This window comes from Balaenoptera borealis (genome assembly GCF_965194805.1).
Source record: "Balaenoptera borealis genome assembly, chromosome: 10".
NCBI lineage: Eukaryota > Metazoa > Chordata > Mammalia > Artiodactyla > Balaenopteridae > Balaenoptera > Balaenoptera borealis.
The window spans coordinates 109,945,900-110,090,078 of NC_138874.1; the positions used below are offsets into that span (position 1 = coordinate 109,945,900).

Sequence of the window (144,179 nt, forward strand, 5' to 3'; positions counted from 1 at the left end):
ATGTTCCACAGTTTGAGAAGACTTTATATCTATTGTGAATGAAAAATGTTGCCTGCCATATCAGTAAACAAGGGCTGTTGCAGCCATCAAGCCACTGCCGCCGCCCCCAACGGTGAGCCCTCAGGGGACTCAGGACGGGAAAGAACAGAATACCGGCCCTAGACAGCTAAGGTGCATACCAAGGAAATGATTTCAATGAGTCCAGACTCTTGCATCTTCCCATACACAGAGAAGTGTTAAATGCATTAACTTGAGATATCTGGTTTTCTTTTAATTAACAATAATCTTTGGATGTTTCGCCTACCCAGTATTTGTTGCAAAATCCCCTATATATCCTGGCTCTTCCCTTACCTCTTCGGAGCAGTCCCTCTGAGCGATGTAAGAGGCTGCATCCTGGGCTTAAGTCCTCAGTTTGGGCTGCCAAATAAAACATAGTTCTCAACTTTTAGGTTGTGCTTTTTTTTTTCAGTCGACACTATCCATCCATCTCTCACAGATTACATAACATGTACTCTTCTAAGCATTTCTCAAATGTTAACTGATTTAGTCCCATTTTACAGATGAGAAAATCAAGGTGTGGGAAGCTGAGGTCCCTTTGCTACTGGTGGAGCCAGGAGTTGAGCCCAGGCAGGTCTAGAATGAAGGCTCTGCCCTCTGTGCCAGGCTGTCTAGGCAGCTGGGGGCTGGAGCCGAGGTGGGCAGCAGAGCTGGCTCAGGGCTGCCGCGTGGGCTCAGCACCTGGAGCTGGCTAAGAGACACAGACACAGTGGCGACCAAGTGATTTGGCCTGAAAGGACAGCAGGAGGGAGGGAAGGAGGGAGCCAGCACTCTCACAAGACTCCAGCCCAGTACCCCAGGCCCCAAAAGCCAGGCCAGCCAGGACCAGTTGGTAGTATTGGACAAGCACTGTAGGAAGGGAGGGGGACCTGGCTGAGAAATGCCAGAGAAGATTTTCTCTTTGCCGGGGAGCAAGCCTTTGGAGAGAGATTCCAGCATCTTTGGACTCTGCCTGGGAAGCAGCTGCCTCTCATTCCCAGCAGCTCCAGCACATTCCCAGGTTCAGCCTGCCCTCTGCTGGGCCTGTCGGGGGACCAGAAAACAGAGCATCCTCGGGTGGCTTCTCAGAGGCCCCTTTTAGGCCCATGCTCGTAAACTGAGTGATAATTCACAGAATTGCGGTACAGTACTGCTTACACGTTTATCATCATTCTAACCACTTATTTGGGCTGAGAACTTTTAGTTTATTCCGCTTGTCAATGAAACCATTGCTTGAATTGTATAAAATGTGTGAGTGGCACATTTCTGTCACAGCTGGGGTCAGGGAGGGGAGTGTTGAGGGGCAGGGGTTAGAGAACTGGGCTCCAGGTCACCTCCCCACCCCCAGCATGTCGGGGCCATTCAAATTTACATGGAAACAAGAGTATTGCTCTGCTTTCAAAGTTAGAGCCACTTGACCCCCTGCTGGCAGGTCCGTAATAAGGGACCTTGTGATGGAAGACGTGGTCCAGGCTCCAGGGCCATTGACACCCAAGACCTAAGAGCCCAAAACACTTGACTTGGGGCTTAGCTGAACCCTGGGGAGTTAGGAACAAGGGTGACAGTCTGTTAAGGAAACAGCATGTTGCTAGTTGAGAGATATTTTCCCCTCTGGTCATGTCATTGTTTAAGTCTGGCTCGATCTTTTCCAAGCTCTATAAACCCACTCTGATCCCACAGGGTAGTTACAGAGGATCAGAAGTCCAGTTGACTTGCCTCTTTTCATGACCCAAACTTAATCACCAATGAAATCTCAGCTTCCAGACAGACTGGCTTCCAATCAGCTGCTATTATTTGAGTATCTGTGGAAGAAAGTCTAACTTGGCATTCCCTCGGCCAGGACCCTGGGTATTCGTTTTCTAAACCTGGACTTAATTTGACAGTCAAGTCCCTATTTACCTGAAAAGAGCGAACAGAATCCCATCACCTCGGGTTCATGTCAGGAAGGACCCTGTGTCTCAGCTCTAGAGATGCTTTCTCTTTCCATGGTCCCTGTCTCCTCCTGGCTCACGTCACACCTTTGCTTAAACTCACCCATCATCTATTCCAGTGACCAGAAAAAAAATTCCAGTTCCGCTTGTGACCAACCAGGCCTCACGTTCATCCAACGTTCAGCAATATCTTCTGAGCTCCAGCCATGCGCCGGGTGCTGACCTGGGAGCTTGCAATAGGAAATGTCAGGGAGCGACAGTCCAAACTCCCCACTCCATGGAGCTATTTAGTGGGAAATGGGAAAACAGTAAGCCAACTTCATGAGCAAATGATGAGCATACAAAGGATGAAAAGTGCTGGGGCATAAAGAAGCAGAGGGATGCAGCACTATTTACGATAGTCAGGACATGGAAGCAACATAAATGCCCATCAACAGGTGAATGGTTAAAGAAGATGTGGTACTATATATAATGGAATACTACTCAGCCATAAAAAGGAACAAAATTGTGCCATTTACAGAGAAGTGGATGGACCCAGAGACTGTCATACATAGTAAAGTAAGTCAGAAAGAGAAAAACAAATATTGTATAACATCGCTCATGTGTGGAATCTAGAAAAATGGTACAGGTGAACTTATTTGCAAAGCAGAAATAGAGACACAGATGTAGAGAACAAACTTATGGATACCAAGGGGGGAAGGGGGGGTGGGATGAATTGGGAGATTGGGATTGACATATATACGCTACTATATATAAAATAGATAACTAATGAGAACCTACTGTGTAGTACAGGGAACTCTACTCAGTGCTCTGTGGTGACCTAAATGGGAAGGAAATCCAAAAAAGAGGGGATATATGTATACGTATAGCTGATTCACTTTGCTGTACAGCAGAAACCAACACAATATTCTAAAGCAACTATACTCCAATAAAAAGTATAAAAAATTAAAAATTAAAAAAAATTTTTAAATAATACAATTAAAAAAAAAAAAAGAAGCAGAGGGAGAGGGACCCGGAATGCCAGGGGACGGCCATCAGGTGGCCTTGTTGCCAGGTGACGGGGGGCATTAGCAGTGTAGAGACCCCGAGGTGTGGGCAGCCCTGGGGATTGAGGACCAGCCAGAGGGCCTGTGGGCCTGGCTGAGGGAGTGAGGGGAGATGGCAGGAGCCAAGGTCGCAGAGGATGACAGCAGGCCGTGCAGGTCCCCAGGAACCACGGGAAGGACTCAGCAATCATCCAGGCGAGGGGGAGTCTCGGCAGGGTTCCAGCAAAGTGACAGCCCCCAGCTCACCTCTGCCAGTCTCCCTCTGGCTGCTGATTGTAAAGAGACAGGGGTGGGTGCTGAGGGCAGGGAGACCACTGCCCAGCTACTGGGGAGCAGCGTGGACGTGATGAGAAGGGGTCAGAGTCTGGGCTTAGTTGAGGGGTGTGCCCGCGGGATCCCCGGCCAGAGGGGTGTGGGGTGGGAGAGAGCTGAGGACGGTTCCCGGCTGGGGGCCTGGGCCATGGGAAGGACAGAGGGGCTGGCCCCTGAGGCAGGGAAGGTGGTAGGCTGGCAGGTTCTCGGAGTGGGTGATGGGGAAGGTCAGGAGGCTGAGGTGCCCACGGGACCCCTGCGGAGGAGGCAGCCGGCTCTGGAGAGAAGTCTGCACCCCACCCGGCACGTGACCTGAAGGTTAAGAGTCAGCCCAGATGGCGTCCGCTCCTCTGCCTCCCCTCACCCTGAGCCTGGCCACCCACACGTCCTTTATCACTGCAAACGTCCAAGTTCACTGCCTGCCCTGGTCTCCCATCCAGGCAGCCCCCCATCCACCCGTGCTCTCCCGGGGCACCCTGTCTCCCAGCTTCCGTAGCACCCAGTAGCCCTTGACATGACCTTGAGCGCTTACACGGTGGTGTAAGCCCCCGGGACAGCATCGGCTCCCAGAAGACAGACACTGGCCTCGCTACGTTCCCGCCCCCGGTGGACACTCAGGGGCCGAACACGGCCAACCGGCCCTCCCGCAGGCCTCTCTTCGCCCTCTTCCCCTACAGCCGCCCACTGCTCCTCTGCCAGAGCACCCAGAGGTGACCTGAGGTCCCACGGTGAGGCCCAGGGACCCAGGCGGTCACTGCTGCTTTGGGGGATCCTAATGAAAAGGAGCCTCTTTCCCGCACGCTGCAGGACCCTGCCCAGGGGGCCTTGGGCTGGAAGACCTCGCCACACACACACACTCACACGCACATTCACACTCACACACACGTACTCACAGGATCTAACTCTTTTTTTGCTCCTCCTCCTCCCTTTCTCAGCCCTGGCCCGAGGGTTTGGTGGGGGGAAGGCACTGGGGAGGCCTAAAAACCCAGCTCTACCTGTGTGCATTTTTTAAACGTAATGCAGTATGTCGAGTATCAATTATGAACTTGACGTGTGATGAGGAGTGACGCTGACACTTCTTTAAACAGTGGAACCACTGAACAGGGACACAGCAGAGGATATAAGCTTGGCCTTTGGGAAGTGTGTCCTGTCCAGATCCCCGAGCCAATCCCACAAATCTCTCAAATTGTCAGGAAAACATTGAAAATGATGACAAACACAATAGGACCAGTGCAAACGTATACAAATATATTTTGGGAGTGAGGGGTGGTAAGGATGTTGTGAATTTCAGCGTCCCATTGTCACTGCAAATCCCTGACGAGGGGAGACCACAGCGCTCAGGGGTCCGGGCTCAGGGCAGGAAGCTTGGCCGCCAGCTCGCCCCTCCCAGTCCGCATCCCAGGCCCCCGAGGTCTGTTCTCTGCGGAGAGGGGGCCAGCTCGGCGCACCGAGTGCTGCTTCATCTTTTCTCCTGGAAAGGACGGTCAAACTGTTTGGGTGCTATTTTTAAATATTTAAATAAATGTCCTCTAATTCCCAGCCTAGGAAGCAGGGTCGGGGCAGAAGGGGAGGGGGTCTTCTGTGCCACCGTCCCCCCAGGCCTCCCTGCCTTGCCTCGCACTGGAGACACAGTGGTGAGGACAGGGGCCTGAAGATGCTGGGCACCGAGGGATGTGCACGCACCGCCATCAGCTGCAACCAGGGAGGTGCCTGCCTTGTCTGAGAACCCTGCCCTTCGCCCTGCTGTTCTGTGCTTATGGAAAGCTTTCCATCAAGTCCTTGTCCCTCCGCATACACTCAGGCCACACAGATTTCCATCCAGGTGTCGGATGGGAAGTGGTAGCAACAAGAAGAGGGACTCTCTCCCCGTGCTCTTCAGGGACCAGGCTTGTCCCCCGAACGCTGCAGGTGCCCCCAGCCCTGGGGGCTGCTGGGAGGCCTTGCCCCTCGAGTCCCAACCCACCGCCAGCCAGGTGAGCAGGGCCCAGCAGAGGGACAGAACAGGAGTCCATGGCTCTCCACTGTCCTGCAATTCCGGCCACCAGGCCAACCGGGTGACCAGACCGAGGGGGTTTCCAGCATGCAGGACTTTCAGTGCTGAATTCAAGAAAGCCCTGGGAAACCGGGACACATAGGTCACCCTAGGGCCAACCTAGCCTCCAGCCACCCCAAATGTAACTGTCCAGAGATTTTGTTTCTCATGGTCTCTCTTTGTGTGACTCTTTCTGGACCCCGGCGAACTCTACTGGGGCAAGAATATGCTTTTGATTCTTATAAGCCCAGAGCCGCTTATAAATTCCTAATTTGGGGCCAGCGGTTGCTCCAATTTAGCTCCTGGCACCATGCCCATTCAGCTCCTTGAAGTTCAAGGTTACTGCAGACGGAAGGACGAAGGAGGCCCTGTGCCTTCTGCCTGGGTTTTTGGCAAGCTCTCAACGCTTCTTTTGAGGGCACCAGGCCTGGTCATCTTTCACAAGAATGGTCGCTGCCTTTGTTTTCAGCCCCTTGGCTGATGCTCTCGGTGAAGTTGAGATGCTTGGTTCAGGAGCACACGTTCCCCGTTCAAGTTTAAGTTCAGCTGTTGAACATCCCTCTCTCTGCTCCTCCTAGGAGGTCTGCTCCTTGCCTTATCTGGAAGGGAAATTCCTGTTGATGAAAGAACATGTTGTTGCATATATTTCTGAATCTTTTGTTTATTCCCAGCCAAAGGCTCTTGAAGTTAAAAGCCAGGATTTTGCCACCTGCACACTTTCCTTTGTGACCTGCCCCTGGGCAATGTGGGCCTCCTGACCAGCAGCCCAGTTCAAGGGTTTGGGGATTAGAAGGAGCCCATCTGCTCATGTATCACAGGTCATCCTGCTGGCGTGACACAGGAGGGTTCTGATCTGTCTGCCCCCCTGGCTAACTGGATGATTTCTGTGTCTTCTCCTCCCTGAAACAGATGAAATGCATTGATGTCCCCATTCCTCACCTTTCCTGTACCCCACCCTTTGCCATGACACTTTCAGGACCCCCCACTGTGGGCCTGGCATCCTGCCCCAGAGATTTCAGTCTCCGCCCCGTGACTTGCTTTTACCAATGGGATTTTAGCAAACGTGACAAAAGCAGAAGCTTGAAGAAACACTTGCATCTCTCCCTCACCCTCTTGCTCCTCATCCTTTTCCACAAGAACATGCCCAGGACAGCGTGCCGGAGGGTGGGCCATGTGGAGTAAAGCCAAGGTCACCAGTTGTCCCAGCTGTGTCCACCCTGGGTCTACCAACCTGCAGCCAACTGGCAGACATGTGGGTGAGCCCAGCCACAACCAGAAGAACCATCTGGCAGAGCCCAGCCTAAGTCACTGACCCCCAGACTCATAACCTGCTAAATCAATGCTAACAGTGTGACACTGAGGTTTGGTGAGGTTTTTGTGATGCAGCGTCATCGTGGCAAGTGATGACAGATTCACTCCAACTCCAGCTGCCAGAGGAAGCTTTCAGTTTCTCTGAAGTCTCAGGACCCAGCATGGTGCCAGCTATGGTTTGAGGCTGAATGTGGAGATGGAAAGAGCCTGGGGTCGGGCAGACCAGAGTGTGGACCTCAGGTATGACTGTAGCAAGTTGGTTAACCCCTCTCTAGACTGGGGGCACTACTGATACGACTGCTCCTAAAATTCTAATAGCTACCACGTATTGGGCAGCTATGCCTCTGGAATAACGGTAAGAGCTTTACCGTTGGATTTTCACCACAACCCTGTCACGGTATGTCTGTTTTTCAGAGGAAGAAACTGGGGCTCTATGTGGTGAATTGGATGGGCCAGGGGCACCCAGCACATGCTATACTAAGTTTTGTTTTATGTGTGTTTTGCTTTGAGCAGCGTATAGAATTGTCTATATAATATGACTCAACTAATCAAAAGCGTAGAAAAATAAGAATGGAAAAAAATATGACGACAGCAGTTGCCACAGAGTGCAAGGGCTTTTTTTTTTTTTTTTTAGTTTGTTCATTCATTTATTAAACAAATGTTTTTTTAAACACCTGTTTGTTCTAGGCATTCTTTTAGGCATTGGGAATGTGGCAACGAACAAGTATATGTGTATATAAATGTGTGTATGTGCAGACATGTGTTTATAATCTACGTATAGTGTTCTATGTATAGTGTTGGGTGTAAATGCCCTCTAGAAACCCCCACGGGCCAATACTTAAAGGGATTTGTTGGCTAAATAGCATAGCTCCCTGACCCTATGAATGCAAAACGCTGAGCTTTGTGTGCTCCGCCAGGGTCCAGAGTTACCAACGTGAACAAGCTTCACTGGCTGAGTACAAGGTCTTGACATATTTTTCTTTATTTTCGTATTAACTTAAAATGTTTAATAAATGTGTATTATCTTTTTAATAAGACGTATCATTTTTAAACATTTCTCTTCACACGTACTTAGCTGTGTATTCTATACCGCATGACCAATGACAGTACGTTCTTCATATTTTCTAATTGTAATCAGTATAAGGCCATTTGACTCAACCAACTGGAAGACTAGTTATTATGGACCACTTCCTCCTAAAAATATATAGAAATGCTGGTAAAATATGTATTAGTTAGGATAGGAAAGGTTGGGGTAACATATAGACCCCAAAATATAAAATGGTTGAAACACAATACAAAGAGACTTCTGTTTCTTGGAGATCTTGCAGAGGACCGATACTGAGGACAAGAAGGCTGAAGACACACCAAAGAGCATGTGTTTGAAGGCACTGGAGAGGCAATCAAGCCGAAAAGGCCAAGGTCCTGCACTGGAACCCTGAACAAGCTTCATTTGCTGAGTATTAGGTCTTGAAATTTTTTTTTTTATTTTTGCATTAAATTTAAAATTTTTAATAAAAGTGTACTTTTCTACTCAGGGCACTTGGGAATCCTGGACAGAGCAAGAGGCAAGGGGTCCAGGTTAGAGCTACCAGGGGATCAAGGAAACTAACAAAGACGCTGACAGGCTTATGGATCTGGAAAGACAAAAATGAGATTCTTGGGGGTGGCAGTGGGGCCAAGAACTAAGCCCAGCTCTCAGTCAATTTCCCCCTCAAAATATCTGAAGATTTCTGAAGCTGCACAAGACGAAAACCAGAAAGGTAAACACAGAGCCTGAAAAGTAAGTGAAGTTTTTAAATTTTCTCACTGTGCTGAGGACACAAGGACTAGAGTTCAGGACCTATCATGGGGCAAGAGCCCTGATGAACACACCTTAAAACCATGCTGTAGGAGCAGACATGAGCAGAGGTGTTCCAATCCTGCCACCCAGCCCTGAGTAGCAGTACTTGAATAGCATCCACTCAGTTCCTGATTGGATTAAGATGACTAACCCCGACCCCTACACACACAGTTTATCCACCCATCAGAGAAAAGGATGAACAATGCCCAGAATTCAATGAAAAAATTACTAGGCATGCCAAGAAACAGGACCAAATGGCCAAATACCAGGGGGAAAGGGAAGGGGAGTAGACAACATAAAACAGGTACAACAAATAAAAAGCAAATAGTAAAAGTGTAGCTATAAATCCAAATATATTAATCATTACGTTAAATGTAAATGGACTAAATACTCCAAATAAGACTAAAACGTCACATCAGATTTTTAAAACTTGATTATATTTTGGTTACAAGAGATCTACCTCAAAAACAAGCAAAAAGTGGTGAAAGTAAAGGTTGGGGGAAAAAACTATGCCAGATAAGCACTAAACCAAAAGGAGAAAGAGACAAATCTATAATAATGTTAGAAGACATTAGCACATGACTCTCAATAAAAATAGGAAAGCAATAAGGATGTAAGTGTGAACAGCACAATTAGCTTGAACTATACTACATCCAACAATGACAGAATACGCACTCTTTAAATGCACAAATATTTAATAAAATGAACCATATGCTGGGTCATAAAGCCAACCTCACAAATTTTAAAAGATTTACATCATTCAGAGATGTCTTCTGACCACTGCAAAATTAATCTAGGAATTAATAACAAAAGTTGACTAGAAAATTCCCATCTCTGCCCTGCTAGCCATCTCTGCACCTGCAAATCATGTCAATTTCTTTCTAATTCATAGGCAAGTTTGAAAGAAGGAAAGAGGGCACTTCTTGAGCCAGAAATAAAGTAGGAACCACAAGCCAGAAGGATCATTCATGAGCCAACACCACAGAAGCCCAGGGAGGATTCAAATGTAAATATGTGTCCTAAGGGCTAGGGGCTGGGTTTTAACGCTCAGGGAAGAGAGGAAATACCTCCCTGACATAGAAGAGGCAGAGGTGAACTGGGAACTCTGAATACAGTCAGGTCCCTGGAAGACTGGCCCCTCCTTATAAGAAAGACTCAGAAAATACAAGCGGAATCTCAGGAGCAAAGCTTGACTCTGCTCAGAAAAGACGAGGGTGCATAAAAGCTCCCATTAAAAACGGAAGCTCCAAAATATTGGCTCTCATCTGAAAGTAGATATGAGGACCAATGCTGCTTTAGTTAATGTTAGACCACCACGCTGTCAGAAACAAATAAATATCAGATAATAACCATGCTCTCACTGTGCTTTTCAGTGATTTTACACATTATGGATAAATGGAAAATGGGATAAATTGTGCCAGATATTTTCCAGAATAAAACTTTTTTTGGAGAATAAAACAAACAAAAACAAAACAAAACGGAAGCTCCAAACCCACCCCACCCAACCAGATGGACAGTTTTAATTTATACTTCTCATAAAGCAGGGACATCCCAAACCAAAAAGTTATTGCAAAATTTGTTTTTAGAGAAATGATCCCTTGGATCCAGACCAAAGCAAAGATGAAATCCTTTCCTGGAAATACCTCCCATCCCAGGGCATGTGGGCCTCCCCTAGAAAAAAAATGGTAATACACCCCAAGAAAAACTCAAAATAATTTTTTAAAATCACAAAATACACAAGGAAACAATTCACAAGGGAAAGTCAGCAGATCAAAAAAAAAAAAAAACGGAATGATTAATCCCCCAAGCACTTATAATAACAGTTCAAATGAAATAATAAATCATGTTTAAAATGATTAAAGACATAAAGAAGGAATTAAAAACCATATTTAAGGGACTTCCCTGGCGGTCCAGTGGTTAAGACTTTGCCTTCCAATGCAGGGGGTGCAGGTTCGATCCCTGGTTGGGGAGCTAAGATCCCACATGCCTCGCGGCCAAAAAACCACAAAAGCATAAAACAGAGGCAATATTGTAACAAATTCAATAAAGACTTTAAAAATGGTCCACATCAAAAAAAAAAATCTTTAAAAAAAATATCTAAAAAACAAGGTTCTATGAAAAAATAACAGACGGACTTGAAAATGAACCAAATTGAAATTCGACAATTGAAAATGACTCCCAAAAAAGTCACTTAAAAACTAAAAAATTAATAGTTTAGAGAGCAGAATTGGTGATGTAGAGAAGTAGAAAGATTTGGTGAACTGAGACATAACTGGAAGGGAATTTCACAGAATGCAGTGCGGGTATAAAGAGGTTAAACATCCGAAAGAGATTGAGAGGTGGGAGAATGAGTGAGAAGGGCCCAGGGTAGAATCCAGTGGGGGCTCTGAGGGAGCTGGGGGACACTGAAAATGCCCCGCCTGACATCAACTCTCCATCCAGTTCATAGCAGCCTGCCTGTCCCGTGGCGGGAGGGGGCACGTGACGAGTCCTGGCCACTGAAACGTGAGCAGCCTGGACAGGGTCACCTCACAGCTGAGGCAGGGGCTGAGAAAGTCACGTGTTCCAGAAGGGGCGGCCCCCAGCTGGTGAGGAAGAAGCGCCCCCCCCCGCCCCGGAGCTTCTGGGATGGAGGCGCAGGAGCCTGAGGCGCCCGAGGAAGAGAGCTGTGACGAAGCAGAGTGAGGGCTACAACTGCGCAGGTGCTAATAAAGCGGGGTGGTTCTCTTTGCTTGTTACCCAGTCCTGAACGTCCTGGCAGGGTGGGCACGGCGACGTATCCGGGTTACGCTAAGCATGGCTTGTCATCGAGACCCTGGACCTTCCCAGAGCTGCACTGTGGCAGCAGCTCCAGACCTGCCTGTTGGAACCGCAGCCCCAGCCCAGCCCAGCCTTGCCCCGTCTGGCAGGCACCTCACCGCTGGAGGAAGAGCAAGCCGGGAGGAAGGAGGAGAAGGGACGGAGCGAGGAGACAGCAGAAAGAGCTGGAAGGCAAATGGGACAGGGCAGAGGTCAGGTCTGCCTGGTAGACCAGGTCAAGCAAAAGGAGGACCTCCTGCCACGTGGAGGTCCCAGACCTCAGCTCGTCTACACCAAGGCAGGACAGGGGTCAGCATAGGACACCCTGGGAAAGGGGGTCCCCTAGGACCCCTGAGCTCCTGCCCCGCATCTGGGAAGGACAAGGGTAACAGAGGAGCCTGCCTGGGCAGGGCTAAGAGGCCACAGAGCATGGCTTATGGAGGTGGGGCCTGGAGCCGGGAGGGCCATTTCGCAGGGAGGAGGGAGGAGAGCCCAGGAAGGAAGGAGGTGATGCTGGGAGGGGTGGAGAAGGCAGAACAAGGATGGGCGAGGGGGGAGCTCTGTAGGTCTGCAGGCAGAAGCTTCAAGCCCGGCTCCTCCCCATCACCAATACTCCGACGTCTGAGGTCCCCGTAGGGCGGGTGATGGCTCCCCCAGGGCCCTCTTGAGCCACGCACAGTCCTAGGAGGGTGCCCGAGACCCAGGTTCAGGTCAGCTCAGGACAGGGTATTAGGAAGGGTGGCGTAGAGGACGAGGGTTGAGGAGGGGAGGCCTACGCGTGGGAAGGATCAAGATGGGGAGGGGCTGGGGAGGTGCCTGACCGCTACCAGTCCCAAAGGGGCAGAAGGGTCTCAGCTCTGCCCACTCGGAGCTGTGTTCTGGCAGCGCCAGATAGAGCGGAGGGAGCACCTGACGGAGAGTCAGGCTGGCCCTCTCCCAGCCTTCCTTTCCCTGCAGGCACTGTGGCTGTGATCCTACACGGCCTGCAGGCCACTCGGCGGAGGTGGGGGCGGGGGAGAGCCTGGAGACCAAGAAGCACACGTGAACACCTCTGGGGGCTCCTACGACCATCCTTCTCGCCGCATAATGGCACCTCCAGAACAAGGCTCCTGGTTGGCTGATCTGAGACCACAGTCCTTCCACCCTTGGACGTCCTCTTATTAGGGTTACTGCTAGTCCCCCAGGAGCTCCCTGGCCCAGGTGAGCTTTGAGCAAGAAGACAGTGGAGGGTCAAGCGGGCCATCCAGATTGGTGATGTGTATCTGCCAGGGTAGCCCTTGGAAAGGTTGGCTGAGACAGGTTTCCTGGGTGCAGTGCCTAGAGAGGCCACACGGGGGCAGCACAGGGCTGTGTTTCGGTGCCTTCTGCGCCCAGGGCAGCCATCCTGGAATCCCAGAAGAGTGGAGAGGGGCTTGCCACTCCCGGCCCAACCCCTTCTCCAGACACTTCCTCTGCAAAACACCTTGGGCACGAAGCAGCTTGGGGAAAGTGTCAAGTCTTCAAAAGGCGATAAAGAGAAGGGCACATCTGAAAGGGCCCCTTGAAATCCTCCAGGCCCCCACCCTGCTCAGTAGCTGGGGAAACAGGCTCAGAGAAGTCAAGTCACTGGCTCAGTGTCATCCAGATCCCTAGCTCCTAGGTCAGTTCTCTCTCTGGGCACTCACTGCCTCCCTCTTGGGGACATCACTCCACGGCTGGGTATCTGAGGGTGGGGGAAGGAACAGCCTGTGTGCCCCCAGGATTCGCTGTCTGGGTGCGAGATGAAAACACAAATGACTGCAGAGTCACGTAGAAAGTAATCAACACCACACAAGATGGGAGAGAGACTAAGAAGGGGAAGAGGCCTCAAGAAGGTCAGGAGGTGGGAGGCAGGGTGGAATCCAGGAGGGCAGCATGGAGGAGGAGGTAACACTTGCCCTTGGCCCTGGGGTGGCATAAGAAGCTGGCTCAGTTGAACAGTGGGGAGGGTGGGCCCTCCTGGTGGTGCGTTGGCTTGAGCAAAGGCACGGAGGCAGAAAACGTGGAGCCGAGGAGAAGCGTGTGCTCTCTTAGGGGTAGTAGGAGATTTAGAGGCCAGAGAAGTTCGCCTGCGTCCTGAGGTCTTGTGCAGGCTGCCTGGGTTGCTGCCTTTAGAACTGGAGGCTGGCCTGGCCGTGGAATTCCACTATGTTGAAAGTGTAGAAAATGGCAGTTCTGCAGATAATCTCACGTGGAGGCGGGAGTAAACAAAAGATCTCCATGGTGACCGTGGCCCCTCATTTGGGATGTCCAGCTGCCCCTCGGAGATGTGGAGTCCAGCCCTGAGGGCAGCTGCCACTCCCCATTCCTCAACCACGGCTCCAGCTCACAGCAGCGGCAGGAGCGCCTGGCCGTGGGGGGGCCACAGGGGGCCCCTGACTAACCTCAGAACTGGCAGGATGGGACCAGCCCGGGATTCCCGGGCTCTGAGAAAGCCTCAGACCGTGAGATGGAAGGGCCCCTGGAGCAGCCGGTCCCACCTGTTCAACCTCCCAAAAGTCAGGGCCTCCTCCTGAGGGTCAGCACACACTCAGCCCAGCTTCCTCCCATCCAGGTGGACGCAGGACACAGAAGGGATGCAGTAAGAGGGCGGCACAGGCCAGGATCGAGTCTCTGCCCAAGGGCCCCTGCAAGGCTGGGCACCGATGGGGTGCCGGGAGGTGGGGTGGGGTGCTGTCCGGGTCAGTTCTGCTGCTTCCACAAGAAAATGACCTTGAAGAGGCCACCTGGCCCTGACCTCGTCCCCAGTGCGTGTGTCGGCCTCCCAGCCCAGAGTGTCCCGAAGGTACCAGCAGCCCCCTGATTTCACCTGAGGCTCTGCCTCCTTAGAAACTCAGAGACTTCAGGGACTCAGAGGTGAGAAGTGCAGGTTAAGACTCGGGCCCTGGAGATCAATAGACCTGAGATCAAGGACTAACTCTGCTCCTTAGGGGCTGGGGGCCTGGGGCTCGTTGTTTGGCCCCTCTGAGCCTCAGTTCCCCCACCTGTACAATGACAGAACCAGAAGAAAGAGAGGACCTCTCTCCTAGGGTGGTGGTTAGGATCCAAGGCAACACTTGGAGCTGCACTGAGCCCGGGGCCTGGCACTCAGCATGTGCTCAGTAAACAGCGGGCACCCGTATTACTGCTGTCACCACTTATACAGCAGATGCCTCTTATCCGGGCTCCCCACTGACAGATGCCTGCCTCCTCGTCCCCTAGGCACCCTTGCTGATGTTCAGGGCATGCTCAGTCCTCTCGGCCATTCTGCAAAATGCCCTCCAGTCAATTCTGAGTTTATTACAAGTCAATTATGTTTGTTCCCAAGTCTTTCTTACGCCAGTTGTGCTTGATATTAGAAATGTGTGATTTAATAAATATAGAAACCAGCAGTTCTCAAACTGTTAAGAATGAAGACTCCTTTACACTCTCAAAAATTATTGAAGATTCCCAAAGAGCTTTTGTTTATGTGGTTCACATCTATCAGTATTTACTATATTAGAAATTAAAGCTGAAAGATTTTCAAAGCCCATGAACGCACAAGCACAGAGTCCATCAGGCATCAGAGTGGGCCTCGGCCGCTGGAAATTATCACTTGTACATCATGAGGAAATGAGAGGATAAAGGGCGAATGATGTCTTGGTATGATCGTGAAGAGTCTTAGTTTTGACTGGTGGATCTCCCAAAAGGGTCTCGAGGGTCGCCCTCATCCTTGGACCACACTTTGAGAACCACTGATGTAAAGAAATGAAATACAAGTGCAAAATATGAGCCAGTTTCTAAAAACCAGGTCGGAAGTTTTGGAAAGTCCCAGCACATACGAGGGGAATAACCACGTATACAATGAAAGACTGTTCTCAGAGGCTTCGCAAGGGCCTTCCAGTCCTCATGCCCCTTTAGAGAACCAAAACCGGAAACCAGTGCTGATTCATCGTGATGTGGTTTCAGCCAGAAAGATGACCCAAAACTCCAATCTGCAGACTTACGTTTGGGCAAAAGGCTTTGACCCTTCTATCAAAAGACAGACAGATTAATGTACTTTAAATATTTTAAGTAAGAGTAAAAGGTTTAAGAAATGTATGTGTGGTTAAGTAGGATTTACAGATGCTCTGAGAATTCTGACCCAACCCAGCCCGTCCTCCCCACCGTGGACACCAGCTCCATGCCTCATCCTGGCCTCTGACCACCTGGCCTTTGGCCTCCCCGCCTTCCGCTTCACGCAGACTGGGCTCCACGAATACGTGGTGAAAGAACCAGTGAAAGAATCACTGAATGAGCAGACGACCAGCCCCCACCCACCCGAATGCCTGGCCCAGTGCCTTGTGCAAAGGAGATGTTCAGAAAACCCTTGCTAAAAGATTAAATTTTGACTCTTGGCAGACTGTCTAGCTGAGTGTGTCCCCTGGTGCCTTTGAGGCCCTCAGGAGGGGCTGAGCCCAGGGTCAGACCATCCACTTCTGATGTGACTCTGAAGCCCCCCCCTACAGCCAGCCCGAGGTCCTGTGAGGTCAGCCTGGTCCTCTGAGTGGGAGGCTCAGCCGGCCAGGGCAGGGAGGATGCCTCTGGCAGCAGGACTCTCAGCTGCGAGACCTTTTCGGCAAAACAAAGCCATGTTTATTTCCCTTTGTTTTCCCTAGAAGCCCCAGTCACCACCTAGACCCCTGGATGGGCAGGTCTGCAGAAACCTCTGCCCCAGAAGACCCAGGAACTGCTGCCCCATCCTTAAGGGCATCTGAGATGGGAGCTGACGGGTGACATGCAGACAGGCTGCTGGGGATGGGAGCCTGATGGGGGAGTGGGGGGGGGGATGTATGCTGTAGCACCATGGTTAAAAGCATTGACTACGAAGTTAAAAAGTGAAAAATCTGAGTTGACATTCTGCTCTTTCTTTCTGGAGATCGGAGCTGTGTGACCTCAGGCAGGTGTGTTGCCTCTCTGATCCTCACTTTATACTTTCATGTACCATTGCCTCGTTAACTCCCAACACCCACTCATGAGGCCCATAGACCTGCAGATGTGGAAGGGACCCGCAGTGTCCCCAAGGTTATGGGGTGGACCCAACCAGGCCTTGAACCCAGCTCATCTGGCTCCAGGCCCAGGGCTCACCCCTTCCCCACACTGTCCTGCTGGGGGAGCCGAGTTTGATGGGTACAAGTCAGACTGTCCCTTTTAGGGGAAGAATGGTGAAGAAAGATGGCTCATGACTCCAGGAGAAGATGCTGGAAGCCTCCCCATCTTGATTCCCTGGACCCAGCCTTTCTCTGCTCTGCGAGAAGGGAATTGTTCAGGGAGGTGAAGTGCTGGGTCCCCACTACCACCTCAATGTGAGGCCGTGGGAAAGTCGTGAGACGCAGAGAGGCCCAGGCTTCGGACTCACCTACTTCTAGATCTGACCGGGGCCTGATCTCAAAGGGGCTGCTCAGAGCACACAGAGCCGGAGGTGCACCAGAAAGGCCCAGGAGCCCCAGCGGCCTCCGCGCTCCCTGCGCTGCTGCACCCGTGGGGTCCTCCACTGTGGGGAAGGAAGCCCCCTTCCTACTCTCCTCTGTGCCCCAGGCTCGGAGCTGGGCACCCACAGAGCAGGGCGGTCACACGGGAGGGACCGTCCTACTCCTTGCTTCGCCCCAAGTGTGCGGCTAATGAGCACAGGTGCAGCTTGAGCGGGTCCTGGGCCCCCGGCAGGAAGACTCAGACACTCCCAGGTGGCGGCCGAGGGGGAACTGTCCTTCCTCGGGGGCCTGCTGCAGTCGCTGAGGTGCCACCACTTCCGCCTCTGTGGCGTCCTCGTCTCCTGCAGGCTCTCAGGACAGCAACCTGCAGGCCTAAGAGGCCCAGGACCGCCCAGCCTCCGCCCTGCCACTCGGAACCTGAGCGGGAGCAGTTCTGCAAAGGATGGGAACCCAGAGGGGGAGGGGCGGGAGGGCTGGGGACAAGGGCCAGGCTGACGGCGCGGGGCTTCGGAAGCAGGGACAGAGTCGAGGTCGGGGAGTCAAGGCCAGCTCAGGGGCCATCAGGCACGAGCACTGAAAGTGAGGTTGGCGGTTGCCTTCCAGAGGCATCCCTGGAGCACGGGGCCACGAGGCCACTGGCCCCCGAGACTCTCTCAGGGGCCAGAAAACATTCTAACCATATTTGTCGTTTTCACAAGCTGCTCCTTTGTAAGCATAACTCACGCAGAAACAGTTGAACTTGAGAAACTCGAAACTGCCCATGTGGCTTCTGTGGGTCTCCTGAGGGACAAAGAACCCTATCCGGGCCTGGGGCCGCCACTTGGCTCACTCGGGAGAAACATACAAAAGGACGACTTGCCGTTCACCCTGCCCCCCTCTCCCCAGTCACAGGGTCCTGCCTGGACAGGAATATTCGCCATCTCAGAACAGACGTGTCGGGAAGCTCAGCCCTCTGCTAGGCACTCAGACCTGCGTGGGCCCCTCAGGGCACAGCCGAAAGGGACAGACCAGTGGGCACCCACTCCATCCTCTGACGGCCGACCAGCCTACTGGACCCACCCCCCTATTGCTGGCTGAATAACGGCTCCCGAAGATGTCTGCATTCTAATTCCCGGAACCTATAAGTGTTACGTTCTCTGGCAAAAGGGGCTTTGCAGATGTGCCCTTGAGATGGGGAGATGATCCTGCATTAGCATCCTGTGGACCCAGAGTCATCACAAGGGTCCTTGCAAGAGGCCAGAGGGGGAGAAGGAGAGGAGGTGACAAGACGAGGGAAACAGTGTCAGAGAGAGTCTCAAGGTGGAGGAAGGGGGCACGAGCCAAGGAATGCAGGCGGCCTCTAGCAGCTGGAAAAGGCAAGGAAACGGATTCTCCCCTAGAGCCTCCAGAAAGCACCAGTCCTGCCGACCGACAACTTGACTTGAGCCCCGTGAGACTGAGCTTGGATCTCTGACCCCCAGACCTGTGAGGTAATAGCCTTGTGGTGTTAGTTTAAGCCACGCGGTCTGGTGTAACCTGCTGCAGCCGCCGCGGGACCCTAACATAGCTCCCCGGGCTGCTCTGCGGGCAGCCCCGCCAGGTGAAGCTCTGGGAAAGTGATGTCTTCCTAGAGTCTCAACAGGATCTGCCCACAGGGTGAGGGTTCTGGAGCAACAGAAAAAATACCCGCCCCCACATGAGGCCTCTCACTGCTGGACGAGGCCCAAGTTCCTCCCCCCGCCCCATGGCCTTTGCTTCAATTCCCAAACGGAGTCACGTGGGGAGAGGTCATTCCGAGGGGAGGTTTACACGAACACGGAGATGATCGTCAGAATGTTCCCTGAGAGCTGGTTCCCGAGTCGGGGCGGGAAGTGGTCCCGCAGCAGACAGGGTTTTGGACAGGCCCCAGGGGAGGGAGTTGTGCCATCAGCCCTCCAGACTCACCCGTCGGTCCCGACCCCCATCTCCCACCGGCCGGTTCTCCTCACGGGCACAGCATCTTCCTTGCTGAGTGAAGCCGTCCCTGGCTTTGCCATCAAGAGCTGGGGTCCTCCTCCTTTCCAGGCCTGGACTCGCCAGCCCCTCTTCCCCCAGCACACAACCGTTGGGGGGCAGTGCTGGGGAGACGCTCGCCCAGAGTGAGTCTTTCCAGAATTCGGGGACCAACCCAGGCTCCCCGCTGCCCCCAGGATGGCCCAGGCTTCCAGAGCCCCGAACTTGAGAGGACCTCATCTCTCAGGCTTGCCCTGGCTGCACATGGGGCCCTTGAGTGTCCAGTGACAATGCCACGCACCCAGTGACACCAGGGGTCTCAAACTCGCAGCCCCCAAGGGCCAGGCAGGCCCCGGGAATGAGGGAAGCAGCCTGCTGGGGGCAGCAGGACCTGCGGTCACCCAACCATCAAATCTAAATGTCTGAAGATGATGTTAGGCCCGTCTGTGGGTAGGGCTGGCCCTCGCCGCCCTGACTCACACCCCTGGCTGGCCTCACGTGGGAGTCCCTGGTAACGTCTGACCTGCCTGCTCTTCTCTCTCGCATCGTCACCACGTGCGGCAGGTCCCGTGTGTACCGGGTGCACATCACACGCAGGTGAGACACAGAACTACCCCCGTGGTTCATTCACGCACAGTGGACACGGCGGAAAACCTCCCACAAGAGCTCTGACGGCTTATGAGGAAGGGCATGCGCCCCCAGGTCCCAGTCACAGGGGTCCACATTTAATTATGTTCACTATTAATAAAAGTACAGCATAACAGTGGTTCATTAACATACCTTACGCGACTAAGGGAGTACAATTTAATACAACCCGATGCACAGCTTTGGGGACACAAAGGAACTTCCAGACCGGGTCGTGAGAAATCCTCCATTTCGCTTTGGTTTGGGATGACAGGCTCGAGGACCACGGCTCGAAAGGGCAGCTGTGCTGTCACCAAGAGTGGGGCCTCGAGTGAGAGAGAGCAGAGGAAAGCAAAGGAACAGACAGCCAGCCCTTTGGAGAAAGGCCCCTGGAGACACCGGGTCTGCACGGCGCTGATCGACACCGAGGGATCATCTATAAAAAGATTTGTATAATAAACCAAATAATATTGGAAATAAGACGTTCAGTAATACTTCTGTAAGAAGCAGAATTACGCTACATGTTGTTCACATGCACAGGGGTGCGTAAGAAAAGTCCTTGTAATTACAGTCGGGGCCGAAGAGCAAAACTACGGGCTGAAAGTGACAAGCGAACTGAAAGAGAAAGAAATCCACGAAGGGGTGTGTCCAGAGCGGAGAAAGCTGATCAGCAACAGAACTGAAGGGAACCCACTCAGAGACGCACACACACACCCCCACGCACACCGCACCTGCACTGCAAATAAATACACACGCACGTGCAAGCGACGTCCCCTACGGCACCTTGTGCTCAGGCCAGGTTTGCCTGCTGGCTGCTGCTCCGAGTGCCACCAGGACAGAAACGGGGGCCTGTCCCCGAAAGCGGGTGTTCAGGCCCATGGATCCTTCACAGCAGAAACCGCCCGGCCGTGCCATTCAGAGCCCTCCATACGCCTTCAAATGGGCCGAGCATCCCATCTCCAATGGCACTAGGGCTGGACAGCTCAGCGAATCCTCACTCCCAAGAGTGGCGGCTGGGCGTGTAGGCATTTGCACTCTCTCACTGGTGTGCATCCGGCACCTCGACTTGGAGAGCTCTGATTCGCAGAAGCTTCCCTTGACAACCACGTGCAAAGCTTGGTTGGGCTCCCGCCTGGGGCTGTGTGCAAGGACTGTGTTCAATCTTTCCCATCACCTCCAAGTAACAGCAAGACCTTCAGCCCATCCAACAGTAAACCAGGCTGCCAAGTGGCCCAGAAAGTTCTGTCAAGGACACAGCTCCCGGCATTCTCGTTCCAAATCCCAGCACAGCATGTCCGGCCCAGGCATAGCTCATGTGCTGTGCTTCTGAATCAGAAAAGAGCATCCTGCAGTTCATTGAGTGAGGAAGGACCTCTGGCCACACATGGCGGAGAATGTGATAACAAGTTCACTTGGGAGGAAGGCAGAGCAACGGAGCCTGTCGCACCCGGTACTAAAAACCTCAAACGGCTGCAGTTCTCTGAGGACCTCAGATGCACGGCGAGGGCCAAGATGCCCAGATTTTCCATCAGTTCCTCCGAGGTGCTCAGTCTGGCATTAACAGCAAAAATTTCCCTTCCGATTTTAAACTGAAGTTATATTCCAATTAGAAACTGAAAAAACCCTTGAGAAAACATCTAAAGGGGCAGAAAAGAAAGCTCCAGCCAGTGAAATGTAGAAAGTGGTTTGTTTTAAATGCGCTCGTTTTCTGTTAAACATAAGTGAAGTCCACAAGGACAGAAGGGGAGGAAGTCCGAGACACGAAAGTGCTACCAAAAATCGACTTGCGTCTTTTTTCTCGTCAACAGTGAAGTTAACAGGGTTTAAATCTGAAGAGACGGAAGGGCTGACTTTGGGGTAAAAGGGAAAAAAAATGAGAGCCTCTATTCTCCGCCAAAATGAGGTTAGTGATCTAAACAGAGGGTTTCGAAGCTGAATGTGTAGTGTACGTCTGGCCAGCCCGGGGGCAGGACCTCCACCCAGAACTGTCAAAGCCCAGACTCCACGCTTCCCTCCCGGCACCCAGCCTAGCGTCCGCCGGCCTCACCCCGGACCCCAGCCACTCTCGGAGCAGAAGGGGACCCTTTCCAAAGTGGAATTTCCAACAGCCTCCATCCGAGGCTCAGTGAAGGGTCCATCGCTGGGCTGTTTAACATCACAAAGGAAATTCTGAACTGGTTTCCATAAACGTGGGCCTGGGGAGGGGTTTTCTCCAGGCTCTGAGCGAAAGGGTTCCCCACCAAGAGAGATTTTCAAAGCATGGAAATCATGGCGGCAGCGGGAACCGGCCTCACGTCTTCTTCCACAGGAAGGCCTCGTCGGCGAGGACCTGCGCCAGCCGGGCGTTGAAAGGCCCGTAGAAGTCCCGCAGGAGCCTCTGTGTGACCGGCCACATGGGCCCCAAGTTCCGGTCCTCGGGACGCCGCGTGTTGGAGGCGGGGCTCTTGGTCATCAAGGCCTCTTGTTTCTCACTTAGGGGCCCTGGAACACAAAGGAAAGAGCCTATGAGGCAGGAGGCAAAAGAAACTTTGAGAAAATCCCAGCCGTGCTTCCTGTTGAGACAGGAGTTTCCCGTAAGAATGTGTTTGGAGGTTCAAATTCTTTGGCTGGATCCATTTCTGAGTTGCTGAGGGTGGAAGGTGGAAATTCCAGTGTGAAAGAGCAGAGATTCTGTGGTCCGGTGTGTTACCCCACCCTTGGAAGCAAGGCTGGGACTCTGGGGCGCAGTTTCATTTCCAACTGCCCGTAAACGGGAGCCAGCCTGCCCTTGGGTAACTGTGTGACCCGCCACACACAGTCCCTGCACGTAGCCTCTCCCGCTCACCAGCCACTGGAAGTCTGCCCCCGCTGCTTCTACTTCAGGCCGATGCAAAGGGCCTCGTGATGGGGCCACATTTCACCCTGTGTGTCGTGCTGTGAAGTGGCCATGGTGGGAGGGGAGAGGCCACCTGTGCCCAGAGACCCCCACTGGCTGAACCTCCACCTGCAGCAGGCATATCCATGGGGAGAGGCCGGGAACCGGCCAGCTGGTGCTGCGCCCTGAGGCTGCCACCTCCACCCTCAGCCCTCGGGACCGCAAGCCTCTCACTGGCTTAACCCCCAGGACCACTGCTCAGGCCTCTGTGCCCCGGGCTCTCGGGATCAGTCTGAAGTCATGAGCCCATGCAGAGAAAAACCACATCCCAGTGTCCTCGGGTTACGTGACAGGGAAGGAACAGAACTGGCCTTACTGTCCATCTCAGGGATTAAAGACAAGCTCATGAATGCGACAGAGTCTACAGGTGGCCAAATCAAAGAAAAACGGTTCTAGGCCTTAAAAGGAAAAAGTAATCACACTCCATCACATTACAAGCTCTCCAAGAACAGGAAAAAGAAAATCAAATGACAAAAGGGGCCCGAGTCCCAGTGGCGGGCAAACAGATTTCAGGAAAAGTTCAATTAACAGAATTCCCAGGCAAGCTCATGAGACAGGGCCGCGGGGGGCATCTGGGGAGGAACGTTCCGGCTGCTCCAGCCTCGCCAGCGGTCCTGGGTGCCGCCCACGGGGAAGCCCTCTGCACCCGTGTACCCGCCTCTACCAGCCGTCACCGTGGCCAGCGACTTGGCCTGCTGCCACAAAGTGCCACTCGGGACTCTGGGGGACGGTCTCCTCTGGCTGGGGGCAGGCTCCTCTCCCCAGAGGCCCGGGAGCCCAAACCCAGCGACAGAGCTCTGCCCCCGGGGGCTCCCAGCAAAGCTGAGACAAGCACGGACCTGGCCATCCCCTCCTCCAGGCCCCGAGGCCTCTGCAAGACGGTCCCAGGCGCCCAGAAACCCTGTCCATCCTCAAGGCGCAGCTCACACCCTCCCTTCCAGGATCGCTTCAGCGGCTGGGACCCCAAGTCACGTGTACGGACCCAGCGTGAGATCGCTAACCTCCCCCACGTCACTCTACCAGTGACTCGGTTATTCGAGCCTCGGCTTCCCCCCCTCCCTCCAGTGAGGGAGCTCCCAGACGAGAGGCCACCTCTTCCTCCCCAGAGACGGCTCCCCACGCCACGCGCAAGGCCCCGTGTGCACGTGGCGCTTGACAAACAGGTACTAACTGGCCTCCCGGCTCAGCCCACCCTGCTCGGCTCAGGGGTCTGCGTGGGACGCGGGGAGCGCCTCACAGAGCCGGCGTCCTCGGAGCTCGCGCCCTGCTCCGTAGGCCTCCAGTGCGACATTCATACCGAGGTTGAGAAACTGGAAGACCCTGTGCATGGTGTACTTGACGTTAGAGGCGTGGTCTTCCAGGCGGAGAATGAGGAACTGTTCTTTATTAAAGACCGTGAGCCAGTCCAGAAGGTACACGGCGTACAGCCCGACCTGCAGCCTCACCTAGGACCGAAGAAGGCAGGCGTTAGTTCAGGGGTAATTCCTCCGACGCCGAAGGCGCTTTTCCAAACGCATTACACACGTCATTATAAACCAACAGTGAAGAGTCGTCCCAGCGAACAACCGCCTTCAGAAGTTGGATTTTAAACGCCACGTGTTCTTGCTTCTCCATGCTGGGTTTGGTGCTCCCGCACAAAGGATTCCCACCCTCAGGGTCCCATGTCATCCTCAGGTCAACCCTGTAGGTAGCTCCACACCACTTCATAGTGAGGAGTGGGGAGAAGGGAGAGGCCAAGGTCACACCCACCGATGGCACGAATGTTCTTTGCACATATCCCGGCTGCCTCAGCTCCTACGCCCAGCGCACCACAGCCGTCAGAAACAGTGGCAAATGCTCCAGCGACAAGCCCCGAGAGGGAACAGCCAAGTGCCCGGCGCCACATGGACGCCCACGACCTTGAGTGTGTGAGCACACCCCAGTATAAGCAGAGCTGTACAAAGCCATCCCTTCCCACCTACACGTCGGGGTCCTCGTCCTCCTCCTGTGCCTACTCTCATGCCAAACTGCAAGCATGTGCGGTGAAGCACTAACCTGACCACAGAGAGGTCTGGCCTTTGTCTTCGGCTCCTGGAAGGTGATCTCTAGGCCACCTGGAATGTCCTGCCTGGTAAGAGTATCTTGCTTGCCTGGGGGGGTCTGGCCACTGGACAGTCTAACAGTGTGGGTTATGATGGGGGCTTTGGGCCACGCAGTACCGGCCTGACCTCCAGGAGGGGCTGGACAGTAAAGGTCGGTCAGGCAGGGCGTACGTGAGGGAGCCTCAAGAAGTGCTTGGGACACCAAAGGCTTGGGCGGGCTTCCCTGGTTGGCCACACTCTGCGTGCGTCATCGCATGTGCTTCCTCCCTTGGCGGATGTTAGTCTGTGTCGCTTCCCTGTTGTAAACCGCAACCATGAGTGTAACAAACATCAGCGTGTCCTGTGATTCCTTCTAGTGAATTACTGAACCCGACAGTGGTTTGGGGGACTCCACCCAACTTGCACATGGTGTCAGAAGGAAGAGCGGTCTTGGGGACTGCCCCCTCTAACTTCAAAGTGGGCTCTAAACTCTTGGCGAGGCTCCAAAAAAGAAGAGGCCCTTCTCCTTCTGCTCTGAGGCCCCCCTTCTCCAGCCCTCCCACCCCTGCCCCTACCCACCGCGTCCTCTGGGACCCCGCTCCGTGTCCTGCCTCTGGCTCTGCCTCGCTGTGGTCTTCCCAATTGCTTCTCATTTGCCCCCGTCTCGTCTCTGTTCAGGCCACATCAGCGCCTGCCTGGCACTGTCACAGCCCCCTGACTGGCGCTCCCACCTCTAGCCTCTGAGCGTGAGCTTCCCACGCCAATGCCTGGCCTCGCCTGGCTCTCCGCATGGGGCAAGTCCTTGGTCTGACTGGACTCCCGGCCCACCCCTCCCAGCACCCAGTCTCAGTTCCTGCAGCCAACACTTTCACATCCTACTTCCTCTCCTTCCCAGCTCGACCTTGAGCTCCTCCAGGGCGGGGATCAGGCTCTTCCATCACCCCAGCCGCAAGTGGCCTGCGCCCAGGCACTCACACTGAACGCGGTGGCAACAATAAGACGGTGAAACGCCTGACAAAATAGGTACAGACACTAGTTTCATCTCTCGCTACTCTCTCTCCATTTCATTGTTTTTCTAATTGTGTGGGAGGCGGTGGAGGAAGAAAAACAATTAGAGGGGAGAAGCTGTCTCCAAAATTCATTAGCTGCCTACAGCCCTCAGGTTGTCACTACCTTAGACTCCAGCTCAGGAAAAGACGTCAAGCTGAACCAGAGCTAAAGAGAAAATGAGCACGTGCCAGCCTCAGAAATAAATACACGAGTCACCTCCAACACAGACAACCCGCTATGAGAACGTCTCCTTGTTAAGTTATCGAGAGCTTTTTGGTTCTTTGTCAGGCTCCCAGGCCGGCCCCTCCCAGGGAGGACCAGCCTGATGAGCTTTATATCTTCCAGGGAACCCGCCTTTGCTACTCAGAACCTTCTAGAAGGAAAGGAGCTGGGAGTTTGCGGCAGGATGAGAGTGATTTAAGTAGCTGCAGCAGTCCCTGCACCTGTCCACGGGTGACAGTATTTCCCTGAAACGTGTCTGTGTCTTCGTGGGGAGAGCCCCCTCCACTGGCCCAGGCCTCCAGCAGCTGAGTCTTCCTTCCCAGGAGGGCTGGTCCGGCAGCGGAGGGGCCGTTGGGGGCAGGCAGGGAACAAACCTGGAGGCTCTGCAGGGGAAGAGAGGTGGGGAAGCCTCCCCTGGCCCCCTGAACACTCCATCTTCTGGCTCACTCCAACCCCCAGCCCCCTTACCAGTTAAGGGAAGCGCCGCTCACCTAGAGTGACAGTTTCCTGTGGGCGCAGCATCTCTACTAACAAACCTAAGACAGGCCCGCTCAACACCTTTTCCGCACCCTTCCCCAGTATCGGCCAGAGAATCAAAATGGAATGAACATAAAAAGGTTATTTAGGGGAAGTGCCCGATACATTTAAAGTTTTAAAACACCAGAGCGGAGAGAAGCCTTTGAGGTTACCTGCTTCAGCTGGCTCTTGATGGAAAGACCAACCGAGGCCCAGGGAGTGCGGGGTCCTGCCTGCCCAGGGTCAGCGGAGAAGACCCTCCAGAGCCTGGTCCTGAAGCCAGGTACTTGCGCCTGGGGCCTGTCCCCCCCGTGCTGGGAAACAGCTGAGGAGCCAGTGCCGGGTCTCCCCTGGCAGGCACATGCCGAACCTCTCTGGTCCCCATTACGGATTTGGTTGGAACTCCCTACCCAGCCTCTCCACTAGTTTCACAAACTCCCCATTCATTCATTCATTCATTCATTCTGCAAATAATCTAGTGCATCCTGTACGCCAGGTACCCTGCTAAGCAATGGAGAGACGTTGCTATGTAACAGATGTGGCCCCTGGCCACGTGGCGCTTGTAATCTAGTGGAGACAGAGCTAAAATGGTGAAGAAACAATTATCTATAATCGCCAGTTGTGACACATGCTGTGGGGAAACGAATAGTGTGGAGAGAGAGAGAACAGAAGGTCAGATTAAAGCAAGACCTGAAGGATGAGGAGTCCTGCGAAAACCAGGAGAAGCACATGCCGGGGAGGGGAGTGTGGAAGGCTCTGGAACCAGGCTTCTCCTAGCCAAGCGCACAACACACCCACCTGGAGGGCTGTTAAACAGACTGCACTGATGGGCCCACCCCCAAAGTTCCTGATTCTGGGGTCTGAGGCTCGACCTGAGAGTTTGCATTTCTGACAAGTTCCCAGGGGGGCTGATTTTCTTGGTCCAGGGAGCACACCTTGCAAAGCCCTGCTCTGAGGCGAGAGGACCTAGCAGGAGACAGCGTGGCCGGAGAGCAGCAGTGGACAGGGAGGTGGGGGAGGGGGCCTGGGGAAGGGGGACAGGGGGGTGGGGCGGGCTCGTGCGCTCAGGGGCCACAGGAAGGCAGGGAAGGTCTCAAGCTGGGTAGCGCCACGCTCCACGTACGTTTGAAAAAGATGGGCCTCCCTGCACTGTGGTTGAGCTGGGATTCACAGCTGGAGGGAAATTCGCTTCTCTCATCCCAGAAATGAAGATTCACCCTGAAGAGGAGGGTTTCCGACCGCTCTTGCCTGCCTGGCCCTTCCCACTGTGCAGGAGCTCTCCAGAGACCGAAGGGTCACGGCGATCCGCATTACATCACGGCCCCGCCATCCTGTCACTGATCCTGCCCTGGGGTCTCATTCTGACCAGAGATGACTCGTCATCCTCAGCAAAACATGGAATTGAATTAAAAAGCACATGCCTCCTGCCGGTTCAAACCCTCCTTTTTAGGAGCCAGCTAGGGAAGGTGGAAATGCCATGAGTCTCATCAAAGGCCATGGGACCTGGGATTAAACCCTGAGCCTGCCCATCACAAGTTACGTGACTCTGGGTGGGAGAGTTAACCTCTGTGAGCCTCTGTGTCCTCATCTGTAAAATGGGCTTGGATTTCAGGGAAACGGAGAGGATTGAACAAGATGATGCCCTGCAAGGTGCCCCTCGTCCTCTCTCTAGCAGGAAGGACAGAAGTTCATCACTGGGGACAACTCTAGACCCTGATCAGCCTGGAGACAGCACCAAAGGAGTCCACATGACAGACCTTGCTAAAACTAGCCCTTATTGACCACTGGCTCCCACATACATCTGCCTTCCCACAATTTGCCACCCTAGAAAGTCAAAGTCCTTTTCCTTTGTCTTGTCGCTTCTCTACAAATTTATGGTTCTCTTGTTAAGACGCTATATAAGCCCGAGTTCTAACCACCCATCCGAGTTACTCATCACCGGGGCTCCCGTGCATATATGTGCATGTGTGCATACGCACGTGTTAATAAACTTCTGTTTACTTTTCTCTGGTTTATCTTCCGTCAGTCTAATTTACAGGGCCCCGGTCAACGAACCTGAGATGGGTAGAGGGAAAGGATTATTTTCTCGCCCCCTACACGCAAATGAACTACCACTCTCTAACCCTTACCACAGCCTAGTAAAGCAGCGCTATTACCCCATTTTATGATGAAGCAACTGAGTCTCAGAGAAGCTAAGACAACTGCCCAGCGTCAGCTGCCCGAGTGGGAACTGAACCCACGCCACCCTCTGGCTCCAAAGGCCACTCCTTCTACCCGACACCCCCAGCCAGATTCTGTGTTGATCCTTTGTGTGTATCCTCCCTGCCAAACTATAAGTTCCAGCGGGACAGCCTGGACTCCCACCTACTGCCTCCGTGCACGCTGCCGGATAAGATGGCCTAGATAACGAGGGGGTGAGCCCTCTTGACTTTGAACCCCACCGCACCTGGGGGGTCCCAAGCCTCCACCTCAAGCAGATCTCACCACATGGCACGCTCAGCAGAGCAAGGCTGTGAACCACCCTCCGGGGCAGGTGACACATTAGCTTCGCTGAAGAAGGCTTACCCACTGCGGCAAACCTGCTGAAAAGGCACTTAGGACAACCCCGGGTGCTGTGCAGCGGAAAAACCATCCCTTAGCGAAACGGTGCTGAATTCACCATTAACAGCTGCTTTTGCATTAAAAAAAAAAAAAAAAAAAAAAAAAAAAAACGGGCAAGAAACGTACAGCTATATTCCTGAAGGCGAACAAGAACAAAGAAAAAAGGGATCAATGGAAAATATGTTTCCATTAAGACCTTGTCGGAGAAGCACTGAAAGTCACTGGTGGGTAATTTTTTAAACCAACAAAACAATCCAGCATCGGAGAGAACGCTCTTAAGACAATCAGAGAGTTGGTCTGCCAATCCTAATTGCAGGGTGTGCTTTCGGAGCCTCACTAAATAGTAATCTTCCTAAATGCGCCCTCATTCTTTCGCAGAGGGAGGAGAGAGCATTGAAACTGGGAGATCGGCGCGGGAGAAAGCAGGGAGCCAGCTGAAAGGGTCCATCAGCTTTTACAGTTTTTACATCCATGAATATTTGTTTTGCATTAGCCACCGCTCAAAGGCACGGGGAGAGGCATTTGCACATTAAAATGCTTCTCTGTTTATATGCTAAAATCCCGATGCACAATGCCCTCGCATAATAACCGCCAAGCAGCCCCTCCGCGTACGCACAGGCATGGCGTTGTTAAGAGTGTTGTTGTAGACACAGGCGCGCAGTGAATAACCCAGCACGCAAGTTTCAAACAGCTGCAGCGCTTCTGTCACTTTTTCATGGAAGTCATCTGCAGATTTATTCGAACTTGCAAAGTAGAGATAGTCTGAGTACAACCTGTGAATAAAACAAATGGGTATCTTTTACCATCAGGAATGTGAAATCTCGCCATTTGAGTGATAATGGAAATCTACAAGCGATTATATGACCTCATTTGGTTCATTAAAACACAACCATTCCTCTCACCGCCCCCCCTCCCCCGCCCCGGCAGAGAGCCACTTCCTACCACCCTGGACACCCTTACTCTTCCCAGAGCCACCCGCTCTCCTGGCCCCAGACAAGGCTACACTGGCCCCAGACAAGCCATCCGTAGTTTCTGTGGTTTCTTTTTTTGGTTCTTTCTAGGCGCCTCAGGCCATGGCTGTTTTCACAGTAACAATGAACTTCGAAACACCAGATTACAAAGATCGTACAACAGCAGAGAGAGGCCGTGAAAATTTTACGTCCCCTCCGGTTCCTCTCTCCTCTGCCGGCGGCAGTAATAACGGCACAGCTGTCACTCTCCCCGTATCATAATTCCGCGTGAAATTCCCAGCCCTTACCACAGACTCTGAACGTTAAAACAAAAATTACGAAACGTATCTTTCTAGGTTGATAGGGACCTATTTTTTAACACAGTGTAAAAATACCCCCATGTACGCAGGCAGAGGCCTGTAGGCCTACACGTGTGTCCACACACACGGATCTGTTCACACAAACCCCGCCGCACGTATGTAACAGTGTTTTCACGCAGGAGCAGACAGTGTCTCTCTTCGACCAAACTGTTCTCAGGTTCCTCTGAACCTTCTTCCCAACTTGGCCTTGAGTTTTAGACTTCCTTGTGGGTCTCTGTATCGCCCAATTTCAACAAGAATACTGCTAGGTCGGTTTAGCCAAAACCCCCCCTTACCCCTGCTGTTTCTTCATAGTAACTTCCCATCCACTGACCCACATCCTCCTTGGCTATAAATTCCCACTCTTCCCATCCTCCTTGGCTATAAATTCCCACTCTTCCTTGTATTTGGAGTTGACCACAATCTCGTTCCCCTACTGCAAGACCCGACCACAGTGGTCCCTACACCTATTGCTACAGCCCTGAATAAAGTCTGCCTTACCATTCTTTAACACGAGTCAAAGTAATTTTCTTTCTTTCTTTCTTTTCCACAAATCTTCTGAAAATATATTTTACTGGACTTTCAACATTACAGATAGATACTTTCTTTCACCATGGGATAATTCTTTTCTTATATCAAATAAACAAAAAGTAAAACAAAACAAGTTACAACACTGTAATGAGCACAGCTTTGTTTTAAAGTTTTTGGCCCCAATTTCCCCTGTGGTCTCAACTTTTGATCCCCAGGCCCGCTCTCTCTCCCGTACTCTAAGTCATAGGGGGGAGGTGGTGTCTAGCACTAAATTCGTCTGTAAAACAGGAATACTAATTGTACTTTCCTCGTGACGTATAAACAAGATAATCCATATAAATCCCAGGGGTGACCCTCGTTATCAGTTTCTTATATATATCCTTCCAGAAATTTTCAGTGCACACTCAAATATATATCTGCATATTTTGTATTTTTTAAAAACATAGATGTATCAGGTCATATTGGATGGGATCAGTTAATATATCTATTATTACGGCACTCCCCTAATTATTTAATTTGCGGGAATTTTGAACATCCGTAAAAGTAGATAAGACAGTACATACACAGCAGCCCAATATAAACCTTCTTCCATTGTCACCCAGTAATTTTTTCTCTTTTTTTTTGGGGGGGGGGCCACGCCACATGACCTGCCGGATGTCAGTTCCCTGACCAGGGATTGACCCTGGGCCACGGCTGTGAAAGCACCGAATCCTAACCACTAGACCACCGGGGAACTCCCCAGTCATTTTTTACATTAACAGAACTTCTGAGTTCTGTTGTGAGTTTTCTATGCCTTTTTTTTTTTTAACATCTTTATTGGAGTATAATTGCTTTACAATGGTGTGTTAGTTTCTGCTTTATAACAAAGTGAATCAGTTATACATATACATATGTTCCCATATCTCTTCCCTCTTGCATCTCCCTCCCTCCCACCCTCCCTATCCCACCCCTCTAGGTGGTCACAAACCACCGAGCTGATCTCCCTGTGCTATGTGGCTGCTTCCCACTAGCTATCTATTTTACGTTTGGTAGTGTATATATGTCCATGCCACTCTCCTCTGTTTCTGCAGGCAGAGAGGGTAAGTCTTTATCTTTTTTTGCTTTTCAAAAATCACCCCTTTGTTTCTGTCTTATGCCTTTTTCAATGTATACCCCCTAGGGCCCCCCACTGCTCGGCCTGACACCCTATACTCACACTCAACCCCCAGCTGCCCAGAAACCAGGCTGATTCAGACTGGCTCCCTGCTCTGTGGTGTCACGTTTCTCTCTTTCTCAGCTCCGTACTTTCTATTCCCCCAACTTCTCCAACCCAGCTTCCCTCTTTCCAGTGAAGGAAATTCAGCAAATCGTATTAGGTACCCACAGGTCTGGGGATTGTAGATGTGCACCGCTGATTGCACCCAGGGCTTCCGTCCGTGGCACTCAGCCAACCTCACCCCTGCAGAGACGGCAGCGCCTTTGGAGCACAGGTTAGCCGCAAACACTCCTTCTCCAGCACCCCTCACCTCTCGCTACAGCTGTAGGCGTTTCCAAAGATTTCCTAACAAGAGCAGCGCTTCTCAGGGACCAGATTGTCTTCCCCTCTGGCGTTTGGCACAGTGCCTTCTACACGGCCCTTTAGAAATCATACACTGCCAGTGTCCACAGAAGACACCTCTGAGAGGTCTTGAGATGTTTGGGATCTGCCCACAGATGCCTAGAATCCGAACACACACTGGAAAGTGTTCGTACATCTCAGCCTGGTCAGCCAAACCTCCAAAAGGACTTGCTTCAAGACTAGTCATTAGAGATGCTCAGGTGAGTAGATCCTCCCCCAGATCCATGTTCACCCAAATACAGGACCCAGATGACACTACATTTGTCCCCCCATTACAAGTGTCTCCCCACATTGGCTGTGCTGTTTTCCCCCTTCAAAAACAGGACCTCCATCAAGACTGAAACACGGCACCTGTCACTGCAGGGTCGGTCACAGTATAATCTAAAAGCTGATGGATAAACGTCAAAACCAGATTTGCATGGACCTCAAAGTGCAGTTGAGCTGTATGCAACTGGGCACCTTGTGGCAATGGGTCTGATGGAGGTTTCTTCTGGCTCACACATTTCCTATGAGTGCTGTCGATATTACGACTTTGCCCAAGAAAGACGCCTCTCAAACTGTCATCAAAATCTGTACCTAATAGGAAGTCCAAGTCCAGAGTTCTTACCAAGGACTCCCACACAGCTATCCAAACTCGTTGGTAGAATTGTAATTCTATCACGTAAACTGCCACTTAAAAACCCAACCCTCGGCTCAAGCTTTCCATGCTGAGTTTATTTTGTGGTAATAACATTTCTTGTAGGCGTGTGGCTCATAAATAAAACAAGAGCCTCTAAACCTGGCTGAATTTTAAACACATAGTAACTTCATGAAGAATAGTAACTTCATGAAGAATCTTTCCATACAATTCTTTAGAGATCAAGAAGTAATTCCAGGGGACAAACTGGGACGTGTTCAATGGTCCAACCAGGCCAGCACAGGCCCACCGGGGTGAAAATACTGATTGTCATCTGTCTGGGATACAGTGAAATGAACTTAGGACCCCACCTTTTGTGAATCAGGTTCATGGCCAGGCCTACCTCCTCGGGAGGGTGAGGGGAGATATCCCCTGCCCCTCAGTCCCCCAGGGACCCTGGATCTGCCCAAAGGGTGGGTGGTGGGCTTCCTAGAGCCCACACACATGCTGAGATGCATGTCTGTAACAAGTACTTCATGCCCTATTTGAGCAGGGACCTCTCCCCTCCCCCTCTCCCATTTGGATTCTATAGATTTCCCAAAAGATATGCCCAAGTCCTAACCTCCAGTACCAGCAAATGGGATCTTACTTGGAAATAGGGTCTTTGCAGACCTAATTATGTTGAAGACCTCCAGATGAGATCATCCTGGATTTACGGTGGGCCCTAAATCCAAGCACTGGTGTCCCTATAAGAAGAGGCTTAGATAGGGACACATGGGGCGAAGGCATGTGAAGACAGAGGCAGAGACTGAAGTGTTACCTACAAGCCAAGGGATGCCAGGATTGCGGAAGCCACAGGAAGCTGGGGACCCATGGAATAGATTCTCCCTCAGAGCTTCCAGGAGGGACTAACCTTGCCAGTACCTTGATTTTGACCTCTGCCCTCCAGAACCGTGAGAGAATAAGTTCCTTTTGTTTTAAGGCACTAAATTTGTGATAATTTGTTACAAGATCTCCTAGGAAACTAGTCCAGATTCTAAACCCAGATTCCTGAGGAGTCATTTTTGCCAGCCCTCTCTCCCACCCTGAGACCCTAGAAGAGTGACCTGTGTGTACAGGAGGACGATGGCTATGTGGCCAGCTCTTCCACAGAGAAATATGAAGGAGGAAAAGCAGAACAGGACCCTTACTTTCCCGGAGGGCACTATTGGGTCCTCCTGAAGAATCAGGCTGGTGCTTCGTAAGAATGTCTTCAATAAACAATACTATGATTTCCCCACAACTAGAGAAAAAGAGTCAGATAATGACCTTGGATTAGTGCAAGCCACTTGGATGGGTTAAAACCATTCAGAAAACGTTGAGAAGGACAGCAAATATATCATGAATAAGTATCCAAACGGACCTCGAAACGCTAGAGTAGGCGTGAAACGGAGGGGCACCCTAAGGTCCTTGCCCCCCGTGCCCTCCGCCTGCCTTTGGTCTGCGGAAAAACTGTAGCCAAAGAATAAGTTTAATCAGAGAAGTGAGAAGATGCAGAAACAAAGGAAAACAGTCCAACAGACTAAATAATACCAGTTTAGTCATAAAGCAAAGTCAAGGACCTTTAGTTCCTCCTCGAGGGCTATAGATCATATTCTGAGCCGTATCCTGCGAGCTGTCTTATAGATACTGAAACCCTCACCAGGTGGAGGAAGTGAACTACATGATGACAAGACTGTAGCCACGACAGAAGCTGCCACAATTCTGAGAACTGGCCTCGGGAAAATGGGAACAAACCGACCCTGGAACTGAAGATTAACTGTACTTAAAACAATCAAGATGACGCTGGTCAGACCACCGATGACCAATTTCAAGATGACAGTCAGAGCTGGCTGTGCTGTTTCTGCATGCAGCCCCCTCCCTCTGTCTATACAAGCTCTTGCCCCCTGATTGTCGGGGGAGAGGGAGTCGGCCTTTGGACAGGCGTCCGCCCTCCCCCACCCCGCTGGTTGCCGGCATCCAAAATAAAGCAAACTTTCCCTTCCACCAACCTGGCCTCTTTATTGGCCTTTGAGCGGCGAGCAGCCGGACCCCCACTTTCGGTTACAGGCACACTCATGTGACAAGTGGAAATGTAAAGAAATAAGCCTAAATGTCCACATTTGAGTCTTTAAAACCAACTGTACAACGATGAAGTAGGGGAAAGAGGACAACCTGGAAAATACACAAGGGGTTTGGTTGACATAAGTATATAATGAATCCTCACAAAACTGCAGGGGCACTGATGCAACTTCGGGATACGTTAATAAAGGTACGGCATTGAGAATGTGCGGGGGTGTTGCTCTCCTCCACCCTGGCAGGTCCCAGCCCCAAAGGATACTTGCCTTCAGCGCTGGCTGACAAACAGTAAGGGGCAAGGGGCCGTTCCATCTGGAGAAGCAGGACTCCGCAAGAAGGGTGCCAGCTTCAACAGCTAAAAGCGTATTCAGAGCTGGGAGAAGACATGTCCCAGACTCCTGAAGGACTGACCCTAGGTAGAAGAGTCAGAAAGAAAGGCTGGTTTGATCCCATCCAGCATGACGGGAGCGGCCCCGGCGGCAAAAGTCAAGGCTGGAGGGGGTGAGAGCTCCCTGGCTGGGTGAGGGCCAGCTGACCCTGATCCCCGCCCCCAGCCCTGAGTTTTGGTGCTGCCAACCCCCGTCCTGCGGAACCACCTCATTTTCTGACTCTCAAACCCTCCCAAACAGATGGGTGTGATATGTGGCCAGAACTGTTTCCAACAGCAATTCCAAATATAAGTCCAAAGACATTCCAGGCTCTGTGCTGCGGTTATTCTGAAGGCTGCCGGGGTGGCCCTGGGACGGTAGGCCTGCTCGCGGGGCTGAGGCGCCTTTTCTGTGCAGGGCAGAGGTCCCGGGACCCCAGCACTGCTGGGAAGGGGAGTGGGTGTGGCAGGGCCTCCCTCCACCTGCTGCCTCTGGAAGGAATCGCGTCTCATCCCAAGGGAACAGAGGAGTGGCCATCAGTGAGCTCGCAGGTCTCAACATGTAAAATCTTGGTGGTTACCCCAAGGTCAAAGCTGAATTCACCCAACAGCGACAGGGCACTGCTCTGAGCCCAGGTGAGCAGAGACCGGTGTACGGCTCATCCGGAAAACAGGGGCAACCGCTGCTCCGTGGGCCCCTCCTCCAGCCAGGCTCACTCGAGTGCTGTACAGGTTCAGCTCCCAGAATCCTCTTGGTGTCCACCCGCTGCGTGCCTGCTCATGGCTACCGAGGGCTGCCCTCCTCCGGCCCTGTGCTCGGCACTGCATGTGTATTCTCCTTCCCTGTTCATAACCAGTCTTTGAGATGTGCACTGTCGTTACCAGTCTTACAGAGCTTCCTAAGGTCATGCGGCCCAGGAAGCCTCAGGGCTGGCCCCAAACCAACCCAGGCCTGCCTGACCCCAAAGCCCACTGACCCAACAGGACCTGGCCCAGCCTCATAGTTTAGGGATGTAGCCAAATCAGCAGCTGACTTGAGTGGGGCACTAGCCAGCTGATGCTCTGGGGGTTTTGTTTGTTTTTAAGATTTTATTGTTTTAGGTGCAGAGTGATTTGGAAGCAAGAGTCAGTTCTGTTACGGAACTACTCAATAAGTTACAGGAGACTGAAAAGCAGTTACACGTGTAATGGAGCAGCAAACGTTCAGGATGAACAGGAGAAGCTGCACTTGCGCGACCGGGAAAAGCAAATGCGTTCACGGAGCACCGCACTGGGCATCTAGAAATCACAGCAACAACGAACAGAGGTTCAGGTACCTGTCACAATTTCCGTCCTCATTTCCTGATCTTTCATCACTTGGCTAAGCTACTATTCATTGGTCACTGCAAATAGCTCATTCGATTTTACCCGTTTGGCTCTGAGAGGACAAGGTACATGTTGATCGGCCTTCCCTCAAGGTGGGGCCCCTGCAGGTTCCAGCTCGTGCGTTACTTGTTCAGTGAGACCACCCCTGCGGCGGGTTTCTCCTGCTTTTGTGATATTTTTGTTCATACCACGTTTAAATTGAGAGATAATCCACACACTTTAAAATTCACCCTTTTAAAGTGAACGATGTAGTAGTTTTTAGTAAATGCACAAACTTGTGCAAACACCAGCATCACCTAATTCCAGAACATTTTCATCACCCCAAAGGGACTGATGACTTTCACCTGTCAGTCCCCAGAGGGCCTGGGTCAAAAGTCGCTCGGATCCCCCAGCCCATGAGGCCCACAGAAGCTCGAGCCTCAGGGTCAGGTCCGCCCAGCCAAGTGCGGGCCATCGGAGGCCTGGAGCTTTGCCATCTCTCTTGGCTTCCGCTCACCCCTCGGCCGACTCAGGGAGCTGTGCTTGGAGGAAAGACCCAGGGCAGATGCTGAAGCTGTGGACGGCTGGGGGCGGCCACGGCTGCTGGATGGGCTCACCCCAGGCCACGATCGCCCCGGCCTCCCCGTGCTCCCGGAGCACCTGCCAGCCAGCCACATACATGTGAAAGGTCACATTTCATCACCAGCAGCCCCGCAGCGTGGGCTCACTCACATCTTCTAATCCACCGCCCCGTGAGAGCACAGGATTCCGCGGCTGTGGAGGGTCACATACACGTGGTTACCAAAGTGACAGCCGGAGCAGCCCGACATTACTCTCCATTTGCTGGCGTCCATATCCAAATCACTGATTGATCACTTCCCGACCTCCGATACGGTGTCATCAATAATGATTACATTTATTTATCCTACAGGAAAAAGTACCCTTTAATGTAGCTGGGAAGGAGGCCCTTTCGTCCACTGAATCACACACCGTGAACATATCTCATCACGAGGAACAGTGAAGCAGGACTGGCCAGAGCAGCTTATTTGGAGGAAATGTCTAGAGTCACCCAGGCTGTGCCTGGGGATGACACTGATGAAGCTCATTTTCTGCCAGAGAAGAACATACAGGTTTGGGCCTAAAAAGGTCCAAAGGGATGCAAAGCTTCCGGTTCATGGGGGCTGCCTGGGCCAGGTCTTCTGCTCCCCTTGAGCGCGAGAGGGGTTCTGGGTCCCCCCCCCCCATTTCTCCCTGAACATCCAGTCACGGGGCCTTGGTGAACATCCACAGATGGAGGCAATGCCAACATCCTCTCTACCTACGAGCCCGGTATGGCTCACAAAGCACTTTCACTTGATGCGCCCGTGATCCCGATACCAGGTGTCTCTACAGGTGAGGAAAGGCAGGCGCACAGAGGATGGGTGGGGTACCCCTGGGTAAGGCAGCAGCGAAGCCAGACCTAGATCCCCAGGTGGCGGACCTCATTGCAGAGCGATGGCCACCACTCCCCATGCTGGCCGGGCCGTGACATCGGCCGCCTTCACTCATCAGCCCCGCACTCTGGGTAGCAGAGGTCCCTGAACTCCACCTGGCGGCCCAGAGTCAGCGCTCCGTGCCCGCATCACCTTCCAATCTCTGCAGACTGAGGACAGCGGGCTCTTCCTCCCAGTGCTCCCCAGCACACAGAACCTCCCTCTGCAAACCATCCATGTGGGAATACTCAGGTCTGCCAATGACTTTGTAAACACTTCCCCAAAAAACAAACAGCATTCCACAAACAGGAGTTTTCAGCACGATGGTTTTTCTCCCACCAACAACAAGGTGTGGTCCCTCCCCAGGCGGTCACTCCTGAACGGCTTTCAGAGAACAGGGTGAGTGGCCCCGGCCCGGGCCCGGCCAGCTCCCCCTCCCTGCCCCGGGCGGCTCACAGCGCAGCTCTATCAAAGTGACCTCACACCACTTTTAGGGCCCATACGAAGGTGTGTCAGTGACACCCAGACAGGCAGCTTCTGAGAAGCAAAGTGCCTGAATTCACCAGGAAATTAACAAGCAGCTTAGGACGCTCCGCAACAGTCTTCCTCAAGACCGCTGCCTTAGGATCCCTAATCCTCCAAGGTCTTAAAGCGGGAAAAGGGAAGAGAGCAGGACCTGGGTGGGGTGGGGTGGGACCGGAAATTGATCTGTGGCTGTTGTCACGACCTTTATACTCCAACGCCCCTACACCCCGCAACTCCATCTCTCGCCCACAGGGGAGCTCTCCTAATCTCCCTTTGAGATAGTTTACATTAAAAATCAATCTGTCGGTGCTAAGGAAGAGTCTGCTTTTTAATCCTCGTGCAAATCTGTTATAGAGAAAACATCTCACGGCCTTGGAGTGCCAGAGCTCCTCTTCTGCCTGAGAACTTGTCTCTGGCACTAAATCGGTGCTTCCAGAGATCTGGAGAAGTCGGGCTGTTTGGAGAAGGTTTTCGGCACCTGCTGAGTCACAATAGAGATTCTCGTCCGGAGTCAGAGGTCCACAGCAATTCAGAAGCTTCAATCCGGCTCAGCTCCCGCCTACGAGACCTGGTTATTGCCCTGGGTCAGCATCCTGATGTCACTGATATGGAGATAAGTGAATGAGCGGAGTCCAGGCTTAGGTACCTACACAGCCTGGCATCCTTACTGCTCACAGAACTTTGCAAAAGTGGGGAGACATCCTGCTCATGGCTCGCAGTTCAGTCCCTTCACTGAAAAGCCCTGTCCCACCCGAGGTTAAACCTCCCCAGGTCAGACACAGCCAACGGCTGGTGGGTGGGAGATGCCTCACAGAAGGGCCATCTCAGCTGCACAGCTCCCCATGCGGTTGGCTGAGACCTCTGTTGTGACCCCTCCCTCTGCCAGTCCTGCCCTTTCGCCCCTCACAGGGGTCGTCCCGAAAGCACTCATAAACCTCCTGCACACAAAATGCTGTCTCAGAGTCTGCATCCCACTAACTGACCTACGATGGAGGTGGAAAGCTCGGATCCTCGGTTAGACTGACATGGGATTGAATCCCAGTCTGGCCACTTATTAACCAGGTGACGGTGGATAGGTGACTTAACCCCACTGAGCCCACACACCTCACCTGCGACGCATCATGACAGCCCTCTCACCTGCTTGCAAAGTTCAAAGGAGGCGATGCCCGAAAAGGGCTTAGCACAGAGCCAGGGTGGAGTAAGTGATCAATTAATGCTAGGTTCCCACCCCTCCACTGGATGAAGACTCCAGGAGGGCAGACAGGAAGGCCTTTGCTCTCCAATCTATGCAGTGCATCTAGCATACCAAGGGTGCTCAATAAATGTCTCATGAGTACATTAAGTGCTCAATTTGGTTATTGTTATTATTTGCCACTAATGTGGCCTAACAATAATAGCTAATAATTATATAATATTTACCATTTGCCCAGCACTGTTTAAACATGCTACACATATTAAGTCATTTAATTCTCACAACTCTAGAGGTAGGACTATTTTCCCCCATTTCACCGATGAGGAAATGAGGCACAGAGAGGTTGAGTAACTTGCCCAAGGTCACACAGCCAGTGAGTGGCAGAGCTGGGGTTCAAATACAGACCATCTGGTCCCTGAGGCTGTCTCTCTACCACAATGATCCTGAGTCCTTGTTCACCACCCACACATCCCACCAGCCACTCTGGAGATGGAGTGAAATTCATGAAAGGTTCAAGGTTCTAGTCCAAAGGTTCATCCCCACTCATTAGTCTCTGTTTGAATGACCAACGGTACATAAATGGATGCATTTCATTTAGAGCCTCATTCCTTCCATTCCTAGTTTATCACCATAAGTAGAATAATTCTTTAACCAGCCCAGTGAGTTGTTAGAAGAAATCAGTTTATAAAAGCAGAGGAAGAAAAAAACTCCTTAGGTTCCAAGGCTCAAAACATTTGGGTCAAAATCAAGTTCTACTCTTAATGGACCTGAGTTCTCCTCCCTTCTGACTTACCTTCATTAACCGTGAAAACCAAAGGCTCCTGAGGTGGTCATTTCCGTGCGTTGTGGTAAGACTACACCCAGAATTAAGACCAAGATACAGAGACAGTGAAGTCCATGACCGATGGCGCAGGACCACTCGCCAAACGCCTTTTGAATGAACTACATTGGAGATAACCACCTCTGCATTAAAAGTCAACCTCTATCAACCCTCTCACAAATGAAGAGACAGGAGGCCAGTGTGAGCACTGTTGAAAAGAAGTCTTTTCCACTTAAGCACTGAACTAAATGAAGGAAAATCCTGCTTGTAATTGGTGGCTTCTTTTTAATTAACTGGGCCAATTTAGCCTAGTTAATTAAAATTAATTAACTTGAATTTTAAAGTGTCGTTATCTCTAACATAGAGAAACTTGCAACAGGAATTCTTGGCTGGCCCTTTTGGCCCTAAGAACCATCCCATCCGCTTTCCACTATTCTCCCTTCCCCTCCAGAAAAATAAATGGACTTGCTGTTTACAACCTCCTCTGGAAACTTTAAAGTGATTGATTTGATTTTGCTTACAATTCCAACATTTTCAAACCCTCTGCCTTTGATCAATTATAGAAATAAAGGCTAAATGTCAATCTAAAACTAGAAATAAAGGTTTCTCCACACTCCTCTCCGAGCCTGTCTGTAGAAGGAAAGAACAATTTGGTCCAATCCCACTGGCAGCAAGCAACTCAGGGAATCTCCCACTGCAGAAGTGCAAGGTCACGGAATGACTGAAGTGGCTAACGGCACAGGACCCAGTTAGACTAATAGGAACTTGGGTCCCAAGTATTTGTTTCTTTAAGAGTGACCTAACCACCCAGAATTTATCATCCTTTCTGGTTGGGATGGGAAATAAGCCAGTCACTTCAGACAGGCCATGAGTCACGGGGTTCAAAAAAGAAGAAATTCCTATTGTTACATACTTTTATAAATGTTTAAAAAGCAATAGAACAGCTGCTACTGTCGGTAACCCACACAGAAAATACACACATGCACACAAACTCCCCTATGTGGGTGCGGGCCCTGCCACTACACATGGTGCTACACTGGCACTTGCTCTTCTTCCGGCTGTAAGGTTGTGCTTTCCTGGAGGAACAGAGAGCAGCATGGGCAAAGGAGGTGTGCGAGGTAACTTCCTTTTTAAAAAAAAAATTTTTATTTATTTATTTATTTATTTGGCTGCGCCAGGTCTCAGTTGCGGCATGTGGGATCTTAATAGTTGCGGCACGTGGGATCTAATTCCCTGACCAGGGATCGAACCCGGGCCCCCTGCATTGGGATCGTGGAGTCTTAGCCACTGGACCACCAGGGAAGTCCCGGGAGGTAACTTCTAAGATGGTCCCCAAGAGCCTCACTTCTTGGTATTCCCTCCCTGTAATCTCCTCCCCTTGACTATGGCCTGGACTTCGTGACTTGCTTCTCATCAAGAAAACGTGGCAAAGGTGATGGGCTGTCACTCTCGTGCTCAGATTACCAAAGATGAAGGCTTCCAACTTGGTAGCAGCTCTCTCCTTTGCTGGATCTGATGGAGCAAGCAACCTCTGATGTTGGTGAGGCCCAGTGGCAAGGTACTGAGGGCAGCCTCTAGTCGACAGCCAGTAAAGAACGGTGGCCCTCCTTCCAACAGCTCTTGAGGAACTGAATTCTGCTAACAACCACACGAGCTTGAAAGCAGATCCTTACCCAGTCAAGCCTTTGGATGAGGTCCTGCCCTGGTGACACATTGACTGCAACCTTGGGAGAGACCCTGAAGTAGAGGATCCAGGAAAGCTGTGCCAGGTTCTGACCCACAGAAGATAGTGTGAGACAGTAAGCGTGTTGTTTTAAGCAGCCAAGTTTCTGGGTGCTGCAAGTTTCTGCAGCAATAGATGACAAATACAGTAGGCAACCCCACGACTGGGTCAGCTTCCTGATGAGGCTGTCACCATGGCAACCTGCCCTTCTCCTTGGTACCATCACATGCATCATGAGAGTCAATGTCTCGCTTTCCTGACAAAGTGCAGCTCCTGGAGGACAGGCACCTACCCATGTCTGCTCAGCACCAAGCACGGTGCCCAGCATGTGACTGGGAATCGATGAACATTTTAACTGATGAACTCTTTCTGTTAAGTGAGCACCAGGAAGGTAAGAACCTTCAGTTCCTGGTATAAATAGAGTATTTGTTCCTTAAAAAAAAAAAAAAGGAAACAAGAGGATGCGATCTTGGGCCCGAGAGCCTTCTAAAAGGGGGACTTCGGGCTGGGGTCTGAGAGGAGAGTCAGGCAGGTCCAGCCCCCCACTCAGTGTCTGAACCCAGGCAGCATGACGACCCTACCTATTAAAAGCTCGCCTTTATGGTGCGTGTGTCCTCAGAGGTGGAATCAGGACTGCGGGGAGAAAGGGACACACTCAGGGAAGCTGGCCCCGCTCTCCAAGAGAACACGCGGTCCTTCCCTTTGTGCTCTCCGTTCTACCTACTCAGAACACTCCTTCCCCTTGACCACCTTGCTACTCTGTTCACTTGGCAAACTCTTACTCAGCCCTCAAAACCCCGCCTGGCCTCAGCTCCTCCAGAACGGCCTTTCTGGACCCCCGACTAGGAGCTCCTTCCCTCTTTGGTGCCACACTTCGCCCTCCCTCCCCACCCAGGCTGAACCGCAGACAGTAACGACCACGGCCACACCTGTGAGCGCCCCATCCCCAAGGCTCCCACCTCTGTGCCCAGGGAGTGACAGAGGCTGAAGTTTCACCCTCTTGGCCCTCTGGAGTCAAGGCAGTGTGACCTCCCACAGAAGGAGGAACCGGGAGATGTGACAGGAAGACACTGGGCGAGCAGCGAGCACCCCCGAGAGAGAATGTTCTGGCCTTGTGAACTGCAGCAGGGGCGGCCCGGGGGCGGGGGGGGGGGCATGGCAGAGCAGCTGTGAAAACACCTCAGTGGGCAGCGTGGGGTCACTTAGTCACCAGGCCTTTCAAGGCTGACGGTTATGTAATCGTGTCCACACAAGAGCATGGCTGGTTTGTGTCAAGTGTTCTCAAGCCGAGGGGGACCAGCCCACGCCCTGAGCAGAAGGGCCAAATTCCTGCCTCCCGAGGTATGGGAACTAGCAGGTAGGACGTGGCGAGCTGCTCCGAGGTCAGGGCTGCCTCATCAGCAGAGCGGATGGATTCCCCGAGGCTGGAGGAGATGCAGAGGGCAGAGAGGAACCACGTGCAGCATCGAGACAGGCCCCACGGTGCGACACGGGAGGGCTGCAGGGGTGGAGACGGAGCAAGGGCCATCCAGCTCTCTGGCCAGATGACTGTGGTGCCCGGGGGCCATTCGGAGACGCCACGAGGGGGACAAGGAGGTAAATCGACAATTCGAAATGAAAGAAGCAAGATGTAAGACTGCATATTCACACAGCTGCACACCACACACGCGCGCACGCATACACACACACACACTACACTTATCTACAAAGATAAGTACTTTGGAAGAAACTAAGCAAAATAAAAATAATGACTATCTGGGTGGGAGATTACAGGTGTTTTTAAAATTGTCATCATCAGCAAGGCTACAAGGCCAGGAATGTATGCCATCCAAGGAAGGAACTGAGGGGTATTAGTGTCCTAGGGCTGCTGTAACACTACCACAAACTTGTGGCTTATTACAGCAGGAATTTATTCTCTCACAGTTCTGAAAGCCAGAAGTCTGAAATCCAGGTGTCAGCAGGGCCGGTTCGCTCTGGGGCTTCTGAGGAGAACCTGTTCTGGGCCTGTGTCCCACTGCTGGGGCTGTCGGCCTCCCCGCGCAGCCTCGGCTTCTGGCAGAATCACTCCAACCTCTGCCTGCGTCCTCACACGTGTCCCCCCTGTGTCTGCAGGTCTCGGTGTCCAAATGTTCTCTTCTCATAAGGACACCAGCTCTTGAATTAGGGCCCACCCTCATCCAGTGTGACCTCATCTTAACCTGAGTCCGTCAGCAAAGACCCTATTTCCAAACAAGGTCACGTTCACATACGTCTTTGTGGGCGAGGGTGTAATTAATTAATTAAACACGTAACAAGAGGCATTTAGCTCAAAGGAAAATAAGACACAGGGCCGTGGCCACCGTCTTCAATATCTGGCAGGCTCTCCCATTTAGAAGGATTAGACATGGTCTGCGTAGGGAAGAAATGGGTCTGAAGTGTCGATGCTCCCAAAAGACAGACTTGGGCTCAAAACAGGAAGGATGCTCTCTCAGAGCTGTCTGAGCGGGACTGGCCATCCTGGGTGGGGAACTCCTGGACCACACTGGAGCCTCTTATCTCTGGTGTAGGGGTACTGGTTGGGGCAGGGGCGGGGGCGGGGAGGAGGGGCAGACTAAATGATTTTAAAGTCCTGGCAGCCCTAAGACTCTGCCATCCACACAGGCATCGTCAGTGACCTCAGCATCACCCAGTGCCGGCCTGGCCACCCTCAGACAGCCCTCAGTTCAATACCGTGCTGGCCTGGCCTCATTCACACCGGGCAGCCCCTGTTCTCTACAACAAAGCAGCTCTGTCTGTCGTTTTCTGCCTTTTGGTGTCTCAAGGAAAGGTGGAGCTTGCACATTCAGAGCCAACAGGATAAAGGCATCAATCAGGTCGGGAGACAAGGAATTCTAGGAGTTAAACCCTGTGGAGAACCTCGATATCCCCGATTCTAAGGGCATTTTTCATGGCCGGACATCACCCAAGGGGTATGTCCCGAGGTCAGACCGGCCGAGGCTGAAGGCCCAGAGACCAGGGTCAAAATGGCTAAGAAAAAAATCCTCGGTTTGTTTAGATGCAGTGACGATTGCCCCAAGAATAATGTTTACATAAGAAATAGCAGTGACATTGCAAGTTAAGCTTGTTTATTTTTAAAAAAAAAAAAAAAAAGAAGAAGTAAGCTTGAGATTCTGGAGTGCACTTAAGATGGTGAGATGTACTCTTCTGGGTTTGCAACATTTTTATTCACTGAGGTTTTGCAGTTGAAAACTTGAGCAAAGTGAAAATGCAATGATTTCTAAAGGAATTTTGTGTTACTTCCTGCCTTATAAGCACATCTCTTTTTTTCTTTGTGATGAGTATTAGAAACAGCAAGAGTTTTTAGTTTTCATCGTCATTGTAACAAGGAGAACTTAATGACTTTTTGTGATCACTGTAAAATTACTGTAATGTTTGGTAGCAAACAATCCATGTAGGCTTGCTAAGGTTACAGTTAGTAATCCTCTGTATCTTTAGTTTGAATGTTTGTGTTTTTTAAGTGATAACCGTACTAGAGGGGAAACTATCAACCAAAATCAGTTTGGGAAATAAGCAAAACTGGGGATGGGGAGGCGCTTTATTACTAGATTATGGTCTGTGAAAATTCAGGGAAAGATCTGAATCCTTTGTGATAAAGTAATACCATTTTTTATCATGTTCCTCTTCCCATTGAATTTCACTTTGACAATTTTAAATCCCCAATACTTATGACACTTGGGATCTTTCTGGGTTCTCTTTTTAATGTTTAAAAATATGTTGACATGATAGTTCAGTTCTTAACCCGTGATTTGGGCATGATACAGTAACTGTCATTGGAATTAAAAAAAAAAAAAAAAAAAGCAGCAGCAGCAGCAAAATCTTGTTTGTGATGAGAAGGAAGACTGTTCTGCAGAACTGCCTTTTCTTTTCCCAAAACGAAAAATCTACACTGCTCACCTCTCCACGGGGTCCCTGAGCATGACGATCAGCTTTGCGTCTGGCTGAAAGGCGTGGATGAAGTCCTGGGTCAGAAAGGGGGGCTCACCATCCGTGCTGTTGTCGTAGAAGAACGTCCAGGCATTGTTATCCCACATGGTGGAGGCGCTGGCCTCCCCTGGAAACAGAAAACGAGTGAGCAGTGCTGAGTTACGGGCTCCCACAGAGCAGCCTGAATCAGGGGACAGACCTGGCTGTGATGCCTTCTTAAATAGGCGTGAGCGGGTGAGCTGATCTGCCACGCTGGCAGACGGGACTCCGGGAAAAGGAGGCTGATGGCCACCCCCTGCCGCCGTGTCACCCCCTCCCCTCCAGGACCTCCTTCTGGAGATCAAGGTGATCCACCCTCTTCCTCCCGGCTCCTCTCTCCACGATGTGCCAAGAAACCTCTACTACCATCTGGCCTCCCAATTTCACGATGTTTAACTTTGCTAACGGTGCGTAGCTCTGTGGCCTTCTAAGGGCCCGCTGAGATTGTCCTAGATGGTTCCCTTCAGAAAGTGTCAGGGATGAAGGAGAAGTTCGGGGGTCCGAACTTCTGGATTAATAATTTTGCTCCTTGAAATTGCTGTGGTGGCCTTTTTCGCTGATCATTTACCTTTCTCCCTCTCAATGACGGTTATTGCTTCCGGCATTGTTTTTATCCTCATTTCTCATCAGGAAACTGCATGCAATCTGCATCAATCTTCCCTTGAAATCACAAGGGTCAGTCCCAGTGCACACGCTAAGACCAAACGAGAGGAAGGCTTTGCGGGAAGGCTCATGGGACCTCGGTCCTGCGTGCCCACCCACCCCGTCACCCTGCACGCAGGGGGCATTCACTCAGTGCTGACTGCGTGAACAGGAAGCTGGTTCTAGCCCCTGTTGGATCACAGTCTGTGTGAATGAAGCATGATAACGTTAAACACACATTCTAGGATGGGGGGAGGCCAAGACACAGACATTTCAACATTTCTATCTCAGATAACTGATCCAATTCCCTGACTTTTTTTTTTCAGGACGGTCTTCAGAGATTTAGAAAGAAAAACAAATCAATCAATTAATTATACATTCGATTTCCCAACATGGTACATGGGACTATATGATACATCTCCAAGTCACTTATTCAGTGAAAATCGGAGCCAAAAGACTAAGTCTCTTTGATCAGTGGTGAGCACATCACAGTAATGCAGTGTTAGCAGGGCCCTATTTATTCTGTTGGATGTGCAATCGTGTCCAGGTGAGCATTACTATTCTGATCTTTCTTTCTATTTTTTTTAAGAGATAATACCATAGAATACAGAAAAAAACAAGTCAATCAGAAGTCCTTTGAAAATTCTACTCACAATGAATAAGGGAATATTAGGACAAGGGAAGTATCTAAAACTAAGTTGGCACAAATTTTGTCAGTCCCATAAATGAACTGGTTCTATGCTTGTCCATCCACCCGTCCATCTATCCATCCTTCCTTCATTCATCCTTCATCCATCCAGGCAGAAAGCTCTGATTTGGTGTCTAATATGTGCCCGGCACTATGCTTGGCATTGGGGATAGATGTCGGAAACAAGACAGACAATCCCCTTCCCTCTCAAACCTTACAATCTAGGGGAAGATCAATAATTCAATAAACAATCAGAGCCCCATGTGAGCACTCTGACAGGGCAGAGCCGGGTGGCCATGAGAGCAGAGACAGGGGCCTTTCTCTGCGCTGGGGAAAGGTTCTCTGGCCTTTCCCCAGCCCAGAGAACCCAGCCACTTGAGTCCTTCATGACTCCAGCAATTAGCCCAGACCATTAAGAAAAGGCCCTCTCTTGACCCATCGGCCAAGATGAAAAAAGACCAGTATGCTTCTACCAAGGATCTAACGAAAGAAGCTGAAGCAGAGTTAGATCACATTTCAGGGCTGGGAGGAGCCCAGAACTGATCTGGTCCAACAAGCCCATTTTACAGATGAGCAGACTGAGTTCACGAACACAAAGACCAACTTGTCACATGGCACAGAGCTGCCTGGTGGCACGATCAGAGCTGGATGCCAGCTTTCCATCTACCGTAAAACTCAATAAACTCTGCGTCAGGCAAACGTCAGAGCAGTAGATATATTCCTTAGTTTTCATTTCTAAATCCAGAAGTAAATAAAATTAGGAAACCAAACTAAAGCCTTCCTTTTTCATTCATTATCCTAGGCTCTATTTCCTGACCCTAGGATGCATATTTTTAGCTCTTTCCTAAGAACATGAGATTTTCCCAGAGGCATATGGTATGGGAGTCACAGTCAAATATTAATTAAGATTTGTAATTTGGGGTGTTAGAATTCAAGGCTGCAAGAAAATAGCTAGTAGCCAGTTCACACTGGGTGAGAGAGTGTGATCTAATCCGGCTCCTAGGACTTGATTTCTTTGAGTTAAAAATAAATAAATAAATTGGGGCTTAGGCATGTAAGCCTGTCCCCCTGGATATGGGAGTTAAGTAAAGATCCATCTTTCAAATGGTTGATTACAATTCCTTTTAGTCATTAATATAGTCACCGAATTTGGAGAATCAAAATATAACAGATTTGGGAGAATAAAAAAATAGATCACTGTCTCAGGTAATCAATTTAAGCAAAATATGTGATTCGATTTCTCCCTTTCAGAGGTGTAAGTGGATAAATGTCTTCTCCTAAGCTGAATCCAATAGAGAGTGAATAGATATGTTTTCTATAAAACACTCTTGTAAATTTTTAAAAAATGACTATTAATCAAACCACCTCATTTTGAATGTCTAAAGGCATTAGCCTGACAAGGCCTAAGCTTTCTCAACAGCAATTAGTCACCCACGATGCAATAGGGTGGCATCTATTTCAGGAGAGGCCACCTCCGTCTTTGCAGGGTCCCAGCAGCCAGGGAGTACAAAAGCCACAAGAATTAAACTGATGACTCACTGGTTCATTTTACATTCATGATCCCCCAACCAAACTTACTCAGGTGGGTGTATCATGAAAAGAAATCAAGCATGCAAGCTTAATTCAAGTAAAAGCAAAGAAATGGCAACTTTTTCAAAAAGCCAGTTCAGGTATGCTTGAGTCTCCACAGAACCAGACAGTCTACTAAACATTCCTGCTTTATTGAAGTTGCACGAGCACTATGAACATCTTACACGGGGGTGAGAGCGATGGCTAGCGGGGAAGCGCACGCTCAGCAGCTGCCGGCAGGCATCACGCAAGTGCTCGCAGGTGCAGTGAAGCCCGGCCTGGCCCCGGGCAGAAGCAGGGGGGCCCTCGCGGGAGTTACACGGAAGCCATACCGATAATGATTCTATTCATCTTGCTCTGTTCCTTCGCAGAGCTGGCCTGCAGTCCTTGATGAATCTGGTGTGCAGCCAGGTCAAAGAGGTCCAGATAATCTTCCACGGGATAGCGGTCCCGCAGACCATCTCTCAGGCGGACGATTCCTACAAGAACCAGGAAGCAGGAGTCAGGACAAAGCTGCCACGGCTGGGCTGATGGCTGCCGGGGAGTGACCACGGGGGGGTGGAAAGGTCCAAGGGCCCAGCTGCAGCAGCCAAGGCTCAGCCCAAGGAGCTGCAAGAGAGGGAGGGGCGTCTGTGAATGGGCCGTGATCTTTTAACCCACGTGCACTTCGAGGGGTGGAATGCACCACCATTAAGCTGCAAGGTAGCCACTGAAAGGCTGGCATGCCTGTTCAAGAACTATAATCGAGTCTACTTGGAGGGACAGAGAGTTTGGGGCTGGTTAACATGTGCACCAGGTGAGGCCCCCCAGGGGCGGGGCAGCAATGGTGTCAGGATCCACACACTGGATCAAAAGAAAAGGCAGCCCATCGGAGGGCCAGCATCCTTGGAAGCTCAGATGAGTCTTCTTCACCAGGTCCGACCAGCACCTTCCAGAGGTTCTATTCCATCAAGCAGTCTGTCCATCTGTCCAAACAATAAGGGGAATCGATGGTCCCCGGACGGACACCTGGGTTATTCTGGCATCAGCCACATGCAGCCTAAATTTTGCCCTTGCCTCAGAAGTGGGTACATTTCACTTGAAAATGTACTGACAACACACTGCCCTAAACCACAGCCACCAACGTTAATGGAAAGTGGAGAGAGAGCATCTGGGGCAAAACAGCAAGAGGTTCAAGGTGACACTGGAGCTCAGAATCCAGAGGCCCACATGCCCCTGTGCCTCTCTCTCCTCTGCCAGTGGGAACCTGGTTTTCACGGGGGAAAATGGTGAGCTGTGTAGGGGAGGCCGCTCTTCAGACGAGTAGAGAAACCCTGGCTCCCACAGCTGCCCTTGCCAAGCACAAAAGACACATTTACGCTTCTGTTCACTCCAGGAGGAACATCAAAGGGATTAAGTCAAATGTTTGTCGGGAAACACGTTAAGACTTGGTCTCAACTTAGGCTGTACTAAGAAAAACTTTCAAAATTCCCTTCCAAGCAACCTAGGTCCTTTGCACAGAAACCACCCTCGAGGGCTTCCCGAACTTTGGCATTTGTCATCCCTTAGCTCCAGTGACCAAACGTCTCCTGGCAGAAGGGAAAAGGTTAAGGAGAGGAAACAGTGACCCAAGGGCAGACGGGTGGCTCCAGCAGAAAGCAGCCTGCATGCCAACCCCGTGGGAAAGGGGTGGGGTGCTGTGAGCAGGGTCTCCCAGAATTATCTCCCTGGGGCTTTCATTCTGACCCTGCGAAGCCGAAGGGTCAGGTCAGAGAAAAGAAGCCCGAAGCAGCTCAATGACAGGCTCAGGGCCCTGGGATGAACCAGCAGGAAGCGGAAACCCCGCTCATGCAGCCATCTTTCTTTCTCCTGCCACCTCCGGGGGTGGGCGTGTGGGTGCCAGGCTCTATCAGGAACAGCGCGGAACTGGGAGCTGGATGGACAGCCCCCGACAGACGTCCACCCGGCCAGCACTCACCACTCCCGGGTGCTGCGTGTGCCCTTCCGAACAAGAAGAGCTGCTGATACTGCCCCCTTTCCCTCGCCCTACACACCGCCGGCGCTCCGTACATGCTCACCGGGTGGTCGGGAGCTGGGTCGTCGGTGCTGCTGGATGTCTCCCTGGGCATCCCTAAACCAGAGAATTGTCTGACCTCTGCATCTCGGCGTGTTTTCTCATCTCCCCGCCCTGCATCCCTCCTGCGGCCTCGCACAGCCCTGCTCGGGTCAGTCTCAGGGCTCCCACGCCAACCCTGACCGTGACCCCGAACCTGACGGTGACCCCTGATCCCGACCCTGACGTGCGCGTAAGGAGCAACTGGATGAAGGCGGCAGATGCACCGGGCTTGGTGAGAGACCCCCACGTGCACCCTCGCCGCGGGGACCGGGGCCCGCGCTGGCACGCACCGAAGCGCTTCCGGGTCCACCAGTGCGGCTCCTTGATGGCGGAGAACTTCACTTCCGGGTGCAGCCGCAGGCGGTCGTAGAGGTCGGTGGTGCCGCACTTGGGCTGCCCGATGATGTAGAAGCGCGGCAGGCAGCGGAGGCGGAAGTGCTTGCCGTGCGCGTGCGACAGGTGGCCCCAGAAGGCCTTGCGCAGGGCGTCGAAGGTGGCGCGGAAGCGCTTGGAGTAGAGCACGTAGGAGTTGGTCAGGTAGGGGTCGGTGGTGTTCCTCCCCGTGAACTCCTCGTACCAACAGGGGCTCTTACTGTTGGGGAGGAATTTGTGCGGGATGACTGAAAACATCTGCAATCAAAAAGACAAAAAGGGGGAGAGACGCACCGAGGGGAAAACATTAGCACAAGCACATTCTGTCCACAGTATGATCCTGTCCTGAGACTTATTACAGCGTTCACATTGGAAGTATTATTGGATGATGACTAAATACCAAAACAAAGCAAAACTTGGTAAACAGCCAATGACATGCTTTTCCTTAACCCCAAATAAAAATAATATTTGGAGAGAATGAAAATAAAAGTTCAATCAAAATCCATTCTACCATGATTTATCTTGCACACACACACACACACACACACACACACACGCACACACACACACAGCAATCTAACTAAATTAAAGAGTTGGAACTTTTGACTATGTAGTTGGATATTTAAATGGCCGTTAGAGGCAAACACTGTGATTAGGACAGACTAGAAACAAGATGACGGTGATCTACAAAAGCAACTTTAACTGCCAGGGCCACATTTCAAGCAAAAAGTCCCGGAAAGGAATTTTTAGGAGGGGCGTCCTTCAACATTGCTTGCTGCGCCATTCAGTACAGAATTCCCTTCTCTGGGCTAACAGCGTGGACACAGACCTCCCAGTGAACTCTCATCCATGAGGCTGTCAAATTATCATTGCTACACTTGAGAAATTTTTGGTCATTTTCTTCCCAAAGGTGGTGACAGGAAAGGAAGCAGCAATTTTTTAAGAATCCGTCCACAGAGATAAGCACCAGGCTACTCACGTGCAATTCCTGCTTCTTGAGATCTTCCACGTCTGGGAGCTGTCTGGTTGTGAACTCAATCCTGGCTGCGATGCTGTTGACAATTAATTTAATGCTTGGATAGTCCTTCACGTGCGAAATATTATTTACAGAGGGCTGGTGACGATGCTCTTTTGTGTCACTCGGATTTTCACCGTCCACCAAGCTGGGATTACTGGGGAGGGCTCCGTAACGGAAAGGCGATGAGACCAGAAGCTCTTGGTGGACCCCAGAAAGGATGTAAGAAGCCATCACCAACGTCATTATTATCAATCCAAAAATGAGGCTGCATCGCTTCCCCTTCTTGAAGCGCAAAAACCCACTCCAGCTCTCATTCCCTTCAGCCCTCACTTCGAGAACGGCAAGCAAGTTCATCTGCTTACCGTCCACGCGAAACACAATTTTGTTTTCTCCTTTGCACATGGGGCACTCCTGGCGACTGTGATGGGGGCCTCCTCGGCAGCTGACCTGCTGTGTGTGTGCTTCGTCGGGCAACAGCTGGATGCAGCAATTAATGCAGTGCCTCATCGTAATGCCCTTGGACTGCTGGCCCGCCGAGCCATGGGCGAGCCCCCAAGGAGTCCGGATGCCTGCAAGTCGTGCTGGAAAACTTCAAGGACGTCTCGTGATCACATAAGATGGTGGAAAGGCACGAGCAACAGAAACAAATATAAAAATGGTCAGGCGCTAAAACACCAGAGAATGAGGAAGCGCGTTCTTTGGTTCGACTCCGAAAGACAACACGAATGATCTCCAATTGTCATGGTCTGTAAGAGCCCCTGCAATCCTGGAAAAAGCCACAAGGTCGGGAGCAATTCTTCCTGTCCTTCAGGTTTTTCCCATGGCACCAAATGAAGTGGAGGAGTTCTCACTGGAGAACATGGCAACACCCAAGGGATGAGAAGAGCTCATGGCCTCAGTGACGGATGGATTGGCGCACCATCCACACAGAGTCCATGAAGATTTCTTCTTTTACAGCCTGTGTTCCTTTGAAATGTTTCCTCTTCAAAATCTTTAAGATGTCAGATTACCTAAACAATAAAGAAAAGAGGTTTTATTACATTATGTGATGATAGCAATAACCCTGGGACCATCTTCCAAGGAGAGACGTTCACGCTTCTTTTCCACTTCTCAATTTTAGCCAAGCCAGCTGGGTCACAAGCAAGTTACAGAAAATCATATAGGATAAAAGGAGAGGTTTCGGGTCTTTGGTGCTTGTCTTTGGAGTTCAGTCTCTGCCTCCAAATGTGGCCCCAACACCAGCGCCACCAGCAACATATTAAACACCTCCTACTTTGCACAGCCCACATATTCTGTAATGCCTTTGCCTTGACACATCTAAGTGACTGGATCCCCCTATCCCAGGACTTGCAGTCATTCTCAGATTCATGCACAGTCAGTGACTATGAATTTGAGGGATGAATTGAAATATCAGTGCTGTTAAGTCAACAAAAAATCCAAGAAGGAGGATGTTTAGGGTGGGAGCAGGCAGAGAAAATGGTTTTCACTCTCCCAGTAGCACCAATAGTCTCTTAACCTAGAGCTAACGTTTATTACTAGTTTAGGATGCAAAAGTTAATGAAAATTTAGAAACACTGAAATGATTCTCTCCTTCAGTAGAATGTAGCATATTAAAAAAATTTTTTGACTTTAAGTAATTAAGCAATTAAATCCAACGTGCAGTATTCCCCTGAGCAACAGAACACTTTAGACCCTAAAACAATTTTTCACTTTCATCATCCTGGGGAAAACATGATTCTTCAAAATCCATTAATAGACTCCTGCGGTTATAAAATGTATTGTTGCCCAAATGACACTTCTTTGTGGATGTTGTAAAAAGAGCAAAAAAGGAGACCTACTTAGTTTCCAGCAGTGGTAGAACAATGCTAACTAGCTAGCTATGTGACTTTGAGCCAGCCATGTAACCTCTCTGAGCTCTGGTTTCCTCACCCGTCAAATTTAGATAAAAAGTACCTCCCTTTCAAGTGTGTAACAAGTACTATATCAGCTAATGCATGTGAAGACTTTGCATAATGCCTACACATACTTAGCACCCCATAAAATGTAGATAACATGAATAATAATAGCATCATCAATGACTATTACTCTTATGTTTTTAATTGTCAATGAATGCCAAGAACATCTGAAGTGGAATCAAGGATGGGTGATCCCATCCCATTGTTTTTCCTTAGCACCTGAGAATTACCCAAGGGTGGCAGACTCACCTCCAATTCTGCATACACACAGCCCTCCAACAATCCTAGAGGAGGTGATATTAACTAACCCTGTGTTAAGCCCCCTCTCATATTGGCTGAAAGGCTGAACAATCAGAACTCACCAGCAGAAATATTCCCTTCCCTTGGACCGAAAGGCCCATGTTTTGTCAAAACACAATGACCAAGAAATAGCCAAGCAGTTTCCTAAAATGTCTTCCACAAAATGTCCTGCGTGTTGTCGATAGGTCTTCAGTGCTTAAATTACCTGGAGAAAAGATGAGATGGACCAACCTACACAGACTTCTTTAGAGTAGGACTTTTCACAGGAGAAGAATATAACACACAACGTTTCCAAAACATAATTGGCCAAAGAACTCTCACTACTGTCTCAAGGAAACAGTTTGAGGAATGCCAGTGAGTAAAGGCTGAGATGCGGGTCAGAGCAGTTCTGAGAAGCGCAGAGAAGCAGGGGCTGTGGGAGGGTTCGGCCCCGGAACCAGGCCAGCACCTTGGGCTCCGCCACCTGCTCATCCCAGAGAGCAGTGGGAGGGACGTGTCGGGAACCTCAAGGCTCAAACCTCTGCCCCCAACTTGTTCAACCACCCCTGACCCATCACTGGGTACAAACAATTCTCCCCAACAGAAGAAACAACAGGGCAAGCTCCCCTGCTTGGAAACCCCCTCACTAGGCCAGGAAAACATTTTCCACATGCCAAAAACAAGGCCAAGTGGGGTTAAAATGAGGCCCCAACCAGCATCGCAGCGGGGAGCCGGTCACACCCTTCTGTCTCTCTGGCTACAGGAGGCCTAATTCAATTTTTTTCCAAACATGGTCTTTGAAGCCCCAAGACAAGAATGTACAAAATCTGGACCCAACAGGATGGGCAAAACATTCCTCGACAAGAACAAAGGTTTCCTTTGACAAGCAAAATAAACAAATAGACCTGAGTACGCTGGGACGCTGACAGTCTCAACCGAGAGGCCTGGGACGTGGTGTCAACCGAGAGGCCTGGGACGTGGTGAGCCAGAGGATTTGTCCCCTGGGCAGGCTGCACCCTCCAGCCAGACCTCCCACTCCACGTCTCACTTTTTAAATGTAAAACGGGGAGCAGAGAACTGGGGAGACAATTCCAGATGCCTTAAGGGCCTCAAAGAAACACTCTCCTATAATTCATTCATTCGTCCCTTCTGTGATTCACCAGATCCCTTCTGAAGGCAGATTGTGCACTGGGCACTGCCCAAGATGCAAGTCCAGGTGTGGAGGCCTGAAACCAGGATGTGATGGGAGGTGTGATGTCATAAAAAATACATATTTGGTCTTTGTCCCCAGTTCCTGGCGCAGAGCTTCTAAAACCCTTGGAACCCTTGGATAGGGGTGACAGGGACAACACCTTTTGTTATTCGTAACAAGCCCCTTTCAGCCACTATTGCTGGGGCCCCCAGACAGCTTCAGGATGGGGCTGGTAGCCAGAAAGACCAAACCTTGATTAGAAGCTTGGAACTTTCAGCCCTGCCTCTCCAACCTCCAGGAAAGGGAGAAGGGCTGGAGATGGAGTTAATCACCAATGGCCAAAGATTTAATCACTCGTGCCTACACAGTGGAACCTCCATAAAACCCCCTAAATGACAGGATTCCGAGAGCTTTCTAGTTGGTGAGCCCATGGCAGTGCTGGGCGGGTGGTGCAGCCGGAGAGGGCATGGAAGGTCCAGACTGCCCCGTGCATCTCCTCCATCTGGCTGTTCTTGTATCACCTCCTTTGTAATAGTCAGTAAGGCACTTTCCTGAGTTCTGTGCATCATTTTGGCAAATTGTGGAACCTGAGGAGGGGGCTGTGGGAACCTCTGAATTTGCAGCCAAAGGACAGAAGTATAGGTAGCCTGGGGACTCAAGACTTGTGACTGGGGCCTGAAGTGGGGGCAGTCTCAGAGGACTGAGCCCTTGACCCGTGAAGTCTGTGCTAATTCCAGGGAGTTACTGTAAGAATTCAACTGAATTGTAGGACACCCAGCTGGTGTCTGAAGAGTTGGAGATTTTATCGGTGTGGGAAAAAACCCCGGGAGTGCTCTCTTAGAGGAAAAAAATGTAAAACTATCTTACACTTACAAATTCCATCAAAACATATGGCCAGCGTATAGTATGTCAAATACTTGATTAAAAACAACAGCCAGGGCTTCCCTGGTGGCGCAGTGGTTGAGAATCCGCCTGCCAATGCAGGGGACGCGGGTTCGAGCCCTGGTCTGGGAGGATCCCACATGCCGCGGAGCAACTAAGCCCGTGCACCACAGCTACTGAGCCTACGCTCTAGAGCCCGCGAGCCACAACTACTGAAGCCCGCGCGCCTAGAGACCGTGCTCCACAACAAGAGAAGCCACTGCAATGAGAAGCCCGCACTCCGCAGCAAGGACCCGACACAGCCAAGAATAAAAAATAAATAAATAAATTTATTAAATAAATAAATAAAAATAAAAACAACAGCCACATAACCAGGTGAATACATTGCTGTGAGCCTTTGTAAGTGCAGGACCTGGAGCTTGGAGGCTTCCAGGCCACCCTTGTCAGCCTCGACGGCAATGGTGCAGGAGTGACCATGACAGGGAGGGCTTTTCTCCACCTGGAGCTCGCATTCCACCAGGAGTTAGGGGCTGCAGGGCAACAGACAATAAAAAGTCACAAATGAGTAACATCATCTCAGATGCTAATAAAGGGTAGGAAGAAAATATAAAGGGAGAAAACAAGGAAACCCTTGAACAGGAGCTCTCAATGCCACACCAGGGCCAGATAATTCTTTGTTGTCAGGGGTTGTTCTGTACACTTAGGATGTTTAACAGCATCCCTGGCTTCCACCCCCTGGGAGAGCTGATGCCTTAGAGGAAGTGGAGATAGAGTAGAGAGGATGGCCAGGGAAGACCTAATTCAGGAGGGGACCTCTGAATGATGAGAAGGAAGCCAGCTACGTGGAGATCAGGGAAGTAAAGACCCCATGAAGAAGAGAAGCTGGAGATCAAAGCCCATGGGGACCACCAGGAGAGCAGACCGCTGGGCTATGGGGCAGGTGTGGGCGAGGGAAACGGATGGGAGAAAAGGCAGGGACCAGACTCTGGAAGGCCTGGAAGGCGGGGTCAGGGCTAGGATTTGTCCAAACACAAAGAGTATCTGTATTTGTCCAAATACATAGATGCACACTATGTATGGTTTCAAAAAGATCTTTAAAATAAATATAACTATGAGCTAACATCACTCGGTGAAGAAAAATCAAATTCATGTGACTGGACTGAAAGGAAAATGGGTTGCTCCTTTTTTCCTGGATTGGCCTTTTCCATATGCCACAAATTATCCCACGAACAGTCATTCCGAAACCTAACACTCAGGTTATTCTTTCTTAAGAAATAAGCCGTGGATATCACTGCACTTCGCCTGTCTGGAATGTCCACATTTTGGTGCCAGTGAACTCAGATGAGACAGGACCCTTGGCGCTCCCATTCAGGTATTAAACCAGAGTTGGCAGGTATACATTTCAGTGAGATTGCTCCCCAGCCTGGGCTCAGTACGGTGCCCTGTGGATGCAGGCTGTAATTGTGGGAACCTAGTACCACTGTAAGAGATCACATAACTGGTCCCAAAATAGAAAGCATTCAATTACCCAGCCCTGGCTAGGATGGCCCCTGTTAACCTATGCACCCCGAACATCATTAGCAAGCCGTTTATAACAAAACTGTAATCGAGAGATCCAGATATACCACTTCAGATTAAGTAATTGAATGCCCTCTCAGTGTAAGATCGATAAAGGGCATCCAATTTCACCCTAGGAAAAACTTATTAAATTATTGTAGCTCTAAGCTGATATGGCAGAAGAAAGATGTACAAAACTTCCAAAGAAATCTGGCTGAATTTAAATAAATAGCTTCATTTAGGTAGAACATTTACATCTGCCCTCTGGGAGTAGAGAGGAAAAAAATAGCTAATTACATTATTTTACTTTAATGTTTTAAAGAAAAAAAAAATTGATGGGTCTCAATTAACCTTTACTAAAACACAAAGCCTTCTTCTGATTAGTATGTCTAACCACTGACATTTCTCTTTGGGCTATGCATATGGAAATAAGTTTTTTTCAAGGAATATTAATCAACAAGTGGCAAAAGGAACATCTTTCACATTTAGCTCAAAGATATTCTAAGTTTGTCACTGGGACTGAGACGAAAGCTAACAAGACGGGAGGGTTCTGGACAAACAACAGATGATCAGCTTCAGTCTCATACCTGGATTTTATGCCTTTGACCACATCACAGTCAGCGAACAGAATAAAGCTACATTCCTCAATTAACACTCATTGGCCGATAGCACAGTGGGAAGAATACAGTCAGCAGTCACGTGGGCCAGGATGCTCAAGTTGTGTCCACCCAGTGACTGCAGACAAGTCCCTTAAGTGATCTAGACCTCTGTATTCTCAAAAGTCCTTGACGATAGTAACAGATCACATACAGCGCTGGAGCCTGGGTGCTCAAGCAGGGTTACCCGGCTTTGACGTTGAGCAAGTCACTAAACCTCTCTCCTCCCGTTTCCTTGGATGGAAACTGGGAATAATCTTAAGGTCTGTATCATAGCACTGCTGTGAGCATTACACGAAACAATTCATGTCAAGTGCGTAGAAGTGTCTGGCTCACAGTAAGTGCTAAATAAATGTTAGTTATTATTATGTATACGTAGTCCTGGCCCACAATAAGTATTGGATAAGTAGCAGTTTATTACTATTTATGGCAGATTGCATTTTGGTTCTAGTTTCTTATCCCTCCCTATATTCACCACCTTCACCACATAAATGACTTTGCAGTTCCTCCAATCAAAGGAGCGGAATACTTTTCTCCAGCCTTTGGCTTGGCTTTGGAAACTGCTTTGGCCAGAAGAACAAGGCAGCAGTGATAGCAGGCCAGTCCCAAGCCCAGGCCGTAAGACGGGTCGAGTGTGTCCACCTACCCTCTGCACCTTTACCATCGCTGTGGGAAGAACATGGCGGCTTGGCCAGGAGGAGGATGAGAGACATGTGGACCAGAGCCGCCTGGCTGAGCCCAGCCTGGAACAGCCAATACCCTACTGACCCCCAGCCAATCTCTACAGACATATGAGAAATAATAAACGGTTTCTGTTTTAAGTCACCGAGCCTTGTTTTGTTATGTGATAAAAGTTAACCGAAGTCAGATCCCAGGGAGAGGACTGGGGTTGGCGGCGTGAACACAGCCTGAAGGGGGCTAGTGCACCACAGCTAGACGGGAGGGAGTCCAGGAAAAGGTCTGGACCTGCCTAAGAGTCAAGAGACCATTGTTTCGGGGTGCACGAGGAGAAGGGATTCAGAGCACCGCCTAAATGAGCTCCAGAGATGGGCGTGAGCTGCGGCTATCAGCGCGGACCCCAGAGACGGGCAGGAGACGCTAAGGCTGCTGCTGCCGCCACCAAAACGCCTGTGTGTGAGCACATGTCACTCTCCACACCTCCCCTCCCGGGAGCCTGTGCAGCCCGCCACCGCCAGGGTCCCGTGATCCAGGGACAACTTCCCCAGGAGAACACACGGCGCGCCTCAGGCTGGTGCAATGTCACGCCGGCCTCTGCCACCGCAGGCTCACCCTGCATCCGTACCCCTCCCTCCCACGGCCTGAATGTGCCAGAGCCCCCGAATCAGCTGCTCCTTTAACCCCATCCTGCCTGAGCGGGGAAAAGATGCCCTCAGGTGACCTACATGCAGAGGCGGGGCCAAATCCAAAGCTGAACCCCAGGAGCTGTGTGAACAAAGAAGAGAAAGGGAAATCTCTCCCAGCAGCCTCAGGAGCAACGATTAAATCTCCACAATCAACTTGATGTACCCTGCATCTGTGGAATACCTGAATAGACAAAGAATCATCCCAAAATTGAGGTGGTGGACATTGGGAGCAACTGTAGACTTGGGGTTTACTTCCTGCATCTAATTTGTTTCTGGTTTTATGTTTATCTTAGTTTAGTATTTAGAGTTTATTATCATTGGTAGATTTGTTTATTGATTTTGTTGCTCTCTTCCTTTTTTATATATATATATATATATTTTTTTCTTTTTCTCTTTTTGTGAGTGTGTATGTGTATGCTTCTTTGTGTGATTTTGTCTGTATAGCTTTGCTATAACCATTTGTCCTAGGGTTCTGTCTGTCCTTTTTTTTTTTTTTTTTTAAACATAGTTTTTAGCACTTGTTATCATTGGTGGATTTGTTTTTTGGTTTGGTTGCTGTCTTCTTTCTTTTTCTTTTTTTATTACTTTTTAATTTTTTTATTTTTAATAATTTTTTAAATTTTTTATTTTAATAACTTTATTTTCTCTTCCTTCCTTCCTTCCCTTCTTTCTTTTTCTTCTCCCTTTTCTTCTGAGCCATGTGGCTGACAGGGTCTTGGTGCTCCAGCCGGGTGTCAGGCCTCTGCCTCTGACATGGGAGAGCCAAGTTCAGGACATTGGTCGACCAGAGACCTCCTGGCTCCACATAATATCAAATGGCGAAACCTCTCCCAGAGATCTCCATCTCAACGATAAGACCCAGCTCCACTCAATGACCAGCAAGCTACACTGCTGGACACCCCATGCCAAACAACTAGCAAGACAGGAACACAACCCCACCCATTAGCAGAGAGGCTGCCTAAAATCATAATGAGGTCACAGACACCCCAAAACACACCACTGGACGTAGTCCTGCCCACCAAAAAGACAAGATCCAACCTCATCCACAGAACACAGGCACCAGTCCCCTCCACCAGGAAGCCTACATAACCCACTGAACCAACCTTACTCACTGGGGGCAGACACCAAAAACAATGGGAACTATGAACCTGCAGACTGCGAAAAGGAGACCCCAAACATAGTACGTTAAGCTAAATGAGAAGACAGAGAAACACACAGCAGATGAAGGAGCAAGGTAAAAATCCACCAGACCAAACAAATGAAGAGGAAATAGGCAGTCTACCTGAAAAAGAATTCAGAGTAATGATAGTAAAGATGATCCAAAATCTTGGAAATACAATGGAGAAAATACAAGAAACGTTTAACACGGACCTAGAAGAACTAAAGAGCAAACAAACAATGATGAACAACACGATAAATGAAATTAAAAATTCTCTAGGAGGAATCAATAGCAGAATAACTGACGCAGAAGAACGGATAAGTGACCTGGAAGATAAAACAGTGGAAATAACAACCTCAGAGCAGAATAAAGAAAAAAGAATGAAAAGAATTGAGGACTGTCTCAGAGACCACTGGGACAACGTTAAACACACCAACATTCGAATTATACGGGTCCCAGAAGAAGAAGAGAAAAAAAAAAAAGGGATTGAGAAAATATTTGAAGAGCTTATAGTTGAAAACTTCCCTAATCCCTAATATGGGAAAGGAAATAGTCAATAAAGTCCAGGAAGTGCAGAGTCCCATACAGGATAAATCCAAGGAGAAACAAGCCAAGACACATATTAATCAAACGATTAAAAATTAAATACCAAGAAAAAATATTAAAAGCAGCAAGGGAAAAAAACAGCAAATAACATACAAGGGAATCCCCATAAGGTTAACAGCTGATCTTTCAACAGAAACTCTGCAAGCCAGAAGGGAGTGGTAGGACATATTTAAAGTGATGAAAGGGAAAAACCTATAACCAAGATTACTCTACCCAGCAAGGATCTCATGCAGATTCGATGGAGAAATTAAAACCTTTACAGACAAGCAAAAGCTAAGAGAATTCAGCACCACCAAACCAGCTTTACAACAAATGCTAAAGGAACTTCTCTAGGCAGGAAACACAAGAGAAGGAAAAGACCTACAATAACAAACACAAACCAATTCAGAAAATGGTAATAGGAAATACATATCGATAACTACCTTAAATGTTAATGGATTAAATGCTCCAACCAAAAGACATACACTGGCTGAATGGATACAAAAACAAGATCCATATGTACGCTGTCTACAAGAGACCCACTTCAGACCTAGGGACACATACAGACTGAAAGCGAGGGGATGGAAAAAGATATTCCATGCAAATGGAAATCAAAAGAAAGCTGGAGTAGCAATTCTCATATAAGACAAAATAGACTTTAAAATAAAGACTATTACAAGAGACAAAGGACACTACACAATGATCAAGGGATCGATCCAAGAAGAAGATATAACAATTGTAACTATTTATGCACCCAACATAGGAGCACCTCAATACATAAGGCAAATACTAACAGCCATAAAAGGGGAAATCGACAGTAACACAATCATAGTAGGGGATTTTAACACCCCGCTTTCACCAATGGACAGATCATCCAAAATGAAAATAAATAAGGAAACACAAACTTTAAATGATACATTAAACAAGATGGATTTAATTGATATTTATAGGACATTCCATCCAAAAACAACAGAATACATTTTCTTCTCAAGTACTCATGGAACATTCTCCAGGATAGACCATATCTTGGGTCACAAATCAAGCCTTGGTAAATTTAAGAAAATTGAAATCATATCAAGTATCTTTTCCAACCACAATGCTATGAGACTAGATATCAATTACAGGAAAAAATGTAGAAAATACAAACACATGGAGGCTAAACAATATGCTACTAAATAACTGAGCGATCACTGAAGAAATCAAAGAGGAAATCAAAAAATACCTAAAAACAAATGACAATGAAAAAGCAAAGACCCAAAACCTATGGGATGCAGCAAAAGCAGTTCTAAGAGGGAAGTTTATAGCAATACAATCCTACCTCAAGAAACAAGAAAGATCCCAAATAAACAACCTAACCTTACACCTAAAGCAATTAGAGAAAGAAGAACAAAAAAACCCCAAAGTTAGCAGAAGGAAAGAAATCATAAAGATCAGATCAGAAATAAATGAAAAAGAAATGAAGGAAACAGTAGCAAAGATCAATAAAACTAAAAGCTGGTTCTTTGAGAACATAAACGAAATTGATAAACCATTAGCCAGACTCATCAAGAAAAAAAGGGAGAAGACTCAAATCAACAGAATTAGAAATGAAACAGGAGAAGTAACAGCTGACACTGAAAAAATACATAGGATCATGAGAGATTACTACAAGCAACTATATGCCAATAAAATAGAAAAGCACAACCTTCCAAGAATGGACCAGGAAGAAATAGAAAATATAAACAGACCAATCACAAGCACTGAAATTAAAACTGTGATTTAAAATCTTCCAACAAACAAAAGCCCAGGACCAGATGGCTTCACAGGTGAATTCTATCAAACATTTAGTGAAGAGCTAACACCTATCCTTCTCAAACTCTTCCCAAATATAGCAGAGGGAGGAATACTCCCAAACTCATTCTACGAGGCCATCATCACCCTGATACCAAAACCAGACAAAGATGTCACAAAGAAAGAAAACTACAGGCCAGTATCACTGATGAACATAGATGCAAAAGTCCTCAACAAAATACTAGCAAACAGAATCCAACAGCACAGTAAAAGGATCATACACCATGATCGAGTGGGGTTTATCCCAGGAATGCAAGGATTCTTCAATATATGCAAATCAATCAATGTGATACACCGTATTAACAAATTGAAGGAGAAAACCCATATAGTCATCTCAATAGATGCAGAAAAAGCTTTCAACAAAATTCAACACCCATTTATGATTAAAAAAACTCTCCAGAAAGCAGACACAGAGGGAACTTACCTCAACATAATAAAGGCCATATATGACAAACCCACAGCCAACATCGTTCTCAATGGTGAAAAACTGAAACCATTTCCTCTAAGATCAGGAACAAGACAAGGTTGTCCACTCTCACCACTATTATTCAACATAGTTTTGGAAGTTTCAGCCACAGCAATCAGAGAAGAAAAAGAAATAAAAGGAATCCAAATTGGAAAAGAAGAAGTAAAGCTGTCACTGTTTTCAGATGACATGATACTATACATAGAGAATCCTAAAGATGCCACCAGAAAACTACTAGAGGTAATCAATGTATTTGGTAAAGTAGCATACAAAATTAATGCACAGAAATCTCTTGCATTCCTATACACAACAACGAAAAATCTGAAAGAGAAATTAAGGAAACACTCCCATTTACCATTGCAACAAAAAGAATAAAATACCTAGGAATAAACCTACCTAAGGAGACAAAAGACCTGTACACAGAAAACTATAAGACACTGATGAAAGAAATTAAAGTTGATACAAACAGATGGAGAGATATACCATGATCTTGGAATTGAAGAATCAACATTGTGAGAATGACTCTACTACCCAAAGCAATCTACAGATTCAGTGCGATCCCTATCAAACTACCAATGGCATTTTTCACAGAACTAGAACAAAAAATTTCACAGTTTGTATGGAAAAACAAAAGACCCCAAATAGCCAAAGCAATCTTGAGGAAAAAAAAAACAGAGCTGGAGGAATTAGGCTCCCAGACTTCAGACTATACTACAAAGCTACAGTAATCAAGACAGCATGGTACTGGCACAAAAACAGAAATATGGGTCAATGGAACAGGATAGAAAGCCCAGAGATAAGCCCACGCACATATGGTCACCTCATCTTTGATAAAGGAGGTGAGAATATACAACGGAGAAAAGATAGCCTCTTCAATAAGTGGTGCTGGGAAAACTGGACAGCTACATGTAAAAGAATGAAATTAGAACACTCCCTAACACCATACACAAAAATAAACTCCAAATGGATTAAAGACCTAAATGTAAGGCCAGACACTATAAAACTCTTAGAGGAAAACATAGGCAGAACACTCTATGACATAAATCACAGCATGATCCTTTTTGACCCACCTCCTAGAGAAATGGAAATAAAAATGAAAATAACAAATGGGACCTAATGAAACTTAAAAGCTTTTGCACAGCAAAGGAAAACATAAACAAGACAAAAAGACAACCCTCAGAATGGGAGAAAATATTTGCAAATGAAGCAACTGACAAAGGATTAATCTCTAAAATATACAAGCAGCTCATGCAGCTCAATATCAAAAAAACAAACAACCCAATCCAAAAATGGGCAGAAGACCTAAATAGACATTTCTCCAAAGAAGATATACAGATTGCCAACAAACACATGAAAGGATGCTCAACATCACTAATCATTAGAGAAATGCAAATCAAAACTACAATGAGGTATCACCTCATACCAGTCAGAATGGCCATCATCAAAAAACCTACAAACAATAAATGCTGGAGAGGGTATGGAGAAAAGGGAACCCTCTTGCACTGTTGGTGGGAATGTAAATTGATACAGCCACTATGGAGAACAGTATGGAGGTTCCTTAAAAAACTAAAAATAGAACTACCATACGACCCAGCAATCCCACTACTGGGTATATACCCTGAGAAAACCATAATTCAAAAAGAGTCATGTACCACAGTGTTCATTGCAGCTCTATTTACAATAGCCAGGACATGGAAGCAACCTAAGTGTCCATCAACAGATGAATGGGTAAAGAAGATGTGGCACATATATACAAAGGAAATATCTCAGCCATAAAAAGAAATGAAATTGAGTTATTTGTAGTGAGGTGGATGGACCCAGAGTCTGTCATACGGCATGAGGTAAGTCAGAAAGAGAAAAACAAATACCATATGCTAACGCATATATATATGGAATCTAAAAAAAAAAAAGGTTCTAACGGACCTAGGGGCAGGACAGAAATAAAGACACAGATGTAGAGAATGGACTTGAGGACATGGGGAGGAGGAAGGATAAGCTGGGACAAAGTGAGAGAGTGGCATGGACATATATACACTACCAAATGTAAAACAGATAGCTAGTGGGAAGCAGCCTCATAGCACAGGGAGATCAGCTCGGTGCTTTGTGACCACCTAGAGGGGAGGGATAGGGAGGGTGGGAGGGAGACGCAAGAGGGAGGAGATATGGGGACATATGTATACGTATAGCTGATTCACTTTGCTATAAAGCAGAAAGTAACACACCATTGTAAAGCAATTATACTCCAATAAAGATGTTTAAAAAAAAAACCTCATTTAAAAAAAAGAACAAAGTGTAGGGAAATTTGGTTAATATTTAAGATGTTACTGGATAATGTAGGACTCATAGTGGGTGGTTATTTTCTGTTCCTATTAAGGGAAGAACAAGTGTAAATAAGCTTTATTATCAACCAAAATGATTAAATTTAAAAGAATCTCTTAACTCAAAAAAAAAAAAGTTAACTGATACACTCTTCTACAGGTTACAAACAATAGATGTTACTAAATTAAGCTGGTATAATTATAAGTTTAAGAGTTCCAAAAGTGTCTTTATCTGAGTAAAGTGAGCAATTCAGGTCAAAGCAATTCATCCAAAGACCCAGTGAATCAACTGAATCAATGCTGTGGCCTTGAAGAATGCTTTGGCTAACACCAGAAGCAGATATGCCAAAATAAAGCTGGAAACGCAGATGGCAGCTGTTCCCAAATCAAGACAAAACTACCCAAATGTCACACATCAGGTTATTTTCTGGCAAAATGTGTACTTACAAGAACCACAGCTGTTATGTTTTAGTTATCAGATGACTGACCACATTTTCCCCAGTCCCTGATGAAGAACCTTCCTCCCTGCCTATTTTTAGACTCACTATAATTTCCTCCTTGCTCCTCTCCTTGAGCAAGCCCTTCCTGCATCCTGTACTCATGGTTTCCTTGCCAGATTTCGTCTTTCCTGATGACTAAGACACCTTCTCCGTGCTTTGTCTAAAAGAGGGATTCTCAAACTGTGGCCTGCGGGATCTTCCTGGCTTACTCAAAATGTGTGTCATACAAAACACAGGCAGTTTTTTAAAGTTATTTTTAAAGCATACTTGACTCGACATTAAGTTCATCATCAACATTTTATTTGTTAGTAATGACCACTTCACATGCTTTACAGTCTAGAAAACACATTCTAAACTATTATTTCATTACATAAAATATATCTTTAAGAAACAGGCATTTTCTCTGAGACCAAATCTCCACAAATATGCAGCCAGCTCCTCCTCTGCATCTGGCCTAGGGAACCAAATGATTTGCAACTTGGTAGAAAGTTGGGATGTAGCAAAAATGTTCTCTGAGCAGTCAAAACAAAGCCTTACAGGAGTCAGACTGCCAAAGGACGCAGGCAGACTTGCATTTCAATCCGACTCAAGTCTGTGCCAGCTTTATGATCTCAGGTAACTAACTTCACCATTCCGTGACTTTACTTCCTCATCTGTAAAATGGGAATAAAACTATCTCCTCCCAGCATGGATGTGAAGAGGAAATGAGATAATATACAGAAAATGCTTAACCTGGCATCTAGCACACACCAAGCCACAATAAATGATATGTATTCTTTGTATTATTATAGGAGAGGCCCTCAGACCTTCATTCCAGGCTACCTGCTTTCACTGTATATATAGTTCTAGCATAGATGTCTGATTTTCCTGTCTGCAACTAATCTGAAGTAATGAGTGAGAAGAGGCAGGTGGCAGCTACAGGCAGGCACACAGATGCAGGAATAACAGCCCAGTTTTATAGTAGAAACAAGATGTTAAAAAGCAGAGCTGACTGGGATCATTCAGGTGCCTCAATAACCAGGGTGGGGAGCCCTGGAGAGCCTGGGACAGCTGTGGGTGTACCCTGGGAAAAGCTTACCCCCCTCACAGTGATCATCTGTCTCCAACAAGGCAGCGAGCCACGGGGTGTGGCCCCTGAGCTGAGACTCCCAAGCGTGGTCCCCATCCAGACCTGACATTCACCTGGCCGGTAACCCTGGACAAGTCACTGCATCTCTGAGCCTGTACCTTGTATGTAAAATACGGAGTCAGGACTACCTCTTTCAGCCCTAACACTCCTGAGTGGATGATTTGCAATTAACTCCTCCCTAATAAAAACCCAGTATCATCATCTGTTATGTCTTCGGGCTGCTAAGAAGCCAACAATTTTGCAGCAAGCCCTGAAAAGCTGGTGCAGTACTTGCCTTATGCTAGGCAAAAAAGCTGGACAATTAACCCCCCAAACACACAGTGTTCTCTCCTTATTAGTAGCCCACACCGGTGAGCACACGTTTATCAAGCACCCACGGTGTGCAGGGCACTGTTTGTTGAGGCTACAAATATGAAAAATGCACAGCCCAGGTCCTCTGTAACATCCCATCTAACTCCAGAACAAAGGCTCCAGAAAAAAGCCCACACTCAGAATCAGAGATCCCCTTTCAAGGGCAGCCCCAAAGCCCACCAGCCCCTGAGCACCTGCAGAGCTGGGAAACCAGCGCTGGTTCAAAATGTACCCTCACAATGGGGCTGCCTCATTGACCCACGGGATATCCGACAGCTGAAGGTGGGAGGGCAAATGGGATCTTTTTAATATCCTCTGGGATGGCTCACTCTCCCATAGGGTAACCTGCTCCGGCACTCTTGTGCAACCACCAGATGTAGGGATGACACCCAGCCAGTGCCCCAGTCTCTCTAAAATGCACAGAACCACCAGCGGCAGGGTGAACAAGAGGCTGCCGCTACGTTCACTTTGCACGGTCACCCAGCAATTTCAATGGGCACGAGATTCTAAAGGTCTTTGTGACACAACTGACGGTTTTCTTTTTCTGAAAGCAAATGGGAGGAGGAACTATTTCTAACCACTCATTTTATTATTTCCAGTAGTAACTGTAATGTAAATTGGTGCTGGATTTAGGTACTTGATTTTCCACTCAAGCCTGTACACCTACGGTGGTGGTTTTCCATTAGAGTAGAACCTACTTGAGACAAGCTTACCAGGTTGCTGTGAAACCCGCCCACCTACATGGCTCTCGGCAAGAAAGCAAGGACAGACCTATAACGTAAAGCATGTCAAGGAAGCAATGTGCAGTCTGTTTGAAGACATTTGAGATTAGAAATGAAATATCACTCTCTGTGCAGATGAGGATGTATACTTCGAAACATGGGCCCAGTTTAGGGTTTTAAGTGACTCCAGGGATGATGAAAAGAGTAGGTGACAAATGTTGATCCAGCCCCTGCCACGCACAGAGCACCACACGAGGTCCTTTCTTGATGGCAACCCTCTGAGGTCAGCACTGCGACTCCCAAGTTAAATGCAGGAAACTGAGGCACCACAGGGTTAAACACATCCCCGGAACCCCATGGCCAGCCAGTGGCAGAACCAAAATCCAACCACAGGTCTGTTTGGCTGCAAAGCCTATGATCTTTCCCCATACCACACCATTATGTAAGATGGCAGCTCTGGGAGAAACCTGCTCAGAACTCGAGGCTCAAAGAGCAGCAAGGTCAGCTTTCACCCAGCCCACCGGCCACCCCGTCTCCCAGGCAAGGAGGTGTGGCTGGAGTTGGGACTGTCCGATGGGACTGTCGGCTCTACAAGGACAGGGTCAGTGGTGCTCAACCTGAAATCAAATCAGTGCAGGTACTAGATTTCCTTGTACATCAACCATGCCTGGCTCGGGGGCGGGTGCTCCCTGAATAGTTCTTAAATTAATGAGTGAAGGAGCAAACTCTCGGCAGAAATCCAGGACAGGGCTCTTGCCACTTAGTGACAACAATAAAAGTGACAGGAGCTACATTTATTGAAGGCCTTCTGGTGTCCAGACACCAGGCTGGGATTTATATGGATAATCCTGTCTGTACTTCATGATAATCTAAAGGAAAGCACAATGAGTACTCCCATTTTACAGATGAATTTAATGCTATACACCTCCTCCCCGCCCATGACTCAGAGTATAGGACAGAGAGCGGGCCTGGGGATCAGAAGGCCTGGGTGGACCACCTGCCACACCTACTAACCAGCCACGTGACCATAAGCAAACCCCAGCACCACTTAGACCCTCATCCTCTTTTTCTCAAAGTACGACACATCATCACAGAGCCCAGTGATCTCAGGAGCCCAGGTATCTGATAAATTCTCTTATTATTCTTTTTGCAGGCTTTCAAGGATTCAAACGTCTGCAACAAAAAACCTTAACTACTGGGGGGGGAAAGTCACACATTTTCAGACTAGTGTGTCCTTTTGGCTCTTGTGCAACTAGACCACAAAGATGAGAGGTAGATTCTAGCTGCCTTCCAACAATTCTTCCTTAACAAATAGGAAAATGAATGAAAGGAGAAGTGGATCCAAGTATAATGCAGAGACTAAGTATTAGGGCCAAAAGGAGCAAGGGGCTCTGTCCCGCCTCACTTGGGTGCCCAGAACCCTCTCACCTGCTTTGATGTGACTTCAGGAAGAGTGAAAAGGCTGCCAAACCTCAGAAGGTGACCAATCCAAATGTCCTTCAGGACAGGCGGAGGAGAGAGGTCTTGCCCAGACACAGAGCTCATTGTTCAAAACCAACTGCGAATAATGATTTTGCAGCTGTACGGCGGACCGACAACGAATACATTAGAGGCGGCACAATTGAATGCGGAGCAGCTGCATACTCCCCACCAGATGGCCTTGCTGATCGGAATAGTTTTAAACATTGTTTTATTTCCAAAGATAAGCAAAATAAGAATCTGGTTAACCCTTGAACAAGAAGAACCGCCTGAAAACACTTCTTTGGAATTTATGTCTTTTGGATGGAAAAAGTGAGCCATCTGACTGAATTGCAGTGTCCCCTGGGGGGTTTTCGAACAAGGTGAGGGTAAAATGGGATTTCTCCAGAACATCCACTGTCTACCCACAGACAGGTCTAGCTCTTACGAGGTGTGGCAAGAGGCAAGGACAGCAACTCCAGCACCGACACCAGCTTGGGTGTGTAGACCCCAGGGTTGTGGGGAGGTGTGTGCCAGCCCCCCAGGGCTGTGCAGAGGTACTCCAGGAGCTGCAGGAAGCTACAAGACAGTTTGAAGCTTCCACATTTAAAATATTTAAGCATTTGAAACATTGTTTTTAAATTAAGTTATACTCAGATACATAACTAAGTGATACAAAATCTCCACAATGTTGCAGTTTGCCTCCGTGTCTGCAAGCTGCTTGCGGGCAGCCTAGGGCACTCCAGTGAGAACTTACTATCTTCTGCCTTCAGGGTCTCCTGGAGGTGAGTTTGAGCAGCACTGATATAGGGCCGGGGTGGGGGCGGGGGGCGGAGAACTAACAAGAACGGAACACTTGTTCCACGGCAGGCACTATGCTGCCTCTCATCTATCCCGACTTTGAGGCGATGCTAAAAGTAGATACAATTGCTCCATTTTGCAGGTAAGAAAACCGAGGCTCTGGGCAGCGAAGTGGCTTGTCCTAAATCACACAGCAAGTTAAGTGGCAGATCTGGATTTAAACATAAGCTGAGGGACTTCCCTGGTGGCACAGTGGTTGAGAATCTGCCTGCCAGTGCAGGGGACACGAGTTCGAGCCCTGGTCTGGGAAGATCCCACATGCCGCAGAGCAACTAAGCCTGTGCGCCACAACTACTGAGCCTGCGCGCCTAGAGCCCGTGCTCCGCAACAAGAGAAGCTACCACAATGAGAAGCCCACGCACTGCAAGGAAGAGTAGCCCCCGCTGCCTCAACTAGAGAAAGCCGACACGCAGCAACAAAGACCCAACACAGCCATAAATAAATAAATAAATAAATAAATTTAGAAAAAAAACACAAGCTGAAGCCCAAACTGCCCCTCGCCACAGGAAGGGTGGGACCCACATGCACATTACAGTTTCCAATCACCTTGCTTCCAATTTTACTTACATAGTGTATTACTTTTATAACCACGAAGATGAGAAAGATGAAACAATGATAATAAATGCTGACAAACAGGAGTGGCAAATAGAAAATGGGCTGGTCAGTGCTTTGTGACCACCTAGAGGGGTGGGATAGGGAGAGTGGGAGGGAGACGCAGGAGGAAGGGGATATGGGGATATATGTATATGTATAGCTGATTCACTTTGTTTTACCGCAGAAACTAACACAACAATGTAAAGCAATTATACTCCAATAACAATGTTAAAAAAAAAAAAAAAAAGAAAGCTAAAGAAAAGCAAATGGGCTGGGCCAAGCTCCCCAGGACACGAGTTCCCATCTCCGAACCTCAGTTTCCTCGTCTGTTGAAAATGCGTGCACTCTTGCCTCTCTCTGCAGATCAGGTGGCACAAGGGATGGCAATGAGGCTGCAGGGCTATACGAGGCAAGGTGTCATGGCACGGAAGGGGTCTATGCAAACTGTCAAATGGGAAGTTACATCCAAGCCCCACTTTATCCCCTCACTTCTCCAGTTATCTCTGCATTAATATCCCCCCCCCTACCGGATATACTATAATGCTCAACTGTTGTAAAAAGAAATCCAGTTCCCATTGAGCTAAGAACGACATGCCTGGGAGTGAGTCCAGGAGGGACATCTCCCTTGCCCTCTCTGCCACAGCCATGGAGATCCCGGAGCCGACCACAGAATTCCCCAGAGTGGGCATCCATGTTTATAAACATGCACATAGCACCAAGGGACAATGCGCAAAAAGGACAGTGGGAGCCTAGACGACAATTTCTCATGACTGACTGTTTGCTGGGGCCAAATGAGCCTCTAACTCTTTTGACGCAGGATCCTGCTTCACACGGCTACACAGGGTGGGAATGGGCACGTTGCCCCCATGGAAAGAGAAGCGTGGTGGTGGGGACCAAAGATGAAAGTCCATACCCCAGAAGTATGTGAACACACACACACACACACACACACACCCGCCCATCTGGTTGCTGTGTGCCCTTGTGCAGACCGCGTTACACTTCTGTGCCTCAGTTTGCTCATCTGTCAAATGGAGACGATGGTGCTACCTATCGCCAGGGAGCTGCGAGGATCAAACGGGATGCTCCGTGCAAAATGCCTCTACGGTGCTGCCAACACCGACCCCCAACCCTAAACTCCATAAACAGCAACCAAACCACCACCACCTCCCCCATTTCTCTTCTTTCTGTCCCTCCCATCTCTGCAGACAGGATCTCAGCCCCGCAGTACGGACTCTCACCCGGGGTACAAAGACCCAGCCAAGTCTGGATGCAAAATAGGAAGATGGAAAGTTGCAAAGGCTGTGTGTCAGCAATGTCTGATCGAGACTGACTGAAACAGGCCCTGTCCTGCAGTGACACGCGACAAACACGCTGGTCCCACCAGGACACCCAGAGCCAAGAACTAGATTTTGGATGCAAGGAAAGACCCAGAGAAAAAAATAATTTAAAAAAATGGTAGTTTTAGCCAATATTTTATAACTATAAATGGAACATAACCTTTTTTAAAAAGTAAATGGCAACCAAAATATACGCAGTCGTACCAGTTAAAATAATTGCAAAATAAAACTCCTTAGTATTCAATAAATAAATCATTTAAAATGGTAGTTTCAAACTCTCCTTCTAATAACTTCCTTGACACTTTTAGAAAAGAGACCCAGTTTCTAATAACCTCACTCAAATCTGAAATCCAGATTCCCAACCTCTGTAAAATAAATAGATCAAGTAAATATTTATTTACAGACATATCACCCAAGACGCTAAACACAGATCAGTCTATCGAAGAGGAGTTCTTTTCTCTTCTCCATTAAGTAGGGGCGCTCAGAGTGTTTGGTCGGGTATGATTTCTTTCAAAAAATATCTCTCCGAGTTTTGATACTTGAAGCTGGAGAGGTGGACATTCAATAAGCATTGTAACAAAGGCATGCTCTCCAAGAATAACCACGTTTCCCTGGAGTCCGCTAAGATACTGCTTCAGCGGAGCCCTCCACAGCTGCCCTGCTGATGGAGAGGACCAGCCTCCTTCTGCAACGAGGCAAAGCAGAGTGGCGACAGGAGAGCAAGCAATACACCGTATAAAAGCAGACGGCTGGGCTGCACGAGCTGCCCTGCGAACTCAGTGCTACTCAGTAACCTCTTGGAATTAACCACGGAAGAGCAGAATCTTTTCCATAAAGATCTGGAAAGCGTTCAGGCCTCATTCCGAAGGTTGGGATTTGTTTGCAGAAGAGCCGACTTCTTCCTGGGCTAAAAAAAGTCTCAAATTTTTAAAAACGGCCAAAAAAAAAATCCCCGTAGCTGACTTTCTGTCAAGAACTGCTCTGGTCGGTTCAGATAAATATTTGGCCAAAGCACATAGATGTTAAGACCTAGAGTCAGCTCAGAGTCAATAAGAACTTCTCCCGACACAATCCGAGTGCCTACGTGATGACATGCCCATCCTTCCCAGGCCCAGCAGAGGCCATGGAGCCGCCAAACGAGCACTGGACGTTGAGTCCATGGGGACACATGGCGAGCAGAGCAGGAACACGCCTGACTCGATGGCTCTTACACCACAAGGTCCTGAAACAACTGCCCGACTAGGTGACCTTGGGCCGGCCACCTAACCTGCAGGCCACCTAAATTCCGAGCCCTGGTCAGCTGCCTCGCTGTGAATGGGGACATTCACCACCCAAGGAAAGAAGCCAGACTGTGCCCCGCATGGGTGCTGCCCCTGTTCCTCTGGCTATTCGTTATCCCACCGCCTCTGTTTCTGTCTGTCTCCATCTGCATCTCCCAGCCTCCCTGGATGGCCACCATCACCACCAACACTGGTCTGCTTGACCCGTGAACTCCCGCTCCCCCCTCTGATGTCAGCCAAGCTCCCCCCACACCAGCCCCCAGACCAAGTCAGCCCCTGCCCTCAACCGCCAAACCGCTTCTACTTCTCATCTTCATGTGTGCTTACAGGGCTGACATCTGCCTTGACCACCAGACTATAAGCTCCATGAAGGCAAGAGTGTCTCTTCTGTTGACTTTTATAAATATTTCCTAAAAAAGGAAATTAGAAAGGCAGGCAGGAAGCAGGCAACACTTACACAAATATAGCACAGTCATAAACAGAGAATTCCCAATGATGGGAAGGGGGGCGCAGGGTTCATGTTTAAAATAGGACTTTAAATTCTGCAGGTTTTTGAAGTCTGCCTCTCTAGGATTAGTCCCTATGGCATTGAAAACCCATTTCCTGGTATCTCTCGGGCCTGCAGCTGGCACTGGTTTCCATGGTGGGACTGTCTGGTGGGCTGGCCCCGGGCTCTGACACCCACAGAGCTGCCTCCACCCGCCCCCGGTTCTGCTAGAGCAGAAACAAGGGCCTCCAAGGGCCCGGGACTGGATCTCACTCCCCCCAACCACAAGTGTACCTTCCTGCCTTTCTAAATTAGCTTTCATCCTCAAGAAAACATCAAAATGATATGTCTTAGCAAATTACATGATTCTTATCTGCGGCCGGATGTTTTGTGTTTTTTCCTTTCTGTTTTTTCCATTTTGTTTTGTTTTTACTCATTTTCAGTTCTTACAACCCCTTCGGGCAAATTTCTGAACGCGCTCTGTCTACCCAGTTTCTCAGCACATGCCACAAAACCCCAGGACTGAGTTCAGGACAAAAGAAAAAAAAAAAAAATTCCCTCCTCCTTTTGGATCATTTTCATTCCTTTCCTGTAAAGGAAATCTGGAAATGTTTCAAAAACATCAAGTATTCAGAATCAACTAAAAATCCAAATTACCTTTCTCCCTTCTTTCCTTCTTTCTTTTTTTTTTTTTTTTTTGTCTCCTCAGCTACTTTCCCCCCATCTATATTTAAAAGAGATAAAAATACCAATTACTATGTAATTAAATGAGTTCCTCCATTTAATTAACTTGAAGGATTTACTGGTTTTTATGGGTGGGAGAAACCAGATTTTTAGGTTAAAATAACTATTCATGGCATCACAGAGTGCCAGGGCTGGAAAAGTTTAAGTGTCAACCAGCTCTGTTCCAGCAGGTTAGGGTGGGCAGGGGGAAACTGATGCTTCTGGAGCCACTTGAGTGAACCCTCAATAGGTCTGTCACTGCTTCTGTCTGTTTCCAGCCCTCACCCACTCCTCCTCCTATGAAATTGGCTGCAAGAAAAAGTTTACGTTCTCACAAAGCAATTTGGGCTGATTTTTTTTTTTCTGAATGTTCTTACCCTGGGATTATTTTCACTTTCTGATGACAAAACAGTTTATGACATTGCTGGACCGTCTTTGGTTAACTCAGTTCTTCTGAGGTTTTCACACCCTTTTTTGCAGTTGTGAAACCTTGAGCAGAAATGAATGATTATGAACAGATTCCAAAGATGCTTTTCCCGATGAATGGCCAGCAGCATTCCCTTTACAATGGAAAGGAGATGGAGGCATTTCAACTTGGGGAGGAGGGGGCACCCCTACCCGGACTGCCGATCACCTCCCTCCCAGAGGGGGGCGGTCCACACAGCGGCAGCTCCTTCTCAGGGCTGCCTCTCCCGGGTCCCCTTCTGGTCCCCTCCCAGCTTTTTGGGACCAGGCAGGGCCTTTTGGTGACAGCAGGATTGTGTGAGCATGTACCAGGGGTTCGACCTCCTCTTGCCCCATTCACCCCAACTCCTACTGAGATCTGACCCAAAAGGTGCCTTGTAGCCGGAGCAGAGGAGCGGTCTGCACATCCCAGAGCAACTGGCTGGGCTTCTCAAAGCATCAGTGGGTATGCAGACCCCAATCCCCAGTGATGCGACAATAGCACCCCACACATCACATTCGGCACTTATTCCGGGGATACGATCATGTGCCAGGACTCTTGCAAGCAGCATACTTGAAGTCTCTTTAAAATTCTCTTTGGGGATCTCAAAGAAGAAATTAGGAAAAAAATGTCAAAGGTAGCGTGAAACTCTTAGATATTTATCTTCTTTGGATATTTTCTGGCCGGTAATTTACATTCACATCATTCAGTGAAACCACTGGCATCTTCACACTTGTCCTGACCCATCTGTTCAGTCATCAGTGCTGGGCCTTGAGGAGGGACGAAGGAAAGGGCAGACTTCCATCCTGCCCTCCTAAGACCTGCAATCCAGTTAGGCATAGAAGCCACCAGAACAGAACCTCAGAACCAAAGCCAGGCACCTGAGAGATCATCTTTTTAAAAGTCTTCATTCCCCAGGTAAGGAAAGGGCAGTGAACCTGCCCCAAATCAAGCTGACTTTCAACAAACAGGGCATTTGGAGGAGGTTATGTGTTGGGCAATTAAACTTATAACTGGAAGCCTAATCCATCAACTAGTTTGGGCAAACAAAGTTAGAAATATAAGGTAATATCGTTTCCCCAAGTAGAGCTGGGTTTTCAAATTTCATTAAAGGTTGTGTCCAAACATGTAAAATGAAAATGACGTATTGAGGCAATTATCCAGTTACTTAACGTCAAAACTCCCAGAACCTTTGCCTCAATTAGTGAAATAACTGAGGCAAAAGAATGAGCATATGGCTAATTCCAGGAATAGCCGCCTCCATTCCTCACCTTCTCTGGGGGTCAGAGGCAGAGCCGAGGGGGTGGTGGAGACTCGTCGCCACTCGTGAGCAGTTCCTGGGGAGCAGGGTGGTGGCTACGATCACGGGGGGCATCCAGCTGGCCAGGGTCCTCATCCTGGCTCCACGGCCCGACCCCAAGCCCACTCCAGTTCCCCATCTGATGAAACAGGATGATGATGGTAACGTCTAGTCTCACAGAATTGTGGGAAGGACTGCGATGATCCCTGGAAAGCGCTGAGCAAGAAGCCTGGTACCACGTAGGCGCTCACTATTATTCCTATTACCACCTGCTTTTAGGGTTTGTGTTTAGTGAACATGTCGGCATGTCTTTGGTCTGGTTTGTGTCCCGCAGTTCCATGTTTCATGCTGGCCTCTTCTAGAATGCCAGCTCGCCGAAAGGTATCAGAAACGAGTTACTGTGCTGTCTGTTGCAACAACTGATTCTTCATATTCTAATCCAGAAAAAGAAGATCAAAGCACATACATTGATTTTAATGTCTTCTAAGCCTGTTGAAAAAGAATTGCTACGCTCTTATTAAAAATTCTGCTTTCATATCACCTGCCTTGATAGCCCTACTCTTAAATACAAAAAAAAAAAAAAAAATCAGAAAGAGGAAACAGTTATTCTTTTAAAAAGACCTTATCTTGTGAATAACTGCAAAGCATTCGCAAGAAATATAAATTCCATTTAATAAGAAACATAATTTCAATTCCATTTTAATAAGAAACATAAATTCAAACAATAAAAACAGGATCATTTTTATTTTAAATGTTAGGTCTGATGGTATTTGGGGCCCCAAGCCCACAACGATGGCAGAGCAAGGAGATAATGCAAGCTAGGAAGAAAGTGCCTGAACAGGTCTGAACACGTCCCTCTCTGGGCTACGCCGCGGGCAGATGTGAGTGCGACACGACCAGTCAGGGTGGGGACTCTGCCTCTCAGTGGCGAGAAGATGTCCCTTGTCCCTGCATCCAGCTCAGCATCATGCCCCACAGGCCCCTCCCATGGAGGCAGTGAGTTTGAAATTCGGGCTCCCCGGGGCGAAGGTGCAAACTCCCCAAACCAACATATCACTTGCTTTCCCACATCCCATAGTACCCCTAAATACAGGGAGAACTGGGTTCAACCGAATTCTGCAAGTTTAGCTCTAGCACAAATCAAGTCCACACAAACCATAATACAGCCAAGAAACGCTAGAGTCTTGTGAAGTTCAAGTTCATCCCTGCAGTTTTCAGATACCATCTGTGGTGCAGAGGGTGTGACGTTGCAGGAGTCACGAGGGCTGGTCCTCGGCAGTTGGGCGGGGGAGCCCAGGGTCTCTGGCAAGTTGAAGGGTGCCCCACCTCACACTGTGATGGAAGGAGAAACCCAAACAAGCAGAGTGCAGGACCTGTGGCCGGGGGAAGGCTGAGAGGGCGGGGGAGCCGGGTATTTCCCCAGAGACCAACAGGACCGCAGGACTCATGAGTTTACGGCTTCAGGTTGTAGAAATTTGAGTCACTGACTTTGAACACGTGAGGCAGAGCAGAGGACCAATACACCAAGACCAGCGTCCTGCCACGAGCTCCCGCCAAGGGACACCTGAGCACAGAGGCCAGCCTGAGGCCCTCCCCAGCTCACCAGCTCGTCCCTGCCTAACCAGACCCCATCCACCCCTCTGAGGGGCACAGATTTCTCTATCTTGGTCTTGACTTTGACACTTCCTGTTTCCCTAGGGTCTGATCAACCAGGATTTATGCATTAGGTCGCATTAAGTGTGGGCTATAACAATCGTGAAGAAGTCACCCTAAGATGGGCGTTCCCCCGCATCTAAGCTCCGGCTGTACCCCCGTCAGACGTTCGACTCTGGCCACGTGGCCGACCTGTTTCCGGGGACCACATGAAGATACTGATGTCACCCAGGGTGCTGTCAGAGCAAATGGCAGACCACGTGGGAGGGAGGGCTTGGTAGAAAGAAGAGGTCTGTACAGACAGGGAGAGTTCTCTTTTCTCTGCATAAAAGTTATGGTGTCATCCAATAAACAGTTTTTAAAAGAAAAGAAGACCCTGCACTTGGAGTTTTAGACTAAACACAAGGTAGATCCAAAGTTCCTAACCACCTCCACATCCCGCGCCCATCCACTGAGGTATGCTCCAGTCCCCTGACCCCTAAAGACCATATTTGACCCTCAGATGAAGACAGTACATTCCAAGTTAACCCAAGTAAAGTTCATTCAACCCCTACTATGTGCCGGCCCCCAGTGTAGAGCCAGGGACACAGCGGTGACCTGCACAAGGTCATGCCCAGCGGAGCCTGCAGGCCAGTGGTAGAAGCATCCAGAATCCCACAGAGAAGACAAATGTCAGCTGGGCCAAGTGCCATGGGTGAATACGAGCTGCTGACAGAATAATGCGCTCACCTCCACGTCACCACCCGCCACACTTCCATGGGACTCCCTCCGGGGACTCCCACTGTCCCCCAGAAATGGGGGTGGGGCGAGGAGGGAAGCAGAAGTGAAATCCGCTTCACTTTCTGGACCACATTTCTGTAGCTTAGAGTTTGGAGGGGCTCTCCATCCCGTTGGGGTAGAGATTTAGGTTAAATCTAATTTAAAAGTCAAGGCAAAATTCTCAACTTGGCTGGTGGCTGGTCGTGGCCCATCCAAGCGTGACTGCATTGCAGATGGGCCCATTCATGTGCTAAGGCTTCCTTCCTAGTGAGGAGCGTCAGAGCAGATGCTCATTTCTAAAGGCGCCACCAGAGAGAAGCGGCAGGAAGGACAGAGCCCCAGGACAGTTCCTCCTCTTGTGGACAAGGCACGCTTGAGGCCAGGTGCATAATCAGCCCGAAACCCCGCACCCAGATGAGCGAAACCGTGGGCAGACAGGAGGGGCGTCGATCATCTCCCCGTTCCCTGGCCCTCTGGCTCAAATCCCAGGAAGGGAGGGGAGAATCCCCGGAGCGGCGGTGCCCAAGAAAGAGAACGTGAGCCTCACACCCAAGAGTAAATGTTCCATACGAAGTTCATTTCCATATATTTTATTCAACCCAATATATCCAAAATATTATCATTTCAGCGTGTATACAGTATAACAGTTATTAATGATGTAGTTTACATTATTTTTTTAACATCTTTATTGGAGTATAATTGCTTTACAATGGTGTGTTAGTTTCTGCTGTATAACAAAGTGAATCAGCTATACATATACATATATCCCCGTATCTCCTCCCTCTTGCGTCTCCCTCCCACCCTCGCTATCCCACCCCTCTAGGTGGTCACAAAGCACCGAGCTGATCTCCCTGTGCTATGTGGCTTACATTATTTTTTTTCATGCTAAGTCTTCAAAATCCAGTGTGTACTTTCTTTTTTTATTTATCTATTTATCTATCTATCTGTTTATTTATTTATTTTTGGCTGCGTTGGGTCTTTGTTGCTGCACACGGGCTTTCTCTAGTTGCAGCGAGCGAGGGCTACTCTTCGTCACGGTGCACGGGCTTCTCATTGCGGTGGCTTCTCTTGTTGCGGAGCACGGGCTCTAGGCACGCGGGCTTCAGTAGTTGTGGCATGCCGGCTCAGTAGTTGGGGCTTGTGGGCTCTAGAGCGCAGGCTCGGTAGTTGTGGCACACGGGCTTAGCTGCTCTGCGGCATGTGGGATCTTCCCGGACTAGGGCTTGAACCCGTGTCCCCTGCATTGGCAGGTGGATTCTTAACCACTGTGCCACCAGGGAAGTCCTGTACTTTCTACTTATAGCACATCTCAACTTGGATGCTAAATTTTCATTGGAAGTACTTGATCTGTATATAGATTTTATAAAATTTACAGTTGAAAATGGAGAGGTACATGCCCAAGATGCTCCAAACATTCTTACAAGTTTTCCAATAACTGAACTGCGTATATGTTTTTAAATTTAAATTAACTAAAAGTAAATGCAATTCAAAATTTCGGTTCCTCGGTGGAACTGAAACTAGTCACATTTCAAGTGCTCATTGGCCATGTGTGGCTCATGTTACCAGCCCAGGCAGCACGGATACAGAGCATCTCCACTGTCCCAGAAATTTCTACTGCTCAGGACAGACAGCTTCTTGAGGGTGAGGTCTGTTTCTTACTTCCTTCACTCCTCTCCTTACCTGGCCTCCCAAAAAAAAGGCACTGGGAAATCGCTGTTTCCCAGAATTGATGTAGGACTCCTAGGGTACTAGATAAAACACAGCTTCTGCAAGAAGGAGGAGATATGGGGATATATGTATATGTATAGCTGATTCACTTTGTTATAAAGCAGAAACTAACACACCATTGTAAAGCAATTATACTCCAATAAAGATGTTAAAAAAAAAAACCCAAAAAACACAGCTTCCACGCCTGCCCCAGATCTGCAGAATCTACTGCAGGCAGGGGGAGGCAGGTGGGCAATCACCCCAGGTGACTTTTAAGCCTCAAGCCAATGGCCACAGATTTTCCTTCTTTCCAATACTCCCTTATCCAGCCACGGTCATCGTGTGAGTCAGGAATCTGACGGAACCAGGACAGCCCATACACCTTGGAACTCAGCCAGGCCTGGCCCTGCACTCAGGGACAGAGCCTTTTCTCCTTGAGTTTCCTGTGCGTATCAGGGACACCAACATGCCTATGCCCATAGCTCTTGTCAACACACAGGGACGCTCAGGAAATGCCAGCTGCCTCTCCTCACTGCTCTGGACCCCCAGTCACCCTGAACATCAGCCTTGGGGGAAGGAAAAGCTCTTTCCCCACCTTGAACATGGGGTGGAAAAATCTGGCCGGTCAGGCTACACAAAAGGAGGGAGTGTGAAGAACCAGTTGGTTCTGGGACTGGACTGATTTGCAAATAAAATCTTTCTGAGTGGTGGCAGCCCCCTCCCCTGCCCCCCGCTCCAGGAGGGAGGAACCCCAGGCCAGCCACTTTCATCTCAAGGATCAGCCTGGAGGCTCTACTTCAATGCAAGTAGACACCCCAAAGTGCAGTGACTAAATGCTGGATTCTGGGCTCTTCCCAGACGCCAACAAATCCCCATTCCCAAGTTCAGGCACACAGACTGGCTCCAAGTGAAACGTGACCATGGGGTGCAGAATCCCAGTAGGGATGGACATCTCTCTGGGGCATCATACGGACTCTCTACTCAGTTCCCAGTTTATCCATTCAATGCAAACCTGAGGAATAGTCAGCAGTTATCCCCCGGGGTTTTTTGGAGGCGGGAGCAGGGGGTAAACGGGAGTCAGTCTCACGGCATGTTTTTTCCAGGCTCTTATTTCATCTTTCAGGAGACTCGCACATTGCTGGTGGGAATTGTATTTGATACAGTAGCTTGGAAAACTAGCCACATCTACTGACACTGAGCACACTGATTCCCAAAGACCAGCAATTCTACTCCTAGGTCTGCGCCCAGCAGAAACGATCCCAATGCTGATCAAAGGCATGTACTAGAATCAGGATGCTCAGAGCCCCCGCTGTAAGGCCAAACTAAAGCCACAAGCAATACCAGGAAAGAATCTCACAAACGTAGTATTGAGTGCAAGAAACTACACACAAAAGAGAACATGCCACATAGTTCCGTTTATATAAAGTACAAAGAACAGGCGAAACCAGCAGAGGCCGTGGAGATCAGGATGGTGATCTCCCCTGACTGGGGGCTCGGGGGGTGGTCAGTGAGCAGAATGGAACTGGGGGCTTCTGGGGTGCTGCTGACACACTTGACCAAGGTGCCGGTTGCACAGGTGAGTTCTGTTTATGCAAATGCATCGAGCTGTAAGCATCTGGTAGGTGCTCTCTAATTAGGTCTGTTACACACCATGGAGGAAAAAAGTTCATAAAGAAAAGAAAGTTAGAATGGGCAGTGGTAGGTTTCTGCCCCATAAGAACCCAAGAAAGAAGCAAAGGGCACGCAGGCAATTTGACGCGGGCGTGAAAGCGCGCATGCAATCCAGCTCTCTGGCCTTGCAAAGGGCAATGTCCTCCCATCAGATCGACCCCCGTTTCCTTTCAGAGGCACCAAACCAAAGTCACCTCCGCTCACAACCACTCAGGGCTGATCTTACAACCCAGCACAGAGTCCAGAGGATAATGACCTCCAGTTCCCAGGTTCGAAGGGTTTCCAGTGTCTTAAAGGGCTCCCTCCAGGGTGGACTTGGCAAGGAGGCCGACAAGCCCCGGTCCTTCCGGGCCACGTCACGCGGCCAGCTCAGCTTGGCAGCCACCTGCAGGCCGGGCACACCGCGGCAGGCGTGAGGTCTAAAGTGCAGGCTTAAAAGATCTGTCCCTCATGTATTCTTTTTGCCACTTACCATAGAAGACTTTCTGGGGCAGAAGCTGCTAGATCAACAGCAAACCCCAGGGAAGGGAACTCGCTCTTTGATCCTGGGGAGAGATGGAATCAATCTAGTGCCCAGGAACCAGAAGAGCCTACCACATTCTGAATTTTTTTTTTTTTTTTTTAGCTGCACTGCGCGGCTGTGGGATCTTAGTTCCCTGACCAGGGATCGAACCCATGCCCCGTGCAGTGGAAGCATGGAGCCCTAACCACTGGACCGCCAGGGAAGTCCCCACACTCTGAACCTTGAAGAGAGAGAACCCCACGTCCTGGCACCTCCCTGGGATGCATGTGCCTCGAGCTCACCACGACCACGCCTGTCACTCGCCCAACATCACAGACTCTGCCCCTCCAGGAGGCCTTCTAGGACCTTCCCTCCCTCCCCTCTGGGCTCAGAGCTTCCTTGGTGCCCCACTCTCCTCCAAGTTTCCTCCATCATTCCCTGGAACTCTCTGACGCCTCCCTGGTCACGCTGGCTCAATGCACCAACAGGCACGCTCACATATCACCCCTGCCCCCCACGTCTCCCCCTGGCACTCATCACGGTTGAAATTAAATAATCATTTGACTCAGTTTTTGTACCTCGTCCACCCAACAGAACCCAAGCTCCGTAAGGGCAGAGGCTGGGCATGTCTTAGCCACCACCGGCTCCCAGCAGCCGATGTTTATTTCCTTGTCTGTGTCCATCTGTGGGTTAAGGCTCAGAGTGGGGACACCAAGGCATTCCCAACACTTGGCTGTCCATCAATCTTATTTCTCCCTCTCCTTGACATCTCCTGTAGAAAGAGTGGTGTGCAGCCGTGAGGCAAGTCCTAGAATCAAATCTCAGCCCAGCCACTGCCAGCTGGTTGACCCTGGGCAAGTTACCAAACCTCTCTGAGCTTTATCTACCCCTCAGGGCTGGAGGGGAGACTGACTTAGGCTAATCACTGACCACAGTGTCTCAAACATGAGAGCATTATTTTCTTGTATCTTTACAGTTTCCTTCCATTTGAGGCCATTGTCCAAGAAGGCCAACTCGCAGGCCAGAACAGGGATCCAGCACCTGATTCATTCATTCATTAACAGGTTCCACTCAGTGCAGCTGGCCCAGGCACAGGACACAGTGGGTGGACCCCACAGACAAGATCCCAGCTGCTTCGGTGTTTGTGAGGCTTTGCAGAGGGGAGAGGTTGTTTGCACATTCATCTTTTCATGTTTCTCTCTCTCTCTCTCTCTTTGGTTTATGCATCAAGATTTTTTTCCCTGATAGCTTTAAACCCAACATATTATTTATCTAAGTCTCCCGCACCAGGTAATAAAAATATTATAGGTTTTTTTCCTATTATTTTTCTTTTCAAAATAAAAACAATGATTGCAGATGTCTTCACAGGGAAAATAAACAAAACCAGCTTTTGTTTGCACACCAAGGTGCTATAACTTGTCATTTCCTGAGTAAGTTAAGTGCTGGCTGAGTGTAGCCTTGAAAGGGAGGACCTGATTCCAGCCACCCAGGTACCACAGACAGTCTTGGGCTCAGCAAGGGCAGCTATGGCCTTCAGAACCCGATTCCTGACCAGCAATCTCTCCCCAGCCAGGAGATGTATAAAAGACGGTTTCTTTCTTTCTTCGAGCATCACAGCCCCATTCAGACCCATCAGCTTGCGACAATGAAAGGAGAGCACAGCGTCCCGGCTCCCTTTGAGCTCACACACACCCCCAGTGACCTCTGTACAAACTGAGAACAAAAGGCGGGGAATCCAGTGGCGGTCGCAGTAACTCCCCCGAGACGTGCCTCTGAAGAGCTTTCCTTAGGGATTCTGAGCAGAGCAACCCCCAAGCTCCTCCCCCAATAAAAAATAACTTTAATCCTCATTCAAGATCACCGGTTCCAATTTAAAACCTGCAAGTCCCGGCTCTCCTCTGCTGGAACCTCCCCTCTCTTTGGCAGGCAGCCCTGGATGCTACTTTCCGCTTCTCCACCGGCTTCTAAGAGGAAACAGGCACCCGCTGAGCCTGTACAAGTCCCAGCTCAACACGCGGGAGAGAACAAAGACTGAACACAAAGAAGAACCGGGCCTTCCAAGCCCTGCAGCCACTTGCTGCAGAGGAGGGATGCTTCAGGCGCTGGAGTCTGTTTCCTCGCCAAGATGCGCTGTCCGCCCCCTCCCACCCCCGACTTTGCACACTGGCTCTCTCCAGGGTTGGGAAAGGACGAGGGTGACCTACAGTGGTCCTGAGATCCCAAGCAGTGGACACCAGAGATGAAAGCCAAGATAGGATGGAGCTGGCCCTCTAGGGACCGAGGCACAGGGTTACAAACAGAAACACACATTAACCATTGCGAGGTGCTGGATTTTGTCAGCCTTTTATATTCTGCAGTGAAAAATCACTGGCTTTATACACACACATACACACACGCACACACCCAAAATCTAGAAGGGTTTTGTATCCTCCTCCAAGCTGAGCTGTCACACAGTAGGAATTCTGGTCCTTGTACCTGTCCATTCTGAAGAGTCCAAAGGTGGATTTTTCCAGATTCCTGATGCATGGAACCTCAGAAAGCCACATAAAATCCCACCAGCAGACCAGGACAATCTCTCCATGAACCGATTCAGCTCAGCAAATCTCTCCTAAGCATGTACCGGGGTCAGGAACCCTGCCAGAGCCCGCAGAGCACACCTAGGTGACGTGGCCAGAGCCCTGTCCTCCTCATGCTTACAGTCTACTGTTCCCACAAGTTGCTACAGGTAAAGGTGGTCTAGGATGAGCATGATACAAGATGCCCAGGGACAGCTCCGAGGGCTGCAACACAGGGCCCAGTGCCCAGAAGGGCCCTGCACTTGGTTTCATGCTCTGCTGTCCCCACTTTGAAGTTCTTAATAATTTTTTCATAAGGGGCTTGCATTTTCAGGTTGTACTAAGGCCTGCAAATTACAGAGCCAGTTCTGGAGATACCGAAAGAGTAATACAGTCAGGATTAAACGGAGAGAGAAATCACATCCAGAGAGCTTCTCTTATTCCTGGTACATGTAACAGCTAAAGTACAAATGAATACTTGGAAATGGCATTACACCCTGGGTTTAATCCCATCATTGGTTTCAGTAGAGACCTTTCCAGGGTCACTGCAGAATCAGAATCTTCCATACTATACCAGGAGTGAAGTTAGCAAAATCAGTTTCCATGAGCCTATTTATCATAACTCTGGTCTGTAACAGCATCTTTTCTAATGCAGCTCGGCCTGACGATTTTAAAAATACGGGGACCTTTAATTAATCAAGCTAATGTGATTACAAAGCCATCCCAGAGTCTAGCCATCTCAGAGGCACTCAAGTGGAGGCCCCGCCTGTGAAATTTATGACCTGAAGCTGACGCTCTTCCAGCCCCTTTAAATGGGAAAATCTTTACCTTAGTTGAGGGATGAACTCATTCCACAATCTGGAAAAAGAAAATTAAGCCCTTCCACAAGTGCTCTGCTCTGTTAGTTTTTACAACTCGTCCGCAGACAACGAGGTTTAAATACCATTTACCAACAAGCTTCATTTTAACCTTCCTTTGCGGAGGATGCAAAATCAATTACGTATCTGCTGATAACGTCCTCGCATCACGTTCTGGGGGCATCTCACAATTAATGTGGTCCATGAGGCTGACCGTGAGCGGCTTCACACAACACCTTCTGGCTATTACAAGCATCATTCTGACGCATTCTGACCCCACAGGGGGTTCAGACACAGCGCAATGCATGGGGATTTTGCGTCTTTAAGAAATCAGTTTGTAGATGGTTTAATTAAAATACACCAGAGCATAATTCAATCGGAATTGAGGTTCCCATCAAACCAAATTAGGCAGCAGAAATCTTCCAAACCTTAAAAGTCCCTACAAGGGACAGGGTAGAAATTTCACTCAGCTCTTTGGAGTGTTTCTTCCTCTACTGATATAACTGTTTTCACCAGTAAAACCAACTGCACTCAAAGACAGAAGGGACATGACATCTTCTCAGCCAAGCCCCTCGTGTTGCAGGTGAGGAAAGAGGCTCAGAGAAGTCAAGTAAGCAGCCCCAGGACACAGAGCAGTCAGTGAGAACTGGGACCAGAGATGCAATGGCCTGAAAAAATGAGGGCAGCCCTACAAGGTAAGAGCCAGCAACCTCTAAAGTCAGACTGCCTGGGTTCAAGTCTCAATACTATCATTCATAAGCTACCAAAACCTGGGCAGGGTGACCCTCTCTAGCCTCAGTTTTCACATCTGTAAAATGGAGGTGTTAATCGTGTCTGTTTCAAAGGTTGCTGAGAGTAAATGGAATAATGTAAAGTCTAGGACATACTAAGTACCCAAATGTGGGTTACTATTATCAGAACTCAAGTTTCTCAATTCCCTGTCCTGTGTTTTATTTCACCAAACTGTTCTTTATATTATAGGTTCTTTACCTCTGAGAATCTCCCAGATCTAGGGAAGAAGGCTATGTGTGTGCACAACCCAGGGATGAGGTACCTACAAAGCACCAGGTGGGCACACGGAGACATGAAATGCATAAATTGTGGGTCTTCCAGAATTTGTTTTGATCTGATCAAAACTAATTTTAACTGATGGCCAATTGGAAGGAATCCAAAAACAATCTAAAAGATAAATGACAACATTGAAGTTCATGAAATTCTAAAATGCTTCCAAAGTGCTGTGGGTCCCTAGGTTTAATAAAATTAGATGGCACCAGAATAAGGTCTGTAGCTTAGTGATGGCATGGTACCCATGTCAATTTCCTGGTTTTAATAATGTTCTACGGTTATGTAAGATGTTATCATTGGGGGAAGCTGGGTGAAGAGTACATAGGAACTCTGTATTATTTTTGCAACTTCGTGTGACTCTAAAATTATTTCAAAATAAAAAGCAAAAATAAAATTATGAGGCAGAATCTAGGAGCGCCAAAAGATTAAGGGGACTCTTGGCAAGTCTTCAACATGTCAAAACATCTGGGGGTAGCCATGGGAGGGAGGAAGAACCTCCACGTGAGAGCACAGGAGGAAGTCAAGTCCTGAGGGACGGATGGGACTCGGTCAAGGCCAGGGGAAGAAAGCGATACTCAAGGCAGGGGCCGCACCAGCACGGGAGTTTGCTATGCCCTGGTCCCCCCTCCAAAGGGTCCCCTCTCCCCGAAGTGGGCTGCCTGGAGCTGTCACCGAATTCAAGTGAACAGCCACATGCGCACCTTTGGGACTTCACAGACTATTTCAGTCTTGTTTTTATGAGTGTGGTTTCAGCTGCCCACCCAAGACTTCCCCCGTCAAGCATGTGCTTACATAAATATAACTTCTGCTCTCAAACCCTAAGTGAGAGGACAAGGAGGATGGGGGTTTTCTTTGCTTCTCACTAGCCCTGCTTTTTGGAACTGCAGCAGCTGTGGGCCAGCCAGCACGGGACAAGGGTTCTTCACCCAGAGATGAGACAGTGAGAAAGCGAAGCTGTAAAGGAAAATTCGGGGGATGTAGAACAGAAAACAACAGGCATCAACCCAAGGGTGCTCTAAACCAAGTCCTCTGACCAGCACTGCCAAGCCTACCTGATCCCATCCCATCAACTGATCCCCTCCTGGGATCTTGGCATTGGCTGTTCCCTCTGCCTGGGATGCTCTTCCCGAGCTGCAGACAGTGGTGCCTTCTTGTCATTCAAGAATCAGCTTAGATGTCACCTTTTTGGAAAGGCCTTCTCCGATCACCCAGACAGTCACTTCCCATCCCATAGCACTTATTATAGTCTATTCTCTGATATTCGTGAACTCATCCATGAGAATATACACTCTGTGAGTGCAGGGACCCTGTCCGTCTAATTACTGCTGGATTCCCAGCTCCTAGGACAGCATTGGGCACACAGTAGGTCCTCAATCACTGGAGGGTGGCTCTTAAAGGGGGTGCAGAGCCTGAGTCAGAAGAGTTGAAGATGAAGGGTCAGGCTCTCAGATGGTCTTTGTTAACGAAGTTGAAGGATCAGGGGCAAGTCATTTCACCCCCGCAGGTCTCGGTTTCTCCAGCTGGAAAAGGGGGGTGAGCAGGACAGGAAAACAACCCAGACGACCGGTAAGACCCTTGCCGTTTCTGCACTGTGGGTCGAGGTTTTCAATCAATCAATGTATTCTTGCCTTTCCTCCTTTCATCCATTTGTCCATCCATCCAATCACTCTTTCCCATGGGCTGGGTCCTGGGGATATAACCTTGAGTGAGACACACCTCCTATCCTAAAGGGACAAATAACCTTCTAGTGGCAGAGAGGGAAAGGAGGTAATTCCTGCACTGACCAGCTAAGGGCCAAGGAGACTCCTGGGTCTCTGGCTGGGCCATTCATGCAGAGAAGGAAACCAGAGCTAAAATCCCATAGATGCTGCAGTGATGGAACATGGATGTTAGTTACATCCAGGGAATCTGATCAAGAAACCCAAAGAGAGTCACAGTCAAGGACAGAAGAGGACAGAAGAGGCTCGCTCCTGAGATTTCTGCAGATTATCTGTCCCCCATCTTTGCCATGGAAGGACTGGAAATCCTCCTCAGGAGAACACTTACAATCACTGCTACATTCCATCTTAACTGAAGAGCTTAACACACACACCCACATACAAACATGAGCACATGTGAGCACACATGAGCACACACACACAGATGCCCTGGGCCAACCCCTGAAGAACTCATGTAGGACTGGAGTATGCATATTTCTTTCAAAACGCCCCATAGGAGTTCTGATGTGGCACCCTGGATTTAGAGTCAACGAGCCTCCTGCAAAGTTTCCTTCTGATTACAGGTGTAGAGGTCAATGAAAACAGCGTGAAATGTATCCAGGAGGATCTTAGCAGGTGAACTTTCCTAAGCAACGAGAACATTCCAGTCACAAAACAAAAGCTAGTCTGGGGGGCGGGGGGGGGGGCGGGGTGTGATGAATTGGGCAATTAGGATTGACATGTATACACTGATGAGTATAAAACTGATGACTAATAAGGACCTGCTGTATAAAAAAATAAATAATATAAAATTCAAAAAAAAAAAAAAGAGACAACCAAGAGCTAGAGCTAGGCTGAATGATAAGGTTCAGACAACAGACTGGTGATTGTTGTGGGGCAGGGAAGGCTGAGGGGAGGGGAAATGAGTGAAGGTGGTCAAAAGGTACAAACTCCCAGTTATAAGATAAATAAGTTCTGGGGAATCGAATGTACGGCACGGTGACTATAGTTAACAATACTGTATTGTGTTTTTGAAAGTTGCTGAGAGTAAATCTTAAAAGTTCTCATCACAAGAAAAAAAACTGCAACTACGTGAGGTGATGGATGGCAGCTAAGCCTATTGTGGTGATCATTATGCAATATAAACATATATCAAATCATGATGTTGTACACCTTAAACTAATACAAGTTATATGTCAATTATGTCTCAATAAAACTAGAAAAAAAAAAAAGGAAAGAACAAAAAAACAAAAGCTAGTCTGGGGATTCAGCTCAACACCCCCGGGACGCACCCCCAGCCCTTGCAACACACCCACCCGGGAGAGCTGCCCGCAGGTCCCGCACATTTCCTTCCTGGCTGTGGCCCAGCCTAACTCTTTAAAAAACAACTTCATGATGTACCCTGGAGTCACAGTCACAGCCCCTTGTTTATGGGCTCGGCCAGATCAGATAAAATTTCATTCTCTGAATTGGTTCCTAATTTAATTACTCTCCGGATAAGCGCTGGCCTCCCGTGGCTGCAGGGGACGGACTCAGAAGGCACTGGCGCCACGAGCCACGAGCTGCACTTCTCGCTTGGCAGCTGGTGGAGGGTGAGTTGCTCTGGGGCCTTTGCAGATCAAAGGGGATTAGAACGGTGGGCTTGGGCCAGGCGGGAACCGTCCGTCCACCCGACCAGCCTGTGTTTACTGTCGCCAGCCAATCAAGAGGGTGACCTGCGGTTTTACTAAGCGCTCAGGGAAAACGTTCAGGGTAACTGGACTGACTCTGAAAACCCCGATTCAGTCCTGACTCTGTGTGGCCTCTCTGGGCTTCGGTTTCCCCATCTACAAAATGGGGCTGCACTATGTTTCCCTGAAGCCCTTTCCAAGCCCTGGAATTCAGACAATTCAGGTGGGGATCAGAACGTCATCTGAGAATCAAGCCTTCTCTAGGGCCAGGGAAAAAGCACATAAAAAAGTAAATGAATCTTATTATTAAAAGCAAGTAAAAATATCTCATAAATTTTAATTCTAGAAATGGAAACGTGTCCACACAAAAACTCATAAGTGAACGTTTATAGCAGCGCTATTCATAAGGGCCAACAGGTGGAGAACACCCAAATGCCTGTCAGCAGACGAATGGAAAAATAAAATGTGGGCTATTCACACAATGGAATATTATTTGGCCATAAAAAGGAATGAAGTACTGATATAAGCTACCATATGGATGAACCATAAAACATTATGTTAAGTGAAAGAAACCAGACCCACCCAAAAAACATATTACATGATTTCATTCATCCGAAGTCCAGAATAGAGAAATCAATAGAGATAGAAAATAGATTCCTGGTTGCTTAAGGCTGGAGGGTGGGGGGTGAATGGAGAGATCGAGGGCTGATAGCTAACAGGTACATAGTTTCTTTTTGATACAATGAAGTGTTGTAAAATTACATGTGGTGCTGGTTGCACATGTCTGTGAACATACTAAAAACTACAGAATTGTGTACTTTAAATGGGTGAATTTTATGTTATGTGAATTACATCTCGTTAAAGCTGTTTTATAAAAAGGACAGGCTGAATGGGCAAAAAAGTCTGTTGCATGATTTGGGAGATTGGGATTGACATATATACACTAATACGTATAAAATAGATAACTAATAAGAATCTGCTGTATAAAAAAATAAAAGAAATAAAATTCAAATTAAAAAAATCAGATGAGAACTTCGTAAAATAAATATATATACACATAAATACACACACACACACACACACGTCTCCCTAAACAATCCTGTACCTTCATAACTGATCCAAAGGTACATAAACCCACACACACACAGAAAAAAAGAAACTGCTGACTTAAAAGTGGGCAGGCCTGCATTTTTTCTATTGATTTGTTTCAGTTTTAACAGCCAAAAGCAAATTTATTTTCTACCATCTAAATGGCAACTGAGGTTTCATCTACTTTCCAATACATCATTTTTATTCTCTGAGCCAAACTGTGAACAATGCAAAAGATCCGTGGATTTTCAGCCGTCGACCCATGGGCAAAAGATTTTTTTTTTTCCTGGAAGCTATTTCCAATAAAGAGGCCACATTTGTTAAGCTCACTCTTCCCTTTTGTACATCTTTCCATATCTAATTTCTCACAGAAACTGCTACAGAGCAGGTATAAATAGCTTTTCAAAGTTAGGGCAACACAGATATCAGGCTGATCCCACTTTCATTAATCGGAGCCTTCTTTCATCCTCTCATTTAGTGCTGCTGATAACTTTCTTAGCCAAGTTCAACATGTCCTAAAAGCAGCTATTTCCTCTGACTTTCAAAATAGTGCGCTTGGATTACTGGCCTGAAGTGGGCTTGGATGGGGCCTTCCTGGAACTATTATCTTTATAGAGAGTTGGGACAGAATAAGGGAAGGTCCCATCACTGAAGGTCAGGCTACAGATGACCAAAGAAAAGGCAATCGTGAGCTTCCCACGGTTCAAGAACACCCAGGTACACAGGAAGATGGTCCTCCCTAAGGACTCACCATTTCTAAGCCAACACGGTGTTTCTTTCAGACAAGAAATACTGATGGGTCAAAGTAAGAGGCAAACAGGGGAAGTTTAGTGCTTAATGCTGGATGGTACACAGGCAGCGTGGGCCTACAAGTCAGCTCTCCACGCCCCTCCCCTCAGACCACCACCCTGCTTTACTTCCTCCCCTGGGTGGGGCTCAGCATCCTGGGACCCCAAGCAGAAAGATGCTTGAAACTCCTATAGCCAGGACACCATGCCCTTTGCAAGACAGAGAAGGAGTCCTGCTACCTCAAAACTGAGATCCAGTCCTAACGCAACAGTGCCCAGTGGGAGAGGAGGTGTTGGTCCCACCAGAGAGAAGGGCCCTGGGCTGGCTGGGATGCCAGACAAAGGAGGTCCTGGTAGCAGCCAAACAGAGGCCAGAGCTGGGGGGCCCCGGCCCTGCCAAGACCCCCCTGGGTCCCCACTCATTTGTTCTTCACCCTGTGATGATAGGGAGGTTTCCAGGCGGGGGACGAGCCTGGATTCAGGGCTGGCTTATGGACTATGTTGGCCCTCTCCAACAGACCAGACATCCCCCACTCTGTATTTGTTGAGAATCTGGAGAGAGGCTTTCCATCGAGGGCTGCCAACAGAGAGTTTGGAGAATAAACCCACCCAACACACACACACACACACACACACACACACACACACACACACACACACACACAGTGCCAGGAGCAGAGGCCCTGGCCCAGCCCGACTGCAGCCCCCAATCTCTCACTCCAAAGAAGAGGGCAGAGACCAAGTAAGTGGTGATATCCTGCCTCCAGCAAATGTCTGACAAATCTGCACTTTTCTTCATGGAAAATTAAAAAGCTAAACTGCCCCAAGAATCTGATGGAGGAGGACATCCTCCATGGGCCCTCAGACTTCATCCTTGAACCAGAAACGAGATGGCGGAAAGAACACCAATCCCCGCATTCGTCTCACATCTTCCTACAGCAGCAGCAATTCTGAAATCAGGTGTCTGGTTACATGACCCAGAGATGAGCCAGCTGCGGCCAACTCCCACCTGGATGTCTAGGAAACTGAGGACAGAGAAGCCGGCCGGTCCCACGGGACCTGGGCCAAAACTTCGCCCTGCCCGGGGTGGTTGCAACTTAACAGACAGCATGATCATAAGTGTCTGTCGGGAAACCCAACTACTTGACCCAATTCCCCGGGGCAACTCTGCTTTCTTGTAATCCTGGAGATCCCTTACGTGCACAAAGCAAATACGGTTCTGTGTGTGTACATTTGGAAGACTTTATATAAACAGGTTCATGAATCAGAGGCAGTAATCCTCTGTAGACCAATAGTCTGATTTTTGGTTTGGAAATTATGGTCCCTATAAATACGTGCCAGGACATACTTTATATTTTTAATGCAAATATTTACATTCCAAACAAAGGAGCATGGAACTTAAAGACGAGCTATTTATACTGGCCATAAGAAACACTAACGGCCGCCACATTTCTTTCCTGAGTAAATGGCTCCTGCTTCTATTCCTGAAATACCAACCAAAATTCCATAAGGTTTATCCCCAAGACTCTCAAGACACAAAAGAACTGTGGTCACTGCCTTTTAATAGCCCAAAAATCTAGTGTCAGGAAATCCAAGGTTATTACATTAGGCTCTTGACTCCTTCAGAAATTTAGTGACAAGCATTAACTCTCCTACACCATGCTGCCAAATTGGGGATATTTTCTGTCTTCTGGCTGCACACCCAGAGGCCCACAAGAAATCCATCACAGCCCTTTCTCCAGGACTAGCTGGCTTTTGATGCATTAATTCAACAAATGACAGTCTCTCGTGAAAGTGGGCCCCCAGACAGCCTCCTCACCCTTGAGAGGCTTGCTGGGCCTGGGTGAGTGGACCACACCCAGGAAAACTAGAAAGAACGTGGTATAAAGTAGGTTGAGTTCAATAGCGTAGAATTGCAGACGCTCAGAGGAGGATGGTAACACCTGGATGGGAGGATATGGAGAGATGGTAAGAATTACTGGCAAAGCTTCCCGAAGGTGGTGATGGGAGGGGGGGCAGGGGGCTGATGAAGGTTCAGGCCATGCAAAGAGGGGGCTGGATCCACAGTTCCCCTCTGGGGTGAACCAGGAGGGAGAACCAAGAGGAGGCAGAAAAGGCTCTCCCACTCAGGCTACCAGGCTGTCAGTCAGCCCGTGGCTCCGCCGGGCACACACACACACCCCCCCCTTGTAAATTACATGTGTGTTACAAAGGCTAATCATTATCTCAATCTGGCTAATCACTGCCATGCTCTGCAGATAACAAGGCCTGGTTAACAGGCTCACTTCCTAATCTCAATGTCCCCCTCAATATCCTTATCAACTGCATATCTAATGCTGCCCTTATCAACTTATGCCTAATAGGTGCCACGTGCCAGGCCCAAACCCCTGCCCCCTGCCCCCGTGGGTCAGGCCCTGGGCTAAGTACTTATTATTTGCTGTGTGTGGAGGTGGGGTGGGGGATCGGGGGGTATCTTCTTGCGCACTCCTGATGATTCCTTCCTCGTGGAGAGAGCGCCACCTGTGTACCACCACTTGTGTCTACACCTGGTGGTGTCCATCCACCCCCATCCCAGGAGTGTGCAAGGAGGACCTAGACAGACATAGGTAGCCTGGCCTTGCCTCTTCCCACACAGAGTAGGCACTGCCCCCTGCTGGCTGCCCTGTGGAGGAAGGGGGCCGCCCCAGGGAGAGGCTGCCGCTTTCCCACTCGACCTGTGACTCAGCCGGCCTAACTGCCCACTTCTCACTTGAGGATTGCGATGCCCACGTGCCCACCGGTTCAATCACATTCTACCTTGTCTACTTCAGTCGGGAACAAACATTGCATTTTTACCTCCACCCATCTTTCTCCTCCCCTCTCTCTCAGTAGGTTCAGAACTTGGCCAGGAAAGAAGGGTTCAGTTTGGGGAGCTCCCTTGAACCCTAACTTGTACTACTGGTACTCAAACTACACTACAAGGACAAGGTAGAGATTATTAACCCCACTTTACAGATGAGGAAACCAAGGCACAAGGAGATTAAACCACTTGCCCAGGGTCATGATCAAACACAGGTCAACGTGGTGCCCAGGCTCACCCCACCACCTCCAAGGGTCTATACAGGATTCAACACCCAGGCTAAAAGAACATCCGCATGATGGGCACCAAACATTTGGTTGATTGGAAAATGAAGGTGCTGGCTGAACTTACTTCATCCAGCCCGAGTCAGTTAAGTAACGTGTGTCACGAAGGGCAGACAGAGCTGCCCAGACCCCTTTCAACAAGGGGTGAGAAAATAACACACCTTCACAGACCTCTCAGACTCTGAAATGCACCTTCTAACATCACAGCAAATGTGCCACAGGCCCCGGCCCTTGGGGCAGCACCCTACAAGGGCACAGCAGAGGGGGACAGAACTTCCCCCAAGATCCAGGGCTGCCCCGAGAGGGATAGAATTGCCAACTCTCAGGCCCTTTCCCCCTCAGAGGCCACTCCACTATGTTTTCGACCACAGGGAGCAAAAAGGGCCAGCAAACACATACTCCATTTCAAGAGAAGACGTGAAACCACCAGGTTCCCTCATATCACTGGAAAAAACAATTGTGCCTGCCCTGTAATCCAATTATTTGCCCATGTTGGGGTATTTTGCAGGCACCTGAGTAACTAGGCTGCCTGTTTCAATATTTTTATCACAAACACAATTCTGGAAAGTGTCCAGGTTTCCATTATAATGATACTCTCTGCTTTTGAGGATCTGCCAGCCTCACTTTCTTCAGAGACCTGAAAGGCCTGGACCACGACAAACTCTAGAAATGTAGCATAGGTGTCAGGGAGAGCCTGCCCCGGCAAAAAGGCCCCCCCCACACACCTGCTCAGGACTCTTTGAAGCTTGCAGTGGCGCTCAAGATGTAACATTCAAAAGCCGGCCACCCCAGCACATTTCCGGGTCTGCCCTGGGCTTAAGCGCGTCTCATAGGAGCACAGCCAAACGGACCTACAGCCTGTCCACAGCGTTCCGCTGGAAGCATCCCAGAGGGCAACTGTGGATCCAGCCCCCTCTTTGCACAGATGAAGAAATAGCCCAGAGAGGTGAAGCAACCAGCCTGACTAGAATCCAATGTGTCCTGGGGCTCCTGGCCTTACGGGGTGTCAGAGAAGCCCTCTGAGGTAGAATATGCTAGAATTCCACCCCCCACACACACCAAGAAATATACACATCTACATAAAAAACTGTACGTGCAATTTCAGAGAGATCAGAGACGTCCCCCGTCCCTGGTTATGAGCTCTAGAGCTAAAGAACACCACAAAAGCCGATGTTTCTTAAGCACTTACTGTATGCCAGGCACCACTGCAAGTGTCTGGCAGGTATTGTCATGTATAGGCCCCCAGCCCTCAGGCCAGGGGTGAAGTCGCCCCAGACCACTCCAATGTCAGAGTCGCTAACCCAGGCTCCTGCCGCGCTCTGGGCAGCACTGTGTAACTCTGACTTGCACAAGTTCTGCCTCGCCCACTACTCTGAGTGCTGCCTCTCAGCTCCCACGCACCTGGCCCTGGGCCTGCACCTGGAAGAAGGCGTAAATGCTGCATGTAGCTGCTGCTGATGAAAGAGGCTGCTCGCGTTTCCTGTACATCCTTTTCGAAATCAGCAGAGACTGAGAACCTGCTTTCTTCTGCCACCTCCCCGCCCCTTACCACTTGCTGATTCACGCCCGCCTTCCCCTTCTAGAGCCACGACTGTTTTTCTCCACCTCCAGCCCCATTTCCCTCCTTCCTCCACTGTCATTCTGTGCTCCTAGCTCCTGCACATCCGGATGGCTGAAAGCTTCTTCCCCGTGATCTCCAACAGCCTCCCTGCCCTCTGACTGAGACAAAGGGGGACACCTGTCTGACCTGGCTGGCACAGGGCCAGCTGGGAATCAGTAGGGGCCCAGCAAATGACAGCTGTTATGACCAAATGTCTTCCTCCCCAACCCCCGTACTTAAAAAATATACATATTCTGTATTGGCCCAAATCCACACAAAACCTTTATTTTTCTTCCTAGATATGGAGACTGGATACTCAGTAGATAACTGCCACCTCTACACTTCATTTCATGCTGTGAAGACATGGGCCTACACATAAATCATCTCGTCCCAGTGCTTCATTTTAAAGGATGAGCGTCTCAGGAAGGAAATCAGACCCCAGCACTTGAGAACAATAACGAAAGACCCTGTGCAAGTCAAAACAGTCTCCCAGTACGTCGTTAGCTAAGTGAGAAGACAGGCTCTGGATTCACAGCAAAGCAACACAGTCACGGCGGAACTCAGTCAACATCACCTGAGCATCCTGACTTTCAGGTGGGTGTACCGTTCTCACCAGTGGCTGAAAGTGTCGCTTCTAAATCACGTGCTGCTAAAGAGATGCCCAGTGACAGAGGGCTCACACAGTGACACTCCCAGGCCAGCTACGTTTCAAAATAGTTTCTGTTTTTAGAATTTAAGGAAACTCCTTTCTCATACAAATGCATCCCAAATGACACCTGGCAATCCAGGGCCTGCTGAGACCTGGGGACCAGGACAGGGTCTGGATACAGGGACCGGAAGCAAGAGCTCCCCACCACAGTGAATGTCCGTTCATCTAGAAGTTTCCAAAAGGCTCCAGCCCAGCAGGGTGGGATGAAAGAGCCGGCCCAGGAGCTGGAGAATCAGAGACCTGGGCTGACTTTCCACTTCTGGGCTGTGTGACTTCAGACCCACTGCTCCGAGCCTCAATTTCCACATCAGTAAAAGGAGACCCCTCCTCCACAACCCACCTCTCACTTTCCTTGCCTTACTGTCCTGCCCACCTTTGAACGCAGCTCGCTGTTCATCTGTCCATCGGGTACAGGCATTTTTGCCTGCTCCTTTCCTACGAGGGCTGGGACTCTGTCTTATCATGGTGTACTATTTGATAATGAAATGATATGAAAAGTTTTAGGCAGGGTGTTTCTTTCCACATGACAAGAATTCATCGCTTTGCAGGGCAGAAATAGAGACACAGATGTAGAGAACAAATGTATGCACACCAAGGGGGGAAGGGGGGTGGTGGTGGTGTGATAAACTGGGAGATTGCGATTGACATATATACACTAATATGTATAAAATAGATAACTAATAAGAACCTGCTGTATAAATAAATAAATAAATAAAATTCAAAAAAAAAAAAAAGAATTCATCAAATAGCTATTGAATGGATGCATGACACACAGCACATGAAGGAGCCGGGCACATGGCCACAGGCACATTGGGCACCCGTCAATTCTCAGTCCCTCGGCCTCGGGGAGATGCGATCCCCATGCCCTGTCAGGTGTCACATGTCTCTGATAGTGGGACGCCCTCCCCAGTACACAGACACAGGGCCAGATGTCAAGCTTCAGACCTCCTGGCAGAGCACTGACCCCACCCCCTACTTGCAGAACTGGAGCCCACACTTAAATGTCCAGGCTCGAGAATTCTCTTGAAAAGTAACAAGACCTGTCAAGTCGATTTTTTTTTTCCCCCAACTGGCTGGAGCTGAGTCAAAGCTGCCCTCTTTAGGTAGGGCATGTGCTCACCTGCCCAGGGCAGCCCCGGAGTGTCTCCCCTCTCCCCATCCCCTGGAGCTAGCCCGGATGCAGATGCTAGCCATGCCATCGGCAGATGCCAGGCGGATGCTAGCCGGCCACCTCCAGCCAGGCCCTAGGTGGCCTCGGACAGCCACAATCTAATCACAACCCAGCCCTAACCTAAAGCTTCTGCTAGTGCAGGTTCCAAGAGCCTGGGGCTCCCGTGGCCCAGCTGGTTGACTTGGAGTTTCTTTTCTGCTCTTTCTCCAGACACCAAATAAGCAGAGTCCACTTCCCAACCTCTCCCAAACTTTCCTGTAAACATAGCCCCTTCCAGATGCAGGGATTAATCTTCTCTCCTTCAGGCCAGCGGAAAATCAAATTCCTCACCTCTTCTGGCCAGGCGCAGCAGCAACAGAGGAGAAGAAAGGTGCAGACACAGAGCCCTCGTGGCATCCACAGTGACAGCGCTGCGATGCCTGGCCATCTAAGCATCAGAGAAAAGCAAGGCTCACGTGGGACCCACTACGGACAAACCTGCCTCTCCACCTCCCACACACAATATCCTGGATGAATTAACCCTGCTCACCGCAGTCATGCAATACCCAGGGAGAAAAAACACAGAAACATTATTGAATTTCCTTCAGAGGGCCCTAGAAATGGTTCTCCCGGGGAGCTGGACCTGGGAGGGAAGAAGAGCCCTGCAGCTCCACTTCTGGCTCAACCACGCACCTATGCACTGAGAGAGAGAGACCACGGCAAGCTGCTTCACCTTGCTGGCTCAGTTTCCCCATGCAGCAGGAGGCAAGGAAAACATTTTCCTGCCAATCTTTCAGGAGTATTAGAGAGAAAAACGTATTTGATTAAAAACTACCTAATAAAAAGGCATTTTTATTCCCATGCTGTTTTAAACAAAATCATATATGATTTGCACCTCAAGACAGCCTGATTCAACATACAGTTGGTAAAATTAATAAGTGCCACGTTCTGGAAGGGAGAGTTCCTGATTTTGCACCATTTGGGAGGGGGGCGGGAGTAGGAAAGCTGGGCGTGGAAAATGGTGTGCGAGGTTCTAGAGGAACTTGGGGCAAATCTCCAGGCCTCAGTTTCCACCTGGGCGCCTCAGCGGGTGCACGTGCTCCTGGGCTGCTTTCTGCTCCAACACCGGCTGGCTGCCCTCTTAGGAACCGCAGCTGATAAAGAGGAGCTGGGGCCCTGCGAACCCCTCGGCTCAGCCTCACAGAACAGCGCGCCACATCCCTTCCCGGGGCGTCCTGCGGCTTCCTGGACATACAACTTCATTCCCCAAAACTCCGTGCCATCAACTCACCCAACGTGAATGCAGCGAAGGGCCTCGGGGAACCGGAAAACGGGGGCCGGAGTAGCGAGTCTCAGCCCCAGCCTTTGCCGCCTCCTTCTCGAACCTCCCTGCTCGAGGCGCGGACGTCCAGCTGCCTACAGCCGGCACCCGAGCCCCAGCCTTCAGTCCACAACCGCCGCGCCAGCCCCGCGGGCCGACCCCGGGCGCAGGGCGGACGGGCAACCTGGGCACCAGGACCGCGACGGGGCGGTCAAGCGGCCGCGCCCTGGACCCCGGCGGCTCCAAATCCTAAACACACGCGCACACACAAGCGCGCGCGCCGGCCAATCCGTTCGCCCGGAGGAGTCGGAAGGCGCTTCCACAGCTCTTCATTCATTCCCCCAAAGGCGAGGTTCCCTTCTCCCGGGCGCCTCCATCCCAAGACCCTAGGGGGCTCCAAGGCGGCCAACTGCGCCACGAGCCGCCCGCCATCCGCCCACGGCCGCCGAGTCCTCTCCACCCGCTCACACAACCCAAAAGACTCGCGCTCCATCACGATCGGCAGCGTCGCCCCCGCGCAGGGGCCGTTGCCACCCCGGCTCCCCACAGCTTCGTCACCCCGCAGCCCCACCGCCCGGCCGCCCCGCCGCGCCACTCGGCTCAGACCTGCAGCGCTCGGCTCGCCGCGCCCAGGCCGGCCGGGGACGCCGCCGCCGCCGCCGCCGCTGGGAAGCGCCGGCTACTCCGGAGTCACGCCGCCTCCTGAGCTGCGGCGGGGCGCTGGGAGGGGGCAGAGGGCAGGGGGCGGGGAGGAAGGAAGAGGGAGCGGGGGGCAAAAGTTCAAGCCGCCCCGGGCCTCGCCGCGCCCCCGTCTCCTCCCAGGCCCGCCCCCGCGGTCCCCCTCCCGGAACCCGGTCCCACAGGCTTCGGCGCCTGGGACACCCCACCCCCCAGGCCTCCCCTCCCTGTGCGGCCGCGGGACTGGAGCCGGGGCGAGGAGGCGGTTCTGAACCGGAGTCCGGGAGAGAGTGGCAGATGCACACCTACCTGCCCCGGGCCGCGCCTGGAAACTTCCCAGAAGTGCGCCGGGAAGCGGAGCGCATGGCTGGAGAATCCCCACCCCCACCCCCACCCCCATCCCCACCCAAAGCGCGCTCTTAAGGAGAAAGCACAGATCTGTCGGTCTGTCGGTCCGTCGGTCCTCCGCCTGCAGCGCGCCGCCCCGATTCCGACTCCTGGGGTCGTTCTCCTGGACAGCCGGCCCGTGCGTGCCCTGTGGCGTGCACCCCCCGCCGGCCTCCGGCTGTCCGCAGCGCCACCACCCTGCCGCCGAGTGCCCCGTCCCCGAGCTCCGACCGCATTTTCCCGAGCCGGGGAGGGGGGCGTGCGACCCTTCCCGCGGGGTCCCCAGCGCGCGGGGCGCCCAGAGCGCGGCCAGAACCGGCGGCGAGGGGACGCCCTCCGCTGGGGGCCGCGGTTGCCTCGGGGAGACTGGGCCGAGGGTCGCGGGGCCCAAACCTGCCTCGGCTCCGCGCGCTCGCAAGTTCATTGTCTGCTTGGGCCGTCGTCGCCGCCGCCGCCGCTGCCGCCGCGCCGGGAGCGCCGCGGGGAGTGAGGCTGCGCGCAGCCTCCGCCAGCCCGGACTCCCTACGCCCAGCCCGGGCCGCCCCCGGCGCTGCCCGGCCAGAACGCGGAGGGGCGCCGGAGCCCGGAGCCAGACACCCACCCGCCGCTCGTCGCCGCCCCCGCCGCCGCGCCTGGCACCCAACTTGTACCTGAGAAGCCCGAGTCCAGCCCGGGAGCCTCTTCGGCTCGGGCTCCGCGGGAGCGCGCCCAGCCCCGCGCCTCGAGCCCCTCAGCCAGGGCGCGTCAACCTGACTCCCCGAGCGCAGGGAGGAAAAGTTTGGGAGTGACGTGCGGATGGCGAATGAAACATCCGAAAAGAACCCTCCCCCCGCCCCGTGTCGCGCTGACACACATCAGCTCGAGTCTGGAATGTGAGAAAAAGGCGTGTGCGCGGAGCGGTGAGTTTGGTTCCCGCCCCCTCCCCTTCCGAGTAAACACGGCTTGTGCGATGCGGTGATTCCAAATAGAAAGAAAACCGAAACCCCTAAAGTCTGCCAATGACACCCCTGCGAGAGACATTTTTAACGAACTTGGCGGTCTAGAGCCAGCCCATACGTTGATATTCAAGGCCACGGCGCTGGTGGGTTCCGCGCCCTCTGTTGTATTTTTGCATCCCGAGAAGGCTCTCCCGGGGTCTTCGGCCCAGCCTGTTTGCTTCCACGGTGAGGGAAGGCTCAGCGGGACCCCGAGCCCGGCCGGCCGCAGTGGCCCAGGGGGGCGGCAGCTCCAGGAAATCACCTGGGCTGCCCGAGGTCAAGGAAGCGGCACCAGTGGTCGACTCCCGGGCTCTTGACTGAAGATACCGTCAGTTAAAGAAAAGACACTTTGAATTCTGGAAGACTCGACTCAAGCCCAGCCTCTCAGGAAACAGGTCCAAGGGACAGAAAAAAAAAAAATCCTTGTCCTCAGTCACATAGCCTTTTGCCTGCCCGTGTCCCCATGGCTACAGTCCAGCATCTTGTCCTCAAAGCAACAAAGCAACCAAGAGTGGAGCTAAAATGCTCCATAAATGTCAAGCGCTGGCACACCGCTGAGGGATGCGTCCTGAGGGTGCCTTTTCCCCCTTTCCTCTCTTTCTGGAAATACGTGACTTTTATTGCTTGAGGCTTCATTTCACCACCACCCACCCACCCCGAAACTATAACCCATCCTGAGGTCATAAACTTCTGCTCAACTGATGCAGAGGTCACAATCAGAGGATTATAACTGCAGATGGAAAGCTGGGATGAGACGGGAATTCTTCAAAACGGTATCTTGTTTTCCTGCAAACAATGCCTCTTACATAAAGTCTACGAAGAAAGATAAATGCAGCAAAGAGACCAGCCTTAGAATCTCAGACTAGATTGCTTTTTCCATATAGACTCCACTTGGTGGGTTTTGTTCATTATTATTTTTTTAAACAAAAAGCTTTTTCTGAAAATACAATGAGCTGCTTTTTGCAGGGTTCACAATTCCCAATAGATGATGATGCCATTTTTCAAGGTCTTACCCACGTTGTGGCTTTGGGGCTTATTTATTAGTTCCCAAGAAAAGCCTGCCTTTCAGTAAGGTTTATATACTCAAGTAATTGCCTCGGGGGACACAGTGCAGGGTGCTGTTAAAGAAGGTTGGTTGCGCATGCTTCTGCAAGGAAGGCCCTGGGCCAGGCAGCTGTCAGACCAGAGTGTGCAATGGGTTTAAACAAACACAGGGAAGGTTCTATGGAAACACGGAGGAGGAAATCCCCTCCCGTAAGCGTGTGTGGAACCGTATTCCACAGCCACACACACCTCGTCTTTCCTCTCCTCCCTCCAAGTAAACACACCACTCCGTTGTGGAGACAGCGCAGGGCCCACCCAGATCACTTTCAGATTCAGGTGTCAGAAATCTCAGTTGACTCAGAACAAACTTTTTAAGTAAAATCACGGTGCGGCTTTGATATGAATTCCACCAGGGACTTTCTAAAGGTATTTATATACGTGCCTGAGATTAACTGGATGGCAATTTTTCCCCTCAACATTAATTTCAAAAAATCACCCAAGAATTGCCCTTGAGTCTTTTATTCTGGAGAGTTGAGAGAATACCCAAAGGCCAGACATGTGAGTGAGTGGGTGGGTGAGTAGATGGATGGGTAACTGTGAGAGAGGCTGGTGCCAACATGACATTGGCAACTAATGGGTAAAAAAAATACAAGTAATTTAAGAAAACAAATATCCCCTCACCATATGCACACGTAGGCCTCCATAATTCTGGAATTAAATTGTCTGGCTTCAACCCCTACTGCTGACACCAACGAGCTGAGTGACCTTGGGCAAGTCACTTCTTTCGTTGCCTCAGTCTGGGGCCTATAATAGCCCCTACAAGCAGTAAATTGAATTATTGACCCCATGGGGGTATTACGCTTCTACATCTTGTCACAGCCTCATAGCACATGGAATGTGCTTCCCCATCCCTTGACTTTGGACTTGGTCATATGACTTGCTTTAGACAATGAGATTTTGAAGAATGTGACTGAATCAGAGGCTTGACGTGTATTGCAGGGCTGGGCTTGCTCTCCTGTGCTTTGGATCCATAATGAGAAGAACACATCCTGAGAAGCTGCTGCCTCTTCCAGCAAGGCTCCAGAATAAACACACGTGGAGCAGACCTGAACTCAACTTGCAGCCTGGAGCCAAGTGACCCAGCCTGGATTCAGAACTGCCTCAGCTGACCTACAAACACATGAACAAGGGGGAAATGCTTGTTGCAAGCTACTGAATGTTGGAAATTTTGTTACATAGCATTATTGTGGAAGTGGCTGACTGATACATTCCCTCAGTGGGCTGGTGTGAAGACTAATGATACAGTGTTTGAAAAACATTAAGCATAATTCTTAGGACCTAGTAAGAGCTCAGAAATATTAGCTATTATTAGTAATCAATATTACTGAAAGTGGTTTTGCATATAATAGTCACATAAGAACTGTTATTGAACTGGTTAATTGAATTAATGAACAAGTATTACTTGAGTAAAGATTCTATGAGAATGCAAGCACATCAGAAAATTGGAAGACCAGGGACCTGCCATGATCCCCAAGTTACATTCATTCATTCATTCATTCATTCAACAGACACTCCCTGAACCTCTGCTCTGTGCCACACACTGGAGTGAATGTTGGAGCCACTAAGATGATTAAGTCTCCAAACCCTCCTAAGGATGGAGACCTACAGATCCCCACCATGTGACAAACACTGCTAAGTACTTCCCCGTGCTACATCATTTGACCTTCACAACAGCCTTGTGAGCCAATATTATTTAATCCCCATTTTTCAGGTGAGGAGACTGAGGCTCAGGAAACAAAACAACATAGGAAAAGACCAAAGCCCACTCCTATACCTTTAGTGTGCACTCGTGCCAGTGAATTCAAGTTCATGGTGGGCACACCCATCAGATAAGCGCAGTGAGAATAAAGCAGTAAACACCGCTGTGTCAATCTCCAGGCGTCTTATGTGCAATTTGCTTAAGAAATACTGAAGCTTGGGGGACCCAAGTTCTGCTTCTGCCATCAGCTGTCTGTAAGCCCTTGAGCCCCTCTCTGACCCTCAGTTTCCCCACCTGGAGGGGAGAAGGACCTTGAAAGCTGCGGCTCTGGCATCTTCTAAAGCTGTTGATTCAAGAGGCATTGCTATTGGAAGTTCATGTTAAAGGGATTAAGGGATGGGAATCACAGTGCAAGGAACTGGCCCAGTAATTTGAAAGTGGGGACAACAGACCACTTAAGGGGAAAGGAGATAAGGTCGGGCCATGGGCACTGCTCATTACAAGCCCCAACTCAACAGCCGCAACCTTGCCTTTGGTCATTCCACCATGTGAGCATTAAAACCAGAGCATTCGGGGTCTTCCAAGAAACTTCTGTTAGAATGGAATGGCCCTTTTACATGTCAGAGGACTTAGTTTTCAGCTAACGCCTTAATTTTCAGTTAACACTTTAGCAGAGACTGGGATGAAGTTCAATTCACATTCAGCTTATTCCCCAACTCCAGGTTGTTTCCAAGGGGACGGCATTGGGGGGTGGGGACTGCCAGAGTCAGAGTTCCTGTGCTGGAAAGGGCTGCACGTGAGGGCCATGGGGCCCCTGGGGATCAGTGCACAGGCTCTCCAATTTGTTTCGTTGGACCTGGCTTCAGATCTCTGCCACCAGCAGCGACCTGCTTCCAGCCCTGTGACTTTGACGAATTTAGACTGCTCAGTAACCTGAAGTGCATTTCAATTTCATAAATTTAAAAATACTGTGGTTAGACAGATCCCTTCTACAGTAATGCATCCATTAAGTGCACTTGAAGCCAATTTTGGTATGCTAATCCATCACAAATCAACGTGAAATTTGGGTTCTTGTGAAAATTTCCTACACTCGGTCCAAAACCTCAACCAGATTTAGGATAATAACAAATTCCTTAAAGCTGCAGACTTCAACTCTGTATCGAAACTTCAGTGAAGAAAGCAATGGGGCCAGTTTTAAACAAACGTCGGAATGGGTGTGTTTACACGAGCGTTGCCTATTCTAACGGGGTCCCCCGCGGGGGTCAGTTCACTTACTCTAAAGATGCTGCCACAGCTGGAAGGTTTTAGAACTCTATTTTGAGTTCCCTCCAGGGAAATCTGTAAGCCCTTTGAGGGCAAGAACAGGGTCGGGTAAGTCTCTGTATTCCCAGCCCCTAGCTCAGAGCCTGGCACAACGGACACATCCAGTGAATGAGCCAGTTGGAATTTCTTGGCTTGATTAGCGACTTGTCCACCAAATTATTTTCTAAAATCAAATGCCTTCCCCACCAATGAAGACTGGGGATCCGAAAAGCACAGGCAGAAACCTCTGAAGGAAAATCAGATGAAGACTCTAAGTGGTTTTAGTGATGACAGCATCTTCACCTCTTTATCCTGCACGAGTGAGCGTATGGCCAGTAATTGGTGATAAAAAGAACCTACAGGTGATGAAAGAGACGTAATGTCATTGTTATCACCACCTAAGACCGTTGCTGCCAACTGTTGGCGGGCATGGCCTATTAACTGGATGTTTTTAGCTGCATAATAGACATTTCGCCAATAAGATAAAGTTTACAGCTGGTAGCATTTTCACTTACTCGCTTCTGTCATAAAATCTCCAACCCACCCAACAGCAAAAATGAGCTGTTGACTTTTAGTAAATTTAGAGCAGCATTGCCTGCCCTAGCTGTGAAATACCTGAGCCTTCTAAACACGTTTCATTTTCCTGGTTGAGCATTTAATGCAGTCACATGTTACAAAGCCCTGCTTGGGAGGATGAGGGGAATGACACACCCACACTCAGAGGCTCCAAGCAGCTGTTGGTGATTTGCACCCCTTTCCTGCCCAGCTTTGCTGCTGGGTTCAACCCAGACCTGCTTCACTCCTCACAACCCCTGGCTCTCTGAATGTCCCCACCACACACCTGCCCAGGTGCCTGAGGCAGAGACCCCAGGGTCATCCTTAGCTCTTGGCTCTTTTACCCCCAGCTCCCATTAGCCACCGTCATCTTCTCAACCCTGCCGATCTTAGAAGCCTGGGGTGTTTTTAAAATGCAGATTCCTGGGCTTCAGTACCAGAGATTCCATTTCAGTGGGTCTGGGGTGAGGCCCCAGGATCTGAAACTCTGGGGGTTGTATCTGGGGATCTGTATGTTTAACAACCCTCCCCCACTCCATACCCACTGAAGTCTGAGAACCACTAGTTTGGACACATCTCTCCTCTCCCTTGGGCCTGTTGCAGTAGCCTTTAGCTACACTCTCTGCTTCCTTTCCTTGACCTCCACTAACTGGTTCTTTCTACACGCATAGCCAGCATCTTTCCAACACACAATCTGAGCATGTCAGCCCCCATAATAAAACACCTGTAATACCTCCACTGCACCCAAAGGTGAGTCCAGTCCACATTGCCAGGCAGGGGCCAAGGCCCCACAGCTGTGCCTCTGTCTCCCTTCCCAGTTCTCACACACCCATCAGCGCCTTTCCCACTGCTTCCCAAAGTGGCTCAGGGACAACAGATATGGTCGTTCTGAGATGAGTTCTGGGACAATGGCATCATGAAACATTCCCAGGGACTATCTGCTCTTGGATGGAGGATTAACTAGAGAGAAGTTGCTTCCTTAGAAGTTTCTTTGATGACATTAAAACCCAGTATGAGTGTGGCCCCTTCTCCTCCCCAGGCCTTACATCCCTGCCCATGACATGGGGGTGGAACTGGATTATCTCTTGGGACAAAGCCCTCTCCAAAGTGTCATTAGAATCTTGATTACCCATCATGAGAAGTGACAGAAGGTGATCTGTTCACTATCTGCATCAGTCTTCTATAGCTGTGTAACAAATTACCCCAAACCCGGTGTCTTAAAACAACACCTACTAACTACATCATGGTTCTGTGGGTCAGATGTCTGTTGGGTTCTCTGCTTCAGGTCTCACCAGAATAAAATCAAGGGGACAGCAAGCCTGGGTTCTTATCTGCAGGTCCTGCGGAGAAAGTACTTCCAAGCCCATTCACGTTGTTAGCAGGATTCATTTCTTTGTGGTTACTGAGACCCTCGCTTCCTTGCTCAGTGTTGGCTTGGGTTTGGTCTCTACTCTCAGAGGCCACCCTCATTTCTCCTCACGTGGCCTCCTCCACCTGTGAAACAGCAACAGCATTTCAAGTCCTTCTTGCTCTTGGGACCCCTTTGCCTTCTCTTCTGCCTCTTCAGGGCTTCTGTGATTACACTGAGCCCACCAAGGAGAATCCAAGATATTCATAATGCAGGATAATCTCCTTATCTTAAGGTCGACTGATTAGTAGCCTTAACTACATCTGCAAGGTCCCTTTTGCCATGTAACCTACACATTCATAGGCATAACACTGGGAGCAAAGGTGATGGGGGTCATTTAAAATTCAGCCTACCACACATCAGTGTCAGGAAATCCAAAAGGCTAGCTGCTCTTGCCCGCATCACTTCTTCAGGGAACATTTCCCGAGTGGGTCCAGGGACACCACTCATGAGCTCCCAGAACAGCAGCCCTGCCCTCTAGAGGCTCACAGTCTAAAAGGACACAGACAGGGAAAACCAAGTGTCAAGCCTGTGCCAGTGCTGGGGCAGGGGCCCGGGGGGGGGGGGGCAGCTTCCTCATGCACTCCATAAGAAGCTGGCCTGCACAAGCGTCTCCAACCCCCAGTCACCCAGGGTGCTCTCAGATTTTGCTTTATCTGGAACAGTGATTCACTTACCACGTTCTTTCAATATGCTCACATAGAAGCAATTTACATACTGAAATATATACAGATGAAGCTGTAAGGTGGCTGGGAGTTGCTTCAATAATGGGGTGTGGGAAGAGTGTGGGGCACAGAGAAATGGCACTGGCCACAGGCTGATGACGGTTGGAGCTGGAAGGTGGGGTGTTGGGCACCCATCTCTATTTCTGGTCTGTGTTTGGAAAGCCCCACAGTAAAAAGAGTTTAAAAACTATTCTTATAAAAGATGAGTTATTTCCTTATGAATGGAAAAACCACTATCATTCACCATAAAAATTTGTCAAAAATTAAATATAATTTAAAAAAAAACAACAACAAAGTGGTTAAATTCCAGCCAGGTACTGAGAGGTGTTTTCTCCCTGTTAATACTCCCTGTTAGGAAAATTAGCAAGTGTCAGAGTTTAAGGACTAGGACCCAGTGAGCTTTCTCACTGGGATAGTTTTTAAGAGGACTTAACAATTTTCTTTAAATCCTTCTGATATAACTTTCCCAGTAAGCATCTCCATTGTATTTAATGCCTTGTCCATGTATCCCTAAAAGTCCCCTGTGGTCTGGACAAGCTCTTGAGGCCCCTCTGGACCCTGCAGTGTCCCAGACTGTGACTGTGTGTGTGCAGAGAGGGGGTGTGGATGGGGAGGGGTCAGAGGGTGGAGAGGAACAGCCCAGGCCACCAGGGAGAATCCCTTAGGTGAAGAAAGCTTGGGCTCCGAGTTTGCCCTCCTCTGACCTTGGCACCTGAACCTCTTCTCCAAATCTCACTCCCCTCCCCACTCAAGACTCAAGACCCAAAGCATTGCTCATACCCCAACCGCAAGCTGACCCTGGGAAAGAGCCTGGGGGCCTCCACATCTTAAATGAATGTCTAATGAAGGCCATTCTCCCATCCCCAGGTCTCAGAGGAGACTGCAGGTAGCTTTTTTATCTCCTAAGTCTCAGGTATCCTGAACATTTGAGGAGGTTGAGATGCGAGGTACTCAGCCAAGGCACGACTTGAAGGCCTAACCCACATCAGTGGAACTAAGAAGAGGCTGGCATCACGGCAAGTCCATCCATCTAGAAGTGAGCTGTGGGCCCTTCTGGTCAACCGTGAGGTAGGCCTGATGACTTCCTGGCACTTTGCAGTGACCTGGTCTCCAACCCACCCCAGTTTCCCAAGGACACGGGCAGAGCAAGGAGATGTGCCAACTGCCTGGCTATACCATGGCCACAGGGGAGGGAAGGGGAGAGAGTAGGACCAGTCCCTCCCCGGGAATACAGGGTGCTCTCCTGGCCTCACGGCTGCACAGAGACAGGGGAAGAGGATGTTCCTTGCACACCTGCCTGTTGCCAGGCACTCTGCTGGGGGCCGTGCACATTCCTTCCTGCCGAGACAGTGTTGAGGGGACGAGAGGTGGGCAATGGGGAAGGGTGGGGTCTGGGGCACTGTGGAGCACACACACCCATCCAAGGAGATAGCTGGGTCTCAGCTCCTGCTAAGTGGGGAATGGGAGCCAGAAATCTGAGTTTTATTGTGAAATAGCTCAATTTTAAAAGTAATCTTGGATTGGCAACTAAATCAGAGAAAAAAATTATATGGCACAGTGGGAACCAACCCATTCAGATTGCAGGAGAGATGTCCACAGGCTACCACTTCCGTAGCTCTGTACCAATGGCTCCTGACGCTTCAGCAAGCTGTTTCTGTGAAGGTCTGGGAGGCGCTAAGAGGTTATCATCCCATTTTACAAGTCAGAAAACTGAGGCTCAGATAGTTGCCCAAAGGCACACAGCTTTGCAAATAGAGCAGGAGATGGGGTGGGGCCCATTGCCCCTTGAATCAGTGCTCTGTTTGGGGTACCCCCCCCCAACCCAGAAATGGACCAGATGTCACCTAAGAGTCCCATCCAGAAGGTTAGCTCTGAAAAGGCTGGAGCACTCAGTCAGGGGTCTCCTCCAGGAGCTTCAGGGGCCACCAGTCACCTCACTCCCGATTTGCTTACTTACACACCAGCGGCACACGCCAAAGACTGTGAGCATTCTCAGATGACAATGTTACGATTACAATCCTCAGAGCAGTTTGTCATTTCTCATGTATTCCCTTTTTTGCCTGGCCAAGCCAGCCTGTATCATGGTAGTTGTGATGTATCTGGCCTCTGGTTGGCCTGCAGGAGGGAGAATTCTGGGAGGAAGGAGTCAAGAAGTGAGAAGGGTCTGGACCCAGAGACCCATGTGCGCTGCAGTATATGCAGGCCTGCTGTCCCTCTTTCCTGAGTTGGGAGGACCCACTGTCTTTGCGCCTAGTTGAGGGAGGAACTATTTTTCCACAGGTGCCCACTGGGGGCTGCATCGGAGATAAGCCGCCTTCTCCATCCACTGCCACTGATCTCCCCGCAAGGCTGGGTCTCTGTGAGTCCTGGGTGTCCTGTCATGGGGCTCCCCTGAAACCAGCCTCTTGCCGGGCTTCCCTCCTGCTTCACAGGGGCCCAAGACCCCCGAAGTCCACCCCTTCGATGCTCACCTCAAAAGGAGCCAAGTGTGCTTCTCCCCCTTCAGGAACCAGGATGCAGACATTTGTACAATGTATCTTGTCAACCAAACTAAGTCATCCCTCCTCTGGCCGTGATCAGGGCCTACAGCTGCTGGTCTGTCCGGATCGGTGTAAAAACAATTATTTCTTCTTTCAAATCAGCCAGAGAGCTAAGCTGATATTTGAGGAGTCAAGGAATCAAATATTCATAGAAACGACTGCATGATTCTTATTTGGAATATTAATTATGTAAAGGGAACAACAGAACCAGTTTTTGTCTTTTTTTTTCTGTTAAGCCCCAGTGAAGGAGCTGTCCCCAGTCTCTGCTAAAAGCCTAACACAAATAAGCAAGGTCCCACAAGCCGCTGCCTGACCTCAGTCGGGACCTGCCCCCGGTAGAGGCCACGGTAACAACAGCACCAAAAAAAAAAAAAAAAAAAAATCATACCTGGAGTACTTCTAGGGCTTTACAATTTACAGACACTTTTGCATTCGTCCAGTCCTTTGGGCCCCTGTACCTAACTCTTAAAGATCCATATGCGACATATTAATGCACCATTTTATAAAGAAGCAGTAGTCTCAGAAAGAGAAAGGTTCTTGCCCAAGGACTCAGCTAAGAAGTCCAAACTGTAAAGGAAGGATTCAATCCAAGGCCAGTGCTTTCCCTACTAAACCCTCTTCACTCAGCAGAAAAATCTCAGCCTCATCGTGGCCCTGAGGAAAGTACATTATTCCACCCATTTTATGCATAAGGAAACTGTAACTGAGAGAGCTTCACCTTGGGCCACTTCCCAAACCCCCTGTAACATTCACCCACCCATCCTTTCACCCTAAGGAGGCTCCTGGCACCCTAGGACCCTGACCCATTTTTCCTGGGATAAGGGACCCACAAAGGTGATGGCATTCAAGGGTGTTTTTTTAGTTCTGTTGCTTTCCAGTTCAGTATTTTAAAAATATCAACACACCAGAACCATAGAACACAAGGTTTTCTGCACCTCAGCTAATTTCCTGCTGACTCAACCAGGCTGGGAAACAGGCAACAGTGGTAACTTCTCTGGCCGTGTGTGAAAAATATTTATTGTTGAATAGTCCTCTGTTTAATAAAAGGCGGTCAGGCCTCTCTACAGGGCAGAGAGGCTCCCACAAGTGTGGCTGTCCTTCCCAAGCCTGTCACTTTCGTGCAGGAGGATCCAGGTGGAGCTGCTTTCTCTTTTGTTCTAGCAGGGTTTTCGTCTTCTCTCTGCAGAGGCCGGGTGCAGCCACAATTTACGGAAGCCAGAGCAGAACTTCCAGTTCCTATTTTCACCCCAATATGCTTTTCCTCGGTGAGCCTGGCAAATAAATGACCTGACCCCTCTGCACCTCCGTTTACCCATCTGCGAAATGGCTAGAATAAAATGCAGGTATTGATTGATTTGTAAAGATCCTGCCTCTGATTCATCTTCAAATAACCTCCATGTTCAGGGCCAGGGGGCTCCTCCCTGGAGGCTGAACGTGGCTCTATGTTGACTTGAAAAGAGCCTTTGAAATGCCAGAGGAAACGGCAAAAGACATCAGGGCACACGAAAGCTACCTCTCCTATTCAATAGTGCTCGAGGCTTTTGATGATGCTTATGTGAGTAGCTCCTGTCCGCGGAGGACCGGGTGAGAGAGCCAGTTTCAGAAGGGAGCCCTTTACAGTATATTGGATTCCAAATCCCAAAGACCAAAGACGGGGGGTTAATCATGTTTCAATTACCTCAACGGTTGCAAAGACTGATATCGATGTGATGTGTCCCGGCCATCCTCTGTGTTAAAGGTGTACTTCCATATGCCATAATTAGCATCTCGATTTTTGTCCCCCAACCCCTCCCAGCTCGCCGCGGGATCGGATGTGTTCAGCCTGGGAATTGATCACCAGCTTCAGAACTTCAGCAGCTGAGATGACGTGTGGTGCTTTTTAATCTCCCCCCCCCCCCGCCCTTTGTTCTTCCAGGGCTGGCTGGTTTCCCTGTCTCCTCCAAGGACGCCCAGCAGGGGTCTGTGGACGGAGGGCGGGTGACCGGCGGTGCTTGGTGTGGGACCCGGGAGATGGGACGGGCAGGACGGCTGTGCTCTGTGGGTTGGCTGCTCTTTAGCCCAGGCCTCTCTCCCAAGCTCTGTATGTCCCGTGGGCGGGGCAGAGGCACCAGACTTCATCTTCTGGTGCCCAGCTGCCCCAGCCTCCCTGATCCCGTCTCAGGGAATGGCCGTCCCCCAGGCGAGGAGGCTGGGAATTGCCCTTCATCCCTTCTTCCCCACTTCCCACGGGTCTCTTGATTCTGCTTGTTGATGGCTCAAGGCGCTGTCTCCTCTTCCTGCCTCATTGCCATGGGCCCGCCTCAGGTCTCCACTCCCCTTGCCCAGATCGCTGCCTCCCAGTGGGTCTCCTTGCCTCCACCCCGCCCCAAGCCCCCACCTTCCTTGCTCTCCTAACCGCAGGAGCCCTGATGGACTCTCAGTTTCGAGCACTGTTCTTCTGTCCCTGGGCCCTCCCTCCACCTGGGGCACTCTCCCCGCCCACACTCTCTGCATGGCTTCCCCCATTTCCCAGCCCTCCCTGCGGTTCGATGGGATCACATGAGTTCTGGCCAGGGGACTGCCTGTAGGATGACGCGTGTCATTTCCAGCTGAAGCACAGAAGAGCAGGTGGGAACTCTCCCTGTGCTGTCTGGGAGGGGGTGGACCCCGCAGGCCAAAGCAGCCTCCATCACTGAGTCACCGTAAGGTGGACACCTGATGTCCAGTGTCTCAGCATACATGGCCTGTGTGTGAACAAGAAACAAATTGTATGTGTCAACCCCCTGAGACGTCAGTGTTGCAGTGACTGTAGCAGAGGCCTCGCCCACCCAGATTCATGGCCTGGGGAGCTTCCTTCCCTCTTCCACACACTCAAGAGCCACCCCCTCTAGAAGCCAGTGAAACTCAGGTTCCCAACCTATGCTTCTACAGTGTCCTGCGATTTACCCCAAGGGAGGAACTTTGTCATCACCATCATTGTGGTCCCTGTCACCATCACCATCATCACCACCATCATCACCATCATTCATCATTTCATGATGACTGTCTGAATGCTGTACGCACATACCACATCTCATCTAATCCTCATGATCAACTGTATACTATTTCTTCTTCCCATTTTGCAGACCAGGAAACTGAGGCTCAGAGAGGTTACGTGGCTTGTTTAGTTGCCCAGGTGACAAGGGACGGTCTGTCCAAGCCCACAGCTGGACCCCTTCCTTATCCGCTTCTCTATGCCCGACACTCAGCACAGATTCTAGCACACAGTGGGTGCTCGCTGAAGTTTGTCGAATGAATTCACGACTGATGCTTGCTTTCTGGCCTTCCTTTTATGTAGTAGACCTCAGGGGAGAGGTGGGGCTTCCCCCTGGTGCTGGGACAAGTGGCAAGTTATGCCCAGAAAGATCCCCACCACGCCCTCTCCCTCCAGGGCAGCTCACACCAAACATTATCTCTCAGCTCAGTTTGCAGAAGACTTTCGTGTGTGATGGAGCCTGGTTTTTTGTTTTGTTCTGTTTTGTTTTTGAAAGGGAACTGTGAAAGAATGGGATGGACACAGTCTTCATCACTTGCTTCTACTCTGACACTGGAATTCAGAGGCCTTGGCCCCTCCAGCCCTAGAATAGCCCCCTGGCCACCACCCCCAAATTTGCACAGCCCTCCCCGTGTGTAAAGCACTTTTCAAGCATCTTATGTCATTTGATTCTGAGATACAGACTTATTATCCCCATTCCCTAGATGAGAACACTGAGACCCAGAGATGTTGAGCAATTACCCCTACCCAGCCAGCTCCTGAGAAGCCCACCTGCAGTTTGAGCTCAGGTCCCTCTGACATCAGAGGCCACATGATCTCCCAGCCCCACGTTGCCTCTGCTCTGGGGGGCAGAGGAGGATTGCTGGGCTGGGCCCTGAGGCCAGTCGTCATGACCACTGGGAGGAGGGGAGAGAGAGGAGCTTGCAGGCAGCCATGGTAGCCTGTCTCTGGTGTCACATTCAGCACAAGGGAGCCATTATGCTGATTGTCTTCCTTCCTGGGCATAAAGAAAATCGAACCCAAGGTAACAAGTGAGAAGACTGTCTGAAAGACCCCAGGGAGGCCAGTTCCTGGAGGGGGCTTGGAGGCTGGGAGAAGAGCTGCCAGGTGAATAGACAGTTTGGATTCTGTGCTTTAATGGCTGGCTGTGTGATGCCAGGCTCTGGGAGAAGAGAGAGGCTCAGTGCTGCCCAGCGGGCAGGGGCATCTTACAACGACTGTGCTCAGCTGCCCAGTCGCTCGGCCTCCAGGAATCAGCTGAAAGTCGTTGTTTGTCTCTTTCCACCAGCCTGGCCTGATTTGAGACCCACTGAGACAGCCAATTGGATTTGAATTCACTCCCCATGATTGGCTCGTTGTCTCTCCGGGGGATGAGACAATCCACAACCAAAGGCCATCGAAAGAGAGAAGAAGAAAGGGTGCCTCTTCTTCCTTGGGACAGTGGGATGCCCAGAGCAGCTGTGACTGTCTCGCTTCCAGCCTGAGGACAAATCCATCATGCAGGATTGGGTAGAGCTGTTGGGATCGGGGGAAGTGAGGTCAGAGCCTTGACATCCCATCTAGAGCATGCCCTGCTCTGGACTTCTGGGTTATGAGATGACAAATGTCCTTACAGTTGAAACCAGTTTGAATTGAGGCCTCTTATTCCTTACAGCAAAATCATCCTAAATGGATGCACCAGGAGTCTGGGTCTTATCCTGGAGGCAGTGGAGAACAGGTGGAAAATCCGGTGGTGGATGGATGGGTGAGGCACTGATGTGTTAACACAGGGGTCCCCAACCCCCGGGCCACGGACCGGTACCGGTCCGCGGCCTGTTAGGAACCAGGCCACACAGCAGGAGGTGAGCGGTGGGTGAGAAAGCGAACCCATCACTGGCATTACCGCCTGAACCATCCCCCTGCCCCACCCCGTCCGTGGAAAAATTGTCTTCCACGAAACCCGTCCCTGGTGCCAAAAAGGTTGGGGACCGCTGTGTTAACAGATGGACAGACAGCCACTGCCTGGTCAAAAAGCAAGAGGCTGCCATAAAGGATACAGGGTCTTGCAAAGGGGGCTTCAGGAGTTAGGAGCAGGAAGGACTGGCATCTGGTAGGAGCTAGAAGCCACCAGCCCACGCTACCCCCCACCTGGGAAAGAAACTTCACCAGGCATGGGAAGTTCACCCATCCTGCCACTGGGAGTGTGCCACAGCCTAGAAGGTCATCAGACATCTAACGTGATAGGGCACCCACCAGAGGCACAATGCCCATCACCTCTCCGCCCACAGACAGCGTGCCTGCCGTGTCAACACGCGGTCATTGGAGAGCATCTTTAATTGAAAACACAACCACGTAATCACAGCCATCACCTCCTAATTCCCTTTACCATTAAACAATGGGAGAATCTCAGATCAGAAGCCCAGGAAGCGCCAGTGTGGGGTCTTCAGAGAAGAGAATGGATCAAATTAGGACATTTGATCTTGTGTGTGCTACTCTGATGAGTCACTCAGCCTGAGACTGTCGCCTGCTGTACCCTAAATGTTCATTAAATGTTTGGTGAATTGACCACAGGATGCTCAGGGCATTCACCAGATGTTTGCGTGGAGCTAACCCCACATCTCTTGGAAGTCTTTGCTGGGGAGTCGCGTGGAATCACACACCCCTGGGTTTACATCATGGCTCTGCCATTTCCTGACTGGGTGACCACGAGGCCATCACTTTACTTCTCTGCACCTCGGTTTCCCCAAACACTTTTTTGCAAGGGTTAGATCCTCTTCAGGTAGAGGGGAGGGCCATGGCTTTTTGGAGGAATTGAAGGCGGAGGATTAAAGTGGGGTGGAGGGAGGGGGGACGTGAGGGGAAGAACAAAGCTGGAGGAGGGGACTCTCTGGCTCATAATTAGAAATGAACATTTTTCTATTCTCAGCCTCCTAGAATTTTATTCTCTTCCATGGCTTCACTATTACACCTTTGAGTTCAGCTTACATAGATTGTTTTGAAAATGCGTTCCATGTTGGCCCAGCCGAGCTGCAGCCCTCCTGAATCCACATCGTCACAACCTGGAAAAGGTGGTGCTGCAATGGACCCCCAAGGCTTCAGCACACTTGTGCTCAGCTGGCCATGGAGAGAGCCTGCCCATTTACCTCTGACTTCAAACCTTTAAGGCTCATAGGTCCCTATCTCCTTTCTGAAAAGGGCTCGTGGGTTCATTTTTCCGTCAGCTTCCAAATCTACCACAGCATCTCCAGGACCGCAGCCTATGCAGCCAGCATTATAGATTACAGATGAACCCAAGGTGTGGGACCTTCACACACTTGTGGATGGGAAGGCCTGGGAGTGCAGAAATTACATTGGTTCCAGTGGAAACAGAATCTTCCTATCCAAGAAGTCCATGCAAAAGATGCCTTTGTTCTAGAACGTTGTCTACATTTCTCCCTCTGACCTGATTGCCCTATAGTTTCCCTTACCCTGTTGTATGTAAATGGTGGTCTGAGATCACTGCCCCTACTAACATATGAAAAATCTTCCCCTTCCACCATAATTCCTGCAGACTTAAGAACAGAACATGATGTGAACACAGAAAAATGAGGGGGCAGAGGGATAGAGAGAGCAGAATCCAACAATAAACCTTTGTTCCACCCTCCCCCGCACACACACACAGCCTCCACCCTGGGGAGGGCCTGGCCAGAGCTGGACAAGATGTCGGGGACCTCACCAAGCAGGCAGGACACCAACCCTTGTGACAGCAGGGAAACTGAGAGAGAGGCCAGCCCTGGGACTGGGCCTGCACCGCAGAGGGGAGGGAAGATGCCACCAACCCCTCCGGAGGTGCTCCTGGGAGGATGCCAGGTCCGTGGGCTCTGGGGGGCTTCTAGGACGTACCAGCTAGTGGATGGTTGAGTCTCATATCCCATCTCAGGCCCTGGAAAGTCTGGTCGTAAAGCTCAGGACAAAGCAGTGACTCGTGTTCCTAATAACATGAACGTCATTCACAGTGCCACTGGGTAGGATTTTCTAGGACTAACTACCTGCACCCTGGAAGGTGACATGGAGATGGATGGTCAGAAAAAGCCATATAGATTTCAGTGTCTTTTTAAAGACTGTATGTAAAGAATGCAGGCAGGGGCTTCTGATGAAGATGGAAGTAGAACGTTCCCCTCTGGTTTTGAAAGTACCAGAAATGAATAGCCTCCTGAAGCTCGAAGAATGCTCTGCTGGGTCATATTGATCATCTTTGGGGCCAGAAATTGTTTTGCAGTTGTTCCTGATTGAAAGGTTTTCTATTAATTCCTACTGGCAGGCAGAATAAGAAATATCGAGTACCTAATTGCCTTTGAAATAATTACACCCCCAAATGTAATATCTTAACCAACGCATCATGCAATTGATGTTTTGCTGAACTAGAGAGGTTTGGGAGGCAATGGAAGGTCAGCCCTGGATGGGGGGAGGGGAGCGGTAAGGCACTGGGTTATGGGGTTAATGCAGGTCACCTGCAGCTTGAGTCCTGGGTTCCATCTGCAAAGCTGGTTGCTCCCACCAGGGCATTAGAGGCACAGAAGCAGGGGCCCTTTGCTGGAGGCAGCTGTGGGGTAAAGGAGAAAGCATTAAACTGGGAGTCAGAGACATGAGCTGGACCAGCCACCATCCTGACCCAGCAACCTGGGGGAAGCTAGTCAACCCCTATGTTTCTGTCTCCTCTTCTGCAAAATGAGATCGACCGAGACCAACCTCAGGGCGGGTTGTGAAAATCCCTTGCAATAACTCACCAATGTAGGTGGAAACGTTTTGTCATCTACAATTCATCCATCCATTTATTTTAAAAATATTTATCTAGCCCCTGCTCTAGACCAGCACTGTTCTAGGTAGTAAGGTGACAGCCATGAATAAAGTAGACCAAATCCCAGCCTTCAGGGACATTAACTCTAGGGAGGTGACTAAGATTCGGTAGCACACTAGTGACGTGTAAGGAGAAAAAACAAATCAGGGAGGGAAGAAGTAACGGGTTGGGCAGAGAGAAATTGGCAACGGCGAGTATAGACGATATTCTCCAGCAGCATAGCTGTGAAAGGAAGGAGCGGAATGGAGTGGCAGACGGAGGGGAAGTGGGGTACAAGAGGAGTTTTGGTTTACAGGGAGAAGCACAGCATGGTACGATGTTGATGAGGGTGAACCCATAGAGAAAGGAAGCCTTGATGTGGGAGGAGGGGAAATTGCTAGAGCAGTGTCTTTAGAGCAAGAGAGATAAGATGAGATCTGGTGCCTGATGGCTGGACACAGACGTGGTCCATCCACATTGCATGGAGAGAAGACAAAGATTGTGAAGGCAAAGAAGCAGGTGGGTGGGGAGCTTGTGGACAGTCTCCTAGGTTGCTCTAATTTTTTCTTTGAAGCATGTGCCTGACCATCAGCAGAGAGAGGCGATGGGGCTACAATCTGCCCCTCAGTCCATGCACTGAGCACTTCCAGGGTTTCCTAAGGATGGAGAGGGCTTGCTTCTCAGACAGCGATCCTGACTCCCTTCCCAGTACACCTAGGGATGTAAAAGATGCCACGTGTTTTGCAACATCTCAACTGAGTCGCAGGGGTGAGGACACCTTCCTGCCAACATTATTTCCTCCATCCCAGGTCGCAGACTGGAGCACAGCGCAGCATAGCTGCACCCTTCTTTCTCCTTCTGGCGGGAACCCTGCTCGCACTGCTAATTTGATCCCCTTTAGCACATCACTTTCAGAGCATTGGCGTGGAATATTTTAAGTGACTGTTCTAATTGCCCCTAGCTCAGCCCCCTGAATACTAAACAAAAAAAGCCCTAATGCTCATACGTTCCACAGAGAATTTGAAAAAAGAATAGAAAATGATATCGCACTTTTTAAAAACCACTCGATGTTATTATCCTAAAGACACCTTCCATTTGAAATTTCCCTTCAGCCTGAAGACTAGGAGGTGGAGGCTCCGGGAGGGGGTTGGGCCAGGCCTGGAGGGGGAGGAGCCTGAGGGAGGGGCCTTTGGCTTCTGAGAGCCCAGCTCAGGCTTGTCTTCAGATAACGGACTTGGCTCGGATCCACGCTTGATAAAATCAACACCCTTTTGTAAAGATGCTTCAGGGCTGAGAGCTGGAAGACCTCAGAGGAAGACCCATTTCCCACAATGCTCAGCACTGACAGCTTCAGAAGCAGCCCCCGGAACGGACAGCAGCCCAGGGCACCGGCTGGAGAGGCCCAGGCTCGGGGAGGAGGCCTCGCCCTCCCCTGTCTCAGACCCCAGGCCCAGCCGAGAAAGAGGCTTGGGGGGACACACCTCTTCCCATAACTAGCACCGTTGGGGGGACGAGGGTCCTTCAGCAGCGGGCCTGTGCCAGCATCTGTGAGCATGGGCCCAGGGCAAGGGCACGGAAGTCCTTTGGGACACGCCTGGCAGGACAGGATGCGGCCAGGTGCTGACCAAGGTCTGAGCGAACACGGCCGCCCGAACGCAGCCAGCCTCGATACCAGCAAGTGTCCCCCGATGTCTCCCTACCCTTCGTCCCTATTTTGGCCCTTTGGCAGGTTTAGGCACCAGTGGTCACCCTCCTCCTGGAAGTCTCCTCTCTCCCTCTCTGCCTGGTTCTGCTCCAACAGCTCTGGCCCTTCCCTGTCTTACGGCTCCTCCCCAACTTGCTTTTTAAAAGATTTCTCCTGCAGCCCCTTCTCTGCTCTCCGGGCAATTCCAGCCACCCTCCTGCTCCTCGTTTATTCAGCCAACAAATATTTGGGCACCCAGTGTGTGCCAGGCTGACAGAGGCGACCAGACACCAGCATGACATTTTCATGGCGGAGGCCGATAGTGAGAAAGAAAACATGTGGATAAGGAAAGCTCCAGTCTCAAAAGTCTAAACTCTTTCCCCAGTTCTCCTCAAGTGGAGAATCTGGGACAGAATGTCAGGATCCCAGGGCCCCAGCCTCACTCAGCTCTGAGACCCTGAGCGAGACATGTAGCCTCTGTGGGCCTCAGTTTCCCCATCTGTAGGATGGCAAAGTTGGAACCTAGTCTCTAGATCAGCCCTGTCCAGCAGACTTTTCTGTGATGACAGGCACACCCTATCCAGCTCTGCCGTCCTATCCAGCTGTCACTAGTCACGTGGGAGTATGGAACACTGAGGAACTGAAATTTTAATTTTATTTAACTTTTATCCATTTAAATCAGCACGTGTGGCTAGCGGCTGCTGTAAGGAACAGCACAACCCTCGCTGCCCTTGACCTTCATCGATAATTTTATGAAAGCTTTAGCCAATATCTCAATAAAGTTATCTACAAATTCTCTGAGTTGATGGACAAAATAAAGAAACAGGACCATCAGAGGTGAAAATAATTCTGACTTTCAAATACCTTGTTTCTCCTTCCCAAGGCAAAGCCCCCGCCCCCAGGTGAGACCCGGAGGAGAACCCTCGCCCTCATCTGGGCCCACGCTTCTCCACGCCGGCTGTGCATTCGGATCCGCTGGCGGAGATTTTTTAAAAGTGCGAATAACCGGATCCCACCTCAAACAAATTACGTCAGAATCTCTGGGCCTGGGGCTGGGCATTGGTCATGTTTTTAAAGCTCCCTGGTGGGGAATTCCCTGGCAGTCCAGTGGTTAGGATTCGAGGCTTTCACTGCTGAGGGCGTGGGTTCAATCCCTGGTCAGGGGTGATGTGTGGCCACCGTCTGGTCCCACAGCCCTGCTGAATGGATGGGGACACTGAGGTCAAGAGGAGAGAGCATTTTGTCCAGGTCACACTGCGAGTTCATCTCAAGCCTGAGCTGGACCCCAGCTCCCCAAGCTGCCCGGGCCAGGCAGGCCTTGATGCAGGGCTGGTGGCACCAGACACGGGGACCAGCATGCAGGACCCACAAAGAGGGCCGACCTCCCAAATCCTCCCAGTGGCTGAGTCGTGGTTCCAGGTGGGACCCTGTCCTCCCGTGTCCTCTTAATTTCCCATCAGCGCAGTGAGTCCACCAGAGCACACTGACACCCTAAAGCCATCTGCCTTCCCCACTGGAGTACCTCATTAAGACTGGGCCCACGAAGTTGAGAAAGATGACTCCCCCGTTGTCACGTTGTAAGATAAGCAATTTTCTGCTCCTGAGGAAACAGGTTCACATCTAAGCTCATTCCACACACAGAGGGACCCAGCATCACACTGCTCCCCCCACCAGCTTTGCCTGAAGGGAGGGAGGAGGGCGAGGCTGGGGTGGGGAGGTGGGGAAGAGGGGAAGCAGTGTTTGCCAGAGCAAGGTCCCCTTCAAGCCTCAGGATGGTCCCCAGAGCAGGGCTGGTTCTACCCAGCCTCCCGGACCCCTGGGCAGGGCCCGCTCCCTCCGAGCCCCTTGATCGGGATGAGGAGTTTTAGCCAACTTGGGTGCCCAGGTTCCCTTCTGGAGCAGAGAACCAGCCACGTCTCCACCTGACTCAGGGCTTCCTCGGCCTGGGAACCTTGCCCTCACTCTTGGCTCCTCCCCGAACCCTTCTGCACACCTGCCGGCACAGCAGTGGGCTTGCACCCAGCTCCTGGTCTGTGCGCGTTTCTTTTGCTAGTTTTGTTTATTTCCAAAGTCGGCCTGGCCTGGTGACCCAGCCACGGCAGACCTGGGCTCAAATCTTGGCTTCCCCACTTAATAGCTGTGTCACATCCTATCTGAGCTTCGACTTCCTCATCTATAAAATGGAACCTGCCTCCCGGGTGGTAGGGGAGGAAAGGGCTAGGTAGGCACAGTCCTAGGCACACAGGAGAGCTCCACAAGTGTCGGTGGCATTCCCTGCTCCCCCCCTCCACCTGCCATCTGCCAACCGTCAGCTTCCCCAGGGCGTGGGTCCAGGTGTTATTTTTCTTTGTTTTTCCCCGAGCATTGCTCAGTGGCTGGTGAAGGGCTGGGGGCGTGGGCATTCTGCAAACACGTGTTCAGTGCATTAAAAACACCCAGAAGGCGAGAACATAGGATGGCCTCCCCTCCTAGCTTCTCCCCCAGGAATCAGAATTTACAACCGTGGTCCTCTCACTAATAAAGCTGACAAACAGAGCATCTTGCAGCCATTTCCTCGGTTACACACACACACACACGCACACACACACAGCATCAAGCACATCCTCTTCAAACAATAGGAGGAAATGAGGCGGGACTGGAACACTGCCGGAATAGTGCGGAATCATTCAGAAGCCTTGCGTTTAAGATGCTGCTGGTGTGAAGAGGCGGTAGCCCTGGAGCGGGCTGGCTTGACAGCGAAGAAAAACAGGATATGGTGTGTGTGTGTGTGTGTGTGTGTGTGTGTGTGTGTGTGTGTGTGCGCCACCTGTGGGATGATCTCCATTCATGGATGCAGATGGAACAAAGGCCATGGCAGGCTGGGGTGCTTTCTGACCCTCAGGAGTTCTCCAGGCAGAAGGGGCACCCCCAAAGGACAGGAAGACAGAGTCCAGCTGAGATAGAAGATGTTAGGAATTCTGTAGAAGACACCGGACGCCCAGGACTTGAGAATAATCTCTCGGAAAAGCTGGTTTCCATTTCTCTCACAGAGGAGGCTGGGATTTTGATATGGTCTCTGATGGGAAAAAAGATACAAGGTTTGGGAACTGTTGATTAGTAGAGAAAATCCTGGGATCCTGAATCCTAATCCTTGCCCTGCTATTGCCTTGGTTAAGAGCAAAACCTGCACAGAGAGCTTGGAAAGGGAGTTTATTTTAAGGGTCTGCAGAATTCAGGAATTCTAAGTCTCTGTGTCTCTCTCTGTGTCTGTCTGCATCTCTCTATCTCTGCCCTTTCTAACTCTATCTGTCTCTGTCTCTCTTCCCTGGACTCCATGGTCTCCCTCCTCTCCAGGCCTCTCTTTTCTCTCTTTTTCCATCTGCCACAGTACATGTGATCTTGCAGTTTTAATGGCCACGACGCTCTGACTAGCCTCTGAGTTGCTTGGTCTAGTCCTTCAGTTAGTAAATATCTACAAGGTGCCTACCGTTTGCCAGGTGCTGTGAAGCACCAGGACACAGGACGAGCAGGGCAGATTGACCCTCATGAGCTGACATTGTCAATCCATTTCTCTAGGGAAATAATTTGATTGGTCAGTGGCCTTGGAGTATACTAACTAGTCCTACTAACACTAACTTAACCTGGTTATACATTAACTAGAACTGATTGTACACTAACTTCCCTGGTTGAAGACTAACTAGTCCTAGTTGAATTCTAACTTGCCCTGGTTGACATGCACCTTTGTGCATTGTTTCTGTCATGTCCGTCTCCCAAACCAACCCTGAGCTGTGGGATCTGAGCAGACCTCAACCACCTGGGAGTCGGCCCTTCCCGCCTCCACACTGGCTCAGCACCCAGTGGGTCCTGACACCTAGTAGGTGTCTCCTAACACTCATGAACACAGCTCCAGGTCCAGCCCGGGGCAAATACTGCCAGACTCTATGTTAACATTTCTGAAAATACAATCCTAGCTGCAAGCCAGTGAATGCTTAAGAAGAAAACGCCACCTCTGGGAACATTATCTTAGTGAGGGGATTTGGATTCATTAGATTTCAGCATTTACTAAGGGAAAGAGACTTACTTTCAAGGGCTCTGAAGAAAATTCCATTCCATATTTTAAGTCACAGCCTAGATTTTTAATTTCCTAATGGATTTATAACAGAAGAAAAATTACCTCTTTATATGGTATTCTTGCCAGATCCCAAATCTATTCCCACTTTGAGTTTGGTTGTATGGCCTCTTAGCTACCGAGCCCTGGTCTTCCTTTGGCCTCTGAGCTGCGTGCTTTCACAGAAAGCTTCTTCCCCAGAGTGAGCTAATCAGGCAGTGCATGTTCCCTAGACCTCCTGCCAAGGTCCCTGAGGGTGCCTCTCCATCACTCACACACACAGCCAGCAAGTGCCCTGGATGGCAGTAGATGCCAGCCATCAGGGGTTTAGATCCTCCGGAAGGAGACTGAGACCTCCTTGTCCCTGCTCTGGTGAAGGATAAAGAACCAGAGGGAGGCCCATAGGCAGCCTTGGAGGGTGAATTGGATGCAAAGCCCAGAACAGACTTCAAAGCTCTTCTCCTCCACCACTTTTCATCACCCAATGTTTGCTGGGCTTCGTGGCCTGGTCTTACTGGGCGCAGTAAGGGTCTAGCCCTGCCTCCTGGCCCCAGGCCCCTTGTGGTGGTGGATGGGGAAGGAGCAGTGGAGAGAGGGTGTTTACCCAGTGCCTTCTCTACGGCCAACACTGTGCCAAGTGCTTTCAGATGCCATCGTTTCTTGTAAGAATGGAATTTGTTCAGCTGTACCCCCAGAGCCACACAACTGGAGAGAAGATTCCCCCAAAGAAAGGGGTATAGCATTCTGAGCAGACCCAAACATAAACACACACTGTATCTTCCTCTCTAAAATATGTTGTGTACAATTCAAAGAGGTGCAGAGGTCACCATGTGGCTTGTGTATTAGTCTGCCCTGGCTGCCATAACAAAATACCACGCCCTGGGGAGCTTAAACATCTGCTGACAGGGTTGGTTTCTGGTGAGAACTCTTCCTAACTGCAGATGGTCACCGTCTCTCTGCGTCCTCACATGGCAGAGAGGGAGCAATCTCTTTGGTGTCCCTTCTTATAAGGGCACTAATCCCATCATGGGGGCTCCACCCTCATGAACTCATCTGACCCTAATTACCTCCCAAAGGCTCTTATCTCCAAATATCACCACAGGGAATAAGGCTTCAGCATAGGAATTGGGAGGGACACAAACATTCAGTCCATAATAACTGGCAAGTGGCAGAACCCAGACCAAGCTCTACATTTCACACTGTGATAGCTCAGTAGTCCTGGGAGAGGCCAAAGTTGGCCCCCCTCCCAGAGAATCCCCTAATCCTCACTCTTGCCCCTATCCAGGCAAGCACAAAACCCCTCTGCTGCTGCTTTCCACAGGTCCTAGTTTTAGAAATTTTCATTTTGCTCCCATTCTAAAAGATTTGAGCCTTCCTATGCTGGAGCTGGTCACCTGGCTGTCAAGCTCTTGGACCTGGGACCCCAACAAAGGCGAACCGCAAGCACCCCAGCAACCACCCACCTGGAGGCTGAGAGTATTCTTGCCCTACTGTTCTGCCAGGTGGCACCTCTTGATTGCCAGGGAGCACACACACTGCCCTGTCACCAGCCTACCAGCCTTCCCTGGGGCCCTGACGGTGAAGCCTGAGGCACCCTGGCCCCAGGGACTCTGTGTCCTCAGCCAGGCTATCAGAGCTTTCTCTCAGGTAAGTGACCAAGCTGGTAGTGAGCAAGTGAGTCTGGGCCAGGCTGCCTCGCCTGCCCCTGAGCCCCACCCCCGGAGACCTGTACAGCAGCAGAGCCGCCTGCAGAGATAAACATTAAGCCTTTGAATGATGTATCCAATCTGCACAGTGTATATTAGCAGACCACAGAGGGCACCTCCCTGGGGGCAAACATCACCCCACCCTACCCCGCTGCTCCAGCCCTGGAATGATGGTCTACCCCAAGGCCCTCAGCCCCTGTGTGACCCTCGAGAGATCCCAGCCCCCCGGCCCCCAGCCTCTCCTCCCCTAGCACTGACCAGCTGTCAGCCCTCCCAGGACATTCTGTCCTCTTCTCTGCTTGGCTGTAGCCACCATTCTGTCCCCTCGCCTGGCAGGGCTCTGGGGTCTGTGGATTTAGCAGCAGCTTTGGCCAGAAGTAGTTTGGGGCACTCCTGGGTTCCCTGACACCTGGATGCCAGGCTGGACACTGGCCTCCCCAAGGGCCGGGAGGAAAGTCACTGCAGGGCCCGCCTCAGCACCACGGCCAAGGGGTGGGAACAGTAGGCAAGGCCTGGGGTCCTGGCTTCCCTGAAAGGTCTGGCTGGGAGGGAGCAGCGGGCCTTCAGCTCCCAGGTTTGTGACGGCACAAAACCTAGAGGGGCACGTCTCTCACCCCACTTTTCCCAAGCAGCTCCTTGGGGCACCCCCTGTGTTTCACCACATCTCACACCCCCCCTCCCACCGCTGTGTGACCCCGGATCAGTCACATCCCCTTCTGTGCACCCTCATCGGTAAATTGAGGGCATGGATTAGACTCTCTCCAAGGGTTTTCCAGCACGAGCCTTCCAAACATCCAACCCGTGGGGCCCAGCACGTGTGAGAACACAGGCACTTCCTCCTCTGCTTCCACACGTTAATATTTTGCATAGATTTCCCAACAATTATTTTCCCTTTTAACCCTCGGCACTTGAGCGATTTTTCTCTTCACTCCCAAGTCACTCCCGAGGGGAGGCACAGCCGGGATGGCCTCCTGGAGAAGAGCCACATTCCATTCCCTCTCCCAGCGGGTCGTGGTCCATCCCCACCACTCCCAGCAGAGCCGACTCCGGCCAACACGGCCCATGTATAATTGATGAGCCCCATTCTTTCCGCGTGGAGCCCTGAGACGCCCACGGCCATAATGCAGGATGTTAAAAGCTTCCCGGGAAGCCTTGCTCTGGTTTCCAAGAGGGGTAATTAATGTAATAAAGGGGTTTCCAATTATGATTCTTGCTGCAACTTTGATTTCCCCTGCAAATCCTCTTGAGATGTTTCCAGAAGCACCCAGGCCTTTCGTATCTGTTTCCTCGAAGGCATTCCATCCACTCACATCTGTTCCTTTCATCACTAAAAAAAGAGGCCGGCGCCGCTGGGGTCCAGGCCTTTGTGCCAGGGCACGAGAAGTTAAGGGGACAGCCGTCACCGAGGAGCAGACTGCACTCGAGGGCCCTGCCTTCGTTCTCTCGGGCGCCAGGCCACCATTTCTCAGCCTCTACTCTCTGCTTTTAAACAGTCGTTCTTGCTCTCCAAAGGAGGACCCATTTGTAACTAGATTTCCTGATTCCGAGGGTTCTAGAGGGGCAGCAGGGCCGATCCTCACCGTCCGGGAGCTTGGCCCGGAACACAGACCTTAACCCAGTGCCGGCAGCGTGCTGGACCTCCCAGCAGCCTTGAGAAGCAGGCTGTCAGCCCCGCTGCAGTTTACAGGTGTGCCCTCTGAACCCAGAGAGGTTAGGGACCCTGCCTGGTGTCACAGGCACGCGCAGGAATGGCAGGACCTGGACTCAAGCTCTCCTGATGCTGTCCCCTTCCCCTGCCCCAGAGCTGCCAAGCTCTGCGAGCAGACCCACGCCGTGCTGAGCTCCTCCTTTCCCTGCAGGACACTTGAGAGAGGGGGCTGCTCTCTCCTCACTTCCGGGGCGGAAGCTGGGGGCTCTGGAGGGCTTCCTCCCTGGAAATAGAAGGATGGAGAAAAGGAGGACTTGACAGCTTCAGGCACGCACGCCTGCGCACGCACGCACACACACAATAGCCCTGGGTTTGAGATGCACAGGGACCTCAGAATCCTAGACTAGCCTGCTGGGGTCGGAGAGACGTTTAAGGGACTTTGGAAAACAGCTCTGCTGTGAGGGAGACCAGGCCAGGGCGGGGCTGGCCACGGGCAGTGGGGAAGACCGAAGGGGTGCCAAGACATTCATCAGGCTCCAGCCGAGAAGGTGGCAACTCAGGGAAGGGCCCAGGATAGGGCTAAAGCCAGGAGCGCTGAGCAGGGAAACTGAGGCAGCCACCCCGGAGTGCAGAGCATACTGTCATCTTAGGGTGGGGAAAAGCTGTGTGACTCTGTGTGCAGTTTCTCAGGGCCCGTGGCCAGCACATCAGAAGCCAGGCCAGTAACGCTCTCCCAGCTGCTGCCCCGCTGTCTGGGGGGGGGTACTGACGCTGCTGCAGGGAGAGGCCCCAGGGGACCAGCATCAGGAGCGCAGGGGACCAGCGGGGAGAAAGCACCTCTTCCTCTTCGCCTTCCCCTCTTTGGCTTCCCAGTTTCCCTTTCATGCCTCTTCACGCCTCTCCCAGCCTCCCTGTGCTCCCCGGGTTTCAAGCAGAAATTCTCTGTGCCGTTTAGTCCCTGGAGGACCGAAATGAACCCTTAAAATAGGAAATAAGGAGAAGAGATGGGAGGCTGGAAGTCATGAGCAAAGGAAGGAGAAGATAAGGATGGACACATAATAGCTCAAAAAATTAAATAAGGAAAAACTCTTTTGAAATAACACCATTGGTAGCATTTTACTCAGCATCTTGGGACTTCCCTGCAGACCCTCGGGCGGAAGCCATTCCTTTCTTTTTTCTGCTGTTACTTTGCCAAATCTCTCCGGAGTCACTGATATTTCTAGTTAGCCTCGAGCTCAAACTTGGAAGTTCCTAGATATTAAACATTAACATGAGCACATGCATTTTTCTTAAAGCAAGAACAAGCTAAAATCTATAATGTGAAATTCAGCTGCCGTGTGATCATTTTTCCTGCCCCATGTGGTTCAAGGGGTTGACGTTTCCATTCATTCACTGCACAAATGTTGATGGCATGCCCACTACATCCCTGGCTTGGTCTTGAAGGTAATGGCACCATTTAAACTTGCTGGAATATGTTTACATATTTTTAACATTAGTAAACTTCCCAAACCACCAGTCAGGTTAATCCCTCCATTTGTCATCTCAGAAGAAAGAGCAAAAGCATTGTTCCGGTAAGAATTACCTGGACGGGGCTCCCCTGGTGGTGCAGTGGTTAAGAAGCTGCCTGCCACTGCAGGGACACGGGTTCGAGCCCTGGGCCGGGAAGATCCCACATGCCGCGGAGCAACTAAGCCCATGCACCACAACTACTGAGCCTGCGCTCTAGAGCCCGCTAACCACAACTACTGAAGCTCGTACTCCGCAACAAGTGAAGCCACTGCAAGCCTGCGCACGGCAACAAAGAGTAGCCCCTGCTCGCCACAACTAGAGAAAACCAGCGCGCAGCAACAAAGATCCAACGCAGCCAAAAATAAATAAATAAAATAAATAAATTTATTTTAAAAAAAAGAATTGCCTGGACGGAGCCAGGCTGGGAAGAAAGAGGATGGGGCAGTGGTACCTGCAGTTATCTGGGCAGGGGCAGGGGTGGTGGGAGGACAAAGTGGTGACCGCCGCCCCCCCCAGCCAGCAGCCCAGCAGTCCTGCCGAGACTGTCGGAATCGTGAGGGCCCAGGCACAGGGCACCAGGTGTCCCAAGGAGGATCTGGCTGCTGGGCAGGTGGGCACTGAGTGTCTTACCCTCCAGGTAGCCGAGTGGGGAGCTCTTCTGTGAGCGGAGAGACTGCCTCCCCCCACACCTGGGCATCTCCTAGGCCCAATCACAGGGAAAGTCAAGTTCTAAGGCGGGCACTTACCCTTCAACCAGAACTTCATAATCTCAGCAGTACAAGCAGACCTCGACATTGCCTGTTCGGTTCCAGACCACCACAATAAAACAAATATTGCAAAAAAGATATCACATGAATTTTTTTGGTTTCCTACTGCATACAGAAGTTATGTTTACACTATACTATACTATAGTATACTATACTATACTATAGTGTATTAAGTGTGCAATAGCAATATGTCTAAAAAAACCAACGTATGCATCTTGATTTAAAAATACTTTATTGCTAAAAAATGCCAACCGTCATCTGAGCCTTCAGAAATTCTTCATCTTTTTGCTGGTGGAGGGTCTGAAATATTGCGAGAATTACAAAAATGTGACACAGAGACACAAAGTGAGCAAATGCCGTTGGAAAAATGGCACCAGTAGACTTGCCTGATGCAGGGTTGCCACAAACCTTCAGTTTATAAAAAGCGCGATATCTGCGAAGCACAATAAAACGAGGTCTGCCTGCGATCACTTTTTAACGCCCTTTTGCAAATTGATGACTGCAAAAAAACATTTTTATTCTACTCCTGGGCTTTAAAAGCAAATTAAAGAAAGCACATATTTGACAAATACTGTTTCGTGAAAAGTAAAGCAAGATGGCAGAACTTGAAGAAGAATCACAAGGAGACTGGAAGGGTCCTGGACCAGGAATCGGGGCCTGGCCTCTGCCCTCAGCTCTGCTTCCAACCAGCCAGGGAACCTTAAGAGCCTCGTTCCATTTTTAGATTTTTCTTTTGCATTTGCTTACATGTAAGTCATACAATTCACTGAGCCCCTTACTCGATGTGTAGCCAGTTCTGACAACCGAGGCACCAGCTGTGACCGAGACCCTGTCCCTGTCTCCTGTCTTCCGCCGCCCCCCACCGTTCGCCCCCCATGCTGGTTATAGCGCTGAGTTCTATCTGCTACTGTGGAGGGCACGTGTGCTGGGGCGGCAGCCTTGAGGACAGCACCCACAGCTGTCCCGGACCACAGAGAGACTGGGACAGATAAAGCTGGATGCACTGAGGCCAGAGATGGGATCCCTGTGGATTCCAAATACAAAATGACAGGAAGGTGATGTCTGATCTCAGGGCAGTGAGGATGGAGAAGAGGGAGCAGGGCTAAACATGTAACCGAATTCTCCGGGCCTTGGTTTCCCCATCAGCGCTGTGGGGTAACTCTGTCTGCCAAGCCCTGACCAGGACACCCAGCTGAAGGACAGTGAAGATCAAAGACGAGAACTGATTTGATACTGTTTGATTCCACTTATACAAGGTATCTAGAACAGTCAAATTCATAGAGTCAGAAAGTACGTTGGTAGATGCCAGGGGGGCCAGGGGATGGGGGTGGGTGGGGAGGGGGAATGGGGAGCTAGTGTTTAATGGGAGCAGAGTTTCAGTTTAAGAAGGTGAAAAATTCGCGAGATGGGTGATGGTGAGGGTTGCACAACAATGTGAATGTACTCAGTGCCACTGAACCGTACAGTTAAATATGGTTAAAATAGGATGTTTTATATTATGTGACTTTTACCACAATAAAAAAGCATTAAAAAAAAAAAAAAAAGAACTGATTTGAAAGCTATCAAGTAGCTTGATAGCTCGACACTTGATACTCGACATTGGCCCAGCAATGTCGAGCCCCATGAGGGAGTGAAGATAAAACCCTGACTCTGTGTAGAAGAACAGAATTTTGTTTGTTTGACTTTCGCTTATAAAGCCTATTTTATAAAGCTCTTTAAGGAGTCAAAAGCTCTGACTAAATTTAGGCAGAAGAGAAAGGCAGGTTGCAAGCCTCCTAAAGAGATCAGTTGTTCGTGATTGCAAGGTAAAAGGGAGAAAACGTAGAAAAAGTAAGAAAAGGGGCAGTCGTAGGCTCTCTTTTGTAATTTTTTAGGAAAACTGCCTCTTGTTATGACCCTGTTGTTCACTTGCTGATTTACCAGCCATGCCCAGGGAGGCCAGAGCCCCGGGGGGCACCCCAGAGCCGGCATGGAGGGCTAAAGTGACCCCCACAAAAGGTGGGCAGTGAAGGTCCCTCCTGCCAGAGGATCCAAACAGATGGGTGCTGCTGACCACGGCTTTTATCCCAGCATCCCAGGGCATTCCTGTGGCCCCGAATGGTTCCTGTAGCCGTCAGGAGACAGCCTGTGCCCAAAGCTGGGTTTTGACTGAGCACCGACAGTAGATAACTAGAGTATTTGAGAAAGTACCTGCTTGATCCTATACATTTGTAATAATTTAACTTCTGTCCTAAATTGTCAATTACTTTCTTTGCTTACAGTAGCTGGAGATTCCTTTTTAATTTTTGTTTTAGCAGAGGAGTGTTCTGTTATTTTCAATATATCATACTTACTGAATCTTATCTGGAAGAAATTAACAGGTTTTTAAGTCTTAGAGACACATACTTACAAGGTGTAGGTAAATATTGGAACAAGACATTGTCATTGCATATTTTAAAAGCTTGTTTTGCAGACTCCTCCAAAGCATCAGATGCCCAAGCACATCAACACATTCTGACCCATCTGAAGACGGCTGCATGAAGCAAACTGGCAGCAAATGTCACTTGGACACTGCTAGGAAATGAAGAAACATGGACCTGCCCAGTTAATTCCAAATGCTGTCACTGTTTTGATGACACATCTCAGGGGAGGACATTTTTCTCCCTCTCAGTGTGCAAATCATCCCATTAGTCCTATCAAACTCCCTGAGACAAGGTAGCAAGGGCTCCTGCAATTTAAACAGCTGGATGGCTGGGGAACATCCCCAGAGACTTTGAGTCAGTTGGAAGCAGGGTTTGGATGCTGGGTGATGTCTGCAGGGGCTGTCTCCTTAACAGGCTCGGCTTGTGTCCTGCCGTCTGCAAGGAACCCAGCAGATGGGCCCGTGGGCTCACCCGCCAGTGGAGTCTGGTCACTGCTCAAATCCATATCCAAGGCCCTGGACCAAGGAGGACCCAGGCCACTCACACCGCGCCCACCTTTGCATCCCAGGGGATGCGGCACACCCCGGCTGGGCACCACTGACTGGAGGCACAACCCCTGGTCTGCTTCCACTCCACACACCAGCCTCTCTGTGCTGAGGCTGCTGGGAGCCTGGACTCTGTTTTGAAAGAGAAAAAAACCCCAGTCTGTCTCCCCTTCTAGATCATGACCCCTCAAGGGGAGGTCTCCTTCACAACCTGAAGCCCATCAACTTGAATAGAGGTCAGCTATTTGCTTTATAAACTTTGGTCCGTCCAGCCAGCTAATAATGTAAGTTTCCAAAGGTCTTTCAAGTCTTACACTTGATTTCCTGTACCTAACAGTTAAACACATGTGTGTTGGGCATCTGTAATGTGCCAGGCCCAGTGCTCAGTCAGGGATACCCAAATGAATGATTCATGGTATCTTCCCTCAAGGAGCTCAGAGTCTAGAGGAAAAGACAGGAGGTGAACAGACTATTTCAAAGTGATGCTCTGCTCAACCATCTCCTTCTCACTTTTCAAGCCCCAACTTCAAGGCCACCCCTTCAAAAGGTCTTTCTTCCCTTAGCACCTGATTCAATGCAGGCTTCCCTACTCTATCAAAGCACCTATCATCAACAGCTATAATTTTTACTTATTTGATTTTCACTTATTTATTATTTGTCTCCCCACTAAAATATAAACACGAAAGCAAGAACATTGTCTATTCAGTTGTCCATTTTAATCCTAGTATCCAGCACCTAGTATTTACTCAATAAATACTTCTTAAATGAAGGAACGTAGAGTGATATGTCTGACCACTGTGTCACAGCTTGTGGCCCCTCCTGCCTTGGCACTCCTGGAACTGTTTCTGTGCTGTTTTGGTTTTTCCCTCCAGTATATCTTATAATTTCATTCATTTATTTTGTTTATTGCCTGCCTCCTCCTATGAGAATATATATTCTGTAAGAACGGTGATTTTGCCTGTTTTGTTTACTATTGTTTCCTTGCATCTAGAACAGTACCTATAGTACACACTCAATAAATGTTTTTTCAGTGAATAAATGTCACTGCTATGTGGGAGTTAACAGAGGGTAATTTAATCCATATGGGCAGGGGGTGGTCACAGAAGGCTTCCTGCAGGATATGACATCTGAGATCGGTCTTAAGTCCTAATGAATTAACTCACCAAAATGGACTCCAGAGGAAATAGAAAATCTGAGCAGTTCTATGACCACTAAGTAAATTGTATTCACTGAAAAACTGCTAGGCCCCAATGGTTTTATAGGAGAATTCTACCAAACTTCTAATCTTATTTAAACTCTTCCAGAGACTAGAAAAGGAGAAACCATTTTGTGAAGCTAGAATAACCTTGATAATAAAACCAGGGAAGGACAGTATGAGAAGGCAAATCACTGGCTAACATTTCTCACAAGTTTACATGCAGAAGTCCTAACAGGATATTAACAATCCAAATCTATCAAAGTCTGTAAAATAATAATGCACAATCATCAAGTTGGGTTTATCCCAGGAATGTAAAGATAGTTTATTAGCAAATTATTGCAATATAGCAAATTTCACTATATTAAGGGATTAAAGAAAAATTATATCATAATCTCATTGAGAACAGAAAAAGGCATTAGATAAAATTTAACACTCATTCATGACAAAAATTCTTAGCAATCTAGAAAAAGACAGTAATTTACTTTAACCTGATAGAATAAATTTAAAAATCTATATAAACATCACATTTGACAGTAAAGCACTTAAAAACATTCCTTTTAAAATGATGAATGAGACAAGTCTATGATCACTGCTTTTATTCAACAGAAAAATTTGACTATAAGAGTAAAGGACTGACTTGGATAAATGGTGCTGGGAAAATTGATTATGGAAAAAAATGGATCCCTGCCTCAGATTATATGGAAACAAACATAAATAATAAAAGGAAAAATAGAAGAAGTTGACTAAATTTAAAAAAAAACTTCTGTTAAACTTCTATTAACTTCTGTTAAGTTTCTGTTAAAACTTCTGTTAAGATACCATAAACAGAAAAATGCAAACCACAAACAGGGAAAAGATATTTGCTATCTATACCCAAAACGATTATTATGCAGAATGTGTTTTTTAAATTCCTCAAAACATTAAAAAAAACTATTAGAGGAAAAAAATGAAAGATGAACAGAAGTTACCAACGGGAATTTCACAGAAGGGGGAATGTAGCAATCCGCTTACAGTCAGGGAATGCCAAATCAAAACCACAATGGGATTTCATTTCATACCCATTTGTTGTCAAAATCTTTAAAATGTGTCATTAGAAAGTTCAGGCAACCTTGTAGACTGCAGGGAATTTTCTTTATATACCACTGGTGAGCGTATAAACTGCCCCAGTAATTTAGCAAATTATTTGGCAATACCTAATAAAACTGAAAATATGCTTGCCCTGTGATTTGTAATTCCACATCTGTAGGATGCCCTTGAAGAGCTCTTGCCCATGTGCCCAAGCAGATGTGTTTATAGTGTTCATAGCAATAAGGTTTGTAATAACAAACAAAAAAAAAGAAAGAACCCTAAATGTCCTTCAACAAAAGAATGGATGTGAACACACATATGTGCACGCACATGCTAGAATATTGTACAGTACTGAAAATGAATGAACTAAGGCTACATGCATCAGCATGTAACATCTCAAAAACATGATATTGGGCACAAATTGCAAGCTATAGGAGAATACAGAGAGAATGACATTTACATGAAGTTTTTAAACATTCTAAGCAACAATGCATATTACTTAGGGATGCGTACATACATTCATGGTAAACATATAAAGATCTTTATAGAAATGATGAAACAGTGAATTCGGAATGGTGGTTACCTGGAGAAGAGAGGAAGAGAGCTAGGATTAGGAAGGGGTACAGAGGCCCTTGACTGTGTTGATTTACTTCATTTCTTAAGCTTGGTAGGCTATTCTTTATAACCCTTGGACACAGATGTTTTATTTTATTTATTTATTTATTTATTATTTATGGCTGTGTTGGGTCTTCGTTTCTGTGCGAGGGCTTTCTCCAGTTGCGGCAAGCGGGGGCCACTCTTCATCGCGGTGCGCGGGCCTCTCACTATCGCGGCCTCTCTTGTTGCGGAGCACAGGCTCCAGACGCGCAGGCTCAGTAGTTGTGGCTCACGGGCCCAGTTTCTCCGTGGCATGTGGGATCTTCCCAGACCAGGGCTCAAACCTGTGTCCCCTGCATTGGCAGGCAGATTCTCAACCACTGCGCCACCAGGGAAGCCCAGATGTTTTATTTTAAAATTGAGGGGAAAAGGTATGAGCATCAGATGAAGAAGGAAGGAAGGGTATTCTAGGAGGAAGGAAGAGCATGAGAAAAGACGCTGAGGGGTAGTGGGGCAGATAGAGTGGGGAAACCACAAGAAACGTGGTGTTTAAAGCACACGTGGAGAGGGGGTGTTTAAAGTCAAGGCTGCAGATGCTGCAGGAAGGACAGACCATGCGGTAATCATGAGTGCCAGGCTAAGGGAGGCAGGAAATTATGCTGAAAGCTACAGGGAATTATTTAAGGGTATTAAGCAGGTGAGTGATTCAGTCCTCTGAGCATTTTGGAAAGGCCATTCTCATGGCAGCGCGGAGGATGGATTGGAAGGGGTTGCAGTAGAGGAGGGGGACATTCTGGCAGCAAGGGACCTGGTCGGAAGCTGGTGAATGGTCTAGACCAGAAGCGAGGGGGACTCTGGGCTAGAGGCAGTGGTAACGGGGAGAGAGAAGCTGTCTAAATTCTAAGTTTCCAATGCACATTTCAAAAGATTTCTAATGCTCCTGGTGCGCCCACGTGGAAATGACTGCTCAGTATGCGGCTGTGTTAAAGTTCAAAACACAAAGGCTCCAGCCTTCCCATGTGTTACTGGAGACAGCTTAGAGTGGCAGGTTCCAATGAGCTTGGCTGAGCCCTGCTGGCCTCCGACGCCGTAATTACATGTTGATTGGTATTCGGAATGGTCGGTGTGAGCTGCCCACGTTGTCAGGTCATTGCTGATTCTGAGTGATGGTCTCTCTGTTCCATTTCTTCCTAATGAGTGCTCACACTTGAGCACTTAACAGAGAGCAGTGGCTTCCCAACACAAATGGCCTTCCAGCAGAACAAAGCACTCTAAGGAATTAGTGATTTCTGGCTTTTATTAACTGGGCTGACAACTCTGGACAAGGAAATTTGAAATTTTGAGTTATTTGCAGATTGGCTCAATTATAATATTATAGTAATTGCAAAGCAAAGTCACAGAATCCCAGATATTTAACATCAAGCCCATGGAGAAAGCAGATCCCACACCCTGTAGTTCAATAGAAGGATTTTAATATAGAGAACTAGTTACAAAGGTGCAGAAAGAACAAAGAGGATGGTGAGTCTCCCCGGAGGTTAGCAGCACCAGGCAGCTGCTACCAACCCTAGAGGAGAGACAAAGGGGAAGGAGGGTGTCCCAGAGCCCAGGAAGGGGCACCATAGAGGGAAGGGCTGTCCAGTAGAATCGGAACTACAGGAGATGGAGGAGCTGCGGGAAAGGAGATGGCCCCTGAAGAAGAGGGAGAGCGGGGACTAGAAATACCCTGGCTTCTCCTTTCTTCCTGCCCTCCAATCTGCTGCCAGCACCTGCCAATGGCTGGACGTAACCAGAAGCCAATGGCAAGCAAGCCTAGAAAATGTATTTTCCCCCAGGGGCCTGTGATATATAGCCGGGCAGGGAAAAAAGGAGGTGGACGTTAGGGCAAACAGACCAATGGCTGGAACAGGAGGCAATATTGAGTCAAGACCCATATGCTGAAAGGAGGGAGCCATGCAAAGACCAAGGGAGGAGAATTCCTACCAATGGAATACGGAGTGGGCAGGGCAGGGATGGCTGCATTGGCTTCCTCGTCATTGTCCGGGCTTGTCACCGGCACTGGTCATCTGGTTGACCCCCCTCGTAATTCCCTTTTGCCCAATTGCCCCTTTCCACTCAAGCCTGCCTCCTTGATGCTTTCCAGCAGAGCCAAGTGCTGCCCTTCAGAGAGCTGGGGGGACGCGATGGAGGTGGGGTCTGCTGGGTAGGCTGGTTATACTTCTACATCTGAGCAAATTCCATGACTCTAGTTATACTTCTCTCCATATATTGACTTTTCACTCTGTGCCAGGAACTGTGCAAAAACTTCAAGTACATTACATCATTTGTTTCTTACATCAACCCCGTGAGGGGGCTTTGTTCCCCCATTTAATAGATGAGGAAGGAGAGGAAGTCACTTGCTCAAAGGTACGCCATCAGTGGCAGAGCTGGGATTCCATTCACTCATTCAATTTGCAAATATGTAATGAATGTCTATCAAGAGCCAGATGGTGGGATTTAAAATGGTGAACAAAACAAGCATAGAATATATAGTGTAATAGGGAAAACAGATATTAAACAAATAACTGCACAATCCCTAGGTAGTTGTGCTTGTGATACATTTGCTGATGAAATTATTTATGCCAATAAAAAAGCATAATATAGTCCAGAACCCTGCTCATGTATTTCTCATATATAATAATTGATTCTTTTGTTTTCTGTTTTTTGAATTTCTGCTCTTATATTTATCATTTTCTTCTTCTTTTATATTTTTAGGTCTACTTTTTCTAGATGCTTGACTTGAACACTGAACTCATTTATAGCTAAGGCTATAAATTTCCCTCTGAGTGCTGTTTCTGCTACACCCCACAAATTGTGATATATTGTTCTTTTATTCTTGTTCAGTTCTAAATATTTTGTCACTTCATGGTGACTTCCTCTGTAATGCATGTGTTATTCAGCAGACCATTTTAAAATTTCCAAACATACTTCTATCTTTTTACTGTTGATTTTACTGTTGATGGTTAGCATTTTTTGACAATGAAGTATTTTTTAATTAAAATATGTACTTTTTTTTAGATATAATACTATTGCACACTTAATAGACTACAGTATAGTATAAACATAACTTTTATATGCACTGGGAAACCAAAAAATTCATGTGACTCGCTTTGTTGTCTATTGGGGTGGTCTGGAACCAAACCCTCAGTATCTCTGAGGTCTGCTTATGGTAGCTTCCAAATCTCAATTTCTTACCCTAGAGCTTTTTTCTTTTTTTAATTTTTGATGACCCTATTTTTTTTATTTCTACAATTTCTAATAGTTGCTTTTACGTATTCACTAGCCTTTTATTTTTGCTTATGTTTTGCATATTACTTTTAAAGTTTTTGTCAGACTCATCTGTAAAATTTATTTCATTTGTAATGATTTAATATTCTGCCTACTGAAATCGCTGACTGCAATTCTTAACATCAGATATCTTCATGACTTCTAGATTTCATTTATTTACTTTTTAAATTTTATTTTGCACACTCATTTTGACTCAGTGGTTTCTCATTTTCTCTTTTATTTGTCTGTGGTTTTCTGTCTCCACTTCTTTCCTCTGTCCAGGGTTCCAAGTTGCTCCCACCAGCCTTCCCCGTTCCCAGTGTAGGATCACATTTTCTGATGGACGTCAAGAGTCCCCACCCCATATGACATCATCACAGATCCAGTCACAGCACCACAGGGGCCTTGGTTCAGGTCCTGGTCATAGACTGACCCCTCGTGCTCTCTCTGGCCTGCTCCCCCAGCTTTCCACACACCTTGGCCCCAGGTGGAGGTCGCCACGTGCTGGTATCAGCTTCCTTCACAGGTGCCCGGAGGCCTATCTCCACCTGGGTGTGATCAGTCCCCCTTCTCACATGGATCACTTTCCATCTAAACTCCAAACTTCCAGACCCAGCAAGCCTGCACAGCCACTGATTTGTATTTCTGTTCTCCTTTGGTCTTTGGAGAGATGTACCTTAGTTTTGAGCCTGGATATGTTTTTTGATTTCTTACAATAGTCTGCTGTTGCGGTAGAAGTAAAGCCTTCAGGGTATTTGAAACAAAATATTACTGTGCCATCTTGACCTGAAGTCCTTTTCTTTTGTTAAGCATGTTAAATAAAACAATAATAATAATAATAAACTCTTATAAGTGGGGGAGGGTGACTTCACAGTATGAAAACATTTACCAGAAAAGTGAGGCTCCCTCTCACCCCAGATCCCCAGTCCCCCTCTGCAGAGGTAACACCCATCAGGAGAGTCTTATGTCCCTTTAGAAACGTCACTCACACATAGATACACCACCAGCCTCTTTTGTGAATCTTCCCCTTTTCAGACTCCAACCTAGATTTTCTCTGAGTGTAGAGAGATGTCTGGAGCCACTCAAAACCAACAATGAGAACCCAACTCTTGCAAAAGCAGTTCTAGAAATGCAGTTTTAAGGTTACTTCTGTTTTGAAGTTTAAAAACAGAAAGAAAGACCAACAGAGAGTTGTTCAACAGGAGAGCTTTGAGAATTTAGCTTCTATAACCTTGAAATGCAGCAAAAGGCAGAGGCCCCAGGTCCAACTTGGACAGAGATTCATTATCCTACTTTGCTCAACTCAGAGGTCTCCAGTAGTTCTGGGACCTTGTGAAGGACACGCTGGGCCCGCCTTAGGTGGGCCATCAGGTTGCCAGGCCCTGTCCTGGGTATTTTCAGATGCCATCTCAGTTAATCACCAGGACATACATCATCTTAGAGAAAAGGGGGAAAATCTTGGGGCAGTTACACTCTAGGGTTCAGGGCCATGCAGGCAGTAAGTGATGGGGCAGGAATGCAAGCTGGAGGCGTGGGCAACAAAATCGGTGCATTTCCATCCCACTGCATTGTTCTGACAGCGTAGGGCCAAATTCACCACGGAGCCTGGTGAGGGAGCTTTACGTTTCCACCACCCGCACAGAGTGACAGACCACTCTGGCCACTTCGTAAAAGGGTCCTCTGCGTCATCCATGTGTGCAGAGCTGGAGAGCATTTGTCCACAGGTCCAGATCCAAGATGAGCCATCGCACAGCTCTAGTTAAGAAGCCGCAGAGAGGCAAGGATGCTCAGGGGAAGGGCTGCATTATGCCACATAGTTCCTCTTTGGCTTAGAAATGCCAAAGAGAGGAAACACAGGAGCTGAACTTGTCCATTTTCCATAGATGCTGCTTTTGGTTCATTTTCCCCCATTGTAAACAATGCTGCAGTGAACATCCTCACACGTGTTTCCTTTCTTTGAAAGTTTTTCTAGGGCTTATGTATCCAGAAGAGGATTGCTGGGTGCATAGGATAGGAGCAGAGTTTTCTAGACACTGCCAGATAGCTTTCCAAACCAGTTGTAGCAATTTATTCTTCCACCAGTACAGTGTATGCTCACTATTTTCTCACATCCTTGCTTATGTGAAACTATCTGACTTTAACATTTTTGCCCATCTGATGGATGAAAAACAGCATCTTATTTAGTTGGCATATTCCCAATTATTAAATGAGGGTGTCTTTTAATATACTTTTGGCCGTTTGTATTTCTTCTGTGAATTTTCTGTACCTACCCTTTGCCTGCTGTTTTTCTACTTTTCTTGGATTTTCAGGATTTCTTCATATAATTTGAATTGCATTCTGTTTAGTATTTTGAAAACATTTTCTCCCATACAGCTGCTTCTCTTAACCTTGTTATTGGTGGCTTTTGCCATGCAGAAGTTTTTATTTTAATGTAATCATAATTTG

The 144,179-nt window shown here is 49.4% G+C and overlaps 1 protein-coding gene across 7 annotated transcripts; it reads right to left on the bottom strand.

Moving 5' to 3' along the window:
* Positions 1-4,550: 4,550 nt before the first annotated feature.
* On the bottom strand, positions 4,551-103,890 carry CHST15 (carbohydrate sulfotransferase 15). Of its 7 annotated transcripts, none has more exons than XR_014248886.1 (9): positions 103,753-103,890; positions 52,653-53,701; positions 51,592-51,931; positions 49,539-49,685; positions 46,239-46,395; positions 29,329-29,485; positions 23,561-23,708; positions 20,133-21,830; positions 4,551-5,956 (listed from the first exon to the last, which is right to left on the bottom strand). XR_014248886.1 is itself a non-coding variant. In XM_082406961.1 (8 exons), the coding sequence occupies exons 2-8, from the start codon at positions 53,196-53,198 to the stop codon at positions 21,640-21,642; spliced, it is 1,686 nt and encodes a 561-aa protein (XP_082263087.1). In that variant the 5' UTR covers positions 53,199-53,701; positions 103,753-103,890; the 3' UTR covers positions 19,402-21,639. The 7 variants fall into 7 exon arrangements, 5 of the variants coding, with proteins under 5 accessions (XP_082263087.1, XP_082263089.1, XP_082263090.1 ...); XR_014248887.1 differs by having other exon boundaries at positions 4,551-5,971; XM_082406961.1 differs by lacking the exon at positions 4,551-5,956 and having other exon boundaries at positions 19,402-21,830.
* Between the last annotated feature and the right edge of the window lie 40,289 nt (positions 103,891-144,179).

Coding starts and splice junctions, on each gene's coding strand:
- CHST15 (XM_082406961.1), bottom strand. CDS start 53,198: ATGAGGCACTGCATTAATTGCTGCATCCAGCTGTTGCCCGACGAAGCA. Junction 51,932..52,652: donor TCAAGAAGCAGGAATTGCAC/GTGAGTAGCCTG, acceptor TTTTGATTGCAG/ATGTTTTCAGTCATCCCGCA. Junction 29,486..46,238: donor CTCAGGGACCCCGTGGAGAG/GTGAGCAGTGTA, acceptor TTTTATTCACAG/GTTGTACTCAGACTATCTCT.